We start from the raw sequence: 127,640 nt of genomic DNA on the forward strand, positions 1-127,640 counted from the left end.
GGAAAAGCTGAAAAGGATTTTAGATTCCTCCTAATTACAATGCAAGGAAGAGTGTAACTTGGACTGTCCCTTTGCTCTGGTAATCTGTCTGTAAATTCAGCGTGATGTGGACACACTCACATGGCTTTGGTTCAGGATCACTGTGCAGTGCAGGCCTTTCTAATCATTCATCCTGCCTTGTATATGTTCATAAGTGCCTTTCAGAGCAAAATAAGCCAGAATAGAATCAGAGTGAGAAAGATGTTAAGATGTTTAAATCCTTACTTCGCAGATGTGCGGTGTTGCTCATTAAGCCTTTGTTTATTAAAGGGTTAAACCAGGTCAGGCGAGAGGGTAAATGCTGATTTCATTCATTTAGGGCAGCGCAGTGTGTGGAGCATCAGGGGAGAGGGTTCGGTGATAGATGCTGATGAGGAGAGAGTAGAAGCATTGGAGGAGGGTAGAGGGAGGTACTGGGCGCAAGAGCAACAGATGGGGCCTGATGGAAAGCTCAGGTTGTAAACTTTCTGTTAGTAACATCTGTCCATTTGTCCATCTGCTACACTCAGTGTTTACAGTTTGTTTAGGAGAAACTCATTAATTAGAAAACTGCAGTAGAGGCCACTGGTGCACCCCAGCCACAGTATATTTAATTAGATCAGAAAATAACCAACTCTATGTGCAGTAGTGCAATGCAGATTCCTATTAGCTTAATGACTCATTTTAAAATATATCTTAATAGGTTTATAACTGCTATAAGACTGAGGTGGGGGAAAACATATGAAGCCAAGCCCCCACCTCAGTCGTGATCCAATCAAATCAACAGTTTAGCACCATTCCCACAGATAAGCCCATCTATCACATCTGTGCCCGCTCAGGGACAGAAGTCTCGCCATGCCATTCTCTTTGTTCATTTTCTGGAGCACACATAAATAAGTGGATTGACATGGGATGTGGGTATAAACCCTGATTAGAGTTACATTAGCAATTACTGTAAACACGCTCCTTATAATCTGTGTACTTATGCAAATACCACACCACTACTAACTAAATGTCGAAACCATTGGTAAACTGTTTAGAGTCTTTACATTTAGTGGATGTTCCTCTCCATACAAGACAGCTACATGCATCTAAAATGAATACTAGGAAATATGAATGACGGAGGGAATATCTCCCAACAGCATCGATTTAAGAGCATCATGAAAAAAGGCATAACAGTTTCATTGTAAATGTTACATCATTTATGAGTATTTTACTTTTTTTGGCTAAAAATATTCTCTGTTCAATTTGCTCTGCAGCGAGAGGATAAAGGAGAATTAAGCAGCTGATCTGGGCTCAGTGGCCAGAGTGTTACATTAGACATTAATCCAGAACAGTGGAAGGTTGGAGAAGGGATAGCGCCTTTTAATCCTGCACTCCATCCAGCCAACCCTCCCATCAGACACAGGGAGAGATACACACAAACTGAGCTCAGCATCCCCCATTTCTGCTACATAAAAAAAACATTAATAATCTCAAGACTTTACACCAACTTTGGCAAATAATATTAGTGTTTGTTCTTGAAATGCTAAATAAGATCAGTGAAGCATCACAGTGTAACAGAGCTTTCTTGGTGTTTACTGCATGAGCACCTTCTTCCACAATTTCCATTGTGAGCTGCAGCATCCTTCAGTGTTTCCTAAGTCTCAGTCCTCCTCACAGGGTTACGCAAGTGTCCTGGTGAGCCCTCTCAGTGCACACTGTCCCCCTATATGTAACAGATGTTACTGGGGCAACAGTTGGTATTGAAAGGGAGGGGCTTCAGGCCATCTGTCCAGGGTCAAGGTTTGAAAAGGGGTGGTAGAGATGGTGGCACGTTCAGGAACATGGTAAGTATTTGGTTGAAAAGAGGGAATATAGCCCACATTGTAATCCTGCTCAATGTGCCCTTTCATTTCAGATTGCCTTTGTGAAGGTTTTGAGTGAGAGATTGGAAACTCCAGAAAGTGTGTCTGTGACAAGGGAAAACTACAGCTTTAGTGTAAAAGCACCATCTTGTGGTTAGAAGCACCACCTTGTGGTTAGAAGACAATACTACAAACAGTGCAATATTCCTCAAATCTTTATTGATATTTTAAACTGCCATTATGACAGGCTCTTGTACACCATTAAGATTAGTGTGGCAATAAAATCACAATTTTTTATTTCACTCATATAGAGTCCAACTGAGATTTGAGGCTCTCAAGTGTATGGTCTATGTCATCCCGCAAATATGCCATCTTCTTGTGACAAACCTTTCTCTAGAAAAATAAAAGCAGAATGTGGAACAACGACTGCATAAGTATTTCAGCCTTTCAATGCACACAATCTACACAGACAAGGGAGGGACACTCACAAGGTAGACCTTTAGCCTCTCCTTTTCCACATGATAGAATTCAACCACCGTTAGCTCGGTGAAGTCTTTCCTCATGTTTAAGAATCCACAGTTAGGGGAGCGTTTCACATGTTCAGACCTGGGCAGAGAAAATGTTATCCGTAAGTAAATCCAGCTCAATGCAGATACAATCAAAAGCAAGAGCACCATATACCAAAAAATTTGGCTATTCTAATTTGGCATGATGTTGATTGAAGAAACAGCTGCACTATTTGCATCCTAGTAGGGTTTTGTAATAGTAATCAACTTTATGTGGCAGCCATCTTTACACAAATCTAAAGCTACTGTACCCCCTTACACTACTGGCATGATATTCTTCAGTGAGTCAGTGGTTATAGGTAAAGGTAGGTTAGGTAAAGGTAAGGGCCTGCTTTTCTCACCAGGGATCGTCATCTGGCTCCCAGCCCTCAAGCTCGATCAGACAGAAGAAACAGCAGGCAACATCAGGCTCATTCTCACTGGGGCAGTGGACAAACCCAGCCTTGGCCATCTGCAAACACAAACAAAACAGCAACAAATGCCTATTACTCCTGTAAAATCAAAACAAAGCAGATAACTCAATGACAAAGATGACAAGTGCAATTCAAAAACAAAAGGCCATAGCGGCAGGAGGATTAGTGTCAGTGAGAGTGAAACCAGAGGATGATCTCCTTTTGGCTCTTCGGGGGGGTTAAGAGCTGGTAACATGGCATATAGTGTTGCTCATCATGGGAGGTGTCAGCAGCCCATCCATCATGACAAGACAAGGTTGGGCTAAGGGTCTGTGCACTGGACACCTGATGCAATGAAACTGAATCTGGCACCTGCTTAACTGTAAATCACAAGCTGTCAGCCTCGGATAAAAGGCTGTAGTATAAAATTGCTGTGTAAACAAGGTTGGGTAATACCAATAATTACTTTCATCCGCCACAGTCATGTTCTGTGTAAATTAGGCTGTATTTCTAGGAGCATAAGGGCTCTCTGGTGCATCTTGAGTAGAATTAGAGGAAAAATCCCACACACATGCCCAGTCTGACCTCCTGCTGGCCCCGTCTAACCCATAAAGTAGTTAGTGCCTTCATTGCAGGCAAATTCCCCTCTTGATTAAATACATTGTGCCACTGCACTTTCTAAAAATGAATTACCAATCATATTGAAAGCATTTTATACTTCAACAAGTGTTCTGAAGACTTCACAGGCTCTCCAGCTGCAGCACAGCGGCCTTCTTACCTTCTCAGGTGTGCAGTTACATTCCTCTCTAAACGGCCAGTCTGCAAAGCTTTGTTCGCGTAAATCCTGACTGTACATTTTGTCATAGGAGTAAAACCTGGCCGTCAGCACATCTATGCTGGCCATGTTTTCAGCAAAAACAGGCTCAACCCACTTTGATTCAAGATGTGGTTGTTGATGTGGGACATGTGCTGGAGGCCCATGCACACTTCCACAGGTGTTTTCAGTTTTTGGCTGATTAAACTCAGGTTCAAGGTGGGCAGGGCTAAGATGGGTACGTAAGGTCACAGGAGTCCATCTAAAAAGGGTACAGATGTAATGATTTCATTCAAGTGATGCAACAGCGTGTATTTGGCTTTACATTCAGTATAAACTGATTTGCTTATTCTACCAGCCTTCCTTTCTAAAGGCCCTCATATATAAATACAATTTCTACTTGGATCTTAACTCATTTCTAAGTCTAATTGACTTTCTCCAGAACTGTCAACTGCATCTCAAGGCCTTCATCAACAGAGGGAGTACATTCAATTTGCTAATATTAGTCACTTCAACATTCGGCACAGGCATTAGCCCAGCATCCTTTGCATTGGGCCCTCCCTGTAACTGGGAAACCCCTGCCAGTGTAAGCTATATAAGTGCACCCACCCAGAGGCCAGTGTGCTCTCTTCACCGTTCACAACACAACATTAACAAGTTGACACAAAAACAAAAACACTGTTCAAGGTACATTCAGTTTTTGTTTAATTGAGTTTCCCTGAAGGTTTGTTTGTTTCTGTTGCAGATTCATGATATCCACCACAGAGGACATTACATAGGAAATCATGTTTTGGAAATAATCTAATGATGATGTAAAATCACTAATTGTATGTAATAAAAACTTAACTCCACACATTAATATTTCATGGGACGTTCCACATATTGCTAATTTATTTCTTAACCTAATTTCAGTCCTTTGCAAAGGTGCCAAAGACATTTCTTAGGATCAAATGTTGAGGTCAGTAACACAGTTGGAGAAAAGTCTTTATTTTACACTCCTATATCTCATATCTCTTATCCTTGTACCTCATGGCCAAGGCTATATTGAGGGGTGGTATTTACTACAACATACATTTCTAATCCTAGTTTCACCTGGGTGGTTGTCCTCTTGAAAAGTTTCCAATATCCAATTAAAAAGTTGAACGAACATTAAATGTAACCTGATCAGAAGTCCCCCTCTCTGTGGCACATCAGAAACGTTCCCTGCATCTTAATCACTGCAGCCACTCTAATTAAATGACATTTTATAAATACATTTAATTTATTTGATCCCCCTAAGTGTTGAGGTTACATAAACTTGTACAAAATATATTGTGCTTTTTTAAAAGATTAAATTTAATCTACTTAAAATATATCCAGTCACATCACCATTAGAGTGCAGTCCTCAAGTAACACCTGGGAACTTGACTCCCTCTGTTGGCAAATGGGAGAAATTTAAGGATGCTGTTTGTAGTAGGGATGAATGCTTCCTTATTTCTCTTCTCCTGTCTCATTATGTAACTATTCAAAAGAGGCTGAGTGATAAGTCTGTGATGACTTGTTCATTTCTTTAAAAAAAAAATTTTCTATTGTCTGAGAAACAACTTATATTCAAATCTGTGCCACATCACACTCACAGATGTGTAGAAATATATGAATACATGACTACAAAGCCACAACGACGATCAGGCAGTCTTTTTAAAAAACACACTTTTCAGTATTGAATTACAGTTTCCAGCTGAGCATTTTTAAGAAAACATAGACATAATAGCCAGAGAGTCAACTGTCCAATTTAATGGTTTGTGGTGTAAACTTTATTAGCCTGTTTATTACTGTGAGAGACAGGGACAGTCTTGGTGTGCAGTGCGTCCCTGTAACTCTACCCCTCAGGCCCCTGGGTGCTGAAATGTGCTTACAACTGTAAACTGCTGTCCTTTCCACCTTCTAACCTTCCAGCAGAGCGCCTGGGGGAGCGCTGAGACGCAGTGTGCCTGCTTATAAGGCTGAGACTGTATGATTTTTATATGTGTTTCGCGCTCAATGCAATAGTAGGCAGCCCTTGAGAGGTGATGCTGTGCAAGGGCCCAGAGTGAACTGGACATCTGTACATTTGATGTAATATTACTGTAGCTCCAAGTGGCCTGTATGGTGGGTGGCTGCATCCCGCAGACAGTGCAGAATAACGCCTGCCTCTGAATTTACGCATGTGTGTGTTACTGTTGTCACTCAGCATTTTTCCATACGTTCAAAACTTTCGCTGTTTTTCCTCAATTTTCATTGATTCTCTCAACATTGCTGCACGATAGGTGTCATGTTTATGAGTTTACCCTCCTTCATTCACAAGTTTTGCGTTGAAAGTGGTTGTTTAGTATGTTGCACCAGTGAAAATGTTTGTGTAGTTGAGAGCTTCAGCAATAAAGGCCCAATGAGTTGTCCTTTATGAGAGACAGTTTTGCAGCTGACAGTTTGTGTCATGTGTTTGTACCACAAATCATCTTTTCATAGGTTGATATTTCTCTTCCCTCTCTGTCACTTTTACTCCTCATGCCTTCATTGACATTTGACTCTTCCTCCCCTCATAGCCTCCCTGCCACTGCCTTCAACTCTCTGCTCTCTCCTTCTTATGATACAACTGCCCTCACTTATTAAGGTCTGCCACGATTAGCTGCTGGAATCTCGTGCTCCAGCTTTGTTTTCACACAGGGCTGCAAGAGAGGGAGAGAGGGAGAGAGGGAGGAGATAGGATGTAGAGAGGTGGAGGGGAGGTGATAGAGGCAATGTGTTTTTGGTCTCTATTTCCACATGTCCTTTACATTGCCATCGTGGGCGTAAGGCTGTGTTGTTTGCGTACGCTGCATTTGGAATCTTTTCGAATTGATGAGAACAGTTGAGGATCTTTCCGGTTATTTTGCTTCCACCTGAAGAGCCCTGACCTGTTTCATTGCTGGGAAGGATTTCACAGAGGAAATAGTTGTTTTGTCAGTGTGCCTGTGTAGGGTTGGAGATTGGACTCACTCAGTAAGAGCAGCAGGAGGACCAGAGGTGAAATCAATGTGGAGCACAGGTAAGAAAGGAGCCTTTCACCATGTACTGCTATTGTATCTGTCTGCTTCTATTTAAAATGATGCAGTAATGTCTCCGAGGGGAACAAGAAATACATCTTGATCCCATCTAGTGTATGTGTACAGTCAGCTGATTAATGTGTGACTTTTTGGTGCTATGAATATGCTTTGATGCAGCAAAAAATGCTTTTATTTCCATGTATAATTAGACACGTGTGTGTGTAAGAGTCTTTATTCTTGGCTCAAATATACATACATGTCCCACTGGAGCTGACAACTGTCCTGACAGCTCCACCTGTCTTCTGCTGCCCTCACACCCTCACTGAGCACCACACATTAGGATGAAGCTGATCTTATCTTGTGTGTGTGTGTGTTTGTACGCAGGGCTGAGGAATAGTTGTTTGTGTGAGACTTGCTTATGCTACTGTGTGCACCATTTGTGTTTTCAGAACAAAATTAGATAAATAGGGTGTGTCTGATGACTGTGTGAAGGAAGCTCAATTTTGTAGCAGGGATGCAGCTGACCTTTGACTTCCATGGAGATTTTTTTTTCATCTGCCACATCACTCTCAGCTGAGGAATGTCTGAGCTTTAGAAATAGACTATGATCTGTGGAGAAGATAATTACTTCAAATTGCTGTCTCCGAAAATACACATTAGCATTGCGTAATACCGCCTTGGAATGTGTCCGCCTGAAGTATTTCGTCTAGTAAGGGTAGGGTAACAGAAATGATTGTAGTGCAGTTTCAACAAGTATGAAATGCAAGCAGCTGTGGCGCAAATATGTGATCTGAATGTGGTTGGAAAGAAAGACGTCCTGTCCTCTGGTGCTGGTGCAAAAATGTCATGGGCGTGTGAGAGTGTGACAGTCAACATCAACATTCTCCATCTCTGTACGCGGGCGTGGATTCAAAGGACAGGCACACCCACCTGTGTACACACATCCACCAATCCCCAAAAGCCTACAGTCTCTCTCTATTTCTTTTTCTCTCTGTGTGGCTTTATTGGCATCAAAAAGCATGTTGATAAAGCATGAACAGAAATACAGACGTAAACATAAAGTTAATCACATTTACTGTCAGAAAGAAATGAAAAATGCCAGTCACAGTATCCTAGAGCACAAGGTGATGTCTTCAAATTTCTTTTGTCATTTTGTCTGACCAACATTTGTAAACCCAAAGATTTAAGATTCAATTGACTATAATGTAAGACCAACAAAAGCAAGATTCTTACATTTGGGGAGGTAGAACCATCAAATATTTGGCTTTTTTGCTTGAAAAAAGTAGTCGCTGATAAATATTCTTTTGATTGACTGACCGCTTCATCATTGCAGCTCTAATACAATGAATACACAAAAAAGTACAAAAGTAGTGATACACAGTAAATTAAATTAGAATTGAATTAGTATCTGACAACACTTACAGAAAGTCTGACAAGCAGTTATGTATTCCTCTGTACATATTAATTAATTTTTTTTATGTGATAATGGACTTTAACATCTGTTTTCTATGTTGACTTGTTTAAACAGCCACTTGGTTATAACGAAGTCTGTACAGTATTCAGTTAAATTTAAGTCTTTGAAGTAACTGATAACATTTAAGTTTTTGAACCGACTCTCTCCCTCTCTCTGTCTCTCTTTCACACACACACACACCCGCACATACATACGTGTCAGTGTGGGGACTACAATACCTTAAGGCTTGAAATTTCATCAGTTAGTATACAACAACAAAAATCCCACTTCATTTGTAACAATCAAAACATGTGTATCATGATTTATCTAAGTTTTTCCTGGGAAAAAAAGAGGAATGCACAGGAAACTTGCTGTACAGCTGATTTCCTGCTCATATCCACACCTGATCAATAGTCTAAATTTAGTGAGATGATTATCCCTCACAGTTGCAAACTGATATGCTTAACTGTCAGACTTGCAGGCTCAGGCCAGTTCAAGGGGAATGCAGAGGTCCTTTCGTTTATATTGAGCTGGCTTACTTGTTATGTGCTGTGCGTGCGCTCAATGAAGCCATTAGATAGAGAGTGTGCCATGATGGGCACAAGTTATAGAGAGAGAGATTGTTTTCCTTTAAAGTTACCTAAGATTTCCTAGTCTAATAAGCTGTGATTTATTGCCTGGTAGGTTTAGTAAATGCTTTGCCACATTATGAGGGGAAGTGCAAGTATGCTGATACCTGGTGCTTGCCTGGCCCCCTCACCTTTGACCTTCATAGGCAGTCTCTAAATTCATCACCGCAGTGCCAGGAGACACACGAAGCATGATATATGACCTGGGTGCGGACTCTGTATCAACAGAAATCCTTTTCATTATACCATGCAAGCAAACTCCAGAAGAAGAAACGAACGTTTCTGGAAAGCCACATGGCGCCTGCAGACCAGGGCTCATGAAATATGACTAGAATTTATGATCAACAGAAGTTGCATTTTGACAATGCGTTTGAGCTGTTGTAAGGAAGTGAGTTATAGTCTGTCGGGCAGATTTCAGTGAGTGTGGATTTACTGTGTTTTCCCCCTGCAGGAAAGAATGATAGATCATAGCGTTATATGAATGGAGGAGTTTGATGTTCTCTCCCTCAGGTTTGATATATTTCTCAAACAGGCTGTTGCTGCACATCAGCTGGCTAAGTCCTTCATAGTCAGCAGTCATTCCTTTCACATTTGACCTGCTGCACTCAGGCTGTGTGCACTTTGCTTGATTCACCATTCTGCCGATAAAAACAGTTCCAGTAAGGACACTGGCCTCAGCAGCTTTGTCAAGTCTGTTGTATAGATAGTTTTCAGCTTGAGTAAGGTGTTTCTGATTCAGTCTGACAGGCCGTCAATACTATACCAGCTGTGCCTCATGTCTGTTTGGTTCCCTTATTTCTCCCTGTGTGTGTTGACATGGCTCTGCGAACATATAAGCCTCTCGGTTTACATGAGATCGTTTTTCATTATGGAACTTTTCCAGACTGCTGTCTAGTACCAGGGTCGCTAAAACTGGAGTACTTCGACAGATTCCCAGGGTCTGTTTACAGGGAATTGGTCCTGTGTTGACAGGCTTACACCAGTAGAGGACAGCATAGCTTAACCACAAATGACCATCCAGGCTCAGCAATGGTGTCCAGAATATTGAGTCCTCTCTATCTTAGCTTTCACATTGTGTGTGTGTGTGTGTGTGTGTGTGTACTTATATCACATTGTGGGACCTCACCTTCAATCTCTGGTCCTCACAAGGTTAACCATTTATGTTCGGGTTGAGACTTGGTTTCAGTGTTAAGGTTAGAGTTAGGCTCAGGTTAAAGTTAAGGCAAAGGTTGGGGTTGGGCATAGGGTACTTAAGGTCAAGTTGGGAATAAGCTTCCAGGGGATGAGTGTGAGTCAATACAATGTCCCCACAAGTAACAAAAACAAGTCTGTGTATGTGTGTTAGCACAAAGGTGGCTGACAGGACATTTGCTGAGCATGGAGTGAGAAAGTCATGTATGTGGTTGAATCCACCGATCTTACTCAACCTCACCACAACAATATTGGTCCTAACACAATGACAAAATAGAAAATACAACAACGTTTCACGAAACACACCATCGCAGAAAACAACAACAAAAAAGAAAACACAACATTTTAGAAAACACAACATTTTAGAAACACATTAACAAATTAGAAAACACAACAATATTTCAGAAAACAACATTTATAAGAACAACGAAACAGAAAACACAACAACCTTTCAGAAGAAACAACAGCAACAACACAATAAACACAACATTCCACAAAACACAAAAACAGGAAGTAAAGGATGTAAAAGTAAAAGTCTTATTTTTTTTTTTACCCTTAGACAATGATTTCGACTCACAGTTGGAGCACTTCTACAGCTCTGGATCAGCATTAAACTCTGCTGGTTGAATCGTCAATCCATTCTATTTTGTTGTTGTGTTGTGTCCAGAGTTGTTGTTTTCTTTTGTCTCACAGGAACCTGTTTTTTAATCATTACTACAAAGTAGAATAAGTCCTCTTAGTTTAGTTTATTTGTTTATTTAGCCTGTTGATCAACAGAAAAAAACACTGTGTGTAAGCCAGAGTTACATGCATCTTTTGTCCCTGGTCAAAAAAGTATTCTAACCCTAACACTAACCCTAACACTGAAAAATACTTTATTTTGCTGGTCCTTAATGTCTGAATAACATCCTAATAATTTCCTAAAAAGTTTCCTGAAAATAATTATGTAAATTGGAAATTTTAGATGGAAATTAGAAACAGTGTTCAATTGGTACACTTCCAATTAATTAATTACAGTTAATTGCTGGTGTAATCAACATCATTTTTCAGTCAGAGCACAGCAGGTCAGCTGAACATGCAAAAATTGAAAAAAATTTCTACATCAAGCATACAGTTAAATGTATATGTATGTATGTATATAAATGAATGAGACAGTTCTTTCAAGGAAAATCCTATTTTCTCTATAATTAGTATCAAATGACACAGTTCTCAGAAATGTTCCTAGGAAATTATTTGGAAATTACGGACCTGTAGAATAAAATGTTAGCATATATTCTGTTTGTCCTGTCAGTTTTGAAGAGGGATTTGTGAGTGAAGTACCTCTCGAAACTCAGGTGGATGGCAAATGAAATAATATTAGTTTATTACTAATTTAAAATATTCCCCTAGTGGCCATTTAACATGTGTCCCATGATGCCTGCCCTTCCGAAGGTGATAGAGGTCAGCACATCATCATCTTCAGAATGATTGATCTGTAGCCAACAGCAAATGAAGGGACCTAGTAGCCCAATTTGCTTCTCACTTTCCTCTTTCCTCTTCCTGTTTCTTTCCATCACCCAGCTGCTCACATACCTGTTCAATAATGCCATCTGCCCTACCCCCGAGTGGCCTTCACCCCACCTCTATCTCCTCGCTCCTCTCCTCTGCCCTGTCCTGCCTCCCTCTTCTTGCCTTTGGATGATACAAGATCTCCGTGCTCCGATTTCACCCTCTCATCATGACATCCATTAAAGTGGCGCTGGGCCCTGGGCCCCCGTTGGCCCGACAGCACATTAGCACTCGGCCCATTGAACGCAAACAAGGATCGGCTCTGAATTATTGATACCAACACAACTAATGAGGAAACCCTATCTCAGCTCTTTTGCTGACACACAAGCACACACACAGATGCTCGTGGAAGGACTTGCATGCATAGCTGTATTGATGAGAACTATTTTTCCAACTGCATGTGTCCCGTTTTCCCATTTCCTGCAGACACAATGTGTGTTTGAGTGTTTGATTGAAAGTCCCACAGGCTCAAGTTCCTTTTTGTGCTGAAATGTTTGTTCCACATCTGTAAATTCATTATTCTGTGTGTTTAAATGCTTATTTTTATTGCTGCTGGTAGGAGTTTCGTGCACCTTTGTCAAAAGCTACCATATGTTCCATAACACCAGCGGCTCTTTGTCAGTGGATTTTACCGAACTTACAATCTGTAAGAATGCATGTGGGTGTTTGTGGCCCCTCAGTCTGCCAGTGTTTACATACAATGGCTTAAATGTGTGCAGTGGAGCTGCTGTGCAGAGAGGTACTGGAGGTGTCAGCCACCCTCCTTAGTATTCACTCCAACACCCTGTGACTCACAGCCTCAGCCTGAGAGAGCGTGAGAAGGGTGGTGGTGGTGGTGGTGGTGGTGGGGGGTAGAGATAGAAAAGAAAAAGAGGAAACGTAAGCAGGACAAGAGGAGGCACTATGAACATCATGAAGCATTTTCTGTAGCCCCAGGCTCACGTGTTTGTATCTGTGTGTTTGCAAGCATGCCCGCCCAAGGGGATTAATTTTTTGACAGCTTCGTTAAGCCTTCTCTTAAGCGCTGAGCTTCTCAATAACATCGTGGCTGTGTGGTTTTCAAAAGTCGCTCTCTTGCTATCCTGGAGAAAGAGAGAGAGAAGGGCAGAGAGAAGCGCTCGGACATGACACCAGACGTTGTTTGAGTGGCTTCTTGGTGAGGAGGAAGTGGACCATAAGAAGCTGGCTGTGAAGCTCCTCTTCAATTAGTGGCTGCATTGCCATGGTCCACAGTTTAATTCTCCGCAGCCCTTCTCCTGTGTCCGACACTGTCTGTCTTTGTCGCTGTATTCCATCCTCCCGGTCGTCTCTTCATGTCACTCCACATCTCTTCATCCCTCTGTCAGTTTGTATTTAGTTTAATCTCTGCCCCTCCTTCTTCTGCTTCCTCCGCTCTGTCGCTTTCTATTTCATCTCTTCTTTTTGCTCCCCCCCCCCGCCCACTCCACTCCCAGTCTAAATTCCATCCCTTTGACGAAAAAGAGGTTGATAAAATGCGTAACCTTGCCTGGGCAGGTTAAGAGATGAAGGGAGAATAAGGGAGAAGGACATAGCCACACAGACATAAGGTTAATCCTTTAACAAGCCCACATACACATGGAGTCAAAGGACAAACAGATCAGGACAAACAGACAAACAGATCTAACAATCTAACTCTTCGTAAGGGGGAGATGGGTGAGAACAACATGGGAAAGGGAGAAACAATGGTTGGGGGAGACAGCATTTTCAGTCAAGCCCTGTCTCTCCTTCATGACTTCCACTCTGCATGATGACAAGTGTCTGCCGCTGTTCCCATTGGCCGAGGCTGCCACCAATCAGAGCAGAGGCATGTAAGGCGCCTTTAGGTTATACCCAACCCCAAAAACAAGAAGCAGAGAGAGAGAGTGAGAGAAAGCCAGAGTGGGAAAGGGAGTGTGTGTGTTTTACAGAGAGAGAGCAAAGCGGGCAGACTTTACAGAGCACTGAAGACCTTCCCTCTGAATCTCCCCGTGAAGTGACATAGTTAAGAAGAAATTGCTTGTCAGCTGTTTGTTGGAGACCACTGCAATTCCTCCTGGCTGCTGTGGAGAAGAAGATCTTGGTTCTCTAGCCTCCCCCCGTGATTGGCTGTCACACTTTAGGCTCCCCCTCCTCTCTCTGACTCCCCTCTTCTCTCTCTCTCTCTCTCTCTCTCTTTGCTACTAACCCCCTCCATACTGTCCTCAGGCTTACCTGAGCCACAACTGCAGAAACGCTGGACCCCCTCCTCCTCCACACACACACACATACACGCTCTCTCTCTCACACACACACACACACATACAGTCAGCTTTTCACCTGGAGAGGGCAGGCGCAAGAGACGGCATGTGCAGCAGCAGCAGCAACAGCAGCAGCAGCAGCAGCAGCAGCAGTCTCTCCTCACATCTAGCACTGCCTCTCTGAGTTGCCTCTTTCTGGAGAGTGGAGAGGAACTCTGAAAAGAGATTTTGGAGCCATTGTCCCTTGGCGAAAAGCAGGAGAGACAGGGGCAGTGAGGGAGCACTTGTCAACCCAGGGACACCAAAGGCAACACAACACATCATGATTCTGGGTGAGTTGCCGCTTTTTTGGTGCATGGGATGTTGGAGAGGTCAGTCATGTTGTTGGATCACTAATCCCTACTTAAACTTGGCCACCAGCAGCTCTTTATTAATGGTGTGCTCTGCTCGGTTTCCATTCCACGCAGACATCTGTCAATACTAAAGCGCTAAGATGAACCTTTAAATCATGGTTAGGGCTTGTAATTATGATAATAGTGTGCCATTAATATGGCAGGTGTGAGTGATGACAGGGAAGGTCAAAGTGTTTGGAGCTGGACTGTATCATTATGGCTGTTTGGTCATGTGACCAGGCTCCACCATTCTCATGTCCTGCCAGAAGAGGTGAAGTGACAACATACTGATAACTGACGAGATGCAAATAACTGTTTTCAAATACAGAATTCCTCAAGTATACATGTATTTCTTTTTGGGATTTGTTGCACTACCACCTGGTTTCTATATAACCTTTCCTTGTAACCCTCCCAACCAATGATGAGTAAACACGTCATCACACAAATAGCATTTTTTTAAAGAAAAACATTAAAGACTCAGTTCTTAGTTTGCAGCACAGTATAGCTTTTAGTTATTATACAGGGTTGTTCTGTTCTGAGTCAGCCAGCGCTTTCTTCTTTAGTATTCTGGTCTCATAGTGGCCATGTCTGAGAGAGGGGATTCTGTGTGGTCTCGGTGGTCTACATAGTCAGCCTGTACGTTCATACAGAGGATGGGAGCCACTGTAAGTCCAGTGATATGATCGATCCTGGATGTGCTGCTGTGTGGATTGCATAGGAAGAGTGTATGTGTGTTTAATAAGCAAAGCAGTGCGTGTCAGCTTGTGAAAGTGCTTTAGAGTCTTCTAATTTGTGTATGGTCGTGTCTGTGAGACTGTGTGAGGTCATTGTGTGTGCATTTGTTTTATGTGTGTGTGTGTGTGTGTGTGTGTGTTGCTATGTTCTCTGCCGGAGAGGCCACTTTGTTTTAACGCATGCCTGGGCTGATTCAGGCACTGCTCTGCTCCTCTGCTCTCCCGGCAGGCATGTTTTTCAAGCAGACATCTCTAATGATTATAGGGAGTCATGTAGTGTGAGGTGTGTGAGTTTGAAGTGTGCACATTGAAGGGTATGTATTCCCGTGAGCTTCAGGCTCCAAGCAAGTTCATGTCTGAGAGAATAAAAGAATGCTAAATGTTAAATGGGTAACTTTTCAAACTCTCAATTTTTTTTCTTTTGTTTTGTTTTCCATTTGTGTCATTTTGTGTCTGTTTTGGCGTGGGCCACATTTCCAGTTTCTTCTGCTTGACCAAAGTGAACAATTACTGGACTCATTACACAGTTAGACAAGCACTGTCTTGATCAGGTTGCAGGTGGTAGGAGCTCCCATAAATGATATTTGGCCAGGAAGTGTTAACAGCAGCATTAACCCTCTTACACAGCTGTCTCAGTGTAACAAACAGGAGGTATACTCGCTTATCAGAGCAATGGTTTGAGCTTAGGGTAGTTATTACAGTACGTCTCTTTTAACAGTTTAGCACCATGGTTGCGGTTGGAGTAATAAAACATGGAATGTGACTTCTGTACCTTCTTCAGTACCATGAATTTTGCAGGAACTCTGAATGCTGTCAGTAATAATTTGCTGCATGTGTGGCAGATCTTTACATCTGAATGAAAGGTGATTAAACAGTGAAAATGTACTGTAGCTTAGAAATACCAAATCTGGGTGTTTTTCATCACATCTAATGGTCTGTAAAATTCTTCCCCCCTCACACCTGCCAAAAAATCTGAATTAGACTTCTCCTTATTAAATTGTCACTCAGATAGGGATCTTCCATTATTTCTGAGCATTGAGATTTCCCAATGCCTAACATTCTGCTCCATTTGCGTGATGATGTGGCTGCTGAGCGATTTGACATTTCTGGCTTCCCTCCTCTGAAAAGGGTAATGTCATTGTAATGACCTTTACAATTCTGATGCAGGCTGATCTGGACCTCCAATCAGCAAATTTCCTGATTCAGCTCACTGATCTAAATCTGCAAGGTTGTGATAACATATCTCTGACAAATGGCAAAATATATCATTTTTCAAAAAAGGCTAAAAAAATGTGTGTGTGATATGTGTTCAGTGTGAGTACGCCTGTGTAAACCACATGCATCACCCGCTGTGTCTGTATGGCTATAAGTCTGTTCCTATGCTTTGCATTGTATGACCTTGAGCAAACAACCTTTCCCAGTGCTGCTCTGTCCTTGACGTTATATTCACAAGTCCATGATAACTATCTTCGTAGGCAATCCGGTGCCCTGGCAGAGGTCTTTTGGCCGCTGTGATAGCGATGACAGTCCTGATGCTGATAATGGCAATGGCTGTGTGGTTGTGCTGTACAGTGTGCTCTATACAAAGCCGCGGGCAGCCAGCTTAGCTCTCTGCCTGACATGGGCTCTGCACCAAGTTTGGGGTATGGGGCTGCTGCTGATGCTGTGTGTGTTTGTGTATGAAAGTGTGTGTGTATTATCTTGGCAGAGAACAGCGAGCGAACAATGGCAAGCTAATAGAGAACATGATCAGTGGGCTCCTGTTGACGTAGAGCCTCTCGATTGACTGTGGTGTCATTGTGATCAGCCGCCATATTGTCTAAAAAAGCCTCCTACGCTTTCAGCTCGCTGCAGCCTGGAGGGAGCTCCTGGTATGGAATCCGCTTTTAGATAAGAAATGTCTATCACATCCTCTCGCTGTCACCCGAAACGTTGCACGCTGACTGTCTGACAAGCATTCCTGGGACATTCCACTTTGTTAGCTTCATCTCAAAGTTTTTTGGGGGAGCCTCAGTAAGGATCAGTTCATGTTTGAGTGTTGTTTTATGTCTCATCTGTCCTGTCTGTTTGAGTCAGAGCTGACCTCCTGAGCTCAGGGCCATGCAGTCTATCTGTCTCTTTGTCTTTGTGTTTGTGTGCCCACTCTGGCCTCATCTGTCTTCATAAAATCTGTCTCTCTCTGTTGACCTGTCTGCATAGCTATTGCTCATTCCATTCACCCAGCTCTCCACAGCCCCCTTTCCTCTAACAGCCTGCACACGCTCACCTGGTTCCAGAGGTCAGCTCAAAGAGACGCCGGAGAATATGTGTTTGAGCAGATCAGCAGTTTTTTCCCCCCATTTTCTCCATGACTGCTCTGCTCTCTTTGTTTGTGTCAAAGTGACACAGTAATTATAACTCCTTAATGAGCCAGATATTTGGTATGCATGGCACAGTTTGTCCCTTTAGGCTTCTTTGCATATCCAAGATATAACTGGAACGTTTGAGTGCAACTGAGACTTGAGAATTCTGCAGTGAAACATGCCGAACAAACTATGCGTGGCTACTTCTTAATGCTTTGGCAATACCGGCATATAAACTTTAAGTGATTATTACCTCTGAATACTAAATCACCCTGCAAATGCATGGCTAAAATTAGTTAAAACTCAATGTGCACTCTTCGCATTTTTCTAGCAAGTGGGCCACTGGCTTCAAATTTCACCATGTTGTTTCCTTTGAGTGAGATTTTTTTCTTTCTCATTGCTGTGACATAGTGCTGCGTGATGAGACAGTCCACTGCACTTGACCCAGTTCACCTTTCAGTATCTCCTCTATGTGGCAAAAGGCACAAGGCTAGTTGAGAGGACTTATTCCCATAATGGTAATTAGAATAGGCCAGATATCTCAGGAGTGGCCTAGGATGCAAGATTAATGTGACACCCATCTGAAGGGATACTGTATAATGTGTGTGTGTGTGCGTCTGTGTGACGATATGGGTCGGTATGTGTACCCATGTAGATGGGTAGAAGTGGCAGTAGTGGCAGCACTGGCTCACTCCTGGTTTGCAGAGAGGACTCCTCAGTCAAAAAGCCACTATAACAGGTCTCTTCCCTTCCTACCCTCCCTCCCTTGCTCTCCTCTATTGCTCCATTTGTTTATGCTGGAGTGACTGTGTGTCAGCAGGTTGTCAATACTGTCTGTAAGAGACTCTAATGAATAGGCCTGTTATTGGACTGGTGGGAAGGCAACCCATTGTGTCTGTGAGTGCATCTGTGTTTGTGTGTGTGTGTGTGTGTGTGTGTGTGTCTGTGTGTATGTGTGGCCCATCCATCTGTGTAGCACTGCAGAGCAGAGGGAGGTGGAGGTGTCTGTTCCTCTGACTCCCACTGCTTCACTGGCCTCACTGCAGTGCCCTCTGTCAAAGACCATTCACTAAAAGTAAAGGCCAGAACGGCGCAAGAGCACGCATGGTTTCTTTTTGTGAATTAGAGTGATGAGGTCTTTTTTTTACTCAAAACACACACTGAATGTAAACATGATGTAGTTTCCAAGCACTTGCATACACTTGAATACAATTTACAGTTTACAGCGACACACACCAGTGCTGGCACCTGCCACCACCAGCAGCCCGGTGCTGTTGCTCTGTGAAGCACAAAAATGCACCTGCGTGTGATTATGGTGTCACATTAGTGCATTCACCAAGGCAGCCTGGCTGACTACTTACTGGGAATCCTGGGGCTACAAGACACCTGGGAGTTTAAGCCTGGAAAATGTTCTGTATGCTCCAACAGTCACTCTGATCACAAAGTGGAAAGAGGCACAGATGATTCTTCACACTGCAACTCTCTAGTGTTTGCAAAGAGGCACTGTTGCCTTGTGAACATTTATCGTCATCTACTTTCCTGATGTCTTTGCAATACTTATACTCCACACTTTAATTCAGACGTATCATTTAATGATATCTTAGCTCTTGTTGGAAACTAATTTGCTTTAATTCTTGATATCTTGGTTGTCATTCGCCTTTTGTTTCATGTTCCTGTATTGTGACATGCTATTCTTCCTATCTATTTGGATCGTGGGAACTACAAATTAGTTTAACTATATTTCCCATGTGTACTCGCATGACAAAGCACAGGTGCACTCTTTTGCCCACACAGGTGTAGAATTACCTTGTGTCAAACATTGGCCCTGATGAAAGTCTAAAGGCCAGTCTGGCTTTATTATTAAATGCTTGCATTGCACCTGTTTTGCAAGTGTTTTGTTTGCATACACTAGCATTGGTACCAGATTGGTACCAGACCAGATACCAACATTTTATACTGACATAATGATAAAATGTGTGGCCACTTTTAAAAGTTTCACATTGTAATTTTTTTCCAGTTGCATTTAAAACATTTTTATCAAACGCATCAATCTTCTGCTGCAATGCTTGACATAGCAGAATGTTACATACAATGCTACATGTCAGCTTTATGAAATGAATGAAATGATGTCTAGTGAAGTTGTCTCTTTACCAAACCAGCTCACCAAATGTAAAAAGTCAAACTGTTTCATTGATCACCTAATGTAATAATTCAGTAACAGTGTTGGAGGGTGCATGAATAAATATTTCCCAAACAGCAGCCAAGCATAAAAAGGTTGAGCAAAGCTAACGTTTGGCGGCGATAGATGTTGCATTAATCATGCCTGCTCTATTTCTGTGTGCTCAGAGGAGAAGAGGGGTAGAAGAGGAGGGGGAAGAGAGAGAGAGAGAGAGAGAGAGAGAGAGAGAGAGAAAGGCAGACAGATAAAATGGAGTGAAAAGTGTCCTCATGAAAGAGAATTAGCTTCTTCCAGCTCTAGGGGGAAGAGGAAATTCCTCTGAGTGCTGTTGAGATGGGGTTTCACACAAAGACCAAAAGAGGAATCAATTCTCCTTGAGATGCGGCAAGGTCAATTCTTAGGTTCATGGCAAGAGAGGAGGAAGCTACAGGGGAGGAGGAGGAGGAAGTTGATGAAGCAACCAAAGAATGGGAGAGCGGGATTGTGCGAATAGTGTAGGAGGAGAGAGACTTTAGGGAGCGTTGAAGGGATAAAGGCAGGAAATGAGCAAACAGCGAGATGAGGAAGGCTGGGTATGGAGTGGGGTGACAATCTTTCGGTTAAAGCTGGCCTGCGGGGAGAAATAGATGCTTCCTTCCAAAGGCATGCATTGAGCTGCAGTCTCTTTGTATCATCTGACTCATGCGAAGAGGAAATGTGAGTGGTATATCTGACACACTGTTGGGAATGTCATCCTACAGCCCTGCATGAACTTTACTTATTGCCACAAGGACGTCTCCTCACTCTGTGACCTCATCCACCCAAACAGCTCTCTTGTTACTACCACAGGGTTAGCCAGGCACACAGACTGAATGAATAGTACTAGCTTTTGCTTCCAAGAAGCCTTGAGCTAGCTTTTAATCCTTAATGTTACATGAACAGCTCAAAATAGCCTAAATCTCCAACCCCTAACGCCTTCCCCCAGCCAACTAAATCTGTTCCAATGTGTTTTAATGGTGTGTATTATGGCTGATGGGATGCAGAAAGGCCTGGTGATAAAAAAGGTGGTAGTAGGCTGAGCTCAGACTTGCCCTCTATGGCATCTTGCCCATTGACAACTACTGTAGCTACGGCTAGCAGAAGCGTTCTTTGGAAAGGATTTAGTTCAACATTGAATGAGAGCAGGGGAAGCCTCGCTAGCAGGTAGTTATGGGATCCGCGTGGCGCAGGGCTTAGTGCAGGCGTCTGGTATGCACACCTGTCTCCACACACAAGTTCTTCCCCGAACAAGCGGCCCTACCCCTCAGTGAGAGAGAGAGAGAGAGAGGGAGAGGGAGGGAGGGAGGGAGGAGGAAAAGGGGCTCTGCCAGGACCTGCACCACAGCTCCCTGCCCCTGCCTGGGGGGAGTGGGGGAGGAGAAAGGGAGGATCAGGAGGGTGAGGTGCCAGAGGTGTGGATTAGAAGGCTGTAAGGGACACACAGGTAATGTGGTATCTGAGGTCATCCATTTAGTATGTTACTATGTTTGTTTAACTTGTTGCTGGTGTTTGTCACATGCTGAATTTTAGGCTCCTGGTTTCCTTGGGGGTCAGTTAGCGGAAAGATCATTGTGCTTGTGGTATATGAGGATCCAAGTGCAGATCTTTGCAGTGAGTGTGGAGACTGGAGATTCAGATTCTCCTAGTGCAGTAGCAGTCCCTATTATGGGATACACAGATGGATGAACTCCTGCTTGCATGTTCAACACAGCTCTCAGCTAACGCTGAAACTCAGATAGTGGCTGTTGCTGTGGTTCAAAAGAGCACTGATGAAATGTAACAAATGGGAGGCAGAGAGGGAGGATGGAAACAAGCATTTCCATAAAATTAGCATAGTTGGGATCGGTGCAATTGGCCCGATGAGACAGGAATAACAGCATAAACATAAGCGACTTCACGTTGCATTCTTCACATCTGAATAATGTCGGTTAATGTTTGGGCTTGTAATGGGATTGCTTATTAATTTAGCATCAGGGGTTTGACAGTATGTCAGAGCACAGCAGTAGCCAGCCCATGTACATTGAAACAGCAGCGTTTCCGCCTCCGCCATCCTAAATTTTTCTCATTTGTGCCTGTGATGGCTTGTGTAACTGTGAGAGATTGTATTTACAGTAGCACCGAAGATGTTTTTTTGTCTCTGCGCTGGACCAATAATCACCAGCTAGCCACCGCCACAAATCTTCATTAGAGGATTAGCCGGCAGGGAGACAGCTTGTGTTCTTTTGCCTTTATTGGTGGCCCTGCGTCGAGCACTTTCAGCCTCAGTCTCTCCCCTTCCTGTCTCCTCTGCTTAAACCTGTGAACGTGGCCGCAGCTCACCTGAGAATCACACACTCACAAACACATACATATCCGCTCTTCCTTTGTGCCTTTTTGTTTGTCGCAGTCTTTACCCTCCTCTTTCTATCTCACTCTATCTCTCCCACATATGCTCAAACCCACATGTACATAATGCTCACACGTCCTGTCAGTTTGTTCCCTTGAGGTGCATCAGCTGCCCAGTGGGCACTCATACTCAAGACAGAACAAATTAAGGTCACAGTAGGGAGAGCCGAGCCAGCAAAGGACAACACGATCTGCCAAGTGTATCTGTGTGTATGTGCGTGCGTATATTCTTTTTGTCTCTTCCGACCTCTAAACAGTGGCATGACTCCAGAGAGAGCCATTGTCCGATGGCTCCTGTCCCACTCAAAGGAAAACTGACCCTCATTGCACCATTTTTGCAGGATAAAAGGTGCCTCCTCCTCCCTTTGAATTCAGGCTAGAAAACAAAGTGATGAATGCTCTTTTGAAGGCTCTTTGATATCACCTGATGAAGACTACGGGATTCGATTCCCTCTTGTGACTGCTGGGAGTGTTGTGACTCATAGGGCTGTTGTTGGCCCATCAATGCTGTTCTGATACCTGAGGGTTCCTTTTCACACACTGTGATGGTTGAGCAAACACAGCAGCCACAGACAGTTAGCTGGAGCATGTAGATATAGATAGATAGATAGATAGATACGATCCAATGACTTTTACATCTTTATACGTCCTGTTGCCGTGCCCCTTCTGCTCCTTTCTACCCTTCTACCTTTCAGCACTTGACTAGAGGTAGCTATGTTATCATGCTGGCTGGTCCCGGTGGGGTCCAGAAGTTCCAGAGGGCTCATCTCTGCCAGCCTGAGCCTCAGACCTCCCCTCAAGGGCAATATCGTATTCTGCCTGACTGTGCGCGCCTGTGTAATCCATAGCTGCAGGGAGGGTGACCTTCACAGCAGGCAGCCTCGCAGCAGGCTGCGACACGGGCACTCAGGGAAGAGGACAGGCTGGGCAAAAAAAGGGTGCTAGGGGCAGGACACGGCTGTTCTTAGATAATTACCCTTTCACATTACACACTCTACATGTGGTTGCTCTCTCCGTCATGCAACAACTATGATGAATATTAAAGTGCTCTTTTCCAAAAAGGTTATGTTTTAATTTCAAAAAGAAAAAAAACACGTCATCAGCATCTATTTGATGGCAGATTCAGGTTTCATGCACTTTGTCGTTTTGACAATCATAGTTTCCTTTGAAAAGTCCTTTCTATCAGTCATGTTATTAGTGCCACGACTTCTAATGGAGTAGAGCTCAATCTTGAGCTGGTCCGGTTTCAAAGAATCCTGCAGTTTGCTCTGTGTCTTGGAGAAAACTGCTATTTATCATTTACCTTTTGCAATGCACCCTGCTGCCTGAGTAACGGTGAAGCCAGAGCCTGAAAAAAAGTTATTGACACTTATGTGAGGAGATGACGCAGCCAAATAAGTCCCTGCTCATGAATGATGCATGTCCCCACCGGCCCTGATGGAGAAAGAGAGCGAAGCTGGATGACAGCTGGGGTGCTGTGTGTGCATGGTGCAGAACAAGGTGAGACTCTTTATGGTACAGCCCAGCTCTCTCTCTCTCTCTCTTTTTCTCTAACCCTTCCTTTCCTTTCCCTTACCCGCTCACTCACAAATATACACAAAATCAGGAGTTCTCAGTGGAGCCGTTACTCTCTACAAGTCTCCCCTGAGCCTGTATAGCCACACAGTGACCTTAAAAATGGTCTGCCTTAATGCTCTCTCTCTCTCTCTCTACCTTTTCCTCCATTCTCTCTTTGACTCCCTCTCTCTTTCTCCCGCTCTCTTTTAGCATCTCCCTCTCCCTGAGCCCCTCTATTTTCGTCAGAAACAATCACTGTATTTTCCGTCTCACTGCCCTGCGCTGCCGCAGTCTGAGACTCTGATAGCAGGATGGAGAGAGAAGGAGAGGGATGAGAGTAAAGGGGGTGGGCGTGGGACTTGTGCAGCACGCAGGGCAGGAACAGGAAAGGCTACATAATGGTTTGTTGTCGTCGTCACTGTAGCGTCACATCTGTCTGTCCCTTTAGCAGCAGTGGAGCAGCAGTTAACACACAAACGCATACTGCCTGCATCACCAAGGCTTTCCACCACAGTGTCAGTGGCCTCACGTACATGTGCACAGTGACATGTACAAGCGTGCAAACTGCATATGTATACAGCATCATTGCTATTGAGTGGAGATGCTTAGTTACTGCCATGGTGCCTTTAGTTATTCTGCATGCATGCTACGCACACCCAGAGTAAGAACATCAAGAGTAAGGCCAAACATATATATTTTATCCAAGACAAGAAAAAATTTAACTCTGATCCCATAGCTGTATAAAGCTGTGGTCACATCTAGAATCACTCCAAGAACTACAATTGCAGCCTTTGATATGCACACGACATTTTAGCACAGTACACGTTTTCAAAATAGTAGGGCAAAAAAAAAAAATGGAATGGAAATGAAGACAGCACACTGCTTGTTTCCTGTGGCTATTTGTATTGTTGCAGATACAAACCGGTCTACCAGCTGATCCTCTTTGTCCCCCTCTTTGGACACATTCACAAACACACATATACATATGTCAGCATTGGCCTGAGGGGCTGCATCAATATTCATTGAATCTGAAACTCCAACTTGTCCCATTTGCTTGATCCGAGACAGACGAGAGAGGGTGTTACTTGGTGGATAATTGCTGGTGATAAACTAGCCCTTCAGACGCAGCTACATTGATTGGACAGAGCGTTTGTGTAAGGGAAAGTAACAGTGATAGATCTCAACACTTTACGAATGGACCCAGCGCGTGTGAATAAAACATTGTGCATGGGAGCAACATTGTTTCGGAAAGCTATTGACTCTCAGTTAGTTAGATTAGTAAAAAGTGGCGAATGCAGTCAGTCAGTGTGTAAAGCTGCACCACTCAAACAAACACATCAATCTGACTAACGGTGTGTGTCAACGTGCCCCATGATTACCATGCTAATCCCAGAGCAACACACAGGAGACCACAGGAGATCATTAAAGTCAGACAAACGATCTCAACTCAAATGTAGAACTCATTTTCATACATTTACAAATATTCTCCATTTTACAGGCCATTGGTAAAATGATGTTTTTGACAACCAGCACAATGTAAATGAACGTAAGCTGTTGTGCTTTGCTATCACATGTACACACACATACAAACAATGCATCTCTGCAGTTGCTATTCAGACACCAATTTATAGCACTTCAGCGGTAATGTCATGTAAATGTGTTGTGAGTGTTAGAGATTTCATGGTGTGTTAGTGGAGGAGGGGGGTGCCTGCAGGGTAGAGAGGAGGACTATGGTGTGTGTGTGTGTGTGTGTGTATGTGTGCATGAATGTGTGTTTGTATGTGTGCTGGGTACATAGTGTTTTTTAAAATGTTATCATACTAGATAATGGTTAGAATGGATGAAAAAACAGAAAGGAGAGTTGTTTGATGGTAAGGTGGGGGTTATCCTGAAGATGTTTGCATGAATTTAATGGAGATGGTTTAAACTAATTTATAATGTGAAATGTGCCAATTAAATAATGTGTTGCTACCTGGCTTTCACACCTGATGTGACAACATGTCATTGTGAAGAGCAAGGTCATTGTTCTTCATGGAGGATGTTTCTCTGTTCTTCTTGTATGAGACAGATATTGATTCTTGACTTAATATTTCACCAGTTTTTGGGGCCAAAGTTAAATTAAAGTAGTGATGGGTAATGGTTTATTTCCGGTGTTTGTTTGGTTTGGTTTTATTCTCTCATAAAATAATGGTAAAGTAATTCAAGCCAACATGAAACATGGACATGCAGAAAGACTAAATTAAACAAAATAAAACTAACTATTATTAACAGCATATAAAAGAAACAATGTGTTGTAACACAGGATAAAAACACTAAAAGTCAAAATAACTTATTTCCCAGTGGTCTTGAATCATCTATAAAACCAGGTATATAACCAGGTTATATAGATATATAAAACAGTCATTTATTTTAAATGTATTTTTAAATCATGAATATGTTACTATATAATGGTGCTCAATTTACCCTTTCTCCTTGCTTTGACTAAGAGGACTTGAAGAAAGTTTCCTTGTTGGTGACCTTATTTTCTTTCTGCTTCAAGAGTACTGTAGGGTTTCCTGGCTTTACCACTTTGTGAAGCTAATTGGCCTCTGCACTTCTATAAACTAAATCAAACTTAGAAATCCATATTTACTTTTCCAATGGCACTCTGGCACTGAAAGCAAACAGACATGTTTAAGAGAAGAAATAAGGACAAGTTAACTTTTAGTTTGTCAGAGCTGTATGTGTGTCAGAGAACCCAGAATTATATAATTCTACATAGTCATATCAGAGCTTGGCAAAAAAACAAAAAACAAATCAGAAATATATCAGAAAACATCTGCGAGAATGGCAATGGTTAAAACACAGCTGTTTTTGTTTACATAAACCACATTGTGATTTAGATAAATCTCTGATAGCAGCCTGTGGTTGATGGATTAAGCTGCTTTGTGTGACAGTAAGACCTGAGAGCATTAACCTAGCACATTAATTATGTTATTAGTAAATCTATCCAGTCTATCTGAAATAGACTTTGTGACATCATGTGCTTTGTGCGTTGTCTTTTCTGATGTGAAAGCCCCATTACTCCCACATATTTTATTTTGCTGTACGATACCACACAATCCTGATAAGATAAATAAAAATAAAAACAACTTCACACAGCAGCTATATATGGGCAGTTTACGCAGCATGAACTTGATTAATTTCCCTTTTGCGATGTTGTGCAGATTTGGGATATGAGTACTTTAGTGTGCTTGACATCTTTCATTGTCACCTAGTCTCTTTAGGATTGGAAATATGCTGGCGGTGCACATCCCAGTTTCACACACACACACACACACACACACACACACACACACACACACACACACACATATGCACACTCCCTCACCATGGTGCCACTGGGCTGTCCTCCAATATCAATACACAAGGCTGATGCTGCTGTGGGACTGCATGCATGTCACACTGTCACAGCAGAGCAGAGGAGAACTGAGGGAGGGAACGGGGGACTAATTTTGGATGCATGGCATGTGGAGTTAGGATAACCATCTTTTTCTGCAGCTCTCCTCCACCACACTGTTTGTTCAATTACCATTTACTGCAGAGAGCGAGAGGAAGAGAGAGAGAGAGAAAAGGGGAACAGAGGAAGAAAAGAGCAAGGGAGAGGAGGAGGTGCAGGGGATGAGGAAGTAGATGTAAGAGTTGGAGAGAATAGAGTGAGTACGAAAATGGGGGGGGGGGGCAAAAACATTCTGTATACAGAGGCAGGGAGAGAGCAGAGGACATGGGGTGAGATGTGGTGCAGAGCTGACAAGAAGAGGAGCAAACACACACTGTCACATGGAAGTGTCAGGTACAGTGTCGTTACAGCGCACGACAAGCTCTGCTCAAAAATGGCAGCAGTACATACAACAGGATCTCATGTGTGCTTTGCTCAGGCTTGAACACTAATAAACATAAAATCGATGCGACATAATTTCCTTGTATAACAGCTCAGTACATGCAGAGAGCCTCTGTTATGAAACACTGCCACTGTTTCTGCTTTGATAAGTGTCATGGGCTTTGAGTGTAGCTTTAAAAACAAAAAAAAACAACAAAGCCTTTATTCAAACAGACTATTCCCAGCTCTCTGCATGGGGTCCCAGCCGTACCAAATTGAGATATACAGAGATGTGGCTCGATCCACCAGCTCCTCCCATCAATTCTCCCCCTCTTTCCTGCATCCCCACTTTTTAAATCCTAATCCCTCCCTATCATTCTTCACCCCCCCCCCCCCCCCCCATCTCTCTCTCTCTCTCTCTCTCTCTCTCTCTCTCTCTCTCTCTCTCTCTCTCTCTCTCTCTCTCCTGGCTGGCTCTGGCTCCAGTATACGGAGCAATTACAGAGATGATATCCACTGTCAGTCAGCGGCTCACAGATGAAGCTGGGCCTCTTTAACATGCTAATGGAACGCCAGATTCAATCAGGCCTTTGTATGGCAGAGGGGAGGGCAGCGCTGCTCATTAAAAAGTAAATCATAATAACAATGAGGCCCAGGCTGCAAAGGCAAGCAGCACCTAAACCACAGCGTTGAACTGGCTCTTCCTCTCTGCCCTCTCTGAAAACAGTCTTGGTCAGTCGTCCCTCTCTTCTACCCGTCCTTCCTTTTCCCTCCGATCTTCAGACACACCAAGCCGCCAAATAATGGAGGTGGGGGTGGGGGGTTAGTGAGGAGGAGGAGGAGGAGGTGGAGAACAGGCAGGGTGCGTGAGGGTGCAGACTCCCTGAATCATCTGACAAACAAAAAGAGATTATGTCAAGTCAGCACTCTGTCCTATCCACCTTTCTCAATCTTTGTCCCTCTGTTCTCACACTCCAATAAGGCCTCTGTCCCCCAACTGTCCTCCATACACACGCACACACACACACACATACACACACACACACACACACACACAATCTACATAGCTAATTTGTGTTCTTTCATGTCACTAATTAGAGCACGAGTTCTCCAGGTTTTACGTAAGGTCAAAACCACAATGCACTCCGGCATAAGTATTTTAGGATTTAATAGCAGGAACTGTTATTTGTTCACCCACTGAGGCACACTTAAATACTACATTTACTGTGTGTCTGTAAACACTTAATCAGAGGGCTCATAGCTCAGTGGTATCACCTCAAGGTTAAAAGAATAGTTTGACATTTTGGGAAGTACAATTATTTGGTTTCATAATTATCCGTTTATTATGAGGCTATAGCTAGCAGCTGGTTTGCTTAGCTTAGCTTAGTTTAGCTTAGCTTAGCACAAAGACTGTAAACAGGGGGAAACAGCTAGCCTGGCTCTGTCCAGTGATAATAAATCCACCTACCAGCCCCTCTAACGCTCACTAATTAACACATTCTATTTTGTTTTAATTGGTACAAAAATGGGCAATCTGCATCCAATAACTTGGAGTCTCTGCTGGTTGCCTGGCAACTGCTCAGAGCCAAAAAATAGTCCAACTCATAACCCTTTCGTAAAATGGCCAATTGTCATTTTTTCACTTTGGTTTTTGTATTATTGGTTTTGGATTAAACAAACAAGACGTAATTAGTGAGCGTTAGACATGCCAGTAGACAAATTTGTTGCCATTTGACAGAGCCAGGCTAGCTGTTTCCAATCTTTGTGCTAAGCTAAGTTAACTGGCTGCTGACTGGAGACTTTTATTCAACAGACTGATATGTGAGTGGTATCAACCTTCTCATCTGACTCCCCACCAGAGAGCCAAGCTTATTTTCCCAAAATGACAAACTATTGCTTTCAGTTCAGTATCTTGTTTCAAATAGCACTCCAGTGATTCACTATGTCACTTCCCTGAAGAAGGGCGACTCACAAGAGACAGATTAAAAAGGAATGGTCAGAATTGATGTAACAGAGGTATCCCGACTTTTAGTTCTTAGTATGGGTCCAAAAATTTATTTTTCCCATAATGCAACTCAATCATCTTTTCATTAGAACCTCCTGGCCTGGTATACAGCAATGTCTTTCAAACTCCACACTCCAGTCTCTAATGCAAGACTTTTGTTAGAAATAAATAGTCTCCAGACCCAAGATGACTCCCTCCAGAGCCTCAGAGGACATTATACAACTGTTTCACATTCTGAGTAGTACTCCCTGTGACTAGTCAAGCGTTTTTGATGTGTAAATACAGTGAAATTGCGCTGTATTTCTCTTTGAGGCTGTGTGATCCCATGACCCTCCAGTTGTGGACCAGTGTTGGCCATCGCCAGGTGTCCCTTCTTCCCTTATTGTAGGTTATGTTATGAGTGTGAACACTTACCTACAGTAAGGTGTCATTAAGTATCAATGTGAGGAAATGTTTGATAGGACAGAATATTCACTTCAGCAGTGTTTTGCTTCACAGGGGTGAACCTCTGATGTAATTCAGCTGTCACATTTAACAAGCATATTGCACCCAGTTCAGCGTCTGATATCCTCATTACTCTCATTACCATGCAGCTTTGGATAGCTTTTCAAAAGCCCAGCGCTCCTTTCATCCATGGTACGCTTTGTTTAAGATCTCTCGACGGGGGTGTGATTCATAGATGCTCACTTCCCCTTTATTCATCAGGCATCAACACGGGAGAATGCGAGTTTGTGTGTGTAAGTGTGTGCAGGTTTATGTCCACGTGTCTATAGACCAGAGATTTATTACAGCCAAGATCAACCAGAGCTCACTGAATAATGCATCAACTGCTATCATGGAAAAATATGCTGAATATGCCTCAGCTGAACTTGAAGATGTGGGAGGTGGTACAAAAAAAGCATAAAGCTTGCTCTCGACTTGGCTTCTATGTATGAGACAACAGAGGGAAAACATTGCTCTCTACTTTGACAAATGAGCTCAGGTCTGGTTCAAGGAGGTTTCCCTCTTCTGTTTAATGAGCTATGCCAGGGGAATTAGCATCCATGGGGGTACTTTTTGCGTGTCTCACCTACAAAGTCGCAATTATAAAATGTTGGCGCACAATTTCAGCCCAGCATTTTAAATTTCAGATGTTTTAACCTTTAAAAATTCTCTGTGGCTTGCCATGATTCTGGGAGCGTGGACACCTCCCCGGCTGCCTGCATTTCTTTACAGGGGGAGGTGATGGATGCTGATTTAAACAAAAGTGTCATTTATGGTCACACCAATGACAAGTGACATTACAGAAGCGACACCCCCCCCCCCCAGCACTTAAAGAGATTGGGCTGTGGTTGGATTGCCCAGGGATGAACAGAGAGCGCGCCATGTTAGAGGACACGCTCGTTTGTTGGGCTACTCCATATTCATAGACAATACAGGGCTGAAATGAAAGCAGTGGCTGACAACCACATAAAGTCTCCTCCCCCACTCTATTAGGCTGATAGCACATTGCCCTCTACCCTCCTCAGGGAATAGAAGTCAATGAAATGGACTGGCAAACACTGGGCTGGGGTACATTATGGTTGTTCTTCAAAGAGCAGAGGCATATTTTTGTAAATCCCCACATCCCCCTTTCGCCAACCCATCATGCCTCCTCCTTTTCTCCTCCCTTAGAGCTAGGGGTCTAATCTCAGAGAGAATCAGGTGCCTTTGTTACCGTCCTCCGAAGTGTATTTGGGTTGATCCACCTGTTTGTGGCTGAGTGATAGAATTCCATACCTGAGGGCACAGGTTTCTGGGAGGTGCATGGGAATAAAGTCGCTGGCTATTGTTCCACCTGGGTGTGTGACCACCGCCTCGAACAAGGGAAGGAGGGGAGGAGATGGGAGAGAAATGTGGGTTTAGGTGGGGGCTGGGAGGCAGGGAACAAGTGGGAGCGGATTTGAACAGGCTGCAGGGAGGAAGACAACGGACAACAGAGGACAGGTGGAGAGAGGGGGGAGAGGCAGAGAGGGTACATGTTCCGGTGTGCTGCCTTCTCAGACGAAGAATGTCACCTTGTCCTCTTTCTTTCCCTCTCTCCCTTTTTTCTGGTTTCCTCTCTCCACCACTTTATCCCTCTGTTCCCGTTACAGTGCACTGATATACAGACAGGATTTTCCCTCCCTTTTTTATAAGTCTAATCTCCCTCTGCTGCAGTGGATCACTGTCTTTCAACAGACACAACAAAGAAATGCTCCGGTTCCTCCTCCATTGCATTCCAACAGTCCATCCATCACTGACTCAGACACTGCCTACAGCCAGCGACATTCAGATACATCTCCACTGGACGACTCTGTGATCATCTTACAAACTTGACTGGCCCTCGGCCAAGGGAGGAGCATTCATTTCAAAAGGAAAATACATAAAAAGATAGAAACCTGAGCTGGAAAGAGAGTACACAGCTGGGAATTTAAAAGAGGACATGGGAGGAATATGGAATCCGTTGTGAAGCTATTTGTCTTTTTACAGTAGCTGCTGGATGATACAGTCAGTCAGATTATTTCCTATGAATGAAACCAGTATTTTTGCACCTTTTTATTTGCGTGTGTGTACCTTTTTGGTTTTACCCTAGTGCTCCCTAGGTTGTCATGTGGAAATATACAGAAACTTAAAGGAATATTCCACTGAAAATTTTCAGAATATCAAATACTCCTGTCCCTTGCTCCTTTTCTGAGGATTGCAGCTTATATTGGCTTCTTAAATTCACAGTTACAGAGCCACAGCAAAATCAAATGTCCACAGAAACATCTCATATCACCCAGCGCTACTGCAGAATCTGCCTTCTACAGCTGCCGTTGAAAAAGAAAGCAACAAGCTTTTTGGAGCTACCTTTCAAGCGTACAGGCAGTGAGTGTTCGTTTTTGGTGGAGTATTCCTTTAACAGTCCAGGTTTATATTAGAATTAAGGTTACATAAAATAGGATTAAGCTCTGTAACCATGTGGGTCAGGGTTAGTACTAAGGGTTGAAGTTAGGGAATGAAAGTGAGCTAGTGCCCTGACAAGGGTAACCACACAGGGGCTGTGTGTTTGCGCATACTTGTGTTTATTTTGTGCTCTCAGTGTGACCTTCTCTCTGTGTGAACACTGTAGCAGTGCTGTATGCCTTGTCTCCACAGTTGGAGCTGCGCTGCGCTTGTTCTCTCTGTGTTCCCATCATCCCTGGCTGTCCCCTCCCATTAGCCCTGACAGCTATTTGTCTGTCATTACTGACCTCAAAACAGCACAAACACTCTCCGTCACCACACACACACACACACACACACACACACGCACACACACACACACAGGCTGCACTCTAGCTGAGCCTTGCACTGCAAAATCATTTTGTGTCTGCGCTATAGTTCAAACTTAATTACATGGTGTGCTTTTATCACGCTCGGTGATATGGAGATAAATATCACATTGGAATGTAATGAGACTGAGGCCAATTCAGACATATTTTCATTAAGTCTATTAATCCTGTCCTGAATGGGTTGGTGCAAGTTGCAACAGGAAGCCCAACATACGGCTACTCTCCCAAAGTATCATCATTATCAGGGCTGTCATTGATTTAAGGTGGAACCAGAGACAAACAGGATATCAGTCATGTGGGAAGGAATAGAGCTGTATCATTTTACCGGCCCACCTTTACTGCCCTTGGATGGATAGATAATACAGATCCAGTGTAAAAAAGAAAGGGAAAATTACTGAGTCAAAGGATTTGGCTTTGTAAAGCTGATCGCAACATATCTACAGTTTGAATCCGGAAGGTCGCAACCTACTCTGGAGAGAGATCAGCCCACTAGATCTGTGTGCATGTATGTGCATGTCAGTGTGCGAGCGCGTCTCTGTGTTTGTGTGTTGTACCAGCACACAATCCCTCACCCCGCAAGTAACAAAAGCCAGCAGCCTCCAAAAGTTAAGTTTGCCGCCGAACGAGGAGCCAGCAGGAGATTTATCTGAAGGATTAAAGTGGTGTGTGTCTGCTACTGCGGCTCAAGCACGTGCACTGGCCCTGGTTTGTATTCTGGACAGTGTGTATTGTGGAGCTGAGGGTTGGCAGGCAAGGTAGGCAGGGGTATCAGAGGCAGGCTGTCTTCACCCTCATCCCATTATTTTTGCATCATACCTCCTCCCTTAGCTCCCATCTTTCTTCTCTTCGTCTCTCTCTTGGAATCCCCAGTCAGCTCCTCTGTGTCTACCAAAGAGACAGACTGGCAATTAAATCCTCCCAGCCTTGATTCAGCTACTTAGGAGAGATCAAGGTAGGATCTTTGGGGGGGCTTTTTGGGGCCTGCCACTGTCATATTATCTCACTAGGGTGTCATTACCACCCCATCCACTCTGTCATTATGCACAATACTCCCCTTTGGGAGAGACTGAAGGTTTACCCTGCCTTATCTGTGTGTATGAGTGTGTATTTTGTTTGAAGAGCTGGTGTGTGTCTGGTTATTTCTTATATGTGATAATAGTTTGGAAGCCAAGCTGCTCTTGAAACCGGATCAGATTGCAAAGGGCAACATATTGAGTTTCTGGTGTGTGTGTTGTGGACGAATGGGAGGGGGATGATGAACTCACATTTGCTTGTCCTTTCACCTAAAAATGTAAACTATTTGCGTGAGACTTGAGGTTTTGGAAGCTTTGATCACTCACTGGAAGCTGTTTGTTTGACCTTCATATTGTTGCTGCTCGGGCATTTCTTTTTAAATTCCAGCCACAGAGCATTATACCACACATGCCACAGTCTGTACTTTACTTGTACCATACAGTACAATGAAATTAGTAAAATTGCTGTTCTCCAAATTGGTAGGTTGGGTAAAATCTCAAAGACCTACAATTAGCGGGGAAAGTTTAACACCCTCCCATCGATGCAGAAAAATATACACAGACACAAACATGTTGCCTATGCTACACTTGGCCACACTGACGCTAACAATTCAGACACAAAGCCGGCATTCATTTGTAAGCCATTTATATAACCCATCATATTTCACTACTGGCACTGCACTGTATAGAGTTGTTTGCAGTTTTTTGAGTGTGTGTGTGAGTCTCACTGCAGTGCGTATATTTGGATTAAGGACCGAGACATGTTCTGACTAATACTCAACACTGTGCTGAAGTCTTGAGCAGACCGCTGCATCATTTCACCGCAACTAAGCTCTCGTGACCTTTTTACACCACCTGACAGACACACGAGCATACACACTCTCAGACAGACGGACACACACGCACACACACACACACACACACACACACACACACACACACACACACACACCTTACATGCAACATGAACGCAAACACAGAAGCCAACTCGCATTTAAGGCAATGAAACAAGTTTCAGCTTCCCCAGCTTCCCCCTGCATAATCCTCCCATTAAAGCGTAGCATAACACCAGCAGTTCCAGGCAGCAAATCAAACAGATCTTTATCTGCATCCACCTACCTTGTGTGCATGTATTAACCTTCACAGGAAGCTGGAAATTAGCATACCATGATTAGAAAAGATGAGGGAGATAAAGTTTGATAGGAACATGCTGTTGTTACATTTCATAATCATTTTCAGGCGCTAAAATAAGAACTTGAAGCGGCTGCTTTGAAGTTTACAGAGGGGCTCAGCAGCACACTCTTGTGGTCACTTACAGTCATACCTGCTCAGGTTTTGGGGGGGTGGGTGGTGGGGGGTTGCATGCTTGGCATGAAGGTGGAAAGCCTCACCGTGTGACTCCCAGCACTATGTGAGCCGTGTTGCAGTCAGTGCTTTCTCTGATGAAGCGCATCACCACCTGTGAGTCAGAGACTTTGAGTCCATAATTCATTCCTGGAAGAGACTGAGGCAACTATCTGGAGGAAGGCTGCTGCTGCTGCTGCCACAGCCGTCTGTGAAGGGAGCATCCAGGAAGGTAAGCAGCTCAGGATGGAGCCGCCAGACAAACACTCAGGGCTAATGACCTGCACAGCACTCTGTGCTGCAGGATCTTGAGGTGACAGGTGAGGCATCAGGCCGATCCTGTGCTTTAAATGAATGTGTGAGGGAGTGTGTGGATGTGTAGAGGCAAACTTAAAACAGAGTCAAGTGCCTCGTGATGGACACAGGTTTAAAGGTAGAGAGACATGTGAGTCAGAGGAATGTTGCCTTTCATGGGCCCTGCTGGAAAATCCTCTATATGTGTAAAAGTGGGTGCATTGAGGTGTAAGTGTGTGTTAGAGAAAAAGTGAATTACATCTGTTGGAACACTGTGTGTGTGTGTGCACATACTTGTGTCTATTATGTGTGTACGTACATGCCAACCTGAGTGTGCGAGTGCTATTTTCTTTGTGCATTTGAGCGGGGCTTTTGGCCAGGCCTGTGATCCTGTTGATTGCGCTTGTGGTCAGGTGAAAGGGAGGCACACTGTCCTGCTGGGCCGGAGACGGGAAGGGAATACTGAATGGAACAGGGCCAAATTTCCATTCTCTCGCTCCCTCTTGTACCCTGCGTCTGCACCCTATCACGCTGGCTCCACTGCTGAAATGAATTGGCTATTCCTGTAGGCCCGAGCACAGCTGTGTACAGCACAGACGACACACTGAGCTGATCATGAGGGAGGAGAGGAGCGAATGAGAATGAGAGAGAGAGAGATGGTAAGAGAAATGCAGACAGACGGACAGATGGCCAGCCATTCGTCACACACTACAACCCATATGAAACAGTAGACCAGCAGGGACATAACAGAAAAATCTGACGGCTTTGCCTGACCACAAACACTGTAATGATAATAAGCCAGTCATTTTAGGTCACGAGAATTCTCCTCCTCAGTGGTTATGAAATAGTCTGGCAGCCTCAGTTTGTATCTCTTCCATGAGTTAGTCAGTGTGCAGACAGCCACCATCCTCTGAACTGTCAGACTGGGTCTGAGGAGCTGCTAATGGTGTTTCCACAGTACGAGTCTGGTGTTCTCTCTTGTGTGTGCATGTGAGAGAGAGAGAGAGAGGGGTGGGGGGTGAAAAAAGAGGTTTGATGAGGGAGACTATGTTGGAGGTTATGTTGAGGAAGCTCCCAGTGCAGCCCCCGGTCTCTTTAAATCATCTCACTGACTCAGAGTTCTCTCAATAATGCATACATAAGCTGAGGGCAGGTTTTCTCAAGATTTAGAGCCAGCAGTTAGTCTGAAATCTCAATGCGCCGCACACACCAGGTCGATAAAGTAAATTATGAACGCTGCGCGGATAATCACTAAAGCTGCTGCGTGGCACAAAACTTTGAGGTGCCAAAAAATATTTCCTAGTTGTCATTTCATTATGTTAATACCAGTCAGGTCCTGCATTATCAAATGTATTGAATCTTTTCAGCCTTTCTGTAGGTAAAATTTCAACATCAAGCATATCAGCAGTATGGCTATAAACTGAGTATGTAGTCCTTATGTCTCCCTGCCCTCGGCCATGTGGAGGACAGGTGCCTGCTTCACGGCCCGGCAGAAAGGCAAGTTGGCAGCCTGACTGTTACCACCTCCTTCTCCCTGCCTTTGCTGCCAAGGACCCTGGCACATCTGTGCATGTCCATCGTGCCTGGTGCCAACTACCCTGCTCGTATTGTTCTCCCCTGAATGCACCCAACGCCCATGGGAAAGAAGGCTGAGCACAGTGTGGCACAACCTACACAGCCTGTTAGATAATCTCAAGACATGAAAAGATTCTCTTAGCCTAGATTCTTGAAACAGCTTTTTGTCTTGCAGCATAGACAAGGAAAACACCCGATGGTGATTTTCCTAAGACTCTTCCTCTATCAGCTTCAGCCTCTAGAGACATTAACTGGAGTGAATACAATCCTGCATGAGCACTACAATCTGAAATAGTGTTGATGAAATACTATTTTATAATATACAAAAAAGTATATAGCTTAATGTGAAAATCATTATGCGAAACATCATATTTACTTCACTTTGATTGATTGATTATGTGGTTGTCTCTTTCCACCATCATCATGATGCTGCATCATAATCATAATCATTGCACGAGGAGGGAAACAGGCAGAAGAAACACAAAACACAGGCAGTAACCATATGATATACTTGTGTGTTGTTTTCCTCCACTTGTTCAAACCCAAACACAAACCCACACATAAAGTTAGGGAATTAAAATGAGTCACATGGAGAAATAGGATTGGAGAGCATTGATTTGTGTGTATGTGTGTGTATATATATGTACTTCCCCAGTGGAGGCGGAGATGTGGCCAATGGCAGATTTATCAGGGCCACGCAGGCTGGCGAATTATTCCAAACAGGAGAATTAGTCGCTCTCTCGCCTTTGATCTCTCTTCTGCCTGCTCTCTAATTTTACCCCCACCACACACACACACACACACACACACACACACACACACACACACTCTAATACTGCACCAGTTCTCATCTTTAACTCTTTCCCCTCTGCTTCTCCACCTGCAGACAACCTGTTTTTGCTGGCTGTAATGCTGGTTCTCAACGCTGAGCATTACAATGCCTAACAAAAATCCTTACTCTAAACTCGGTCCTCATGATCTAAACCTAAATCAAATGCTAAACAAAAATGTCCACAACTCAAAATGGTCCTCATAAAGATAGAACCACAAAAGCTCACACGCACACACACACACACACACATGCACACACACACACACACACACACGTCAAACAAGCCCCTGGCTGCAACAACAAGCCCTCTGGCGATGTCCCGTAGGCCGTTTAAGAGCACTGATTATGGCCCCTGCGAGCCTGGTAGGATTCCTGGCATGTCAGAGGGTTTAACAACATCCAAATCACTGTCCATCCTCTCAGCTCTTCCAGACTGGCCTGTCTGTCACTCTGTCTCACACAGACGTTCACACAGATCAGACTCCAAAAGCCAGTAGGGAGAACGGAGGGAGGGAATATGACTAAACACAGAGTAAAGACAGTTTAGTCCTCACTTACTTCTACATGCTGTAATTAGCTGCAGCATACAGTTATTGTCATTATTGATTGTTGATGAGTTCTGTCGATAATTGTTTTGATACATCAGTTAATCAGTAATGATAAAAGTAATAATTGTCCATCACAATTTCCTGAAGCCAAAGGTTTTTGTATTTTGTTCGACCAACAGTCTACAACCCAAAAATATTTGCCATAATATTAAAGAGAGAAAAGCAGCAAATTCTACCATTTGAGAAGGTAGAACAAGTGAGTTTTTGGCATATTGCTTTTTAATCGATTATCCAAATAGCTGTCAATCAACTACCTGTTGATTAATGAATGAATCCATTCAGCACTTGTGTTACAGCTGTACACGTAGTGATGCAGCGTGAACATTGGCTGTGGTTTTATTACATCACGTTGTCTTGTTCTGTTGATACAACACAGTTTTTTTTGAATAATAGACACTTACATCTTATCATTTAATTAGCTCTGGCTCTAATTCAAGATTTTGTCAATGTGCACAGTAGAGCCTGGTGGGACTGAACACAGTACAAACATTCACTTATGCACACACACTGCACAAACACATATATGCACAGAAACTTGCGCAGGTCACACAGGCACACTCCTGCACCATACAGTGATTTGTTTGATTTACACTGTGGGAAGGTCCCCAAAGAGAGGTTTAAATTAATGGGGTAATTATACAGTGGGAAAAAAAAGCAGACACACACTGATTTATGCACTCTGACAAACACACACATGCCTCCACACACACACACACACATACATATGCACATAGTTTCCCCTGGTGGGACAAGCTCTGTCTTTGCTCCAAGGACGACTGCTCCTCTGGTTCCTTTCTGGTCCTCAGCTCCATTCACTTCTTCAGAGACACGTTCTTTTCCCAGGTCAGCCAATCTCTCTGTTTTGTCTGCCTGCCAGAGGGCTGGCTGACCCACTGCCAGTAACAGTCTCCACGTTCAAGTGCAGACTCACTGGGGAGCTGCAAACATTGCTACTGTGCAACTTCAGCTAACAGAGCGCCACTCCTCCCAAACTACACACACACATGCACGCACACGTTCTTGCACAAAGAGCAGCAGACACAAACGCAGGCCATGTATCAACATGTGGTAAAGTGTCATGATAAATGCAGCCAAGAGGCAGCGTATTAGTCATGTTGTTAGTGGTGCAGCCCCAGAGGAGGAGCTGCCTTCATCAGTCATCGAGGTAGAGGTGGAGGAGAGAGCAGCTACAGGACCTCCCATCCTCTCTCATCAGAACAAACAGCATCTAGGAGGAGCTCGGCTTAACAGACTAACTGAGGAAACTGGATGTTTGTACTTCAGAGAAACTTGTGCGAGACTTTCTAATTTGAAAAAACACCCAAATTTTATTTATACTGAAAAATAACTCAAATGTTTTTGTGTAATAGTGAAGAGTTTAGGAGTGCTGAGTCAGCCTGCGATGATGAGACAAGTTCTGTCCACCAGCAAGAAAACCAACAGGCACAAGGCCACAAACTTGTTTCTCGTGGTGTAAGAATAGTTGCATGTGTGGGCATGTGCGTTCATACATGTGCGTGCATGTGTATATTTGTAGTTTGTTCAGATGAAGAAACTCACATGCCCCACTAGAGGTAATGATGCAGTCCTCTCCACCTCGAGGCCCCCAGATGCGCAGCAGAAGGCAGCTGGGCTTCAGCTGAGACAGCACTTTCACTCAGTCTGACAAAGTCAGTCTCTCTCTCTCTCTCTCTCTTTCTCTCTCTCTCTCTCTTTCCTCCCCTCCTGCTCTCTCTAATCCAAACTTTGGAGACTGCATCTGCTAACACCATACTCCCCCTGTGCGGCAGCCATATTATTTTCTCTGATCACATTCAGTTGACATAAAGCTTGATGAAAATGCCGAGGTGCCAAATAATGCACAAATTACCATGTGAAAGTGTAGAGGCAGGTAGCTACGAATAGCAGTGGGAAGCGGAGCGAGGGACAGCAAGTAACGGAGCAAGAGAGTAGCTTAGAGCAATCCCAAAAAGGAGAGCAGCAGAGCTTTAAGTCTCGGGGGAATTTGAAAGCCACAGAAATCCAGTTGCGGATATTAAGAGGCTTAATCTAAGAGCTTGCTGAGGCTGACTTTTGCCGTGTGGGCCCCATCACTATCATCCTTGACAGAGGTTAAAGAGGAGACGAGGGGGGATAAGGAGGAGAGGAAGAGAAGGCAGATGGGAGCAATGGCAAGAATAGGGAGCCGTGTATCATTATGACAGCCTCGCATGCTTTTATAGGAGAATCAAACATCAACATAGTGCACTGGTCTGTGTGTATTTGTGTGTGTGTATGTAGGGTATCCTTGCAGTGGATTTTCAACTCCTGTGAAAATCTACTCAGAAAACATGTTGGATACAGTGAAAGCCAAGGCAGCATGTGTCAGACCTGAGTAGAGGAATCAGAGTCTATGATTCATTCATTCCATAATTAGACACGACCAAGTGATCCAGCTCTAGTGCACGAGTGAGGATGACATAAAGCTACACACGCTGAGATGAAACTCATTATCATCAAGCTGCAGATCTCTCCCAGGAGAGGAGAGGAGAAGAGAGGAAACAGGCGGGCAGGTGGATAAGAGGAATCCCCCCACCGCCTCTGTGGCATTCTTTTCTTCTCCTTGGCATTCCTGCTTCCTGTGATGTGAATGTTTTAGTATAATGAAATGCGATGATGAAAACCCTCAGCATCACAGCATCTGTGCGCAGCAGTGCCGTTGAATTTTGGCGCTTCAGTCTCGTCAACTTGTCAAGAAAACCAGAATGTCTGCCCACAGCAGTCATTCGAGCGTCCTTAACAGCCTCAAATGCTGCTTTTTCTCGCAGTTTAGAGATTGCGTGTTCCAGTGGTGGTTCCACATAACTTTGCTCTGTCGGCAGAGAAATAATTGCTTTGCAGTGCAATTATGGCTCATTGTGCTTTTTGGAATTCAGTGGCACATTCCAGGAAACAACAGCGTGCAATCTGTAATAAGCTACACAATTCATTTTCTTCTCTCTGTCTCTCTCTATTTTTATTTTATACTTTATCTAAGTATATAACCAAAGACTATTTATTGCCAGTGATTATCTTAATTGTTAAAACAAACATGGAAACTGGTCCAAAATTCAGTTTTGTACATGAGTTATAAGAATATGGCATGTATATTTATCTATCTCTGTCTTTTTCTGCATGTAGGAGGCATAAACCGGGCCGGGGCAGCGGTGCCGACGTTCTTGCGGACCCCCACGATGCTCCAGCCCCACCTGGACATGAAGCCCTTTCTGCAGTTCCCCATGGAGACCCCCCCTCCTCCGCACAGCATGAACCTCTTCCACAACTTCAACACGGTGAGAGTTGATGCAGACACAAACAAACACACACACACATACTGCAGTCTTTTAACTCACCCAGTGCAAAGGGAACTGTTTTCTCATTACTGCCACGTGCAACATATATTTTTCTAATGCTTTGTCTAGCTTTAAAGTGTGTCTTTAAATTGTTGAGGTGCCGCTATACCCACATCAAGAACACTTGTTGTGTTTGACCGGCCTCACTTTAAGGGAAGCAGGGCATTCCTGAGACTGTAATATTTCATGTACACACATTCTGTCCCATTTATTCATTCAAAGCACAGAATTAAAGAGCAGTTCTAAGGCCATCTTTATAGCTATGCACTTCAAACACCACAGTTTGTTTGATGTGGTATTTATTTGAACAGAGAGGGATCTTCCTGTTTCCCCAGGCCCTGACTAACATCTTATCATTTAGATTAGACCGTAGAGACATTTAGCATTTCACCAGCTCAGCATAATGGGCCGCCTGCTCCTCCAGACGCCATTAGGGAATGTCAACACATTTCTCGTCAGCAATATGTAAAATCTGTGAACTTTGTATGTACTGTATGTGGGGCTGTGCTGTTATTGAGCAATGTCTGTTACAGTTATTCTCTGCATGTGTCAGCCTGGTATATTTGGCTGCAGTTTGCAAAGGGGCAACGAAGCAAACTCCTGCCACTAACAGGAAATATCTGGCACGTGCTTTGACTCCGTATGGTACTACAGGGATAGTAACATGAGTCCAGACACTGTTAAACACATTTTAACGATACAGTCATTCTAATAGCCCTCCACGGGCCATGACATAAGTGGAAGAATTCTCACTGATGTTAAAACTGCAGTGCACCCAGCAGACATGGATTAATAGAGATACTGAAATGATGCAGGCACTCAGTTTCCACTCTTGCGTCTGTTAGCACAGCCCTGAAATCATTCTTACTCGCTCTTTCTTTATTCTGCCTCGCTCCCTCTGAATCACTCCCTTCCTCATGCTGTAACATCCCTCTGCTCCTCATCCTCCTCTTCAGAACATTAACTACGTCTGAGGGTCCACGGGGATGCTGTGAATGTTAATAGCTGTTGCCGCTGACGACGGCGAGCCAGCCCCGAATGGTGTTTTACAGCCCTGTGGCCAGGAGATGGGGCCATAGGAGAGGCTTCTGACCTTATAGCTCCACTGCATACTGGCACATACACATTTTATTGCATTGCATTAAAAATAATAGAGAAATTAATGACTGACACACTCACCCTGAAAGTACAGTTGGTATTTGACTGAAAGGTCTAGTGGAAGAGCATGTGATGCCTGAGGTGCAGTATAGTGCACAGTCTCAGTTATTTTATGTGTTTCATGCATAGTATAGCTTTAGAATGCATTTTAGAGCCGTAAAAATGCACAAATAAAAGATACAAGTTTGGTGGCTGCTAATGAAGGCTCTGTCTTGATGTTTTCCTACAGAGGAAGTCATGGCCCTCAGCTTCCCCAGAGATGTTTTTATGTTTAATTCGGTGATGTGTAGTTGCGTAAATTTATACAGAAAGACCTAGAGTAATAGAGCAAGCGTTGGCAGCTCTGTTTACATCACTGACTATATTTTATGGCTTGTTGGGCTTTCAGGCAGAAGAATGTTTAAACAATCAGAGAATGACTCTGCTCGGGTCTCATCTCTTTCATATAACTGTATGAATGGAGGTGAACTTGGATTCCTAGTGTCTTAGATGCCTCCTGGTGTTCGTCTGCACTAACGCGCTGTCATAAATATGGATATGCACACTACTTCAATGAAGACGCAGCATTATAGCAGCAATAACACTGAAAAATGTCTCCGCACTAAGCTGGCAGCTAGTTATTCTATCGCTCTCTCTTAATAAGTGATCTGTGCTGAGTTTGTACAGTCTTAATGAGACTCACATTGAGGGTTATTAGCCCCATAGTAGAGGAATGGCCTCTCCTAAAGCCATATACAGCTTTAATGGTCCTCTAATGTGATTTGTCCTCTACCTGCCTGTCTTGCCCAATGGGCCTCTAGACAGTGACGAGGCTGAATTATTTATCCGCAGCAGCTGGTCCTCATATAGACGCACACTCACACACCTGAGCTGCCTGGCCCCCGACGTGGACTTGCTCAGGCTGCAGCGTCAGGAATTTTCGATGAAGGTGTCTAATCACGCGAAGCCGCGTGTACACTTGTTGAATCTCACCTGCCGTCCATCCTCCTTTCATCTCCTCTTTCACTCTCTTCCTGAACAGCTTTCAAAACAGCATGGGTCCTCGTTGGCAACACTTCCACTTTCCAGCACTAATCTTCCACAGACTAATTGACTGACTTTTCATGATACCTGTTGCCTCTGCAGGTTTCAGTCTGATCAATCAAAATAGTAACCATTTCAACTATGTCCAGTTCCTCATGGGGCTTTATCAGGTTTCACATATGTCTTTAAAGCACTGTTACCAAGAAACCAGACAGGAAGAGTATTGTGTGGGAGTGTGTATGTATTCATGTGTGGTTTGGTGAATCGGGCAAAAGCTCCAGTGGCTGATGATGACATTTGATAGATGGTGTGAACTTGGGGAAGAGGGGGAGTTGAGTGGGACACACAATTCTGGCTGCATCTGGACAGATCGAGTATGCATGGAGAAGCGAGAGAGAGAGAGAGAGAGAGAGAGAGAGAGAGAGAGAAGGGGAGGAGAAAACTGGAAAGCATAGTGAGGGAAACGCACTACAGGGAAGCGTGAAGCAGAGAGAGAGACAGAGAGAAAGCAGATGAGAGGAGAGGAGAGGGAGGCTGAACAAAAGGGACAGGCACTTGTAAGGTGATGTGTCAGTGAAAAAAGGAGAGTGAGGGAGAGATTTGAGAAAATCCTTACAGCACACACTGACTTCTTCTCTCACAGCATTTCAAAGAGAAGCAGGGAGTGAGCCAAAAGAGGAAAAACAAAGAAATCTTAGCTGGCAATGCATCACTAAGGCACAAGCCCTATTTTTTTTCTCTAGTGAGTTAGTTTGTATTCAGCATTGACCACCAACTAGGAGGCTGAATGAGCGAGGAAGGTGCACCACACACTCTCAGTCCTGCACATGCTGAGACCCAAACACACACCTCGGCCAGCGGCACACACACAGGAGGACCAATGCAGCTCCAAGCTTCTGCAGACACAGAGGAGAGGAAGGTGAGTACCTAAATCCTTGGAGCTTTTTGCACTTTTTGGTTTTTTTTTTCACCCAGCAGTGTCTTAATCTGGGCACAACTCAAAAGTACTGTAGAACTCAGAGCTTCAAAGGCTGTTTTTATCTGGCACAGTGCAGACTTTACTGTGACTGCCAGAGCGGTCCCACCGAGAGTCACAGAGAAGTGCATTCCTCGTCGCTGGAATTCAACCCCTTCCAAACATTTTGTTGCAGGGAATTGATCAAACACAATAGAAGAAGAGAGCAGAAAGCAAGAGCAAGAAAGGACAACAAAAAATAAAAGAGTGGAGAGTAATGTGAGAGAGAAAGAAAAATAAAGACCACAAAAGAGGATGTTGGAGGGTTTAGGTGCATGCCACTGTGCAGGGAGATGCTTGGTTGCTCTTTGGTCTTGTTTTCTCCACAGAAGAAGCTCTGTGTTAACAAAAGGCATTAGTGCGTTTGGGTCTTAAGGCCCTGTGGAGCTGTTGACATGACCACTGAGTGATGCTAAAGCTAGTGGTCTGTGCGGTTTACTTACGTCTGCCAGAGCTCTCACCACATTCAAACAGCTCCATATTAACATGAAAGTTTCCAAAACTCACTCAGTTTGCTTTGATTAATCAAGATAACAATATGTATTATTTACTGGTTAGATTAAATGGGTCTAATCACTATTAACAACCAGTTTGAAACACTATTTCTGATTTTCTCTAAATGGCTCAAAGTGACTGAGTGAGTGAGTTTTGGAAAATCCCTCTTCAGTTACATCACAATCTCTCTGCTCCCATTTCACAAGGACATGTTTTAGAGAGCATTTGGGTAAGAGGCCATGTGAGCTGCCGTCCAAAAAAGGTTCGCTGGCAGCTGGACGGTGTTTTTAACAGCTGAATCAACTGGATGGATCATGGCTGACATACCCAGAGTACAACACTGACTGGCTGAGGAGAAACCCATGATTCATGTGTACAGTTACCCCACCAAGCCTGTTCAGATCTTGTAAACTTTCCTCAAGAGGGGTGGTGATGGGTCACAGCTTGCACAGCTACATACAGGATTTCACACGTAACTTTCGTTATGTTTGCCTGTAATGTGGGAGTTGGGGTAACATTGGACAAGAGTTTGAAAGATTTGATGAAAAAGCTGAGTTGGTTGTTTTGTTGACTTCAGCAGGCAAATGCACAGTCACTGCTGAGCTTTTCATGCAGTTGTTATCGTCCACCGACGTCATTGCTCAATATCTGCCCCTCCCCCTCTTCATCCATCCGAATTCACAGCAGCAACTTTAAGCTGTTTCTAGGGAGAGAAACAGAGGGAGTCATGGAACGTGGAGTATGGGAAAGAGCCAAATGAGATAAGAATGTGCGATGTGAGGATGTCCGGCCTGGGCCGGCTTTCTCTCTCTCTCTTTTTCTGGGCTCTTTCCCATTTCCCCCCTTCCCCTTTCTCTCTCTATCTCTCCCAATTCATCTTCCTCTCCCACTCTCTCACTTATTCGCTCTTCCAGATGGTGTGTTTCTGTACTGTCCTGTCACCCAACTAAATGTCTTGGGCCTCCTCCCCATTTCTTTCTTTCTCTGTTTACCCTGTTTCTTCAGAGTTGCCAAGTAACAAGCACCGTGCAGAAATTCAAATTGTTTGTGCTCGAGTTATGAGAATGTTCATTTCAGCCCCTCTTTTCTCTACAGTCACTCCTCAGGGAAGAGTCTAGAGCCATTTGTGTACAGATGAGACTATGGTTCTGGGTGCAAGATAGCTTGAGGGAAAGCTTGGTGATTAGCCAAATTAAACGTAGTGATGAGCCAAATTGAGTCATTTGGAGTCTGTCGGGCTCTCCAAACCAACAGGCTTGCATCAGACTTGGAGGACTCTCTGGAACATTCCCTCACTGCCTTATGAATTCAAAGCACACAGCATCATATCCATTTTGTTCTTCAGGCCAGGACTTTTGTTTCTCTTCATTCCTTTTGCGCACCCATACAGTGCCACATCATCTTATAAATTTAGACATAGCTCTAGCTGTAGACATAGTGCCAGACAATTGTCTGTAGTGGAAATCCACACCAGCCATTGAATCCAGACTAATGCTAAGGTCAATTAACAGTGATCGCTAGATAAATTCTGCTTCAAACATAGATAAATAATTGGAATGGAGCCCTTTTAGATCAGTGCAGGCTGGGTCTTTTGTGTCTGGGACAGAGTTTAAGTGGGCGGCTTAGCCACGACACACTGGAGAGCTGCTAAAGCAAGTCAGTTAAATTTATAAGAGGTGCTTAACACCACGTAGATGATGGATGTCCCAGCTGAAACAATTAGCACAGGGACAGTATGAAGCTACAACCTGGTCACGATCAGAAGCCTGAGCTTGGGTAGGATGCAACAGGTGTCTCAGTTGTAGCAACACTCTGTCAACACTGTTGACCACTGTTTGCTGAACATCAACACAGACATACAGTAAACATCGGATAGACACTGTAAAAACTTCTGTCTGTGTATTTTATCCACCCCTGCATGTGGTCATTTAGACTTTTACGTTTAGTCTCTTGGGCAGAAAAACTGTGCCTCTCTCCACTACAGGCCTCTACCATCTGTGGTAGAGGGCATAGCTTATTCACCCCTTACATCATTATGATGGACTTGCCTGTTGACTTGTAGCACCGGGACGTCTGGAGCACAGAGCTGTAGTAGTAGTAACAATGAATTATAGCTCACAGATTTCTACTGTTCTCTCCCTCCCCCGTCTCTTCCTCTGTCAGATGGACCCGGTGCAGAAGGCCGTGATCAACCACACATTTGGAGTTCCACTGATCAAGACCAAGCGGCCCGTCATCTCGTGTAACGTCTGCCAGATCCGCTTCAACTCAGAGGTACATTAACATTAAAAAAAAATCAACATATACACAGTGTTGCCCTTCCTCCATCTCTCATGATGTCTCCATTTTCCACGTGGCATTAAATATGCTGTATCTTGCTGTTTACACCTTTCACCTCATACACGTTTTCTTCAGGCATGTGTTGGTTGGAGGGTTTTCTATCCTGTTTGCTCTCCTGAGAGCGGGTATTGACACAGAGGATGTGGTACATTTATTTGGGCTATGTTTTGGCAGTTGCGACCCCGTTGGAATTTAATTTGTTTCAGCTACAGTGTAGAGTTAGCAGAAGCAATAATCACAAAGTCTCAAGAGCTGCTGCAGAAGCCGAGAGAGAGAAAAAGGACTTTTGCCTGCATTTTCAAAGAGATTTTCCCTTTCCCATCAACACTAACAAAGCTTGATTAAGATTTTGAACATGAGGAAATTCACATTAGCATGTCATGAAGTAAGAATCTCTTCAGAATTAACTGCAGCAAGTAGTTTTTTTCATGCTTTTGCATAATTCTATCAATTTCAACCCTAATTTTAACAGAAGTTTCATCTGTTGGTCCATATGGTGTAGTTTATATCTAAACTCATGATGGGAGTTTAATGGCACGTTACACCCATGGGCAACTTGCATACATGACTGATGACAAATTGACAAAAACAAAAATCATATGGAAGTCTTTTATATGTAGTGGTGCCAACCCATTCTCAGCCTTTTCTTCTTGCTTTAGACGAATAGGATAGACACATGACAACATCAGAGCCAAATGTCATGTGTGCAGTGTATAATTTGGCTGTGATGCTCCCTATTCAGTGGTGCAAACTGGTGCAGGGCCAGGGCGTACATCCATCCACAATACACAACATTAAGGAGTGGACCGGGGCTATATATACTCTTCAGGTCTACAATCATGGTTTCCATGTGGTCAGGGAGCTGCAGGGCTGTAATCTTGAGCCTACTCTTTGCAGAGTTCTCTGCTGTATATCTTCATAGGCACAGGAAACAGTTGGATGGAGATGTTTACATTATGAAATACTTTGAGCCCCACTGCTAGCGATCAAATAGAGGCTTCTTTAGTAAGGCAAGTGACTCGAGATACGACAGGCTTAATTTAATTTTCAGTTTCCTTTATTTAACCAGGTCCAAATCTTCTTAAGATTAAAATCTCTTTTTTCAAGAGAGACATGGCCAAGAGGGCAGCATAAAAACACTGTTACAACAATAAACACAAACAACATAAACAGACTAAGATAACTGACAAACTACAAAAGAGTATAAAAATTATCCAGTTAACTTGCAATAAAAGAGTCAGACAAGATCCAGTTATTGTAAGATGTGTAGATAGGTATGATTTTCCAAAACTATCTGAGATAAAGGAAGAACAATAAATGTGAAAGCATAGGTTTAGGTTTCATGAGCATTTGTTCTCCCCACTGAAGCTTGTGTCATGTTTATTTGTGCACATGTGTGAAAGGTAACAATAGGTGACTCCCTGACTTATGTCCTGGCTCCTGACAGATAAAAGACATAGACACATACACACTCTGCTGTCATTGTCACTTTCACTCTGAGTGTACACAAGAAAAAAAAAGAGCACACACTGCAGTATATCAGCAATGTCAAACTTGCAGCAGGCTGCGTGGAGCTTGTGCTGTCCCACTAAGCTCGGCTGTAGAAAAACTGCCTTCCACATTGGCATGGAATGACTCACACGGTTTTCTTTAACATAACGTTAAGTCAGGATGAATATCTCCTGGATGAAAATAATACAGCGGGAAACACTTTGAACAAGCCACTGCTGTATTCCTCGCCTCAAGTTTGGGGGTCTGTCTTGGGAAAAAAAAAGATTATTTTGCCCTTGATGTTGACATTTCTCCGTCTTTATCTGCCATCTGTGAGTTGATTGGGTTGCTTAGGTCAAAGAAAGGCTTACCATGTAATGTCATGATCAATGTATTTGTCTTCAAAGGATCCCATTCTGCCTTCCTGCTCCCACCCCGTGCTCCCCTCATTTCACGCATCATTTTGCCATCATTCATTCGTCCCATTTGATCTTTCTGTCTGTGCCTCTCTCTTTCTCTGCCTGTCTCTCTCTCAGCAAACCTTCTCCCCCTTTTTCTATCTGTTTTCTCTCTCATGCTGCATTATTTACAGTGTGGAAATACCTAAAATTGCCTGCCACTACTTATTATAAGATGCATTCGTCAAGGGCATGGATTAGTGTCTGGCTCTGACAGCCCCAGTGCATCTTGGGAAAGCGGGAGAGAGGAGACTTGGAGGGGAAGGATAGGAGGAAATGATGGGGGGGTGGGGGTGGGGGGGTTGTGCCCACTGTCCCTGCAATGTGTGGTGGTGTGAGGTGTTAAACAGTGGCTTATGCAGAATAACCTTGGTGGTGTGCTGCATTAGTGACATCACAGGCTCCGTCGCGCTGCATTGACCAACGTCACAGCTGCTGCAGCAAGACTGGGCTGATATGCATCCCTTATTCTCTTCCCCTTCCTCCCCCTCCTCTTTACTCTCCCCATTTGCTTTTTCACTCCCCGCTCACTCTGTCTCCTGCTTGTTTATTGTCCCAGTGTATCTGTTATTTTCTCTCACTTGTAACTTCCTCTCCTTTTTTTTCTTTGTCTTTGTCTCATCGGAGCTGCAGCCTCTGCTGTAACATCACAGCTTTCCCCCCTCAGAATGATAGTCATGCTGGAAAGCAAGCAGTTTGAACCCTCTGCATAATGAAACACAGGCATCACAGGCTGATGTGGTGCAGCTTTTCCGAGATATTTGTCTCTTTTATTTCATTCCCATTCTCAGTCCAGCTCTTTACATCACCTTCCTTATCTTGTAGCTCCCAGTCTAGGCACAGTTTCTTCTTCATCTTTCCTTCCTTTTCTTTCCCGTCTCTCCATCTTGGACCTCACACTGATACTCAGCTTGGCAGTTTATCCCCTTGGCTTGGGGGGAGAGGTTAAGAGAGCCCCTGTGGCCGCTTTGCCATGCACCACCATACACCAATCTATCTCCCTTCATTCTATCCTTCAACTGAGAGATCACTTCTCTTTCACTTCTCCCCCGCCTTTCCACCCACAGCAGCTCTTTAAGACCCCTTCGACAGGGTCCAGTTACAGACGGCCTGCCGTATCTAGAGCCCAGTTTGTCATCATGATTTACAAGAAACATGTGATCTTCTAAATCACTACAGCCACTGCCCCTGGTTTACCGTGCCAGCTCACGTCCCGGATGCCATCAGACACTCACATGCGGCAAACATACACAACCGGGCTCACAAACATTACTCATCGCCCCCTGCCTCCTTTGCTAAGCCAGTCTATCCCCACTCCTGAGCCTGTGGTCAGTGTGATGTCCTAAGTGTCAGTCAAATTCTCTGAGCCTTTCAGCACCTATGGCAGCTGTCAGCTGCTCTTCAAGATCATGCCTCTCCTTGGAAACTAACTTTAATCCAGCCTCTTAATAATCATCTTCATCATCGGTCCCTTGATGCAAACATTATTTGGCCAGCACAGCACATGGCATGGCACATCTGCTCAGCTGATATACTTGTTGAGATAGCAGGGAGCAAACCACTGAAGTACAGTACTGACATGATATGTCTGTATCAGCAAAGAGCCTGTTTGTGTTTTTAATTGAGGGACACTTAAACCATGATAGAGGGGTGATAAAGAACGGGTGAACAGATGGCAAATAGGGTTACATGAATACCCCCTGCCCACCTATGTGTGTGTCTGCGTATTGTATGTGTGTTTTTGTTTTACGGTCACCATACTGTGAAGCTAGACCGCTGGCGACAGCTCAGTATAGAAACCCTGCATCCCATCCGCCATGTTGTCCCCGACTCACATACCTCTGTGCAGACACACAAACATACACGGACTAGAGACAGACTCCCCTGATGTCCCAGTGGTCTCCTAACGAATGACTCACCTCTGTTGTTTACGCTCTGAACAAACACATTAGTTAGTAGCGAGTCTTTCATCAGGAGATTAGCCTCACTAGCTTCTGTAATAGATCTCTGCACCGTTTTTGTTCTTTGCTGGTATGCGGGGTGATCCTCAATCCCTGAAAACCCCCAGACTCCAGAGTCCACATCCCCATTTTATCTTTTGATGAAACACTACAGGGTCTTTGCTGCTTGGTAGCATGTATATTTAGATTTTTACCACTCCGCAGGCAAGCAATTAAGTCTGGGATTGTACGAGAGCCTGACCCTGTTAAGTGAGCAGCTGAAGGCGATCACAGTACGCATGTTGTAGGAACCCAAGTATGCCAGCCCCCCATTGATAATGTGTACTGTAACAATGTGTGTGTGTGTGTGTGTGTGTGTGTTGTAGGAGGGAGGGTAGTATCACTGCGGGACTTATGGGCCCTACAGGCAGATAGTGTGACCGCAAGTTCAACTCCCTTTGGCATGTCTGTCAGCATGGCTGTAGTAATAAAACCTGGAGACAAGTACTGTCAGGGTGTATGTGGGGTTTAGTCTGCATAGGATGAATGTCAGAACTTTGAGCTGAGCAGTTATGTCCAATGTAGACAAACTGATGATCCCAAAACAGATGCACTGTTAGTCTGAATATACTGCATACTAATTTATTGTTAATTTGAAAACCTGACAGTAAGATGACTAGGGGGACTAGCAGGTCTCGGTCTCGAATGTACCCATCACTGCATCATTGCATCTTTTTGTTCCCATGCTTGTAATCCATCTATCTATCCTCTGTAAACCTGCCTGCTGTCTGTGGCTCCAGCCCCCTGGGTATATTGAATAACATGCTATCATGATGACATGCATGTATGTGTGTGTGGGTGTCACAGCAAGTCTAATCCAGCCTGCAATGTTTTATTCACCTGTTGGCATGTTTTTTTTTCCGTGTTCTCCTATAGAGCCAGGCAGAAGCCCATTACAAAGGAAACCGTCATGCCAGGAGAATCAAAGGCATCGAGACCTCTAAGAGTCGTCCTCAGGAGGGGGACAAGCCTCATACTGTGCCCCCCACCTCTTCCCCGTCCCCGCCCGGAGCCACTGGTACTCCCCCAGACAGCGAGCCCAGCAAAGCGGGTGAGCGAGCAGAAAATGCTAACAGGAGTAGAAAACAGACAAAGTGTTTGTGTGAGTTTTGTTTTAGAAATAAACATTTCAGTCCGTGCGGGATGTTCAGAGGCTTATCGTTCTGCTGGAAAACGAAATGGAAAATATGCAAGAATAACAAAGGCATGTAATCACAGCGGCTTTGTAGTGTATTGTTTTTCTTGTGAGCATCTCAGCTCTCTGTGTGGTCGGATGTGGTTGCAGCAGAGCTCATGGTCAACAACACAGTGAGACCTCAGAAACTATTTGCCCTGACAGTCTCACATATTCTCTCACATTCAGACACATTTCTTTCATGAAAGATTAGTAGCTGAACGAAAATGAAATTGAAATGCCAGGACTTTAGATAGTTTACTAGTCTGCTTCATTTTGAGATAACTATTTTTGATGATAGTTGAAGTGTATTTGAATTCAGAATACTGAGGAAGTTACTCTAAAAGTGGGACACAATAAGTTGCCGTCTGTGGCTCTGGAAATTAAATTGAGCCTTAACTTCAAAGCAGTGGGTCCAAGTCAGTCTCAGTGCAGCTAGAGTTGGTAGGTTCTGGCAAATGCTTGATGAAAACAGCCGATGATCATATGACTGAAGGGAAGCAGGTTGACAGGAAAGTTAAACCAAAAACAGAAGGAGGCTGGCTCCATTTTCCAATAAGGTTGAGAAAACTAAATTGAAATCCTGTCACAAAGATGACCTAATATATAATATTCAGTATGTATTCATTGCATCTGCTAGTGAATCAGTCCATTACAATCAGTTGTGACATTTACAACATGAAATTTTGCTTACTTGGCTAGGACATAAATTATGAAGATAGCAGCTCAAACAAATAAATAAATAGTTTGATAGTGATGCCCGGGGCTCGCCTCTGATTGATCTTGTCTGTCCAACAGCTGATTAGCACACAGAAGAGTAGACTAACCAACATGAAAACCTGACGTCAGGTGTCCTGAGGTTGATCAAAGTAGAAGCATCTTTACTGTCCCACAGACAATCCTCTGTAGTCCTGTCCAACCACAGCTATGCTTTGTTCAGCTGAGCAATGTAAAACTGGTTAGGTGTCCATCCATTTAGACTGTGAGCAGGTGAGTTGGCATACACATGGCAGCATGGCAGTTTCTTGGCATCTCTTCCAGGAACCCCACTGTGGTGTGCATATGTGTATTTGTGTGTGTGTGTGTGTGTGTGTGTGTGTTTGCACACTCCTGACTGAGTCATTGAGAAGAGCAACACCATTTGCTGCAGAGTCAAAATAGACCGTGAGTCCAGGGTGGCGGTAATGAGTGCTAAGACTTATTGAGAAAAATAAAGATGACCCCATTGTGGAAGAGTCTGGTAGACCAGAACTTAAGCCAGCATCGGAAAGGAGACAGCAGCTGATCTGACTTTAATGAAGAGTAATTACTGTCGGCAGATTCATTTGTTGGTAAGGACGCAGGGCATGGTCGAGGCGTTGCAAGCTCTTTCTTTAGCTGTGTCTCTGTTGTCTCAGTCTTACTTTCTCTCTCCCTGTCTTACTCATCCTCCTATTTCAAGCTATAATTCAGAGGCTGGGTACTGGTTGCCTCTGCCCTTCTCCTTCCTCCACCCTGAATTTTCCATTCCCTCAGTGTCACCACTCTGTCCTTGGATTACACACGAGGCAATGGGTAGCCCGGCCATGTTTTGTTGACATTTACAAAAGTTTCTGTAGCTGACTGTTTACCAGACATTTCCACCTTATTGACGCGAGGGAACAGAGCAAATACAATGAATCAAAAGATGAAACTCAGGTCCAATAAAGGCCAAATATAGCAACATGCCAGAACAGATGCCTTGGCATTTCACTATCTTTGGCTCTTTTTCTATCCATAAAAATAACAAACCCCAGAGTAGTAATAGGGCCAGTCCTTTTCACGCTCCTTCCCTCATGGGGGATCTGAGATCAGCTCCAGGCCAGTCGCCATTAGTGAGACTTACCGGGGCGAACTCCAAGAGCATGAGGAGCCAAAACAAGCCTGCCATGATCGAAATCTGAAAGTAGCAACATGAGAAAGAATGCCTTTTTCCATCCAAGCCTCTTTCTCGTGACCCTGGAACCTTGTCTCTTCCTGGTCTGCCTGCATGCTCTCTTGCTTTCTTGTGAGTGTGTGTGCGTGTGTGTGTGTGTGTGTGTGTGTATGTCCTTAGTGTGATCCTGTCCCTCTGCTCTGTGGTAGGGGGACAGATCTATGGGAGCAGGCAGCTGTGCGTGGCCTCAACTGGGAAAGTAGCGTCTGGAGGTCGGACACTGTGGTTTGGCCTGTGGAGACTAACACGGGTCACTCTGGGGCAGTTACTCTGAATCTGACAAAGATATATGGGCTATACACATAATGCATACACACACATACACAAACGATGTGGTCAGGCCCATGCAAGCACACAGATGGAAGGAGGAGGAGAAGATTTCCCATAGTGCAAATCCTTTGCAACACAGAGCAGCATTTGTTGTTGATGTTGAGTGATTTTTCCTGTGAATGGTCTGTTTGTTGAACTAGTATTTTACGCAATATCGCAGTCTTTTGAGACATTCAAATATGATACAGTAGAAGTACAGTCTAGCATTGGTATGATGGCCTTCTCTTTTATACTGCATCATTTCTAATTAACATATGAAATGCAGTCAACAGTGATGGCCATAAACAGGACACATGAAGACCTTGCTGTAGGCTAAAACAGTAAAAGGTCACTTATGGCGCACTGTTTAAATGCTGTTGGTTCCTTAACCTTATGGCTATCAGAACAGGTCATGAGTATTATAGTCCTCAAAGGGTTTGTGGTCAGAGTTGCCCCCAAAGATTAGGCCCCGGGCTTTAGAGGATTTGGCCTGGTGAGCTGAGGGTTTGGCGGGGCCTGTGGGTGATGGAGAGGCAGCTGTTTACTTGCAGAGAAACTCTGCTCTACCCTCCCTCCTCCCCCTCCTCTTCGTCCCCCTGCTGTCTGACACTCCCACTCTAATGAAGGGCCCTGTTAAAACCACCCTGATATTATAGCACTCTTTAGTCCACACAAACACTGGCAGGCGCGCACACACCCAAGGTCAATTAAACAGATGACTTTCATGTGAGGGCTAGGGTTGCATGGCTATGAGGTGAGCATTGAGCATTGAGTTACACAGAGCTGATGTGCTTTTCATGCTCTGTCTATAGTTGTTGTTGGTGTTGGAGCTTAATTCTCTGGGAATTCACCAGATTGTTTCCCTCTGAAGTGAGCTATTTGATGAAATCTACCTCAAATAATCAACATAATTATCTAATAAATAATTTGCACGTCTGTAAATGTGTGTGTGTGTGTGTGTGTGTGTGTGTGGGAGTGACTCAGAATTTGGATGCAGGCCAGACTGGGAAAAAGCCACCCAACTGCATTATGAATGAGGCCCGGCCTCGTAGGGCCAGCATTGGGTTTCGAAGCTCGTTAATCATTAAGAATAGGCATTGGGGGGGTGGGCAGACGGAGTCCTCCTGCCTAAGTAACCCTTACCCCTGATCTTTCACACACACCAACACACACACATAGAAACATACCCACCTACAAACTATCATACCCACACAGTCACCAGTCCAGTCCTGTGGTGAACCTCCTGGTAGTTTTGCTGGAACAGTTTTTCGATGACTTGTAACTCACAGTAATGCAAGCCTCTGTAATCTGTTTACCTTAGGTTTGAATTGCACTGCCTTCATTTGACATTTGAATAAGTGTAGCCATGACTGCACAATGTGCCACCTACACACACACACAGTTTTTTACGGCAAAAACTCTGTTGCTCTGCTTTCAACTTTACATTTTATATAACAACTATAAGCGTACTCATTGTGTGGTTCCCGACCCTATGGGACCACTTGTATTCTTTGTACAATAAGGAACATTTGTTTGCATAGGCACTCCTTAATGTACCGCCTTAGCACATTAAATCCACAATACGATATTTTCTAGCTATCATAGACTGGAGAACATGTCACATTTAAGGATTCAGGATGAACTTTGACTCTTGCGGCAAACAACGGAAGTTATTCTGGTCTGAATTTGAATTAGTCTGTATTAAATCCCACGGCTTTATCAACAAAACCTCTCCCCACGGACTGCATACTATACATAGCTTTAATTTCCTGAAGAGGATTAAGGCAATGCAGACACACCAGGCTATAGTGTAAAGCATCTGGACTGAGTTATCTCCCTCTGCTGACCTCTCCCAGTGAATAATGCCTACTTCTGTTGGACCATGAGGCCAGCTAGAAGGGAAGAAGGTCAGTTAACTATGTTTAATTAGACTTACAGCATAGCACCAGTTTCTGGAGAATCAAGTAACTCTGACAGTGTAATCTCAAGGCAAGAAAAACATAGCATTTGTCTCTGCTACACTGAGAGAATAGCAAATCTAGAATGAATTTTTCCGGTTTTTCATTTTAGATAGTAAATATGACAAAGGGAAACACTTTGCTGCTCAGTGAGATTCGTAATTTTGGGTTACTGAGACAGACTGTGAATTACTGCGGCTATGGAGGCCTCAAGCTGAACTTGTTCTAAGGGAGATGAGTGTAGGAGATATGCACTGTGGTATGAGGTGAAGCAGTGACTGGATGTGAGAGTTTGGTATGGCAGACCTCCAGGCCATCATGGATCATGAAATCCCTCATTACTATTTGGCCAACCACCTCTATCCCTCCCCACTTGATTTTAACTCAAACCACATGTTGTGGACGCTGGGTTAGTTTCTCGGCATTATAATGAAGCCATGCACATGTGTACGTGCCTGTGTGTGGGCAAACTTCAACAACAATACTGACAAGAGCTACTTTAGCTTCTCTATCATTCTGCCTTCCTGCACTTGCAGGTACAAGTTCTGCAAACCACCTAACCAGCTCAGTCAGAGATGTGGCAAAGTCAGCACATTATGAGTCACAAACATCTCCAAAGAGCACTTACCCTCACACATCACTTTGACCTAGGCCTGCTTTATGGACTCCTCAATGCCATATAGAATTAGAGTAAGAAATATTCTTTTTTTTTTTTTTTAACAAAACATCTGTTTGACAAACGCTCAGTGCAGCCAGCAGCTTTGCAGCTGGAAACTTCCAATATGGAAAGAGGGAATTTTGATCTTGGAAAGCAGTGGAATGGAAAGCACTCACTATGGCATCTTCATCAGAGATGATGCAATGGAGTAGCCAGAGCAACTCCCTAGTTATACAATACACAAATGATCATATCACACATCAGATTCACAGGGTGGAACAAAAACATTAATATATCACAGCCCCTATGGACTCTGTCAATGTGACAAAATGACAAAGCATGTGGGAATCCTTAAAAGGAAATTGAGTAGTTAAAGTCAATATTTGTTTTCTTCCCAGAAATACTCCATGTTATCCCTTTAATACCGTAATCCGGTGGGGCTTTTCCATTGCCTGCACTCGGCGCTACATCCTGTGGAGTTTGGAGAAGGGCCTGCTGGTCCCTGCTGAATACCCCACCCAAATTCAGGGGGTCTTTTTTCAGCAACAACACACATTGCTTAGCGAATACCAAAGGCATTGCGTATGGGAGTGGCTGACCAGAAACATGTGTCTGGAAATGCATGTATAAACATGTTTTGTGATGAAAAAAGAAAAAGTAACCGTCATACAATCAAGCGCTTGCAACAAGGGAAAAGTGAGCAGAAAGCATGGGTGGGGGGGGTGGGGGGGGGCTCTCTTAATGATATTTTCTTACCCTGTGACAAAGCAAGTGCCATTTTGCTTCAACACCAGCCAAAAACAGCAGGTGCGTGGGAGAGAGTCAAAACCTGAACAGGCAGAGGTATCTGTTTCCTATTTCTCCCGTCGGAAACATTTCAATAAGATGAGACCACATCAGTGAGAGACTGGCTAGAAAACTTCAAAAAGCCTAGAAACATATTAAACACGTGCCCACCCCGGTACACATATGGGACATACGTTTTTCCTCCTCTGATCTACTTTATACGTAACTTAAATTAAAAGGAACTCTTTTTAACCACTTATGGCCTTTACATTAGGAAATAAAAAGCACTTCCGTTTGCAAGCGCTTTATGTTGGTTTGTCTGATCTATACAGCAGACCGCGCCGTCTGTCCACATTTGACTGGGAGTGGTTAGCGATGTGGTTTGACATAGCAGAGAGTTTTTTTTCAGGGGGACTTTGCTTCACCGCAGAGTTGAAAGACGATGAAGTCAATAGTAAAACACTTTGAGTTACTTTTTGGACTACAAAATCAGTTCTTTGATTGTTCTCTGCACTGCATTTGGCATTTATTCTATTTCTTTCTTTGTTTCTCTCTTTGTTTTTGTAGATGAAACACGGCCTCTGTCACAGTTAAATGGGCCCCTGCTGGCCCCGGGGCCCCTTCCCCCTCTTGCCACCCCGCCTACCCCACCCATGGACTCCCCCGTGCCCTCTGTGTGCCCCCTTCTGCCCACCCCCACTCCTCCCCTCATCCCCCCTTCCTCCTCCTCCCCAGGCTGCGGCAGTGGCAGTGCAAGCTCAGAACAGCCTGGATCTGGACCCCTGGTTTTGGGAGCCGCCGGCACCTCGGCCTCAAACAGCCCGTCCAATCCAGAGACAGAAGAGGACAAGGCCAAGAAGCTGCTGTACTGCTCGCTGTGCAAGGTGGCTGTCAATTCCTTGTCACAGCTGGAGGCCCACAACAAAGGTGGGTTAATCTGTGAGCTCTGATACGTTGAAATTGCTGCAGTGCATCTGCACTTCCCAGCAAGTAGCTGGCAATCAAACCATGTGGGATTAACTGTGACGTTGTTCTCCTTGAATCTTCTGTTGAAGTATGAGTTTCTGGAGGCGGAACTTTCTCCCTCATCTTTTCAGCTATGGTTGGATTCCTCTCTGTTTACTCAAACCACACTGCTGTTGTTGTTGCTGGAAACAAAAGGACATCCTGTGTGTTGGAGGAATTTTGCAAAGAAACACCCATGTAGCAACTTCTAAATATGTTAGAATATTTAATTTAAAAATTACTGTAGAAGAGGGAAAAAATGCATTTGCAATGGCTGTCAATGTAATACACTTCTAGATAATGTAGAGACAATTAAAAAACCAAGAACTGGTCAATTTAAGACAAGAAATTCACTGAAAACCTGTTTTAGTTCACAACTTGGAAAGTTTAACAGCGCTGATTTGAAATGATGAGGAATATTTAAATCTTTGCCTTGAAAATATTTACTTCATAAAGAATATCACATATTGCAAATTAAGATTTAGTAACATTAACTAGTTATGTAATACCACTTGTTATTACATACACTTAAATTATATTTACCAGTTAACATTAAGTTAACATTTTTACATTTTACACTCCCTCTAAAGTAATATATGCTGGTTATCATGTGTACCAGGGGTTACTACAATTACAAGACAATTTCAGAACAAGATTTATTGAAGAATGATTGATATTTTAATGAGTTATTACAACACCAGGTGTCTAGAACAGTGCAGCATTTTTTTATGAACTGTGTGGAGGCTGAATCATGTGTGTTAAATATGAAATAACACAAATAGACATTATTTCTCATACTTTTTGACTCTTCGCAGTTGCACAAAGATACACAAACATACAAGTCTATTGCCTGACCGCCCTTACTGTGCTGCCATCTCAGTTAATGAATTGACTGCGACCCAGCAGAGGGTACTGAGAAGAACACTGATCAGCAGATAACTGATCTGTTTGACAGTGACAGGCTCGACCTATGTAACCGAGCACTGATCTCATGGTTTCAGGAGGTCGGTCAAGGTGCCTCACCCACGTGCACCCGGTCTCTCATGCAGCACTCTACTAACACACTCCATTTTCCTCACCCACACAAGACATAATTATTCAAAAGAAAACTCTCCTTTACTCAAACATTCATGATTTTTCTTGTCATTTGCAGCACGCAGCATAAAAATTGTTCCCCATAGCCTGAAGCCTTCCACTTAAAAAAGTTGCAGAAGAGGATGGTTACCACTGCATGAGGGATTTAATCGGGGGAATGAAAGAAAAATAGGATGTTATGTGGGTGAGCTCACCACAATACCAGCTCCAACATTCTGTCAGACAGCTTTCACACATGACGACACTTTCTCAGGGCTCCAAATACCCCTCGGGTACCTGCTGCCTGCTTTAATCCTTTGTGCCAACTTAGCTCTCCCTTTGACCTTGTTTCCTGCTGAGGACATTTTCTATCAGCTGACTTCCACTCTTTATTGTGGGTAGTTAAACACTCTCCTACACATGAAGAAAAACTACAGAGACCCAACAGGCAAAGAGGGACTGACTGCATCCCACTTGCCTTGAGTCAAGTTTGGCGCAGCCAGCTCATCCGGACATGAAAGCATGCAACAAATACCTCTTAATGTTGAATAAAGTATTAATCAATAATAGTGCAGTCACTGCCACCATTAGGGTTAGATTAACCTCTGGAAGGCTTTTGGAATGCATGCTTTATCGTGTGCTGATTAATTGTTTATCCATCTAACAACAATAAATTTGTGTTACATCTACCTACCAACATGTTTACGATGCACACGCACATGTAAGTATAAAAAGAGATCACACACATAGAGGTCACAGCCTGCCGTCAGCCAGTTGGCTTCAAAGTTCAACCCCTGGATGACTAAAAGAAACAGTTGAAACTCTATGAGGGAAACGATCTGGAAGCAATCACCCTCACTCATTCTCCAAATCAAAACTGTGCATGTTAGCAAGGTTCCAAAATAAAAGCATATGTCTCGCAGACATCAAGACACGAGCAGCGTGCGTGGCAAACAGAATGAACAGCAGAAAACACAGAAACAAGAGAAAGTATGTTATGTACCTAATGTTATTTCAACATTAATGCAACAGTTTTCTGTCAAGCCATTGCCTATTTTTGTGTTTTCAAATGTGCCTTGTCTGCTTGTGTGTTGGTTTACACTATGAGTCAACCTTACAAAGACAAAAAAGTCCACTGGGCCATCCATTGTCAGACCAAAATAGAACAAAGGCAAATACAGACACCCCGAGAGCACATTTCTGGCCACGAGCGAAATCCGTCATTCCAGCCCCTTCCTCCCCAGTGGAGCCCACAGCCTCCATGTTCCCCACCAGCCACCCAACCCTGATGATTTCTCTCTCTTCTGTAACCTTAACTCTGTTCAAAGGGATTTCAGAGAGTGACTCAAATGCAAAGTCAGAGCCAATGACAGTGGGATGCTTTACTTTGAGAGTAGAGGGGCACCACAGTAAAGGGGGGTGGGAAGGTAGGAGGTTGATGGGAGGGAACTAAAATCTTTCAGCCAAGAACAAAACATGTGATTATTTAATGAGAAACTATTCCGGCACATTCTTTGGCGTGCTGCTTTGCAGACCACTTGAAAGGGAAAATACTGTGCAAGAGCACCTCTCTGTATGCAGTTGTGTTTGCAAATTCAGCCACCAGGAGTGGAATTTGTTTAAATTAAGAAAACACTGCATGAAGAAATAAATACATGTAAATGTATGAAACTTGCATTAGAAGGTGGACATCTTTTATTGACAACATCTGATATCTGACATGATAATATCTTTTTTTAATTGCTGAATATTTGCTAAGTTAGCTGGAATCATGGTTGGATTAATAGCAGGGCGTTGGGTGGATTCTGGTGGATCAGACCATTAAGAGGCCTGAGTTCACAGGCTAACTATTTATTACTTGGCATTGCCAATTGTGGTTTTGATTTAATTGTTACACACCCATTTGTAATGAAACAAGCCCATATTTTGATTGCTCAGCAGAATTAATGATTGGCAGAAAAACTGACTGTTGAACCAGAAACATGACCATGTCAAGTGTTTTACCGCATGAGTTTGATTCAGAATCAGATTTGAGATTTGTTGTTTTATTTGTTACTTGTATGACAAAACACTGAGCCACAGCTCTTAACAGCTTGGTGAAATAGTGCTATTTTATGACATAAATATTTAGTGAAATGGTAAAAAGCAGAGGTCAGCACAGCAAATGTCTGAGTGCAAATTCAACCTAAGACCAGACAAACCTGCTTCTCATAATAACACGGCCTTAAATTTCCAAACTTTGACATTTACAGTCAAAATTATTGATCTTGACAGCGAGGGTTTAGTGGTCCATTGATGTTGGCACATGTGGTGATATAATTCACTACAGTGCACACTGTATGACCTTACCTCACTCACTCCACTGAATCAAACATTATCAACCAGTTATTATGATATTAACATTAAAGAGGGCTTTGAGTTCATCTTATAGATCAGCAGCTGCACAGCTGTCTGACTGCAGCCCTCTAGTGGTAAAAACTAAGCACTACAGCTTTATACAGCCACATGCTGTGTATGTTGTGCATATGTGGTCATTTATTCGAGAATCAAGCCAGTGGTACATTTTCTTTCCTTTCATTTCCTGATATGTGTAACTGTCACTGTTTCTCCATCAGTGTTTTGAGTTGCAGAGAAATGCTGTCCAGACTCATTTGACTTCAGACAGATGGAAGCAGCATGACTCATATGTTATAAATAGTGATTCATCTCCACTGTATGTCGTTCATTCTATTCTATTAGCTTCTAAGTATATAATTTCATCTTGGTTAATGGCATTGCTGACCTGTGTTTGTGTGTGTCTGTCTGCAGGTACCAAACATAAAACTATCCTGGAGGCACGGAGTGGGCTGGGCCCCATCAAGGCGTATCCTCGCCTGGGCCCCAAGCCCAGTGGAGAGCAGGGAGGGGGGCCGGTGGACCCCAATACTCAGGAACGAACCTTCCACTGTGAGATCTGCAATGTGCGGGTCAACTCTGAACTGCAACTCAAACAGGTAGGAGGAAGAAATAATGCACTGTATGTATTTCAAAAATATCATTAACTGGATTTGCTATGTGCAAAGTATTTTACATACAGCATAACTGGCTCTTTGGAAATAAGTCTTGAGATGCTAATAAGCATTTTGAGAGAGCATTTGTAATTGCCATAATTATTTAATTATGGAGCAAATTCTCATTTCATTTTCATTACAGCACATAGTAAAATCCAGCCTCAAGTCTCAAGATATAATTAGTCCCAAACTCTTCTTTTCCACATGGCTGGCTCTTTGTCCATTTTTGACGGTCTAAGATGGGAAATATTTTCACTTATGTGTAACTTGTGTTCCTGTGCTCTTTCAGCACATATCAAGTCGAAGGCACCGGGACGGCATGGCGGGCAAGCCTAACCCTCTCCTCAGCCGACACAAGAAGCACAGGGGAGCTGATCTGACGGTAACCTTTCAAGTTTCACTGCTGAATCCTGACTCCTCCTGTGACACAGTCAGCAAACCTTGAATCCTCAGATAAGATAGACAGTGATAATCGGGAACATGAGGTCTGCAAGGCCTTGGAGTGGTTAGAGTGTGTCAATTTGATCCCTACAAAAGCCGGACCATTTGTTCTGTGTTTGGCTGGGTCCTCCTCCTGAAAACATTAACTCAATTGAACTGAAACTGAAGCATTACGGCAGATCAAAAGGAGTCTTGAGAGGAAGGTCTATATCTGTTTCCCCTCCATGTGTTGACCTTCTGGAACTAATCATTTTATCCCTCTCTCCTTCTGCTTTTAGTCTTCTTTGACCTTCTCCAAGGATCTCACCAAAGCTTTGAGTGCAGGGCTCTTGCCCAGCCCCTTGGCTGTTGCTGCAGCGATGGCCGCCGCAGCTTCCTCGAACCCGCTGGCTCTCCGCGCAGCAGCTTCTGCGCCCCACCCGCACCATCACCTATTGCAAGGCCCGCCTCTCAGCCACGCCATCCTGAGACCCGCGCCCGGGCCCATCCGCACCACCCACGGGCCAATCCTCTTCTCCCCTTACTGACACATCACCCTCTGACTTCGGCCAGTCAGGAACAGCCACTCCAAAAGCACACTGTGAAGATACAAACATGATCAACAAACAGCAATTGATAGGGGGAAAAAAAATCCAACCATTTAAATATTGAACTGAGAGAAAAGCGAGGGAAAGAAGCAACGGAAAGGAGTAGAAGTATATGTCTCTCTTTCTTCCCTTTACCTGAAACTCTCCCTCCATTTCAAAGACTTCTGAGTGATCCGCCGATGGAATGAGCTGAGGAGAGATTTTCATTATGCATTGAACTCCCTTGTACATCTCTCACCTCCCCTGGCCCCTCTCCCTTGCACTGTGGCCCTGTCATGGCCGCCTCGATAGCTACAGAAGAAACACATGCAGACCTTTCTAGAAACATTAAACCACATGTAGTGTTACATAATTATTCCGGGCCAGGTTGGTTTTCGCCTGTCATCACGGCTCAACGTGTTCTTCTCATCCTATGCACCTCAAAAACCAAGACAATAATGTTATGTCAGTAGGGTAGCTGCTTCCATTGGTCTTTGCTGTATGCGCCACATGTAGCTGTGGCGGCCTCCGCGGTACTGTACATGTCCCCTTCTGCGCTGGAGGCCAGCAACTCTTCAGTCTGTGACACTAGGTCCTCGCTAGAAACAACATGACTTCAGCTGACAGGCAGGTGGTAGCCGCATCTGAACATGTCTGATGGTTGGAGGGGAGGGGGGGGGGGGGGGTTAAGAGAGCAGAAAAGTGACTGTGGGGGATTGCACTCCCCTGTCATTTCCTGAGAGGCTGAGGTGAGAGGAGGGCTGGCACGGGTCAGTGGATGAATTGACCCCAGGCAGCATGCAGACACACACAGGCCAAAACGAATCTATGTTTTAAAATAGACTGTACCAACAAAAATCGCCACAGGGCAAATCTGCCAACCTCCATTACAGTCAGAGAAGAGCCTCACTGAAGGGGAGAGAGGGTGGGAGAAACAGCAGAAGTCACACATTGGTACATACTGTACTGCTGTATTTGTATCTTTAGCTTAGATTGCGTTTGATGGCAAGAATCAGATCTTTTACGTACAGTAATGAGACATACTGTGCTGAAGAGAGCACAGTTCACATTAAGCCATCATAAAGAAGGTTATAGACTTCCTCACATCTCCCTCATCTTCATTCGCAGGCTGATTCACTGTGTAGGTGGGGAGGTATGACTTAAGCGCAACCCTGTGTACTGATGTATTTATGTTGTTTCTGCATGCAGCCTCGCAATAAGATCCTGCTGGGTCAGGCGTCTGCATCATTGAGTTGAACTCTTCCATTCCTGCCCTATCCTCCTCCTCCTCCTCGCCTCCCTCATCTCCAGGGTTCATGTGAGTCTATAGTAGAGGGCACATCGACACTGGCAACCATAATGCTCAAAGGGAACAAATTATAGAGAGGAAGATGAAAGCCAAATACATTCTTGGATAAAATGATCTTGAGCTGGAGTGACAACCGAGCACGAAGCCCGGCGAGGCCACCCAGAGCGGTAGTCGAGACGTCCAGCTCAAGGCATCTATCGATACTTCCTGTCTTACAACTGAAAGCCATGAAACGCACCATGATTTGTTTTCTTTTACAAAGACTGGTGAGCACTTTGTTTTGTTTGGTTTGGACTGTTGGTTTGCATTTATATCACACACAAAAAAGCGCAAAATAGAAAACACAATAAAAATATTTTTGTAGGTAGGAAATGTTAATAACTGCACCCACAAAGTGAAAAGGAGAAAGGGGTGGAATTATTGGATATTTTGGATGATTATATAAGTGTTGACTCAGACAGACTGACATACAGGCAGACCGACTGACTCAGCAGGGAGCCACAAAAGCTAGCGAAGCAGCGGCAGACCTATCTTGCTCGACAGCTTGAAACTATCACCCCTTTCTGAACGAGATGTACACTGTGCCCTTTCATTGAGAAGCAATGAGCTCAAATGTCTTACCTTTGTCTGAATATTGCAATGCAATGAGCAATTTTTATCAGAGTGACTTGTTATCATTGTGACATGTTGTGACATGTTGTCTGGAGTCATGTGTAAACTGGGAGCACGCCAGCTGACAGACTTTTCTGTTCTTCCATGTGGAGTACAAGCCCTCGAAGGGACTGAGAGAGGGACAGAGAGAGACAGAGGTATAGCTGGGCTTAGGGACCGACCCTTCATATTAAAGGGCCTTTTTACTACGGTAATCTCTGCATGGGGAACAGGGTACAACGCCAGGTATCAAGGGATTAAAGCTAGATTTGTTCAACAGGCTTATTTTTTAGTTGGACTTACTGAGTTGCATTATTTTTTTCTCTGTGTGTGTGTGAGAAATGTGTTTTAAATGAAAATCCTGAGGAACATTGTCAATGCCATTACTTAAAGAAGAAGCTGGCTTGGTGTCAGCTTCCACCGTTGTGCTCTTTTTGTTGCTGAACGAAACCTTCTTTGCAGAGTTCATTTTGTGAGTGAGATACTATTCCAGGATCCGTGCTCTCCTTCCTGTTGGTGTGTGTACCATATGTATTCTAGTGTGTGTTGGGACCGGCTCTCTCCCCACCTCCCACCAATCAGAGACAGAGGCAACCTGGAGCTATAACGTGGCCTAACACAATAATGGAGACAAAAACCTGCACGTTTGGTTTGGGAAGATTGATCAATCATCCTGGTTTCTGTCAGTGACTTGATCAACGACCCAGCCTAATCAAAGTATTGCAATCTTGTCCCGGTTAGGTCAGTCAAGTAGCCGCACCACAGATATGTTCATACTGTGGTACTTTCCACTGATTCATCCTCATTATTCACATATGGGAAATAAATGTTAGATTCCTATTTTCTGGGCAGGTATTTCATGTTAGCTGTGTTTAGGCTACTAGCCTTAGCCTTATTCTGCCCTCAGCCTCTCACAGAACAGAGAGAGAGAGAGAGAGAGATGGAGAGGCTATGGTGTGATTTTGTCTTGCCAATAAAGTTATTTTTGAATTTCATTGTCAGAGGGGACAAAGACTTTGTATGGCGAATTGTAGCAATACCTGACTCATTCTGGCTACTCTTGTTTATTGCAATAAGAAAATTAAACAATAAATGTGTATGTGAGTAAAACATTATAAATGTAATTTAAATGAAAAAGAAACTTTATGGTAAATACTGTTGGTATCAAGAGAAACCATGGTGGGAAAAAAAAAGTAAATGTCAATAAATCATTAAATGAAACCTTCAGAGTGTTTATGAATCAATCATTGTGTAGTCCAACATCTTCTATCAAATGTCATAACTCATGAAGAAAAATACTAGAAATATATCATACAGTATCTCTTATACATGTACAGACAGCATCTCTCAGTGCATCACAGTCCTAGTGCACGTGTATGCCTCTAATACATTATGTTTTCAGAGAGGAAGTGCAACCTAAAACAGATTTTCATCATGACTCTACTAAATAAGACCAGGAATTGGTGTAAATGCAGGGCTCTTGTAAATTAGGAGTTGCTCTATAATTAACCGTCCATGGAGAAACTCCATGATTTGTCCCAAGCTGACATCATCGCTACAATGTCGTCTCTGTGCCTTTCAAACAAAGGGAAGACTTGTTGAGATTGGGTCAAAAGGTACCCAATTTATCACTGTAACATCACAGCAGTGTGAGAAAATCAAAAAATGGCTGTTTCTTTTAGCCGGTTTCCCTTAAATTCGTGTTTCCCGACCTGGAGGTCTGGACCTCTCCAAGCAGTCACATGATAAATCTGAGGGGTTACGAGATGATTAATGAAAGAAGTAAATTATTGTTGTCATAATCAAATTTTAATATTTCTTCCTAGACTTTTCAAAAAATGGTGTTAATTTCTTGTGAAATACTGGAAAATTTGACCTCTTCAGGCCTCTGAAAGTTATTCATGAAGCTCTCAACTCATAGACGGATTCAACGTGAGGAAATAATTTTAAGGGGTATCACTGCCTTAAAGTATAACTTAAAGGCAAGAAATCATTTTCTCCCCACACTCACTTCCCAATAATTCAGCCTAACATATGCACTTATTAGGCCACCTTCTTAGGCACACACTAACATGTGACTTTACAAAGCTCATAATGTTCCATTTATGGTGGCATTGTCGTAAATGTATAAATTAAATTGTCCCTAGTTAGTGGAGGTGTTGTATTGAGCTACATTGTATTGAGAGGTGTTTCAACATGAGGAGCGCAGACTATTAGAAACACCTCTCAATATGATGCAGTCCAGTAAAAACAAACACCACTACTGTTACATTATAGGCAAAATAAAAGTAGATTTTATATTCCTAATAGGTGTACCTAATTAAGCGGACACTGAATGTATTTGGTATCTACGGAAACTTTGGGATCTTTACTACTACTTAAAACATTTTTTATGAGTTTAAACAATTGAGCATTTGTTCCATTTGAGTATCTGACAAGCAGAAACATGAGCATAAACATGAGCATAAACACTGTAATTTATTATTTATCAATCATTCTCAGCTGCTATCAGGCATTGCTGAATCTCTTCAGTGAGCAGCAGATGCAGCTAGCAGGAGGAGTAGCTGACTGGTGCCACATTGTGCTGTCTGATGAAGAGCAGCATTGTTCTGTCTGGAGACTGATGCTGATTTCCCATAATAGACAGCCCTCCTGTTGTTCCGCTGGGACTTTTTTCAAGCATTCCTAAACACAGCGACAGCTTCCCAGTAGCATCTTTTATCAATACACAACTCAGCCACTAGATGGTCCTACTGTCATGACGGGGAAGCAGGTCCACTTGAGACAGTGCAGTACAGCTGGAAAGAGCTGCTCATTCTGTACGACATAAGCAATCAAAATTATTCATACATCAAGTATGTGTAACACTGCAGGACTTTGCATGTAATAATGAAGACTGGTGGTCAAGGACATTCAGTACTGATATGGTCAGTATGCATAAGCACCCATCGTTCTGAATATATGCAGCACATTATATAGAGCTGCCCTTTCAGCTCTGTGACCATATATAAAAGCACAATACATATGGCAGGGAAAAGGCCATGAGCAGACAGACGGTTACTCTTTTTATTGCCACGCTTGTCAAAGACATTGTAAAACTAAATGACCCGTAGGATTCTGCAGCACCTTAGAAAGAAAAAAGAAATCAAATGTCACCACTCAGAGATGGATCTTCAGGTGGTGTGTTGCTATCTGAAGGACTGCAGGTATTTAGAAAGTCTAAGATGTGTATTCAGAGGCAAGTCTTGCACATTAAACAGTTATTCTATTTATGTGGATAAAGAATTGCATTGTAAACAGCATGTCAAACTGCATTTGACATAAACATTTTTATTTGATCATTTAAAGTTGTATCTTATAAACAAATGTTTTAGAAAGTCTGTTAATATAATCAAATATCCAACTGCTGTTAGATCACATTGCCTTTTGTGTAATTTTGCCAATCATCCTAGTGTACAAAAAGGATGGTTGTTAATGTTGAATGTGTAATACCTCCACCATGGCATCTTATCTTATATTATACTATCGATTAGTTTACTTTCATTAGAACAAGATGGAAAGAAGACAGAAAGAGCCCTCACACTGTTCGTTCCTCTTTTTAGCACAACTTTCATTTCTATAGATCACGACTCCTGAAAGCATGATAGCATGGACTCAGTTTTGCACTAGACAGCTATAAGAGGCAGAACCAGCAGCTCTTTTCTTGAGAGCTCCATGCATTGTGATGTGGCAATAACACAGTGAGATGGCCAGACAGGGATCTTCAAATGGAATCTGAAGAGGTAGAGATACGTACCTGCACTTTTCTCGAAATGGAAGTTACCACCTGTGAGGTGAGGGCATGTTCTTTGGTCTTTCTTTCTTTCTTTCTTTCTTTCTTTCTTTCTTTCTTTCCCTCTTCCCCTTTCTTCCCCCCTAACCCTAACCCCTAACCCTTCACATTGCTACATGTTAAAGAATATGTAACACAAAACATCTGAATAATAATCCTCTAACCGAACCCTTGTACAGAATATTGTGTTGTAGGTGTTTAACTGTTGAAAGAGATTGACACTGGCAATACAAAACCTAGCTTCCAAAAGTAATGAATCATCTACAGGGTATTAGTATATAATGTGAATGCAGATGATGACAGAAGGGTCAGTGTTTAAATGGAAAAGGTGAGTTGTACTCTTCAAACTACATTCATTTGAGCAGAAAAAGCTTTAAAAGCTTTTACTGATTAGGGGGGGGGGGAGTCATGAAAGCCATTCATTTTTACGGGATATCTTCTGAGCAAATATATGTCACTGAGTGAAAGTGTGTACGCACTCTGTGCTGCATTTCAACTACAGAGTAAATAAGCCCAAGCATGCGATCACAATGCAAATTGTCGAAACCCACAGATGATGCCATATCAGATACGGAGGGAGATGGAACGGGACATCATCAGCATGAAAACAGGTCTTCCTCAGTGTTACAGCTAAGGTTAATCCAGGTGTGTGCTCTCCTGTCTGTCTCCACAAACTTGAGTTGGAAGGTTCAGGTGCCTCAGTGAGGAGATAATTAGTCCAGCCTCTGCAGACAGTCTGGGAGGAGAGAGGGAAGACACAGCGGTGCAAACGAATCCACAATCTCATTTCCTTAACTAGTCGCGAAATTGTGTTGAGAGCACTTGCTCTTCTCAGTCCAACTTGTTGTTCTTTTCAAATGTATGCAGGATGACATTATGAATGTTTGTGCAGCTACTTAAGGTGTTACAGCTGCTTATATTCTCCAAAATAGTGTACGCTCATCATCTTAAAAGAAAACACCTGCTTCTTATTAGCATCTCAGACTTCGCCTCCTTCATTCTGTCCAACTGAATCACATCTGTTGAATCTACCCCAGTTTCATGCATGTTCTTTGTCTTTCTATATTCTTACTATTTGAACTAAAGGCAACATCCTGCTGTGACAAACATTTATCAGTCCTCCCTGTAGTATCTCTATCACAGAAACCTCAAGACACAGCACAGGCATCTGAGGAAGGCAAGAGATAGAGGGATCAGTTAATATCTTGTCCTCTTCAGGGAAATTAAGTCAATTATCAACAATCCACACAATAACCAAACTCCCACTCAGGGTCACACAAAATAGCCGCATTCCTTCAGGTAATCTCTGGATACAAGGGGACCATGTCACACAACATTCATTTAGATGGAGGGAAGTACACCTTCAGCCTACTCTGCTCGTCATTAAGGGCTCGAAAGTGACAGTTGCTCAATATGTCGCTCTCACAAGGCATCTTAGTAATGTCTCAGCAGTCTGAGGGCGAAGTTGACAGCAGCTGGGTGGCTCAGTTGTGTTGGCATGGCAGCAGACAAAAGCCACAACTGTGAAAGAATGGTCTGCAGTCCTTCATGCTGGAGTAGGCGGTCAAGGCAAATTGCCTTTCTGCTCTGACACAGCACAGGCCATGGCAGGAGTGAATCTAATTAACTGTTTTCAAGCAGTGAATGAAGACCCTTCAATAAAATGTGTGGTGGATGAAGATGTACACGGTGTGCGTACACAGAGTTTTGTCCTTGAGCGAGAACGTGACTTTAGAAAAGGAATGAAATGTATTGTAACTATGTTTATCAAATATCTGTCAAATGGCAGGAAGTCAAGCTCAGTACAAACTCACTATATACAAATAATGTAAACATTTCCCTGAAGAGTAACCTGACTGTATTTCATTACAGTAAGACTCCTGTCATATCAATCAAAATACTGGATCATTATCTGTTACATGGAGGAACTGTGTACAAAACTATGATGGCATATACCAAACACAGACAAAATGCATCAGAGAAACACCAGTCAGAAGTTGAAACTATGACAAAACGTTAATGTATAGAGGTTTTGTCAGCTTATATTTAGTCTTAGTTTTAGTCCTGAGATCAAAAGTCCATGTTAGTCCTCATCCTTTAATTTTAGTCAATTTTTAGTCTGGTTTTAGTTGACAAAAACACTTTATAGTCATCAAAAGATTAGTTGACCAAAGTGTGAACATTTTAGTCTAGTTGTAGTCACGACCAAGAAGGCTTTTTACTGCTGGTGGTGCGTTTTTATTGATCTGCAAAGTCACTGGGAAGAGAAATGTGGCGCCATCTAACATCAAGAAGGAAATTTGGATTACATGATTGTTTGAAAAGAGCAGTCTAAAATGTAATTTTGTCTCCTCTTTTTTTGTAAAACAAAGCGAGATTTTGTTGTAGTTTTCATTTTCAAATTCCGTTTTAGTCACCTCTTTTTCCATCAACGTCATTGTATTGACATTTAGTCACAGTCATTGTGTAATGAAGTCAGTTTTGTCTCTTCAACGTTTCGTCTTTGTCTGTGATGACTACATTTCAATAAATGTTGCAATAAATTTAAGATATTAAAGGTTAACAGTGGAGTTTTAGACCTCTAGTAGCGCTATGGAGCTGTTTTTCTATGAGGGTTGCTTTGTTTGTCTTGTGCATGCAAGGAAGTGCATGCATGCGCGCACATGGGTGTTGCGCTACATTGTCTTACCAATGGTGTCACACTATACCTCTGATATCGATGGGTGGCAGTAACATGCCATGATATGCTGCAATGCACCAACAAAGGCAGGAAAGAAGAAGACTGCAAGCTAAAAAACATGGATGTAAACAATACTGGATTCAAAATGCCTAAAAAAAAAAAAGAAAACTCCACAGGGCCCTTTTAAATTGAATCATTCACATTGACTGACACTTCCATTTCCATTCACTCAGTTTGAGTCAGTTCTTCATTTGAGATAAGTTGCTCCTGTTAGTGCCTCTGTGTCCTATGAGATAATGCAAAGTCAGCATTAGTAACTCTAAACAGTAATTCTGTCATGACTTACTTTAACATGTTTTAAAGACACACAGCAAGCTTCCGTCATGTATGTTTTCTCAACACTCAAACAATGCATTCTAGGAAATCTGCTAATATGCAATCATGTTTGTTTAGAAATTAGCTTAGCTTAGTGAACTCCTTGCAGTTCATTCATTCAACTCTCCATTTCAAGTCAAAATATTTCATGTCTAGAAATTGTAAATTTAACTTGAAAATTTGTTGATTCCACTTAATTAGGGATTGCTCCGTTCCATTCAAGTGTCCCAGTACGCGTCAACAGTGTGACAGTGAGCTGAAACTGAAGAAGCTAAATGGATCATCATTCATTCCTGTATTTACACTTGTGCTCATGCTTCTGTGACATGTCAAAATGTCCTCTTCTCCTCTGCCTTCAGGCAGACCTAAAGTCAGCAGCCTACCCAGGGCAAATACCCAGGGCTAGACGGGAACACTGTATGCATACAGTAGATACTAAAGACAAATGGTCAACAGGTGTGGAGGCATGTAACAGATCAGGTGGTAGGTAGAGTGGAAGGATTATGTCCATGTTCAAACTGGATGATCCAGAGTAGCAGGTTTGAAACAAATTGAAACAAAGGCAAACAGACCATAGGGAAACTTGAGAACACGTAGAGCAGATGACACTACAGCTTATAGTTCAGTGTTGTTACTTTTTATTTTGAAATGTAATCAGTTCTTATCTACGATTAGCAAACAACAAGAAAGTATCACTTTTACACACTAATGCTCTGGCATTGAAGCTCCTGTCCAGCTGATGTACTACTGTCCGTACTGTACAGCTCCTTGCTGATGCCATTACCCAAAAGGCACAGTGAGTCACAGATGTCCTCCCAAGAATGTTCTATTTAAATCTCCCACAATACATGCAATGTAAACCCCGGAGCATTTCAGGAAATGATGGTGATGAAAATGATGGTGGGGCAAGTGGGAGGCGGGGGGGTCAGTGTCATTGAAGCTTGATGGTCAGACACTGAAAGGGTAGGGTGCCACCTTTAATTAGATGATGACTTACTGGCGGAAGGAAACAAATACTGTTGTCATTCAACAGTATCCTGTTGTGACAGCCACTCACTAATTATCTTTCTGTCCTCTGACGCTTCTGTCTCCCTTTTCTTAGGTCCAAAGCAATATTTCACTTTCACACTCATCAAATCAAATATCATAATAAATATCATAATTGAGTCTCGATGAAGACTCATAATACCAACATTTATGAACAGGTGTTTATTTTGAGATGAAGGACAGGAAGGTTAATGGCGGGTGCCTCGATATGTAAGAGGAAACAGAACGTGAGAGAAGAGAACTGACACACTGAAGTTGGGCAGAGCTATACTGGGCATTGACCTTTTTCACAGCAATTGTGTCTTTTCAAAGAAGGAAAATGACACTTAATTGAACTGAACTATCATTATTAATGATGCATATTCCATTAAGTGCCCTAATACGCCAGCATGCACTATGCCAGGGCCCTGAAAATAATGTCATTAATTGCACCTGTGCCTTTCCTGCAGTGACATGTCAAAATATCTGCCTTGAAAAAAGTATTTGTGTCCAGTTTCACACTTCATACTAACTGAGGAGATTTTGAGTATGTAGCATGTTCACACTGAAAAAGAGACCAAATAAATGCATATCAAATATTTAAACATTTGATCGTTGAGTGTGCTGTTGATGTACACTGATGACCCACAAAGCAATGCACAAAGGAAATGAAGGAGCTACTCACAGTTACAAAACATTAAGCGTAAGGGATGGTGGTGAGACAGCTCAAGGAAGATTTTGGAATTTGAAAAAAAGGTATAAAATCTTTGGAAAAACATTTTACTTTCTCCTTGTGGATTTTGAAATGGCTGTGGTTCCAACATCGCAGTTTGATTGATGTCTGATTGCTGACATATTGTAGCCTGGCATCGCCCGACCAATTCGCAAATGCAAATTAGTCTGGAAACCTCTCCGTTCATTGTCAATTTCCAAGGGATGTAATCAATGGGCGCAGACCAAAATACAACCAATACAATCAATCTGAGCAACCAAACGTGTGACTTAGTGGGAGGCTGCTAAGCTTGGTAGCTAGCTCCAACATCCAATTTATATGGCTTCTAGTTCAACATAATACACAGGCGTTTGGCCTGATTTAGAGGCCGACACTTACCATTTGTGCGTAAGGTGAACTACCGTACAGATTCGCGATAGCAGATTCAGAAGGTTCCACATCAGCGGCAGCCATCTTGGTTGCTTACAAAAATGCCTCAACAATGGCTTCGTCTTCTTTCAGTCATCGTACCAAACCTGCCCCATATTAGAGATATGGTTGTGAATCTAACAATGTTATTAATTACACCTGTGCTTTCTCCTCTGCGATAATTCAAATATATATTTTGCCACTCATCCTAAAGGATTCATCAGTTTCAAACAGAGAGTACAGTTAACTTTGGCCCTGTATTTCTACATGCTGTATTATCATAAGCAAATCACAGTACATTCATTATAATCAGGACGTGGCACTGTCAGATAAAAATCTCATTATAGAGTCGTGCCAGATTCATAATGCATTATAATGCATGTAATTATCAGATAGTGATGTATTAAGGGTTTATAATGTGCTCAGCATGCTCACAATAGACTCTAAGTATCCTCCTTCTAGTATCTTATCAGTTCTTATCATACTTGGCCGTCTCTGACATCCTCTGGCTCAGACAGTCACAGTTTTTGCAGTAAGTGAGGTGGAATAAAGGTGTAGTCCATCCATCTGCCATGTTGAAGACAACCCTCTGTTAAGACAAATCTAAAACACAATCCATAATTTTGCATGGACTGAGCAATTTTCCCTCATGTCTAGCGTGACAGACGTGGTGCCAGCTGTGTTTACCAGGACACCGTGTGTTATGAACGTAATCACTTTACCAGCCCCTGCCTGCCTGTTATGGATGGCACTTGTCATTTACAGAGGAGAGCCCAGGGCCATCAGTCATCTGTATGTGCGAGTGTGTTTCTGTGTGAGTGTGTGGGTGTGTGTTATGAGGGGGTGGGGTTGGTGGGGCTTTTATCTCTCCGTCTGTGGTTCCACGGAAGACAACACAATAAAAGTCCCTCACATATAATCACTGACCAGAAAAAATTAAAATGCTGTACTGGGAGCACACACAATTGCACGGACAAGCACATTATAACACAAAACAGTTATCAGTTGTACAATTACAAACACTTCTAAAAGTGTGGGTCATATGGATATCTGTCAGCAGCATTTGACAACATTTGACACTTGGTGTGTAAGTTTGCATAGCGTAAAAAAACTGAGTTTCTAAACAGAAGTAATATGGCTTTCAAGTTACAAAGTAATCTACCAGGAATGTGCACTTGCCTGTATTTCATTGGCCAACACAGTGTGTTGTAGGATGACATCGTTCTGGCAAAAGTTGAGCCAGGTTATTGTTCATTTGGAGCCTTCTGCATTAGCACAGAATGGTTCCATTTAAATAAGTGAGGGGGCTGTGTTTTTTCATGCAGGGCTAATGGAGCCTTGCCCTGCTCAGACCTCCTTTCATTCGCCCAAATGAGGATCTTTGGCTAATGAACATGAATATGACAGCTTAGAACTGGCCACTTGGGGGCAGCGGAAAAGATGTAGATCATAGATATAGATGGACGACATGATAGCTCCCCAAAAGCGAAGCCAAAACATCTCAATCATGGCTGGCTGCAGTATAAGTTATAAACCCCCCCGCCCTCCATGTTAGTGGATGGGACATCGGCCAAACTAATACATCAGGGTACACGTCAAATACATTTTTCCCAATGACGGTTTCTGTCATTTTAGGTAGTTCTCATCACGCTGATGTTTGTTCTTTTTTCAGTGCCAATATCCTCAAATACAAGTGTTTCAATGCCAAATTTTATTTTCAATGCCAAACTCTAAAGTCACTGTCCCGGCTCTGAGGGTGTTTGTTTTCCTACTATCCGTCCATCAGTCATCTGACTTAGAGATTATCATAGATACTTTTCTGTGTTTGTCACTTCAAGTGACCCCTTTGACATCACACACAATCATTTGATCCATTGTTAATATAAAATATGGATTAGTTCAGCAAGTCCTTTTATAATTGTGTCTACACCTTGTAAACCTCTTATTTATTATGAGTTTTAATAATCCATAATATTTAAGCTTATACTGTTACCTCAAATCAAACCTACAAAACTTGAAGCTAATCTATGGGTTATTCCACAGGGGCTGACGCTGGTCCATAGCTTGCTTTCAAGAGAAACACATCTGTCTCAGTGTGTCAGAACTGATCAATAACTGACCGCTCATTTTATGAAAGCAATAATAGCTGTTTCTTGAAGGTAATGTGGCTGGCAAATTAGATGAGCGCTCCATGAATAATGTGTTTCATTGACTTGGTCTCCTGTGAAAAGAGACAAAGTGGAGCACGAAAATGCCAGCGGTCATTCGCAGCCTAGTTTTTTATTGTCTCTGAAATTACCTTTATGCTGAACTCACCTTTGGTCCAGTCTTATCTTGGCGGTAATCTATAATATGTATCCTGTTTTGAAATACAGCAATCATGAGCACACAATAGGCATCAGCCAGTGGTGGATCACTCAAACCTCTTGAAGCTTATTATGTATCTAACATTGGATGTATTGACCATATCAGCAAATAAAGTCCAAAAAATCTCCAACCACCTTAGGAAATGAGGGAGGAGGGTATTGCTATAGAAAAGAGCTCACATCAATGTGGCCTATAGTATTTGTAGCACTGTCATGGGACATTTTCCACATTTTCTCATCACATCACAGCTGAATAAAACACGTGCAGTTTGTTAGTTGTATGTTTATGTGTGTGTCTATGCTCTCGCTTTAAATGTCCATGCTGTCATTACTGCATGTATAAACATGAGTATGCTCACATGGACACACACACACATGCAGAGGCAGAAGAACACATGTGCAGCAGGAAGTGACAAATCACAAAATTTCCTAATATCAAATGTTCAAATTCAATCAGTGGGTGAATAATGCAACCGTGAAGTGTTTCATGGTTTCCAATTTCTGTCTCAGTCACTATGTTGCATCCTTTGATCTCATGATTCCATAATTTCCCTTGACACAATTTTATGAGCTGGCAGGACAGAATGAAATAAGCAGCACAGAGAGGTCACAACCGGGCACAGTCAGTCAGTCTAATATCCAGGTGTGCTGGAAGCTCAATTGCAATATTGCCGGCTGTCTTTCATGCCACCGTAATGAGCTATAAACCCTCTGTTGCATCGCCATCGTCCACCCAGAACTCCTGCTCGCAAGATGGTTATGGCTCCTCAACAAGGACTCATTTTTCAGTGGCTTCTACTGCAAATTCTCAGTTATAATAACAAAGCTTCTGATGGGTTAGTTTGGCAGCTCAGTGGCCAGAATGACAACTTAACACTGTACACTTCCACGCTGCATCACCATTCAAATGCACTTCAGGAGGTACATCAATAGGCAAGGGCGTCACTGATCACAGCACGGTGATGTTTGTCTGTCTTCACTTCAGTACTATGTTAAGTCAGTTGCTAGTTCAAGCTGTTCAAGTCAGTACAACAGGCCTATACAAGCATTGTTTAAGAGGTAAATAGCTCAGGAGCTAACCATTTGCGTTAGTTTAGTAACCTTTTAACCAGGAAGTACTTTCAGTCACCAGTGAGGGGAGCTTTATGACTAAAAGCTACTGATTTGACAGAGACAATGATGACCAGTGGTGATTCAATAGTCAGATCAGTTTGAAGATCTGGTGTAAAAGATTTGTTTGTGCATGCACTCTACGATGAAATTGTTTTTTGTTGGCTATGTAACGCAACTCAGTGGTAGAACTGAATATTCAGTGGATTCAGACATAAACATAACATTTTCAGTGCAAGCAGCAAACAGGAAAATTAGTTATTCTAATATCTTCATCATAGCAGATTTATGCCTTGTAGTGATTATCCAATCAGCTCACTGGAATATGTTTAAGGGCTTTCCTGTCAGCCATTGATCAACTATCTCACCTGTTATGTATGGTATTGAAGTGAATGCTTCACTCCTTCGCTCCACTACCACCAGTGTCAACGCCCTGTCTGTAGCTCCTCTACCGCATCACTGATCTGGCTTCAACTCCTGTGAAATAGGTTCACAGACATGGTAAAATCCAACAATCTTTTATTATCAAAATAATACATCTGCATTTTGTACTCTTACAGTATATGTGTCCCTTAACAAACGATATGTACATGGCTCTGAATATTACAAATCCAGCGAGTTCCTGCTGGAATACAGTAGGTTAAATGTCAATGGACAATATTTAAACTGAATGCAAAAACAAAGCTGTGAGTGGTAACAGTAGTAGCCAAAAGGTTTGGAAAGTTGGTAGCAGAGTAATGGCCAAATGGCAGAGGAAAAGAAATTAGCATGAAGCGCCCATCACGCCTCACCACAGCAGAGAAATGGCAGCATTCACCCCTCTGCAAATGAAAAATCTTTATATCTCGGATATGAACGCGTTTAATAATAAATTGTCATATTAAAAAGCGAAACCCTTTGGCACCAAACAAAAAATCTTCAACAAACTTACAATATGCCAAGTTTGTCTGATTTATAATATTGCACTGGATATTATAACAGGATAGAAAACACATTTTTAGAGTTGAAAACACAACTCGAGCATCTGATAGCAGGTTTTTTATGAACTACAAATAAAAGGATGCAGATAGGACACATTGCAAAAGACACTGATTGCCTCGTTGATGAACAGTATGCTGATGTTCCTTCTGGAGTAGAAAATAGGCAATACTGTTACAAGACAGACCAGAACAGTCCCCCCCAATCTAAGAAAAAGAGAGATTCAAGAGCCTAAACAGCATCAGAGTCTTGTTTTCTCCCATAGGCCTCAGTGCCAACCATTGTCACTGAGAGAAGATTAAAGGGGACAAAAAACCTTTTGAAAAGAAGGGAGCAGAAAAACACTTTGAAGAGTTTGTTGGAAAAAAGAAAGAAAGAATGTGTTTTGGTTTTCGCGACACCACAGCTCACAGTTTCACATACCCAACGTGGTCTAATGCAAATAGACTTTCAGAGCATATCAGCATCCATGCCAGTCTTAAAAAAACAGCCTTCAAATTAACATTTAGATGGAAGTGACACTTCAGGACCTCGCGAGTCAGAGATCAGGGAGGAGTGGGTGGAATAAAAAAACTGCATCCATCAAAGTCATTTTGCATGCCCCAAGGAGAAGTATAAAATGGACTTTAAGTTAAATTCCCCCCCTCCTGTTAGATTAGAGCCCATTAACTCAATTATTGACAGGTGTGTCTTACGATCCACCGTGGAGAGGCCTGGAATCGTCTAGATCTGCTTATTTTAGTCTTCGTGTCGCCACAAGCAAGTGTGTGAACAGCAGGGACAGCCACTGAGTGTGTGAAGGTCTGTTTTCCTGTTAATGTGTTCACACATGCAGAATCCCCTTTGGACTTATTGGCCAGAGATTCCAAGCTGTGCATCCAGCCCCAGTCTGTATACAAATATAGCTAAATCTACACCCTGCAATTTCTTGCACATCTTTGCAATCTCCTTCCCTCTTCTCACCCTCAGCGCACTTTCCTTTTCTGTCACCCTCTGGTCGCTTGTTCTTTCATAACATCTCTCTCATATAAGGGCTGCCGCGTCACGGTCCCCTCTCAACTCCAGGGTGGAACTTACTTTATCTTCTGCCTCTCAGGCCATGAAAGCCTGCACAAATGGATGATTGGCAGTTCCATTAGAGAGACAGGAGCGGAAATAAAAGTGTGACTGTACTCCAGGCTCTATTTGCTGGTCTCCTCCACTGGATACACGACTACACAAAGGAATGAGTCTGTATTCTGATGCCCGCACAGGAACCTCCAAACAAAACTGAATTGCCAGACCGTGTTGTCAGCCTTGTGGCCTCCTACAGTTGTAGCTATGATGGAGAGTTGAATAAATTATGTAAGATAAAGAAACATACAACATGAGGTGTCCACAAGGACACACACACACACATACACAGTCTGGGTCCATTTTACTTATCTCTTTATATGTATTCCACAGCAAGGTTATCTCTGTCTATTCAGCCTGTCAATTCAATAAGTGACAAGCAGGATCAATGAGCAGACTGATTTAATGAACTAATGAATTAAAGTAGGTAGGGGTGAAGGGATATTTGATATGAATAAAGATGCTGACATTCAGACAGCCTGCTCTTTACACACATGCTGATAAACATTTGAGAAACATCTGAATAGGAGAATGATGAAGCTAGACAACCTTAATTAATTTTTTACAACATGTTGTCATTGCAAAGGAAGATTTCAATGTTTTCAAGTGTCCTAACTGACTGTATTAGGCCTCAGCACAACACAAATTAGCACACATGGAGACACACATCTTCATATGCATGCATATTAAATGATCTAAGAGTGAAGCTGAGCCATGTCTTTTTACATGTGTCGTCTCTCATTCAAGTCCACCAATAGCCACCATGGGCTCCCTGCTGTTAGCGAGCCAACCGTGAACGTCCCGCTGACCTGTCAGGGATATTGTCCAATCACCTTCGCAGCTGTCGACAGCTCTGAGGGGAGCTCATACATGGTGAGAGTGCAACAGTGTCCATTGTGAGTCTGGAGTCTCAGTGCCTGAGAATGAATGACATCCAAATGCAACACAGCAGAGGCTGCATGTCATATTGTTCAGCTGTGCGCAGGGTCCTGTGACAACCTGTGACGTATAGCAGCACGTCCATCAAGCCCTGCAGCACATCAGACCCAATATCCATTTGCCTTTCGGTTGGATGAGAAATGTCCCCTTGTTGTGGATAAACAGCCCCTGGCACTCTTTCCGTGTGCTCTCTGTTAGTCCAAATACAGGGCTGCTTTGATTACCAAGGGGGATTTAAAAAAAAAAAACACTCATCAATAATGTAAAAATGCAATTAATGACTTCCCGACTTCTGTCAGACCTCCCACCCCGAACCCCTGCACCGCTGCAATCCCCTCACCTCGCCCGCTCAACATACAGGAACAGGACAAATATGGAAATGGGAAGTCATTACTAAAACATAACAGTGTTAACCTTTTGTGAAATGCGCGATTTGGATTCTTGCCTGGTGCTTTGTTGTTACCCTCTTCTATCAGGGCTCAGTCCCCAGAGGCCACAGCCACTGATATCTGCAGTAGTTCCCCCCTGCCTGTTTTTACAGCTATGATCTCAAACTTTACTTTGCTGAAATATTCATGCTTGTTTGCATTCTGAATGTGTGCACAAACACCAACACAAGTGTAATTGCTTGTGTAATTGCAAGAAAAATGATAGGTTTGATATGAGCACTAAATCTGAGTTGTTTTCAGCTGCTGATACTTTTTTTATGATACACTTTCAGGATTTACATGAATACTAAATGTTATTCCCCAGCCTGTGTTGATTTTACAGTAAATTATAAAGTATCTTTACTACAATGCCAGGGCTTACGAACTAACTAAATCGTGTAGTGTTGCTTGGAGGTGAATGTATAAAAAAGTGTCACACAATAGGTGCTAATACAATTGACAAGACAGACATTTCATCTCACCGCCTGTCAGAGTCGTTTAAGGCAGAATTTAGCAGCCATGAAAACAATATCAAGAGACTCTCTGAATCACGTGTTACTCATTGTGTCAGTACTGGTATGAAGAAGTGTCTGTCCAAACAACACATGTCTGGATCTTAGTCTGTCTGTCTGTCCAGTGGCTGTACTGATGATATTCATCATTTATTTGTGTTCTCAGCTCATATTGAAGCGTTTTATTTTGTATATAATAAAAACACACCACAAATGAAGTTGTGCTCTTGAACATTTTCAAAAACATATTTTGATTTGAATACATTTAAATTTATATAGCATGGTGGGGAATGAAACTGTTATTCCATTAACTAACCCAAACCTGCCCAGATGTAGATGGACAAATGTTTGAAATCCATTTCACATTATCCGCATGAATGAGCATTGGGCAGTCAATTACAAACATACAGCTGTGTGGCCCATTTACTCACATACATCACAATCTTCTATAGTGACATGCAGAGGCAGCTGCTATCTATATAATGACTTCCTAAAAAGATTAGTATCTTGACAGTGACCATGTCCACCGTTCAGTGTTCAGTTCAGGATTCAACTCAAACAATATGATCAGCTGCAATCGAACATTTGTTAAGTTTATTTGTTCCCTTCATAGTCAAAGAACATCATCTTTAAGAAAATTCATAAACATGTTCAGGGGCGGGATTGAGTCCATGGACATATGTCCTCGTGACGTCGCCTAGACGTATTTTTTGATGGTGAGTGTGCGTGAGTGTTTGATGGAGGGGCAGCATCATGACCAGCAATGAGTAGGCTACGTAGCCTTCAATACAACGTGATATAAGACCTGATACCCCACCTACGCTCTAGTTGCTGATTGGCGTTACGCAGGTATCAAGCTATTATTTATTACCCCAAAGCTTGGACGCCTCATTCATCCTGACCGGATCTCACTGGAGGATCTATCCGTGCCCACTTTAGGCTACTCTGCACGAGGGCGCACACAGCTGACTCTTTTACCAAATTATCTGCTCGACAGAAACCAGGTAAATTAAAATTTAAAAAACACTTTTCATACTGTTTTTGTTATGAATAAGTGAGTTGAAGGTTTACTGTGATTTGTTTTGAAAGGAAACACTAGTTGGCTGCATGAAATTAATGTCGTCATGTTTTTTACATACAAGAGAATCAAAACAATCATTTACTGATTACATTAAAAAATAAGTTTCATGAACTATATCTTTGTAAACCGCACACCGCGCGCTTTTACGCACCAATTACGCAGCGAGCTATGAGCAACAGGTACAATTGGTTCCCTTGATGAAGCGATGTTTTTGCATAACCTGATAAAACAGGATAACTGTTCGCGTTCTCGCACAGGTGGTGCTGAGAAAATGAGGAGAGGTTTGCTGCTGGTGACTCTGTTCCTCCTCATGAAACTTCGATACAGCCAGTCCAGATGCGAGGAGCCCGGATCGCGCAGATCAACTTCAGATGTAGGTTTCGAATGACCAAGCTGATTTTCAGACCATCTTTTAACAGAAACTGACTTTTTTTTTTCTTTTTGCTTCTCATAATTGCAGCAGACCATAGGTTTGGACAACATCAAGCGGAACATTTTGAAGAGGTATAACGATTTGGATTATGACAGCTTTGTGGGTCTGATGGGCAGAAGAAATGCCGGTGAGTCTTTTTTTTTTTTGTCGACAGACGAACGTAGCCCACTGATTACATTAATAAGTTTATAGTAGTAATAATAACAAACATCAAAACTGTAATCGACTTTGTGTTGTAAATTCTTTCTTAGATTTAGTAATTTAGTTATGATAATTTTCTCAAATGATCCTGTTAACTTCTATTTCCTTTTTGATTTCATTTTATTTCATCAGATGCAAACACTGTACAGTCACCACAAAAAAGTAAGACCTTTGTGATTTAGTAATGATATGAAGGGCCTGCTTTCTTTAAAATCTTTGATATCATCATAAAACAGCAACATGAATGGTTATCTCTTCTTATCAGGGGAACTGAATGACATTTTTGTTGGTCTTATGGGAAGGAGAAGCTCAGAGTCTGGTGAGTGTGTCAATTCACAAGAGTCAAATATCCACAAGAGCCCTGTTGGCTTTTGTGGGCATTCTGATTCAGATTGAAGGTTTGCTTTGGTGTTCATCACACGGACTGCATATCTTTATGGGACTATCTTGTAATGTCTGCTCTCACAGATAATGGTCCCTGGAGGAGAGAGTATCCAGAGAGGAGAGGCATTTTTCTCAACAAGTGCAGGCTGAGGTGAGTGCCTCTTCTTTTTCACTCCACTTGGAAAAATAAAGTTAACGCTTAACTTGGCTAATAAAGGATAAAACCCTGACAGACAGAGGAGGCTCTCAAGGTTTCTGCTGTTCAAGGTTTAAAGTCTTGAAAATTACTTTTTATATATTTCCTCTGTATGCTATTATTATATATATGCTGTTATTATTGTGTATGAAGTGTATGAAATTATTGATTTTACATTTAAAATGCACGAGTGTAGGAATAATACTTGTATACATGTATGATGCATTTTGTTGCAGGTTTCTTCAGGGTCTGTAAACATGCATACTGAAGCAGCCCTCTCATCTGGCAACAAGGACAGAAGATCACAGAGAACACAAACAATTAAATAAATGTCTGACGGAAACGACTAAATGATGATGATTCACACTGTAAACCTGCCAGCTGGCTTATGAAAGTGACCATAAACTACACAGATTGTATTTGTTGAAGACAAAACATAATTAGAAGTAACAGCTGATACATTCCATTTCTTTCTTCATGTTATTCTTTTTCTTCAAAGTTCGAAATAAACATAATTTTTTATACATAATTTATTCATTTAAAACCTCTGTGCATTTTCCTGCAGCTTTTTATGAGTGATTCTTCAAGTTCTAGTGCAGGCGGTAATGTTCAGTCACACCTGCTACAATGTTTACTGTTGGGTTGTATAAAAAGACAAGACAAGAGGGATTCATTGGAGTTTTGTATAATACTGTGTTCATCAGAAGCTACAGTCTCAAACAAAAGCACAGGGGGTTTCAAGTGTGCACTTCTACATCAGAGCGTCTCATATCAATCAAAGGTAAAAAAGAAAAGACATTTTCACAGCACAGTTGTTGTTGTTGTTTTTCTTACTGAAACTAACGTCGTGTCACTGCTGGCTGAGGATTTAGTGTCTGCATTAACTGTTCAACCGCAGATGATTCAAAAGGACATTAAAAGGAAAAATACAAACAAAGACACAAAGCCTAAAAGAAATACATAGTCATTTCAAAGTAATTTTGCATGTTTCGGCAAAAGTTTCAAATAATCAGATTTAACACCAGAAAAGCAGAGAGGCCATAAAGAAAAGAGGTTAAATATTTTAAAGTTGTGGCACACACTGCCATTTGTTGTTGCTCTCCATTTCAAGAAAAAAATTGAAAATGATGAATTAAAAATGATTTAAAAAAATCTTTTCATACACCTGGTACTGTATCATTGGCTCAGATCGGGTACTTGTAAAATACATTGAAATAATATTCCATGTGCCTCTTGCTGCATTACTCAACGCACACATCTGTGACTGTGTAATGTCAGAAATTCATCAATTTAAATGCTGATTATGTCAAACATAATTAAGCTAAACCAAATTTATCCTGGTTAAAGAAAATAGCCAAGCCATACAGAGCTGCCACTGAATCATTTTCAAATTACACTTACAGTGTCACATTGGGTGGAATATACTGTGATCGGATCAAGGAAGCCCTGTCAGAAGAAAACATTAATTAGCCAACACACTGCGCAGTGGGGAAAAAACCCTCTGGCTGAAACACAGAATCAGCGGTGCCTGCCTTGTGTGACTGCAGTCCTGTTCTCAGTGACACGAGAGTGTAGATTGTCTTCCCCGCCTTTCTCTGACTCTGTCTCTGGTTCAGTTTGGTTTCCACTAACAGAGAGGGCTGAAGTTGTGTGACTCTTTCCATCTGTCACCTGCTGAAAGCCTTTAAGTCCCACCGTCACGGGCATCTGTGAGAGTGGGCCGGGGCTCAGACCCTGGCGTAAGGAGGGCCGGTAGCGTGGCCGGTAGCCGTACGCTCTCAGGTGATAGGTGTAGTACTCCAGTGTGTACATCAGCTCTGCTTCTACATAATGGAAAGATACTGCCAGGTCAGAGCAGCACTGTGGACCCTGAGCAGGAATAACACATACACACACACCACACATGCAAACACACACAGATACATGCATGTTAGCACATAGGATGGCACACACACATACATATAAAGATACAAGTTAGAATAAAGACTAAAAAAACATATATTACGACATTATATCACACTCGAAAGATGCTACATGTAGCATTTTAGCATTAATAACTATGAGACACAAACAGTTTTAGGTCTGTAGAGTGAGTCCTTAGAATACTCACTTTCAACAACAAAGAGAAAAAACTAATATAATTCAAGTAGGAACATTATGTGTGCAAACAGGATTATGAGCAAATACGGTCTCCATTTTAAAAAGTACTAACTGACAATTCCGCATGAGGAGCCAAACAATTTCCTAAATTGTTGCGATTACTAGTATCAAGTCATTTATTATTAAGGCTATTCTTGTATAAAATGTACATGTAGCACCTTTCATGTGTTTGCATTTTCCATTAGCATTTGTTTAAAAGGATAAGGCTGGCATTATTCAACAAAGCCCATGAAAAGACTGAAACCAACAATCTGTTCCCTCTCCTGTTTGTGGCACTCAGCCCCAAGCCTGCAGTACGTCTGCAGTGCGGTTTAGTTTTGTTTAAAAGAAAAAAGGTTATGCCCAAAGACAGCTGGGCACTGAGTTTTTAATAATAATAATAGCTTGCATTTTAGCAAATGTTAAATTCAAATAAACTATGTGCATTTGTTGGGGACTATTTTCAGCTGTGGATTAATACACAACAGGACAGTGTATGTAAGTTTGACTCAAGACAAAATGTCTATGGTTTTGTTTTATTTTGTTTAAAATTTCCGATTTTACAGTCTGATAAAAAAACATAATTACTTTAATATTAAAAAGTATTTGTTTTCTTGTTTGCCTTTTAAAGACAGAGGACAAAGCAGCTCCATATACTGGCAGTCAGCGCGTGACAGGATCAGTAATGGACTCGTCTCATTTTAATTGCAAAGTACAATAAATGAGTTGCATCATCAGCGACAATTAATCCTTGGGTTTAATTGACCAATTTTCCTTTTGTTGACAGAACATTGTCTCTGCTGCAATCATCTACTTTAAAATGAACTCAATTTCTATTTCAATTCACTCATTCTATACAGGGGTCAGGTGCGGAATTTGAAAGTGCCAGATAATCACATATTCATTTATTTAGTTATTATCCCCCTGATGAGTCAATTATAGCGACACCTACATTTTGTTTAATTCATCAAAGCAAAATGAGCAAAACATATATTGCACAATACTCACTTTTAGGTCAGAAAATAGGTCCCTACTGTACATTTCAGAATAAAAGAATAATTCCCTCACTTGAAGTGCAGATGTACACTAATGATATTAAAGGATTTACAACTACACCCCCACAATAGCATGTCTTCCTAACCTGACTTGCCCCTCTCTAATAAGGCTAATCCACTCCACATGACGTCTGTCTTATCAAGGAGCTATCCGTAAACCACCTTGGGTTTTTAGTAATGGTGCCATTTTTAGGCATTTTACATTTATTGGACAGTTTGAAATGTAGATATAGACAAGAAATGTGGTGGTATGACATGCAATAAAGGTCCTCAGGATGTTGCAGTTATATGGTATGTGTCTTAACCATTAGTCCACAGGACGCCCCATTCTTAGGAATTTTAAGCACAGGTATGATGTATATTTGTTACCATTTTTACCTACTCATACTATAATACCATTTCGCAGCACTAGCTCACAAGTAAAACAGACGTGAAGGGACTTGCCTCAACAATTGGGTAGTAACAATAGCTCCAGTACCAGAAGCTCTTGGAGAACTTGCTAGTTAGATGGTGCTCTGGCACAAACGGGTGGAAGGTTTCTCGATGCAAAGTATCTCTGGAGTCCCCCGCCAGAACGCCCATCTTCTCCAAACACTGCCCCAGCGCTAGGTCTTCTACGGGGGTGGTGTGTGAGCAAACTTTGGTCCGAAAACCTTCCACAAATCTCTTGAGGGCCTCTTTGCTGAGCACATAGCCTGCCCCTCCACTCATGTAGCCTTGCTTGGTGTAAGGCTTGAAGCGTTTGCCAAAGTAGATGGGCTCTTCAGGGGTGTGGTTGGATAGAATCCAGCGCAGGTTGTCCACCACCACGTAGGTGTCATCGTCTGCTTTTAAGAACCAGTCTGCTTCGTTCACATGGTGCTCGTAGACATAATGGAAGGCTCGAATGGTCTTCCAGTAGAGCTGGTCACGGCCCTCTTTAGTGCCCAGGCCCACAGTGGGGAAGTCTGGGTCCTCCACAGAGCTCATGAACACCACCACGTTGCAGTGGCGACTCCATGTGGCTCTGACATGGCGGGCCTTGCTCTGCAGGTTATACGGCCCTGTCATCACCCAACAGAGAACACGTACCTTCTGGTACAACGCATCTGCCACCCTGCTGTCTTCATCTAGAGGGACACAGCAAACATACAACAATACATAACAATGTTAACTGGTGGCAGTTATTGGAGGTCACAACTTATCTTCCAGCCCATCAACTCACCTACATAAATTTAAATATGCACAATCACTCACTTAATAAATATATTATGTTTGAGCCAATGCTGGGTTCTTAAGCAAAATAGCATTACTTGTATTACAGATATATGGAGACTAATAATAACCGAAAACACTATTTGTCAGCCCATACACACTAAATGATTGTATCTGTAGATAACCAGTGTAAAGCACCTGTATGGTGAGGGTGGAGCAGGTTGATGAGAGCAGCTCCTTCCTTCCTCCAGCTGGTTGGTCTCACCCACACCGCTGTGGCTTTTTCCTGAGCCTCTGACAGCACGGGGTAGCTCCTCTCAAACCACACCTGACGCAGGAAGAAGTAGATGCTGCAGGCCCCCACCAAGAAGCCCAGGGAGAAGGCCCATTTGGAGCTGGGGCTCTTCATGATGACACCGTCTCCAGCACCGTGAGATCCCAGTTACAGCATGCCTGCATGATAACACAACACACCAGGATCGATTTGATGGACTACAAACCTGAAATGTGTTTGTAAACTCTCTTCGTATTTCTCTTCATATTATTGTATGTATGTATTATTGATATAAAATGCATGCTTTTGAGCTGAATGTATGTAGTTGCACATTGAATTGTGTTACGTCATCACAAAGAGTGTTGTTAGAACTTCAAGTACCTTCAATATTATTTTTACAAATCACTGTGACAGAAAAGGCAATAAGCTCCAACAGTATTTGCGTTGCAAGATGTGTTTTTAATGTGTGCATTAAGCATGATGTGGTTTGAGTACAATGTGTTAGCTTTAAAATCATATTAGACACACTTTTCAGGCAAACACATTTTAAGCATTGCCCCCCTGGAGTCTAACACAAATGTTGCCTTAAAACAAACGGAAAATCTAAATCCACAGACAACTGTCTCACTAAACTGAAAATGGAGGCGTCTAGACTGTTACTGCAGTCAACACACTGACACTGAACATTTTAACTTACATGTAACTTGACAGTAAATCAGAAAGTGTGCTCCAGCAAAAGGTGCTTTGTCCCACTAATCACTGTCTGTGGAGGAGCTCCAGGATTTGTCTAAATGACATCCTCGCTCATGCCTCCCTCCTTTTGTTTAGCTTTAAGACCGGTTTAAATAAACTAAGCTGTAATATAACACGTTTGTCATTTTGACATGAGGACTTTGTGGACATGGACTTCACACTTGACACAGTGTCAGTATGTCACTGCTAAAAAATGCTCCCATTTGAGTCTATCTGTTGCCTCGCAGATGAGGTTAAAGACCTCAAATCTGAGACAGATGTTAACGATTAACGTGACGAGAGCTGTTTTGCTCTCCATGTGTGATGCTTCCCTTCATTATCCTGGCGATAAATAAAATCAGGCGACAACCCAGTTACCCTCATCGAGGCATTACATCCGTTTGTACCAAAAACACATGAATGAGATTGCTATGACAGCGAAATAAGGCCGTGTGGGATCCAGATCTGTGTCTACAATTCTGTTGAAATGTTGTCATCATACAAAGCCGAAGCTGTGTGTATATTCACAGTAAGCAAAATTATGTTTAATCTAAGATCTACACCCGTATGTGTGTTATTTACCTTTGCTGGGGGATCAGTCATTTGTGAGCACGATATGCTTGCAACTCCTTAAGCAGCGAAAGATTGCCTGCTACACCTGTCAGTCATATCATCACATGCTGGTCACATTCATCCGGTGTATTGCTCTTGATTGAAGTCGTCCCTATTTTGCGTCGCCAAACAACATGATTAGTAGGAGGAAAGCCACTGTACAGATTTACATTCTTCAGCATCACGAGCTAAGCTCTGGAAATGCGGCCTCTCATTGGCTCGGCTGCCGGTGACGTGCAGAGGAAGCCGCCTTTCACGTCCTGAAATGCCTCAACTGCAATTAACTGGTGGTTTGGTTTTTACTAGATGTATTTATTATTATTGAAACGTGTAATTTAAAGATGCCGAGAGAGACAGCGAGAGAAAGAGAAGCCAAGCTGTTATTCTATCAGTCTCGGCCACTAGGTGTCACCCTAACAAAGCCTACCAAACTAACATCTTCAAGCCCTCGTGGTGGAAAGTAACTAAGTACATTTACTCAAGTGCTGTACAATTTTGAGGTACATTTCAGAAGGAAATAATTGTACTTTTTACTTCACTATATTTATGTAACCACTATAGTTGCAAGTTAATTTGATTTTACACAGAAAACCTGATCAATTTATTGAATATGATGCATTGTTAGAGATTAAAGGCCCCTCATACCCTCACAGGTGTTTTTAGATAGGTTGCTGCTCAGGTTGTATTCACATGAGGTCAACATATACTTATAAGAATGATAAAGTTGTAAAATGTCCTGCCACAAAACAGGAGAGCTGAGAGGAAATATTTTTTATATTGAAAATTACGATTACAATTACAAATTATTATCTTGTTTGCATAGATAAAAAATATGTATCTTCGTTCGTGGCTCCACAATTTAACACTCTGAAGGGAGCCATTTCAGCCATTACATTTTGCTAGTAATAATTATATACTTCTACTCAAGTAGAACGTTGAATGCAGGACTTTTACTTACAGATCAGAGTTTTTTACACTCTGGTATTAAGGCAGCCATAGACTGTATAAACTTGAAGCATATATCTACACTAAACACAATGCATCAATCAATTTGGAGTCATATAAAGATAGGATTAATATTTAATGATTCTATAATAAAACACAACAGTGAGCTGGAAAAACCAATAAGATGATTAAAAAAGACACCACTGACACAAAATACTGAAAAGAAATCAGCAGTAAGTGGTGGAGTTGAACTACATGGATCTGGTGATGGTGGAGAAGTGACAAAAAAAAATGAGATGAGCTGCTGTGAAGGCTGCTTTTTTCAAACATTCAAAGGTTTGGTTTTTTTGAAGACAGAGTTGTTTTGAAAGTCTCTTACCAGGTAGTAACGGAAGTTGCACAATATTTCACTGTTTAAGAAGACCTTTGTCATGAGCTGTAAACTGCCTTCGAGGGGAAGAGAGTTTCAAACTGTTAAATTACCTCCTTCTGCTTCATTAAGATACAGAATCTATGAACATGCACATGTTAATTTCTAAAGTTTAGCTACTGCACAAGATGTCACTGAAAAGCCCATTTTAACTGTATGTGCACTGGAGGTGTCAAGTTTCCACATCACTTATGTAGGTTGCAGACTAGATCACTGTGATGTCACAAAACCACGTTTGTGGGTACACAATTTAAGTGGAGCACAGAGAATCTTCCACCTTCAGCAGATGGATGTCAGAACAGATAAAACTCTGCACATACACAGTCCTGCACAATGAAGGTCAAACATCCAACTAAATAACAATAAGCACGTTTTGAGTGGAGGGGGGCTTTAGACTTGTACAGTAAAAAAGTTTATGGAGCCTCACAAGCATCCAAACACCCACGTTCGGCTTAAAATGTTTCCCACTCTCCACTCCTACGATCCAGGTCCCAGCATGAAAACCTGGTGACGTGATGCAGCAGTATCTGTATTTAAAGCACGCGCAACGGTATGTTTCAGAATGTAATGCTTGAGTCTGATGTGTTCACGGGACAAATCAAGGATTGGACTCAAGTTTCAACTGGTAAAACTATGAGGAAAAAAAAAGGCCTTTCACGGAAATGTAAATCAAACTCAGGGAATACAATTGCTTTTCTGTGCCGCCTACTCAAAGCATCCAGGGGAGGACAGACCACAAGAGGAGCGGCTCACCCAGAACCCACTTGCGCAAGGATACGTTTGTCTCGGGTCAAGCTCAGCTGTCACTCGGCAGTTTCTCAAATGTGATCAGAGGTTGGAAATATTTACCCCACGGAAACAACAACAGTAAGAAATATGTCCATCTCTCTTCCTCCTGTCTTTTTGTTTATTATGAAAAGAAAATGTTGGGACTTGTGAACACATCGTATTGAAATCGCTTTCTCCTTGATATTCTAAATGAACATTTACCAAAGAAAATGTAACGTTAAGAGTCTGGAGGACTAAGACGTGTGTGCGAACAATATCCGGTACTTTGGAAGAACGTGAAGGGCTTCTGTAAAGGTCCAGTGTCTAACCTACTTTTCACTGTTTTAAAATATAATAAACAATGTGTTTTAAATTAAAGGGCTAAAATTTGGGCTTGCAGAAATGCAGATACACGGAAAGGTAGCCAATGAGTTTGAGAACTAGTTGGACACGTCACACAGAACCTGCTGTGACGACAGGTTGGTGAACAAAGTAATAAAAACAAAACAGCAATGTTTTGACAATCTTATTCATCTGGGTGGCAAACTTAAATCTAGATAAGCTTTCTTGCTCTTCTTGTTTAACAGTACAGAACAGCAACGGTAAGAGTTGTGCTGTTGATACCCAGAGCAAAAATACGAGCCATAGATAGATGGATAGATAGATAGTCCATGCAAATAGTCAGACATGCCCCAATGTGATCATAAACATGCAATATATTTAAAACAGTGTATACAAAAATACTCATTCATTTCCAACACTCTTTCTACATTGTAACCAGAATTGTATATACTTGTACAGATCACAGTAGTAGTAGTAGTAAATGCATGTTGATGTATGCATATTTCAGTTACCTGTGAACTACTGTATCTGTAAATATTCCACACCTTGTGGGGAGGAGCAGAGTGTGCGGACAGGAAAATATCAGCTGCACCACAATAGTTAGCACAAAACATAACACACAGGGAGCTCAGCAAAAACCCAGCAAATCAGCATTTTCACTTCACGTAACAGTCGTAGCTGCACAACAACCAGAAAACACATTCCATTGTAATAGCTCTGCAGCAAGGATTCCCTTTTTGAAGTTAAACATTTAATTTTCTCTTGAAACTGTGATGAAAAAGTGAGGTTTCAGCTCTGCTCGAATTTCGGAAGCCTAACATTTGGTGTTATTATTTTAATTTTCTTCCTGACAGTCGTTGTCATGCCCAAAGACAGACTCCTAGAACAGGTCCCGCTAATGACCACTCCCTAGACATCAGCCCATTCTTCAAGAGAAGCATTATGGCAACAATCACCTTGGGCTCACGCCCTAAAATCACTGGCACCTTCAATGTGAGCTCTCTTGTCATTAACCTGGATTTATGTTGATTGGTCAGACGACATTAAGACCATAAAGTAATGATTTGGATGTCTTAATATTACAGGGTTATTGACAGTTAAAGTTGACAGTCAGTCATATAGTACTGATTTAACTGTTCAGTAGAGTGATGGCCTGTGGAAAGAAACTGTTCTTGTGTCTGGTTGCTTTGGCATACAGTGTTCTGTAGTGCCTACCAGAAAGGAGGAATTGGAATCAGTGATGTCCAGGATGTGATGGGCCAGCAGTGATATTTCCTGCCCGTTTCCTGACACTGGACACGTACAAGGTAGTTCTGACTGTTCGCTGTAGTCTGTTCCTGTCTTGTTCGGTGGCCGATCCGGTAGTATTTCAATGAACGCAATGAAATCACTATGCTTCATACTCGTTGTGTTGTAAATCAGAACAACAAACTGTGAACACGGCTGTATTACAACACAGTATAAGGGATCACCAAGCGCAGGAGGGGACGGCTGTCACAAGGCTATCGGTAGTCTAAAATCAACAAGACAACTTTCTGTCGTCTCTAGCTTTCTCTGTGGTCGCACATTTTTAAAAACAATATAGACGATGATACAGCACAGCTGTTGTCATTAACCTGTATTCATGTGGATTTTGTCAGACGACATTAACACTATAAAATAATGATTTGGTGATTGGATTGTCTGTCCCACTTAGTAGGACTTACTTGGTGGCATGTGCAGTTGTGCAGTTTTTGTTGTTTGCTAACTGAAAAGAGGAAATGTTGCTGTTTTTATGTTGCGTGGGTGTTTCACTGTGGGTGGAGGTCTCTACTAAAATGACCTAGAAACAATGATGTGGATGCAAATCGTTTTCACATAAAAACATCAAACCTTAGAGGGCATACAGTAGTGTGGACATAGTCACAGTTGGAACTCGCCTAGGTTGGGTTAGTGCCCTCAAAGCACCTACAGGCTCAGACCTTCTTCACCTCCTTATCTTCCCCCCACCACTGACCTGTACTGCTAAGTAGAGCCGCTGTGGTAGTTGGACACTTTACCTTTTCCATGGACTGACGTAAACAATATAAACTACACTTTTAATATTCAAACTGAGTCATATTTCTCATTCAATCAAATGTATTGCATATTTTAGCTGTTAGGAAAAATATTCTAAATCTTGTCATAATAACACTGCCTCTATGGTCTCATGGCCGTACTTCTGGGTCTTTAACCTGAGATTGGAAAGTTTTAAACAAGATATAAACTGCAGTATCAAAATGGGTGATAGACCACAACAAGCATATCTGCAGGCTTCATTGTGACAGTATGTAGAACAGCACCCACATCCTGGTGATCACCACACGTGTAGCAGCAACCACATCCTTTAGCGTGGGGTATTAGCCTGTATTGAAAAAGGGGCAGTGACACCAATAAAAGTATGCACAAACTTAAAAGCACAGCTCAGACTTTTTTTTTTATTTTCATAAAAGGTGGTATAAGTTATCAATACTGATGTACGGACAGCGCTACAGTACCTTGTTTACATGTCACACCACCCATAAGCTTGATTTGTGGATTACAAATTAAGTTCAAATTCACCTGTCATCATTTCAAATTTTAGACAGTTTAATGATTTTTAAGGTCTTAGTTTTATTGTACTTCAGCAAGTTCAAGGACTTGTTGCTCTGATAAATGAAAGGCTCATTTCAAATTGTCAACAATCCAGTCAGACTCCGTTGTTCCCATGTGACACACAAGACCTCTGTCTTTCATGTGCCCCTATGTTTTCCTTATCCTGTGAGGCCTACATGTATACTATTTTGACATTTCCTTTAATCTTCCTTCTAGATGCGTACCAAATGTAAGAAGTGTCTTGGACTGATTTTGGTCAGTGGACTGCTGCTGCTAGCACTGTTTCATGCTCGTAGCCCTGGAACCAGCTCAGTAGTTGACATACGGCCCAGACATGGGAGTCCAATGAAGAAACTCCTCGATGGGAAAATTCGAGACACCATCAGTGACTATCATGACATTGCCTACGACGTAAAGGAGGATGTGGCATGGTGTGTTATTAATTAGCATGTCTGTTTTGTTTTTGCTTTTTTGGTCTAACGTCTCGTTTTTAACCTTATCAACTCAATACCATTTCTGTCCTGTCACAGTCGTTTGGCTCAAAATACATGTGTATGTCTGGCTGATAAGGAGACCTTTCAACTGCCATTCTCCAATCTGCTCTTTCCTCGTGTGTGGGCCCGCAACCTCAATTTGGCCTTCCTAGAGTCCCATCCTGACCCTGAAGGCGTAAAACGTCACAGAGCACAGGAGTACAGCAGCTTTCAGAGGAGGTAAAGTTCAGTCGGCGACACCTCACGACTATCAGTGAACACACCCTTGTGTAATCATGCAACTGTCAGCGTGGCTATATCAACATGTTCGGCTGTTGGCAATACAAAGGTGATAATTACTGTGTGAGAGTGTGAGGAAAGTCTGTGTGCATTAAGGATTGGCCCTTTGACCCACAAGGTTTAGACATGAATGACTGAAGTTTGAAACACCTTTGAGTTATGCTGTAATGTATCAGTTGACAGCTAACCTACCACACACAACATCTCAATACACTGACATGGCAGTCAATTTAAAGGCCTCACTCACATTCTTGCTGTATCCTGACATGTGCTTGGCTGTTGTTATATGCATAGCCGAGTTTCTAACCATCTTTTTACATATGGTGACTCATCTCTCCACGTGAAATTTACTTGCATGCTGTTGAAAAACAGGCAGACAGGAAATAGAGTGGGCAGGGTTCGGGGCTGTAGCCAGGGTTTAGAACTGAGAGGTCCAGAAATTCTCACTGTGCTCCTCCTCTCTGTTCTTCTGTATGTCCTGCTCTATGTCCTCGTGGTCACATTTTTCTCTGTTATTTTTTTTTAACAAATAAATCTAGCATATTCTGTCATAATTGGCATTCTTCTTCTCTCACTGTCTTCTGTCTGACTTGTTTTCTGTGTCATTGAGGTTTGCACCTGAACTATCTTCAGTTAAGTTGGTATCCTTGTTTATGTAATTGTGTGGCTAAATAATACAAGCAGCAGACAAGGCTGTTTGGCTGCAGTGAATGCAAGGACAATTGTGGGCTATTACTAACTCCCACGCTTTATATAACCCTGCCGTGGGTTCAGGGAGGTTGGTTGGACCTTATTGATTACATCACATAATGTTGCTTGAAGATAATTTCGAATGAAGGGTTTGAATTAATGCATGTAATTATTATGAAAATATAGCAAGACTGATACAATGATAACAAACAAAACAAAAAGTATAAGAAAAAAAAAACACATCCAGGCTTTAATTTGAGAAAACCAACTCTCTATTTGCTGTTAACTAGCTGGTTGGCAATCATAGCCTCAAGCCAGCTTCTTATCAGACATTAGCCTACCATTGTCCTTGAACTCACTGCAGCCAGTACTGTACAATTTCCCCCCGGGGATCAATAAAGTATTTCTGATTCTGATTCAAACAGCCCTGTCTGCTGCTTGTATTATTTAGCCTTGCAGTCATATAAATAAGGATATGAACTTAAAAGAAAATAGGCCAGCTATTCCATATTTTAGGAGCATATGCACTGATTTAGAGAAAACAGCTGACCTGTTGCCTGAGGAATATGTTGATGTTGTTGCTGATTGATGTGTTTTGAAGTTTCGATTTTGCGTCACGTGCACATGGGTGCATGTAAACCGACTGCATGTCTATGAAGAGATAATAATTACAGAGAATAGTGTTCATTGCCACAATTTCTCAGAGGCCAAGATGACATCTTCAAATTGCTTGTTTTGACTGACCAGCAGTCCAAAACCTAAAGATATTCAACTTGCAATGATAGAAAACAGAGAAAAGCACAAAATCTTCACATTTTAGAATCTGGAACAACCAAATATTGACATTTTATTGATCAATTACCAAAATTATTGTCAAAAGAGTTTCTCAGTCATACAGGTCATAGGAAATCTCACAGTACTAACTTAACAACTTCCATCAGTTCAGCTTATGAGCCAATAGATGTAGTACCTCTACATGTAGATGTGTGATTTTGTTACGTTGTATTGCCACAGCAGGGAGCATCCTCAAGACTAGCGCCATACAGCGAATTGACAATGTGTCTTCTCTGTGTGCATTATATGGTCAAACTATTGAATCGAGCAATTCCTGGCAAAATTAGGTTTTTAAAAGTAAATAGATAGGAGTGTGGTATTAATTGCACAGTGAAACAATGCAGATACTTTACTTTCTAATGTGTTCTGTGTATAAAGGTCCTACAATCCAGCAGATGTGCTTATTGTAGCTGAGGCCAACAGTCCTCTTCAGTATCCGACCCAGGGCGTGGAGGTGCGACCCCTCAAAACGATCATCATTCCTGGTAACAGCATCTCTAACATGACATGACACAGAATATCAAAGAAACCGATGGCTTACACATTACGCCTTCACGGACTTTTGGTGCTGCATTTGTTATTTAAGTCTGTTAGTTAAAAAAAAATCACCATCATCCCATGTTGATATTCCCAGTAATAATTTCTCTCTGTCTGTAGGTTTGACTCTTAAAGAAGAAACAAGAGCAAACCACATGGTAATTTCTTCATTTTAGGGTTTTCATTGTACTTAAAATGACCATTTATTCTGTCAAAATGTTTTAGAGTTTATTTAGTTATTTTTTTCCTTCAAAACCATGCAAATGGTGTAACAGGTATATTTGACAGCAACACTGGGGACTTTTGATGTCGCTGCTACAGTGGCCGGGGTCTCTGTTAAAGGAGAGGGAGAGAAGCACATGATCCTGTCGAGTCCTCGTCTCTCCGCTCTGAACAGGCAGCTGCAGTTCGTCACCTATACAAACACTGTGTTCCATCCCAAGACAGCAGATACAGGTGAAGTCAGCATCTGGATACTCCTGTAGAAATATACTACATTCAGATACAATCAACAAGTGTACTCAACTGGAAAGGAACAGATATGAAGCAAGGTTAGATGTGAGAGACAGTGAAACACTGCTCTCACAATGCACAACAATACAAAGCGATGCCAAAGCTTTTGCATGATTTTGAAATGCAAATGTAAAAGCTAACATGCTGTTGGGTGTGGCACCAACACCTGTCCTAGGGATGGTCCCTCACTTACTCACACAAGGTCCCCAGATTAGTGCTGCACAGTCATTTGTTTTGACATCCTGGCTGGCAAAATTGTTAATTTAATCCAATCTGCCCTCAACTCAACAAGGTCTGTTTGAACCATTTAAGCAAAATATAGCATATGAGCTAGCTAGTGTTGCAGAAAGCTTGCTGTTTAGCCAAGTTCAAAATCCTCAGTTGTCCTTGTATATAATAATATCTCCATCCTCTTGGGCTACATTAGCTAGCCTCTGACAGATTGTGGCTAAAACAGGTCTCAGCTTTTGGCACCTGCTTTCAGGAACTGAAACTGCTCTCAAACCAGCCATACAAATCTCACACCAGTAAAGGAGAAATTATAAAGTCACTGGTTGATGGAAAATATAGATAAATAAGTTATGTAGGGTTAGGGTTTCCATAATGTCCATAAGAATTGCAAAGGGCGCAAAAGCCATAAATTGTGGCTTTAGTAGCAAAGGCGCGCACATATAGAGCTCTCCAAAATCATAAAAAGCAGTTGCCTGATGAATCCAGCTCCATCAGAGCTATCGTGACATTTTTATCATAAGTAAAAGACCAAACTGGGTAGAGAAAAGAAGAAATAAGAGTGGGAGGAAATGGGCAGAAACAGATGCAACAGATTCATGGGAGATCTTTCTCAAAACAATGAGCAACAAGTCCTCCCTGTGCTTCTAAACATGAAGCAATGTAAATTCCAGACATATTGTTCAGTGTGTGTCTGCACAAATGTTTTAGCTAGTGTTGTTAATTTTACCACCAGATGTCGCCAAAGTAAAGAATTGTTTAGTTCTATATATAGGGACTGTCATTGACGGTTTAATGAAATAATACACAGTCGCAACAAACTGAAATTGAACTTTTGAAGAGAATTCTCATCCATGTTGCTCCATTAGGCTTCATGCCAGTGAAGCTCATTGAAAGGTGACACATGTATATCTGCTGCCCTCTCAAAGCCAACAGTAACGATGGCAGTGACAAGGACTGCAGTGCAGTCACATTTTTGCATGACAGTTATCTTAACAATGATAGAAATATCCATTGCTTCATTTCCTCCCCATTGAATTATCACAGTTGTTGTTCTTGTCCTGCAGTTCAGTTTGCAACTGAAGGTCACCAGTCATTTTTCACCATCAAAGTTGGACATGGAACCATCCCGACACTTTACAACTCCGGATACCAAAAAGGTTTGTGAGCAGTTACATCATTATAGTTTTATTTTGATGCAAAGTGTTGATTGTCACAGAAGATCACTTCATGGGATCATTTTTGTTGTTTTATATGTTTTTTTTCTTTCTACCCAGAGTACAATATTAGTGCTCTTGTTACCATCGCCACCAAGACCTTTCTACGCTACGACAAACTCAAAGATCTCATTGACAGCATACGGCAATATTATCCCACCGTCACCATAGTGATAGCAGATGATAATGAACACCCTCAGCCAGTGACCGGGCCTTACATCGAACATTACATCATGCCATTTGGAAAGGTAAAGACGTTGATGTCTTTATGAAGTATCATGCATTGTGATTATTAACAGCGCTGTTTATGAGTTTTGTCCTCCCCCCCTTTTTTTATCTATACAGGGTTGGTTTGCGGGAAGAAACCTGGCAGTGTCTCAAGTGACCACCAAGTATGTGCTCTGGGCAGATGATGATTTCATCTTCACTGCAAACACCAAGTTGGAGAGGATGGTGGACGTCCTAGAGAAGACCACTCTGGATCTGGTGAGACACATGCCCGGATACAGCACAATGTGTGTGGCAGATATCTGCTCCTTTGATGCCTTCTGTATGTTGTTTTATTTATAAACTAATACTAATTTAAAAGTAGACAGTAAAAATATCCAGCTCCTTCCTCTCTGCTCACTCCCACCTTACGTGCATGTGTCCGTATTAATGAATTCCACACAGCCCTACATAGATCAGCTCTTTGTGGAACGAAGAGAAAGAGGCTCTTACACACCATCATAACAACACTAGGCAGTCAAATGTCATTGAGATCCTCATTATTGGTGCTGATAGCGTTGTGTCCAGAATGCTGCAGCACAGCTCTTATGCAAATAACCCACTGGCTGCCGGTGAGATACAGCATTTTTTTTTTTTGTTAATTATTTACAAGGCTTTCCATAATCAAGCTCCCAAATACATGTGCAAACTTTTAACCCCCTACTCTTCAGGCAGGTAACTAGGGTCTCATGACCAGGGCTTTGCTGTCTGTCCCTAGGACAAAACTAGTTTTTGCCATCCTGGACCTTCTTTGGACTGTTTTAAATGTTGTTTGTAAACCTAAGCTTACCTTACATTAATAGAGGATTACAACCCATAGACATCTGCAGACATTTGATGACTTCCCTGGTGATGCTCTGCCAGGCCGCGGCTACAGCCTGTTGCATGTTGCGAGAGCTTTTTGCCTTCGGTCTCAGACATTTGCATTCAGCAAATGAAACACGTGCTCAAGAGGATTAAGGTCGGGTATCAAGAACGTTTCATTTTTGTTTCATTCTCCATGTCCTGCTGCATTGTCATTGTAATCTATACTGTTTATGATGAGAACACCACCAATTACACTCAAGTCAGCATGTCTATTTACAAGGGCTGAGCTTCCTATTTTTAACAAGAAGATTTATCATTTTTTGTAGTTAGTGGGGGCCCTGCGTCGTTAAAGTGTAAATGATTGCGTGTTGAAACATCAGCGACTTCCTTCTTTCTGTGACAGTTGAAACTATGATGAAATCAAAGTTACTCTCGTGATTACGCAGCGACTTGTTATTTTTGGAATTGGATGCAGAGAGTGAGTCATACCACAGGTGGAACAAGGAGTGCCAAAACTTGCTTAAAATACATAAATGTTTCAAAATAGCATGGAAGGATGTGTTTCACACTCTTGTGTTCTTTTTCCCCCCATCTCTGTTATAAAGTGTTATTGTTGTCCAGTGTGTCTCTGTGTGCGTCTGTCTATATTTCTTGTGTTTATTTGTTGTCTCAACATTTCTGCTTTCTTAATGTCTTCAGGTTGGTGGTGCAGTGAGAGAGGTGACAGGTTACACTGCTACATACCGCCACACCATTTCAGTGGAAGAAGGGGGAGAGGAGGGCGACTGTTTACATATGAGACGTGGCTACCACCATGTCATCGACGGATTTCCTAACTGTGTGGTAGCTGATGCCGTGATCAACTTCTTCATGGGCAGGACAGACAAGGTGCAGCAGGTGGGCTTTAACCCCCGTCTGGCACGGCGCGCTCATCTGGGTGAGTCGATCTGTAATATCTGCCATCAAATATATTAACAAAGCAGTAAATATTAGATATTTTATCTATGCAGTACACCTGTGGTGATGCTTTTGAGTTGCTTCAGATTGGAAAAATGTAAAAGAAATAAACCCAGGAGAAATCCAAGCAAGGATTGTTCAAAATTACATTTTCTTTTGACACTGCAGAGTTCTTCATCGACGCTCTGGGCTCCCTCCACATCGGCTCCTGTAGTGATGTCATTGTAAGCCACGCATCAAAGATCAAACTACCCTGGACTAAAACAGACCCAGAAAAGGCCTACGACAAATTCCGCTATAAGCTTTCCAGTGATGATGACGACATTCATAACGAAGTCTTCTACTTCAAGAACAGGTTCAAGTGCATGACCAGTCACTGAAAACGGGGCTCCCACTTGTCTGTTTGCTGCCTGTGAGGCAAAAAGGGAAATTATTGTTGTTTTCAACGATAATTATCAATACTTTTTTCTGAAAAAGGAAAAAACTACACGTTCAGCGCTTCAGACTATGAGGTCGCCTCACCAATTGGACGTACAAAGATAAGACTTGCAACAAAGGATTTATCTAACAACTTCTGAAATTTTGTTGGTTTTAATACGTTGGACGCCATGAGATACTGCTTCACAGTGCCACAGCTAGAAGACCTTCATGTTTACTGCTTGAGAAGTCTTGAGAAGTAGTCTTTTCTCTTAACAAAATCAGGGATTATGGTGTCGCTACCAGGTTACCAGCCAGCAGGACACACTTTTCCATATTTGTCAGTGTGCTGGAAGGCCTGGACCAGATGAGGTGGAGTCTCATCCACAGAGCGACCCGCGGGCAAGTCATTACGCATTTTCGGACCAAACAGTTCTGGGGACTCCCTGAGAGGAACTGCTCACTGGGGATTGTTTGCATTCATACCGCTAATAGGAACGCTGAAGTGACATTAGTTGGCCAGTGGTTGGTATAGCAACATCACTCACAACGTCACACACAAGATTTTTATATTTCGATTTGACAAGTCAAAACCATGTTCTATTTCTTTCGTCACATATACGCTCAATAAAGCCTGGACTTCACTGTTGGTCCATTTCTTTATGTTTCTGTACATTTTTTTAAGGCTACCGCTACAAGCTGTTACACAGTTTTTTAAAGATGGCAGTTGCCGGTGCTGCATTGGCTCGTGTTCAACCAATCACTGTACACTTATGTCTGGACCAATCACCTTACACTTACTCACTCAAGGTTCCTTTTGTTCAGGGAGAGTACCTACTAAGTCCCTCAAAATGGCGTTAAGAACTACAAAAGTTCCCAGTTCTTGTAGTGCTGACACAATGAGAAAGGGCGGGGTCCTCCAGCTGTTCTTAAAACTATGAAAAAGTTCCTCTGGTCTGAAAGCACCTATTGATGGTGACCTTCCTCAAGATGCCCTTGTAGTCAATCAGAAACATAGTGAAGACTTGAAAATTTTACTGCCTCAGCGCTGTTAAACAGATTGTGTAGCACTTTGTTGTTAAATGCACTGTGTTGATCTTCATGTACAGTGACTTTAAAAAGATAAAAAGAAAACACAGAATCTTATTTGATTTTTTTATACAATAAAATGCTTTAGAGGCTCGACCAGGCTCCACTAATCCAGCCTAGTTATCTAAATCAGTGGTTCCCAACCCTTTTTGTCATCAGTTGGGCTGTGCTCCATTAACTTACCCGTTCAATTGATGGGATAGCTTTCCTGAAACTGTTAAACAGTAACTCACCACAGAGACAACAGTGGCTGGAATGTGTCTGTGGCTGCACATGTGAATTCATACAAGACATCCAGTTGATGTTGATGAACTTGGAGTAGCAGCAGCATTTCAACGCTTCTGCTCACTTGCTAACTAGTTGGGGTGGAACAACTGACTCAAGTTGGCAGGAAACTGAGGTGTCTCCTGTGAAATGAAACCAACGCCTTATAATAAAACAACAAGCAATAACGTCCTACCGTCTATAGTCCTTGTTGCAACATTTAAATTCCCTATTTATATATTCATGAGATAAACTTATTTTCATAAGCAATCGGTAGGTTATATGACACGTGTAATTAAAATGAATTCACTTAGTTTTTTATTGATTTCTTTTTTTTAGATACACAGGTTGCAGGAATTGAATGGTGCCATTTGTTTTATCTAAACGCATGTGTGTATCTTTCAAACATCAAAAAGGTGCCGGTATTTCAGTCATCTGCATCTTCCCATTCTGAAATGTAATGTACTGTACTGTATTTCATGCCCCACAAAGGTCCAGGCTTGTTATTAATCAAATTCAAAGTCTGTTGTCCTCATAAAAACCATGGCCCATGGATTTAATATGGTTTGTTACTCAGGGAACATGTATGTTCATAAACTGTTTTTGAATGTATTGTGACCGATAGTGTTTGTGTGCTTGGCTCCAAAGTGCAAAGTGATAAAGCGTGAGCATGTCTTGCTGTGCTAGTAAGCTGAATGCAAAGGTTGTAAACTCAGTCTTTATTTGAACTTTTGATAGGCTCATCAACATTTGCACTTTGCTCTGTATATAATACAAGTGAGGAAATAAAATAATAAAGCTTATCATGCTTATTGTAATTGTATTCTTTGAAATTGATTTCCCTTTTGGCCAAATAGATGAAATGTGCAAACCTGTTCAGTATTTCAAAGTAATAATCAAATATTTTTAGTATCTGCACCTTCAAACTGCTTTACAATTATCGTTCATGTGACATTTTGTCATTCCCCACATCCATTCCCTGGGTATCTCTAGCTGTTAATCATTTCAGTCTTTGTGTACCTAGTGGTGGTTGTACTTACTCCTCCCAGCCCTTCCTCATTTCATCCTATGACTTCAGCTGTGCAAACATCCTCATTTTACCACCCTCTGTCAATCCTAACCATATCCCTATTTAAAAGAAATGTTGTAAATCCTCTGAATTTTAAGTTGCATGTACTCGCTTGAAATCATTGAAATCATCATAACTTAACAGTGTCAACAAGATACTGCAATAGGCTTTTCTCATGTGTATATTGTAACATGAATGACACATATGTGGCTAATAACATAATGACAATAATGCCTGCATTCCATTGAGGTGTTTCACTGCCACAGGTAAAGGTAATGAATCCATCATTAAAGTTCATCGTTGCACCCGGCTTTTCCAGGGTCGAAGTGTCTGCTGTGAAAAAGCTCTCAAACAATCAATGATTGTCAACGAGCAAAAAGCAGTCACTTTAAAACCTGTCTCATGACCTCTCTTTGCCTGTGTGTGTGTGTGTCGTACATGTGAACTATGATCTGTGCATGGATTTTCTTCCCTAAAGAAGTTAAATTTGATCAGGTTACTTTTTGTTAACACGCTGACAGATCTGCATCACTTGTGACCCCTTCGTTGGTTATCTGAATAGCAGCAGTTTCCTCATATTCTCTGTTAAAAGTGACATGAAAAGTGTGAACCTCTTAGACTTAACTATTTCTAAAGGGAGATGATAACCCAGTTTGAACTTCTTTTCATCATAAAACAACTGGCGTAATACTCTACATGCAACTAGTGTCATCCAAAAAACACAATGAACAACAATCCTACCAGCCAGTTTTGAAACTGTTCATCTTTTGCTGACTTTTTTTTTTTTATCAAAATCAAAAAGGTACGTGTGAAGAGTGTAGAAAGGTTGTCTTTTCTCACTTTGCAGAATTTTTTTCTGAATGCGGCACGTGTCAAACTGGTGAAGATGATTTGCTTCAGTTTTGTCTATTCTTATGTATTTTCTTGAGTTGCAGTGCTTTGAGCTCTCAGGGCCACTGGAAAAAGGTCAAAGAAATGTCTTTGTTTTCTTCTTTCCTCTCCCATTAGTCATCTTATGACCTGTGACAAAGTGGGTGAGAACACACCATTTGTCCCCATTTTCACCACCATAGTTTAACCATGCTTGTTGTTTGCTTTAGCCATATTTCCATCTCATTTGGAAATACTATCCCAGGTTTGTTTGCGTTCTGAATTATATTTGGTTCACATACATCTACATTTTTGGTTAAAGTAGAACCAGCATTGTTTAGTTTAGTTATTGTTTATTCAGTTCTGTATTCCGTTAGTTAATTATTTCCCTTCTTTGCTACTTACCATACCCGCCATGTGTTCAACAGACAAAGGGAGAAGGTGACCAACAACTTCCTCTATTTATGCTCTGGATGACATAATCACTGACTTCACAGTGTGGGGGGAGGGGGGGGGTAAAGTAGATACAGTTATTTCAGTTCAGAATCAGAATCAAAAATACTTTATTGATTCCCGGGGGGGAATTATTACGGCTGAGATTGACTCCTGTTGATATGTATATATATATATAAGCAGTTGCTTTTGGCTGTTATAGGGGACGTCAGTGTGCACATAATGTTAAGTTGGATTATTATGAGTTTAGTTTTGTTCAGTTAAGCAAAATGAACCCTGTAAAGCCTGATCCATGAAATAATTGCCAGAAAATTCAAATCTTTTGAAACTGGAGTGTTTATTGAACCTTCTGACAAATTAAAAAAAAGAAATTAAATATCAATTTGCATATATGAGTTTTAATTTGTATCATTTTGTACAAAAACATATACAACACAACATTTTTAACCCATTAAACTTTGAGTTTAAAGGGGGGGGGGCTGCTTCTGGAGAGGATAGTGGTCTGCCACACTTGATTTCGCCCTTTCCTGCACTTGTGAGAGAGGTGCCAACAGCAGCTTGAAACCTTCGCAGGGGCATGGGTTTCTGCCTGGGTTTCAATTTCTTCTGGTGCACTGCATGTGTCTGATTCTATACATCAGGTTTTTCAGGAAAAAAAATCACACTGATGATGTAGGGGTCTCAAAAACTCATGTATCAAATATGATACACTTGGCGTTACATGGTTAACTGTTGATTTGTTTGTTAAAACTAGCTCAATCATCTAAATGCAGCTTGCACATTGTTGCATCAGTATTAATCTAATAATGTCATACATAATAAACATATCAGTCAGCGGGATCAAGTAAGTTGACCTTTGATAGATTAAGTACATTCTTGTTCAGGGAGAGTACCTACTAAGTCCCTCAAAATGGCATTAAGAACTACAAAAGTTCCCAGTTCTTGTAGTGCTGACACAATGAGAAGGGGCGGGGTCCTCCAGCTGTTCTTAGAACTATGAAAAAGTTCCTCTGGTCTGAAAGCACCTATTGATGGTGACCTTCCTCAAGATGCCCTTGTAGTCAATCAGAAACATAGTGAAGACTTGAAAATGTTTACTGCCTCAGCGCTGTTAAACAGATTGTATAGCACTTTGTTGTTAAATGCACTGTGTTGATCTTCATGTACTGTGACTTTAAAAAGATAAAAAGAAAACACAGAATCTTATGTGATTTTTTTATACAATAAAATGCTTTAGAGGCTCGATCAGGCTCCACTAATCCAGCCTAGTTATCTAAATCAGTGGTTCCCAACCCTTTTTGTCATCAGTTGGGCTGTGCTCCATTAACTTACCTGTTCAATTGATGGGATAGCTTTCCTGAAACTGTTAAACAGTAACTCACCACAGAGACAACAGTGGCTGGAATGTGTCTGTGGCTGCACATGTGAATTCATACAAGACATCCAGTTGATGTTGATGAACCACTTGGAGTAGCAGCAGCATTTCAACGTTTCTGCTCACTTGCTAACTAGTCGGGGTGGAACAACTGACTCAAGTTGGCAGGAAACTGAGGTGTCTCCTGTGAAATGAAACCAGAGCTTAAAATAAAACAAATAGCGGTGTGAATGCTGACTGTTGAAAGGCTGACGCTGAACTGGATTGCTGGCTTTCAAAGTTGAATAATACCAATAATGTATGAAACCAGTAAGTCTGAAGTCCCATCACAGTTGCATCTATAGTCCTTGTTGCAACATTTAAATTCCCTATTTATGTATTTATTAGATATTATACTTATTTTTTTAAGCAATCGGTAGGTTATATGACATGTGTAATTAAAATTAATTTACTTCGTTTCGCAGGGGCATGGGTTTCTGCCTGGGCTTCAATTTCTTCTGGTGCACTGCATGTGTCTGATTGTATACATCAGGTTTTTCAGGAAAAAAAATCACACTGATGATGTAGAGGTCTCAAAAACTCATGTATCAAATATGATACACTTGGCATTACATGGTTAACTGTTGATTTGTTTGTTAAAACTAGCTCAATCATCTAAATGCAGCTTGCACATTGTTGCATCAGTATTAATCTAATAATGTCATACATAATAAACATATCAGTCAGAGGGAACAAGTAAGTTGACCTTTGATACATTAAGTACATTTTGCTGATAAATGTACTTTTGCTTAAGTAGGATTTTGAATGCAGGGCTTTTACTTATAATGGAGTTTTGTTTTGGTACTTTTACTTAAGTAAAGGATCTGAGTACTTCCTCCACCACTGAGTCACAGCTATTAAAATATCTGTCTGATGGTGTGATGTGTCCATGTGACTCCAACAAGCATAAACAAAGAGTTTCTGTTACTATGGTGACAACTGACTGGTCACTAAAAAGTCATGTGACCCTTCATCCAGGATGAAGAACCTGCTGAGAGACTGTCATTCCAAGCTTTCACCACTAGATGGAAACAAAGGATCAGAGAGAAATGCCACACTAGTTGAATGATCCTCTGATTTGTCATCATGAGCCGAACATTATCATTATTGTTATTATTAGCATAATGTAGTATTAGTAGTATAATTTCATAATAATTATGAGCACTCTTGTTTAGATTGTGTGTATTTTCCAGTACATTTAAACTGTTTTTTATTAGAAATAATAGAAATTGCTTGTTTTATCCTCTTGTAATAATATTCCACTTTTTTGTGTGTGTGTTCTTTTTGTTTTTTGTTTAGTTTTTTTTTTCCATTTGGCTATGTGTGGGTCATAGGGACTTTATAGATATATCAAGACTTTGTCATTAAATCGCTGACCTTCCTGGAGGTTTTTGCAGGGTTATATTTCAAATATGTGCCTGTGTGTTTGTGTGTATGTTAGTAGGTCTGCTGGTAGAATCTGGCTTAGTAAACATTTGGCCAGAGCCTTGTGTACCATGTTCTAATTGAAGTGGACTACTTCTTGCCAATTAGTGAAACACTCCTTTAGCTTTAAAGGGAAAAACCCAAAGGGTACAGTGTCTAGAGGCCTCTTTGAAATATGCACTGGAAAAAATTAATAACATGGCTATCCAACATCAAGCAAGGAAATAATTAGGTTTTTTGTCCTGGTTTTGAACTCACACTACATATAGTTTTATCAGGTCAAGGTAACAGGATTATGATGAGGAGCAGTGGGAGGAAAACCTTATAACTGTCGAACAGCAGAGGGCAGCATGGTGGTGAGGTAAGACATCACTTTTAATTAATGCAATGGCATTGACAACCTCTGCTGAAGCCCATCTTGAACATCTTATAACAGAACGTTTTGTCAGACTTGTTTTATGATATGCAAACTCTTTGTTTCTGTAGAAAGTGGTGGACGCACTGGATCAGAAAGTTTAATTTAATGTATAGTAGAAAGTTTGTTTTCTAGGTATTTGCTGATATGAAAATATCATATTAATTAATTATTATTAATTGACACCAGTGCATGTTGAATAAACCATAATTCTGCAGGACTGATGCCCTGTTGTCTCACTTTCATGATTTTACTCCTTGCTGTGGCAAAAATCACCTTTGTCTTTCTTGTCATTTGAATCCTGTATTTTTAATTTTCCATCATATCTCAGTGCTGACACACAGGCCTACAGTACCTCAGCAAATACAAAGACTGCTCTTCTTCTCTCTTCAAAATCTGATAGAGTGGCGTGCTTCACATTCCTCACTGTGTTTCCCCCTAAAATGTATTCATACTTTATAACCACAGTAACCAAAGTATTGATGTAGATACCTATGACCTAATTTTCTCTGACATTTATTCAATTTAGTCATGATTCACCAAGAAGTTCTGTTGTTGTAGACATATTTATTGTCAAAACTGCCACTGGATGGCACAGTTGCTGACAAATACAAAAGTCATTCATAAAATATTTTGTGCAGTCTCTTCGGAGATAAAAGACAGAATATTTTAAGGCAGTATGGGATGGCATTCACTGTACACAGTTTTATATTCAAGCACATTTTTCAAAAGATATAAATATACAAAGTATTTTAACAAACTATTCAGTGCACTTTATATTTATCTGTATTGCAAACAACAAACAGAAACAAAATAAATATTAGTATGGTAATATTCCAGCATATATGGCAATAAAGAACACAACAATTGTAAAACAAAATAATTCATATCTGTCATATACAGTTTTATAGTCAGAAATTACACATTTGTTTTTCAGATTTGTTTATACTAAATATAACATGAGATGTTGTGGAGTCAGTCTATCTACTTGATTTAATCCCCTCTGAATTTGAGACTAATATCAGATTAAAGTGTGCCAGGAGTCCAACATCCGCGAGAACACTGGCAACACTGTAATGTAATAATTATTGTAATTCATGACATAGTGCTACAACAGGCTACTGCTTCTTTGAAACACTGGTATACAGTACAGTCTGGACCAAATGCTGGAGTGCTGCTGTACAGCTGAGAGACATCTCTGCTCAAAAAACAGAAGTCCTAACGCCCTCGGCCATTTTAGTCCCACACACCTGGTTGATGGGAGCATGACTCATCACTGCCCTCCTTCCTTCATACCCAAACAGTCGTGGTGTTCTCTGGAGGTTTTTCCTGCAGCAGACGACAGCAGTATCATCATTTGTTTACGACAAAGTAATTGGAGATCTTTTGTATATTTGTGAAAATGTCAGCTTACCTTCTGCTGTTGAATGTACATCACGGCATCATGAACAGTGACGAAAATATGTTGAGGGTTCATGTAGTTCATAAGACCACTTGATGTTAGGATCTTTAAGACGCTCTCTAAGGGGATAGAAATCATTGATCAGTATTCACAAGTGAATTTTGACAAATGTAATAAGCATGTATCATCCTTCTTCATTTCAAAAACCTCTACATAAAGGAGTATACACAGGGAATATAGCAGAGACACAAATCATTTGGATATATAAGCCTTACCATTGCAGTTTGCCAAATATACACAAACTCCAACTTTCTGGCATTCAGTGCACATCTGCAAAAAAACCCCAAAAGAAATAAATCACATTGGCACAATGCACGGAGAGAACCATATAAAGTTTGAAGAATAATGTCTTCCTTTAGCAGACTAACCTGTGTGAAGAGTCTTGCTCCAGCAACATCAACAAATATCACACTGCTGCAATCAATTAATACTGCCTGGACGTCACTCTCAGGTGTTTCTACAGAAAAGAAGAAAAGTATTCCTTGTAATTATCTGCAGCACAAAAAATGTAAATAGAGGAATCTAGAAAAATGTAATTTGTAATGGCCAAATTACTGTTGTGCATGTCCTTATTTAAAATGAGGACATCTGTAGTTTATTGATTTTGGAGCTAAATGCATATTTTGTGTTGTCCATATTGAACCACCAAAACATTTTCATAACTTACCAGATTTAAAGAACTCATTTTCTGAAGAAAACGATGTGTTTGCAATGCCTCTTTCCTAAAGATCAATGATGAGAGAAAAAACAGTGAGACACTGAAATGAAATTGGATTTTACAGTCTAAACTGTGCACTCAGCTCATTCAGGGATTGCAGTAGTCGTACCACAGTGTTGACTGTGGCCTCTCTCTCCCGTTTCTCCAGGGCTTTCCTGGCCTTCTCCCGGCTGCGGATCTTCTCTGGCGTCAGGCCCAACAGCCGGCTCATCTCCTCCCTGAAGAAGCTTCGGTTGCCATAGTAAATAGGCCCGTTGTAAGTCAGGATCTTCACTCCGGGCACCTCATAGCACTGAAAGGAAAACAGGATTGTTTCAGCTTCATTCTAGGATAGGCTGCATCGTCTCTGAGATCATGATTATGATGAACTTGTTGTTGGAATAAGATTTTATGTGACTCAAATTTAAGATGTTTATTTGTACAGATATTGAATAAAAATAAAAGTGTTAAGCAGTAAGAGCGTCCTCTCACCTTGCTGTGGTTCTCCAGAGGTCTGTAAATCTCTGTGTTGCTGGCCCGACCAAGCACTGAACAACCAGCCCTGTTGAACCATGGGTCATAAATACATAACATATACATAACATATCATCATATAAGATGATAGATCATATAACATATGATCTACATAGCTATAATTAGTTTCTGGGGATTTATAATACAGTACTTTTGCATAGTTCTTGCTGCAGACAAATGTGATCTTCTCAATTCATGCTTAAACTTTCAGATCAGAATCAGAATCAGAATCAGAATCAGAAATTGTTTATTGCCAAGTAACATACATTACAAGGAATTTGCTGTGGTCTGAAGGTGCTATTGTTTTGATAACAAATAAGTAGAATATAAAAGCTAAAATAAGAATAAGAATAAAAATAAAAATAAGATAAGATAAATAACAACAGTGCAGTGACCAGAATAAAGTAAAGTGTCCAGATAAAGTGTCCAGTAGGGGGTGAGTGCGTTAATGTAACGCAGTGGGGACAGGGGTGATGTACGTTAATATAACGTATAGCTTGTGTTTGTGTTCTGGGGGGGGGGGGACGGGGGGGTCAGTCAGATGTGCTTGATATTTCTTATAATAGAGACTTTTGCAAGAGCACTAGCTGGAGTGCACCATTATAGTATTAGTATTCGAGGGAATGGAAAATGTACCTTTGTGTGCGACAGATGACGGTCATCATCGAGAAAACCACCCCGATGGCTAGGCCAAGGTCAACGTTGAGTACCACTACAGACAGCCAGGTTACCACCCAAACCATCTACACAAAGACACAATAACGTATTGTCATATCAGGATATAACAATTAACAATGGAAGCATGTCAGTGAAAATGATGGTTAATTACAGCCATCAGTGTGAACGGAGGAGGATGAAGGCGATTTATCTCATGTACTACCTTTGCTCTTATGTCTTATATTGCTATACCAATCAATGTAATTACAAAGTCAATCTTGCTGATTCTCCACAGCTCAGGTAAGTCCTGGAACTGCAAGAACATCTGCCTGAGGCTGGTAACGTTGATGCATGCCAGCACTGCCTGGGGAGAGAGAGATAAAGGATGAAATGAGTGCACTTTCCCTCTCTCTTCCTCTCTGTAATGCTGGTAAAGATAAACACATAAAAACACACATGTAAACACACCTTGGGTAGGAAGTGGAACAGTGGTCCAATCAGCAGCAGGACAATCAGAACAACCAGACTAGTGAACAAGCCGGAGAGCTGCAGGAACACACACATGACACACATCCTTTTACTGGAAATCCCCATGTGTTTCAAAGGATTTGATCTTCTTTAGAGCATTTTCTGCATTGACAATATAGACGTCCAACATCCAAGCAAATCCTAAAACAGTTGAATGCAAATGCAGTCTTAGGTTTTACGTCATTCCAACTGCATTCATGTGGATTTCAGCTTCTAAAACCCCAGTCTGTACTTTTTTGGCTACATAAATTGAAGGTACATTCATATATATAACTGAACAATGACTTATAGATGGAAAATCAGCATTTCACATTACTCTGTTGTTCATAATTGAATACATAGTCCTGTTTAGCTGCTGTGTTTGAAGCGTCACGAAACATAATAACTTAAATTTAGTTGTTAGTGTGGAGTGATGATAGGTTCCAATATCCAATAGAGTGTTTTCATTTTTTTCCTTGATTGTGCCTTTAATACAAAGACCCTACAAGTGGCTTGTGAGTGTGACACAAGGGAAGATGCACAAAAGTTACTCCATAGCATGTCCACTACCTGTGTGTATCCTCCAGCACTCTCGAGTATATTAGTGGTGGCTAGAGTGGCTGAGCTGGGGAAGCAGGTGAAAAAAGAGGACACCGTGTTGGAGACACCATGAGCCAGCAGCTCCTGAAATCAAACACAGGTTCAATAGAAAAAGTTAACATTGGCAAGAATCTAACATTTCAACAAGCAGCTGTGACATTCTCACACTTTACCTGGTTGGGTTGTATGGAGTATCCATGTTTATCGGCATAGATCATTGCCAGTGAGACTGACACGGCGTAACTAACAAACGTTATGGCTACCGTGTCTCCAGCAATGTCAGGGAAAGTGTGCAAGGCAGGCATCCGTGGCCTCGGGAATCTGAGGATAGGAGAATTAAAAGTCAGACTACTGGAAGCTACTGGAGCTCATCAGTGTTTTAAGGTTTTTCTTTAACTCTAAAAGATTACCCAGCTGGGATGTGGCCAACTATCTCAATGTTGTAAGAAGAGTCCAGCGAGGAGGCATAGGCCACACCTGTAGCAATAATCACCTGAAGAATGAAGTATAAAATCATGACTTATATCCTGTTAATTATATTGTAAATAGTAAACATACATTCAACATTCATAAACCCTGTTGACTAACCGTGAGGATCTCCACAGGGATAGGCGTGCGCAGGCGCTGCCGGTAACGCATGTTGATTTCTTTAACTGGCACCAGGACAGCCAAACACACCAAAGAGATCAGCAGCTCTGCCATGTTGGTGTGAGGCAGGTTCTCCATCACCGATGCTAAAGTCTGGAGGCACAAGTCAGCGAGCTGTCAGCAAACAGCACCAAATCATCAAATAATAACATGTCGGATTAGACCATCAAGATGCCGCTTACTTTGAAGAGGGAGAAGGTCCCAGTGTGGCGAGGGAGCCGCAGCCCCAGCATGCTTTGCAGCTGTGAGATGGTAACATGGAAGGCAGCAGCGCTGGTGAAAGCCTTAACAATTGGCTCTGACAGATAGGTGGAGAGGAAGCCCAGCTGAAGACCACACATACAGAGCTGGGGCACAAGAGATTAACATAAAATGACGAGCCGTGTCGGGAGAATCAAGTCTGCTAGTCTAAACAAAACAAAAAAAGATCTCGGTTGCATTATTATGTCATTTTGTGATCTTGTGTTTAGACTTTGTACATCTGACTTACCATAATAATTCCTGAGAGGAGTGCTACAGCGGAGGCCACTCCAATCCTCTGGCCCTCAAACTCAGCAGCTTCAGCCAAACTTGTGTTCATCTCCAGAGGAGTGGGAACCAGCTGCTCCACCACAGAGCCAGTCATCAGACTCACCACAGCAAAAGTACCTGAGAGAAGACGTGACATCTCAGTACCAGTAGAAAACATAATAACTGACTCTCAAGACAAACCATTTAAAGTATTGTCCATATGGCAAAGACATCACCCCTGTTGATTTGTCATTATGTTTGCTATGCTTATAGTAGTTGTTAAGTGGACACAAGTCTTACCTGTGGACACGTGGCGACCTGTGCCAAAAAGCATATAGAGGACCACCGGGAAGAAGGAGGTGTAAAGGCCAAATATTGGTGCCACGGATGTGAGTAAAGCAAAAGCCATGCCTGTTTAGAGAGGGACATTCAAAAAGTTTTATCAATAAACACATTTTTTTCTAATCTATTTAAGCTTATAAGGCTTAACAGACTGTATTCATCCTTACTGTGACCATGTCAATTCTGACAGTTTAGCCTTAAAGTTGTTGTCAAATTGTTCTTTTATTTATGATATTAAAACTCTTGTCCTAACGTTGCAATACTTTTTTGGAATTATTTGGAAAATATCAATATTATAAGTACACGTATTGTTATTGTTATGTATTATATTATTATCATTAGTGTCTTGTTATTGTGAAATACTGGCCCAACTGTTTCTAAAATAAAATAATTTAAAGATTATAATTAACGTAATCTAAGTGAGAACAAGCCCTTTTATGTTTGTGATTGACAGCCAATAATCAACTGTGCTTCGATCCGGATGATGTGTTTACTCACCTTGCGGAATGTGAAGTATACCGACTGTCAATCCCGCAATAGTGTCTCCTAAGATCCATTTCTTTAGTCTGTATCTGGGCAGCCAGTTGAAAATGGGCACTCTCTCCCTCAACAGGTGAAGGCAGGCTCGCCGTGAACACCTGCACCTCTCCGCGAGCTTCTCCCGGAGCCGCAAACTTCCACTCCTGTCATCGTCGGAGCCGTAGGCCTGTTTGAAGCGGTCCTCCGTGTAAATATTCCTGTACACGGCCACAGAAGCGCTCATGTTGTCCCTGTAGAGATGAGTGATGGTAGCTCACCCTGCAGGCGCAGTTGTAGAGTCAGTAAAGGTGTTGCCTGTTGCAATACATATATAGCAGACTCTGCCCTGACCTCAAGAGCCATTGCATTTTCCTGTCAGCCTCCTCTTAGCCAATGACATGGCTCAAAGCTCAACCTTTTTTGTTACAGTGTTGAACAACTTTTTTTTCCAACATCATTGTCCTGCCTCAGACAATATAAAGGTGTGCTGGTCCCTTCCCCCCCTGCAAAAAATCCTCTGGGTCCTACTGCTAAAAGGATTTTTTTTTCAACAGAAAGTAGAAAGTCAGGCATGTAAACCCCCTCCCTCCAAACACACACACACACACACACACACACACCATCCTTTGCACTGCACAGTCCTGTCCTCCCTCATGTCCTGCCTCCAGAGAGCCAAGCGGGAGGTACAAGCTCAGAGGAGGACCAATTAAGTCATACAATGTATACCACTGTGAAACGCCTAAAGAGATCAAAGTCGTATTGTTGGTGGAGCTGAGGTGTAACCTCAAACCATGTCTGTTAGCGAGGAGTTCATTTCCGAAGGAAGGATGGATGTCTGTAATGGGTGGGCGTTTAAACTGTGTAGCCATAAGGAAAAGAGTCTGGTGCCCATGAGACCCCGGTGAAACTCAATCACACATGGCAGCCTGGTCCATGGATCAAACCACACCTTGACTCTGGTCAGAGATTGTGTGTGTGATGAGTGAGATGTTGTACTTCGTCAGACAGCAGGGAATACAAGGGAGCTTTGGATGGATACAAGGTAAAACAGGATATGTGCGTCTACTGGTTAGAATATATTGTTTGCAGCATGGAAATCAAAAACAGAAATTGTCTTGTTTCTGATTGAGTATGACGCAGGAAGAAATCAGGTTCAGTCTGACTGGTGAATATAAAACACAGGAAACAGGGAATTTAAATTTGGTGTAAGCCCAGTATTGGGTGCTGTGAATGATCCTCTCCCGTCTCATGAATGACGTCTCCGATCCCACAAGGCTATGTGAGGAAATGCAGGCAATGCCACAGTTTTCTATTGTTGCATGGGACAACACCCAAGGATGGTGGTTTGAATGGTCCTAGACCTTGACTAGAAGGGCAGAAAGCCGCTCAAAATGTACCCGCACCACACGTTCAAATCTACATTTGTGACGTTGTTTCTATCTTGTGGCTTGAGGTGAAAATGTCATCAACCAATCTACTTGCTTGACACGCACGTTGAGATTTTGGAGGTGTGCAGGTCGGCCCCTCTGCGAGCCTCTGTGACCTTTGGTTACCCATAACATCCATCTGTATGTAGGTTTGTACCTGTACATTATATCACCTTAAAAAGTCCAATATCCACTCTCCTTTTAGCTCTGTTTTGGTCTCTACCACGTCCAGAGGAAAATATCTTTAACTTGCAAGATGTTCAACTTTATTTACAAGCTAGACGCTAACTTTGTCTGACTGACATTTGGAGCTGGGCAGGTAGCGTGCAGTCACTTCAAATGTTGATGTTTTGCTGTTGGTTGATGAGCACGGTAAGACTGACGCATCAGGACAGAAGAGCTGTAGAGCTGCGGAGCTGTATGATAACCATGAGTTCACCCCTGCGAGAGACCTCTGACACCTTACATGTAGTTATTTGATTCATTGTTATTAAAAATCTTCCTTCGTGCAGCTTTACTGTTAGAGATATGAAATGATTTTTATTTTTATACAGGGTGTCACCTCATCAGCCCAGAGGCAGCATTAATTAGCAGGGGGTGTTTGGTAATCCCACATACAGCGACAATGCTGGAGTCCGGTCAAATGATTGAACCCTGATAAATGTCTCCATTTCTGTCTAATGACTATTATTGATTCTAAGTTTAGAAAATTAATATGATGGCTAATGCTGAACGAAGTTTTGCCCATGTTGTTGTTATTCCATGAAAGAGGAAACATTGCTGAAGATGTAACTGGGGTCAAACAGGGTGTAGAGGGTGAGAGGTCCAGTGATGCGTTACAAAGGTAAACGGGACAGACCCCCCCCCCCCCCCCCCAAAGTGGGACGTGTCCCTGTCTCAAATGAAATAAACAGACATGCATGTAGAGAGTTGTTATTGTACAGTGTCATATTCCTAGAATTTCTGTGTCTCCGGTGGAGAGGAGACGCAGTGATACAAGGGACTTTAAATGCCAGGAATGTGGGCCATTGTGTTGATCAGCTCCAGAGGATTTATGAACATACCGACGGCGTGGTGTGTCTGCGGGCTGTTTAAACAAGATATTAATCAGTGGTAAAAGGAACAATGCGTTGAATGGGAAAGGATATGGAGCGTTAACCCCAAAGTAGACGAAACCCTTCTGCTCCGTCATAACAGCTCTTTATGAATTTAAACAATGAAAATGCGAATACCTGAGTGGAACACCAAGCCTCAAAGTATGTGGCATTTATACATCTATCCGATTCAATTAGCTTGAAAACAACAACAAACATGGTGTCAACAACTTTTTGTGGACTCAAAATGTGACAAGTGATGTGACTATTTTTGTGTGGCAAACATGCATATTTCACATGCGAAGTCACGTTGTGTAACATCGTTTCGAGTTTTCAAAACGTGTGAAATGAGATGAATATCAATCATGCTGTGTTGCTCCGTACTCCGTCGTCTTGTTTCCATTTTCAGTGTTGTTGATGTTTCTGAAGTGCAGCATTTTCCTGGAGGACGAGCAATTATCTTGACTCATAAAAAGCACTTATGGAGTGCTGTGAGGCTTGTAAAAACACACACTTTGATGGCAACCGTAGTTATGTCTGGCAGCCAACATACCTCATGATCCCACTTTCCTTGTTGCATTAGCATTAATCACATTATAAAAATATCTCATCCACCCTGTCTCCTTCATGCTGAGTGTATGTCCTGATCTTACAGGGTCTCTCTATTATTCTCGTCCAGGGAGAGGCTCCAGTCATTTTGTAGCCTATAGTTCCTGCTATTGTTCTTTATCTGCTTTATGGGATGCTTGTCCCGACCCCCCATGGCATGTTACTTCGGAAGTGACCTTGTCTATGAGGCTGACTTTCTGGCAACCAAGCCTCTCCTTGTGTCCCTGTCTCCTTACCTCTCCCATCCCTTTCCGCTCGCTGCTCCTCTCCATCCATTAGTGCCTCTCCTTGTGCTGTCCAGGTATTTACATTGTGTTACTTCATGAATCATGTCTCTCTGAAGAATTCTTCCTTTCGGCTCATGAAATTTCTTGTAATTTGTCACTCACGCCACACAAAGTTCCTGCAGGGGTTAAGAGCCGAGCACAACCCAGGAATTTGTCTAACAGCCCTTTGATGTGCGTTGAAAAGTGTATATTTTATGGTAGCTTGTCGGGCTCTATTATTCAGGCAATACAATAATCATACAAATGTTGCATTCTTTAGCCAATGTCAAACACTTTTTTTTCTTTTTTCTTCTGTTCTTGACTGTACCTGTAATTAACCATGTCTTGATTTCCCAGGACAACACACTAAAATCTAATTACTTTTTGTTCCTCACATTAATAATTCTTATACATCTGGGGCCATGATTGTAAAGCATGGAGGTTTTCAGTGTTTTCTTTCACATCTTTCCTTTTAAAACCACTTATTTAACTTAGTGTGAGTCCAGTACGTTTCAGGGTGAGTTGCTGATTTCCTGTTCACTCTTGATGAACGTCTCCTGACCTCCACCACACCTACACCAGTCATGTCCATTAATCAAACATCTGGGTCGTTCATCTCCTGGGCGGGTAAAAAGGCATCCACAGGCTCCCCAAGGAACCGTGCCTGAGTGTGCGCTCACGAAGCAACCTCCACAATTACGTTTTATGTTCTCATTAAAGTAACAACAAAGATGACGCCTTAAGGACGTAATGTATTTCAACATGGGTTAAGCACACGGTCATACTGCCATTTCCATCTGATTAAGGGGACGGTGGATTATGTACAGTGATTGTTTGGTGTGCTGCTGGTGTAGGAAGTGCACTTCTCTTCTGCTCTTCCACGTTGGAGGCCAAACACACCAAAACAGACAATAAAATGGTCAACACCTTGCCTAAGCAGCGTGTCTATTATCTGAAGAGAACAAAAGGTGAGACCTGGATTCCCATCTGACCTTCCTTTCCTTGCTGATAGTCACTGTCCTGTCTGTCCCCTGTCAGGATATGGTACCACACACACGAAAAAAAAACTCAACACTCACTTGTGTTTAGTCTCATCTGGGGCATTTCTGTCCGACAGTCACAGTTGCCCCTATTGCTGACTTACAATCTCCACTCTGCTTTAAAGGTATAGATGAGGCATATGGTGTTCTTCTGTGTATAAAATCTGCCATCTCCACAGTTTTTAACACCTCCAGAATAACGAAACCATGTAGGGGAGCTGTTTTGACCCACTGAGGGCCTGGGTTGAGTCTGGTTATGCGATGTGTCACTTCCTCGCCCATGCCAAAGCATTGTGCAGCTCAAGTACACAGCGGCGACACAGCCTTGAACCACATTGAAAGAGCCGTTGCTGCTTTGTCTGCCTCGCCTCAACACTTCTGTCAACACTGGATTCACTTTCAGCTGTAGAGCACTTACAGCGTTCAACGCAACGAAGAAACAATACTTCCATGTGTTGTCATTCAAAGCCCTCAGCCAACACCCTACTGTAGATTTTTCATAACTGGTGTATGTACACTAGAGAGAAATAATTACTCCTGGATGCAATACTTATAAAATATTTTGCTAGAAATTAGAAGACGGATCTGCATCTGAAAATGGTGTGTTGATTTTTGTGAGTAAATTTCTGCATAATGCAACAGGATGCACTGTTTCTGCACGTTTCACGGAAAGACGCACATAGAACCAAATATTCAGAAATCAGCCACACTGATGAGGGTTAAAGGGAATGGGATCCTGTGTTGATCCACTATAGTGACTCCAGTATTTCGTCTTGTGCGTGACACTTTGATAGAGTGGGTCCTTGAGAATCACCAGTGCAGCCAGGTTCACCTCACACAGAGTTCAGGACAGGTATGTTGTGTTCATTGCCTAAAAATGTTGACTCAACAACTTTTAGTAGTTAGAATTTGTGTGTGTGCCTACATATTAAAGGGCTGGTTCAATCAAAATACCCCCCAAAAAACACATCTGCTGTAGCAGATTTAGTTTAATTTATCCAGTTTTTGGGATGTTCATGTCTGATATTTCTGCATTTACTTCGGTGCAATGGAGGGGAAATACAAAACATTTGTTTCCATAAACCGTGTTCCAGTTACTCTGGATAACCCACAGACCTCCCTATTACTCACTGACCTCACAGTTTTCATAGGGACTTCATAGAAAGCAGTTCCATTCATATTTAGCAACCACAGCAGACATACTAGGTATACAAAGAATTTGGAGGGTAGCATTGTTTTATATCACCAATAACAACAGAAATAATGTGAGGAAGGAATTAAAGTGTGTGTTTATCTGCTCCAACTAGTATTTTGTGGGGTTACAGGTTACGTTAGAAAAAACCCAGTTCAGGACTGACACATACATTGTGGAGTGATCCCTCACTGTGTGGGAGTCAATTCTTGATGCTATTATATCAGATTTTAAGCTAACGCTAAAGTTTAGCAGCTTTGTCCTGCTCCTTATTGGATTTGGGGAGGTTTACCAAAGTTGCGAGACAGCATTGTGTTTGCCAAATACATTGGTCCCCATCCTCAAAGCCTTTTATCCTTGCAAAAGTGAAAATAATCAACAACATAACATAAATCTAACCTGTTGCTTTTCCAAGTATGTTTTTTCTATAATTGCTAAGCTAAGCAGTCTGATCTTAAACTCCTCATCATGCTGTGCAATCAGTAAAACTAGGACTAAGTAGCTCTACCCTGCAATACAAGAATAATGCTGCACCAATTCACGTCTTCTACATGGATCGTCAGCTGGTGGGGATGCTGACTTTTCTCATGGAACATGTAGCATTAGCGTTAGTACATCATGTATCATGCATGTAGCCATCAATTAAGCATATTTAAGACCTTTTTTCTGTGGTTCTCATTTTAAAATCACTCAGCCGGAGAGAGTATTTTCAACCAATTTACAGAGTTAACGTAGCCAGTTAGCTACAGCTGATACAATCGATGGTCACTGGCTAGAAATTAGGAGAAATCAATTGTTGTGAAATCAACAATTATTAAGAAAGTGTCAAGCAATATTAATAATGAATTGATAATGAATTTTATTGCAAGTAAAACAAGTCTTTTAATCTTCCTCCAGTGCATAAAAACTTTAATAAATAGTCGTTATTCTGTCAGAGTCATGATCACATTCATTTACAATGTCTTATGTAACCCCTATCGTCACTAATACCACTCAGTAATATTCCAACACTGGATTTTCCTGATGTCAGCCTGAGGGCTATATAAAGTGGTTCACAGGACTGCTGCATCACCAGACACCCTCTACAGCACGTACAAGGCTGTTAGTAGCAGGGTGGAGGGCAGGGAGACGTGGATCCAGAACTGTACTGGCGGTCACTGCCAGACCACCTTCCTGCCACACCGTACCATCATTCATGCACACACATCTGAGGCCAGACAACAAAAGTGAAACAAGAAAGAGGGCTTGTAAGAAGTAAATAGTAAGTTAGTAAGCTTGAAATCTGCATCCTCTCTTATCTCAAGCCAGGTGAGTGTCACATGCCAAACCCAAAGTAGCACAAATAGTGTGCTGCAGAACTCTTAGATGACCTTAGAGAAAGTTGAAAAATGTATGCATTATTTGGCAAAGGTTATTGTGTACCTTGTAGCTGAGAAATGATCCCAACATGCAAGGTCAGTTGAGTGTCACATGCATTATACAATGGGGGGGTAAAGGCCCATCATTGATGAACTAGCAGTGAACAGTAACAATGATTCTCCTCAGAAATGATTAAAGTGTGTGACGGTTTTTGTTTTCATTGTGTAAGCTCCTGTGAGGTGTACGCCTGAGGGTGGTTCGAGTGTGTTCTGGCACATTTTCACCCTTGTACGCCAACGAGATCAGCTTCAATATTTTATGATGCCACTCCAGGAGGCCTTTTTTTTTCTTATTCTTCATTTTCGTCTCCTCTCCTTTCCTCATCTTGCCACCACCTTTGCTTTCTGTTTCTCTCCTCTCTCCTCCTTTTACCTCTCCATCACCTTTCCCTTGCTCCCATCGCGTACTTATTCAGCATCAAAGGGCACCCGTGGCTCCGGCTGGATGGCCACTAGCTTCTCATTTCCTCTCATGCTCTCCAGCCATTCAGCGGTGGCGTGCTCCGTCAGGGCTGAGCGGACCCCAGGGAGTCCACCAGAAGCCTCAGCTAGGCGCTCACCGCCGCTTCCTGCTCATTTAAGAGAGCCCTCAGAATGGAGCACCATTGTCCTGGCTGTTATCTGATGGCCCCACTCAACAGGCAGACAAAGCCAAGAGCCTGGGGGCTCCCCCCTCACCACCACACTGGCTGTGTTGAGGCTCTCCTGATTTTTTTTTCTTTTTTGTCAAACATGTCAGTAGCTCAAGAAAGGAGCTTAAAAGTGTTACACATTTTCTGGGAATTTAAGGGGAATTCATAGCCTACTAGACCACACAGACATGTTCAGAGTTAGAGATGAGGAGGAACCTGATCTATGCAAGCCAAAGTATAATTAAATACATGATAGTGACAAGGCCTGTAGACTGATCAACCAACTAAGGGTGACTGATGGAGCAGCAATATTATAGAAACAAACGAGCAGGACAGTCCAACATGACACAAGCATGTTAAGCTTGCACTGACCAGCCACAAAAACTTTGCTTGACTTTGTTGCGGTTTTAGAAATAAACTTAACATTAGCTTGAAAGCATACCTTGTTGTCATGCACTGCATCCAGATACAAGATCAATTTTAGTCCCCACAGTAACTGCCTGTTTGAGGTTGTTTCTGACACAAGTAAATAACACAAAGTTATCAGCTACTGGTCTTGATGTAGTTTGTCTCCAGAGGCTAATTACGACTGAATCATCGCCAAACTTCTTGTTCTTGCATTTACTTTGACAGATGTTTTGCGTAAATAATATATGAGAGGGGACACAGAACACATTGCCAGGGTGAACCAGTAGATGAGTGAAACTTAAAGGACTCTGTCCTCCCATCTGCCAAATCTACCAAAAGATCTTGAACTCCATTCAGTCACTATTGAAATGTGCAGTTTCTTTTCACGCAAACATTTTGGAATTGTGTTAAAAGCAGATAAAATTTCTATAAAAACAAGCCTTGTATGAGGCAAGAGATTATTTAGGTAATTTAGCTCGGCAAGGTCCAGTTGTCATCATCTACAAACCCTGCAAGCAAACTGCAGGGAGTCAAACGTGAACACTGGAGATGCTAGAGCTGCCTGTTATGATTTTCTCACCTGCATAACAAAAAATTGTATTGCCAAAGGCCCGACAGTACGTGAAATCTTATGGATTGCATTTAAAAATAGGAGCAATAATGTTTTGTGGGAGCTTCATTACTCACAAGATTTCCTTAGAAATGCACAGGAAATACTGCTGAGCAGTTCTGTGCAAGTCTGAAGTACTCAAATTTCGTCAAGACCTGGGTTGTTTCTGCAGTCACGTCAATTTAAGTTATCAATAAATCGTAAATTCGACTGAAAGGGGTTCACAAACCATACAACATATGACACCTTCTATCCTTAGACCCTCGATTCACAAGAGGAAAAACTATAAGAAAAAAAAACTAACGGGAAAAAGAAGGAAGAGACCTCAGGAAGAGCCACAGCAGTCAGAGTGATTGAACTGTGTCGACATCAGTTGACCATTTTTCAACCAAATGGTTGGTAAAGTTCAGGTCCACATGACTCTTTTAATTTATAAACAACACCATAATATAATCTTAATATTTCTTTATAGCTTTTTTAATTTTAGAAGATAAGCCATTCTGGGTTTTCACTGAGTTGAATGCTGCATTTGTTGGACATATGTATCAAACTGTTTAATCTTTTACAGTCACATGATTTGTACTTTGGGGGGAAATGTATAGAATCTTTTCATAAAAGAAACACATTTGCAGACTTCGTAGTTTTATACAAAAGTATTACTTTGTCTCGGTGATCAGGTTACATGTACGACTGGTCAGTTTATTGAGCAATACGTATACGTTGCTAAATGTTGCAACAATGTACAAGACAAACAATAGAGAAACATGAGGAATGCTGATATATGGTAGAGACAATATGGGAGCAGTGTCCTCTTGTGGAGAGATACGGTAAAGGAAATGCTGCAAAGTTTTTTCCTCTTTATCAGCTCTCTCATTTGTCAGTTTTTTTTCTGCGTGAGACTTTGCCCCCCCCCCCCCCCCCCACACACACACACACACACACACACACACACAGAGGTAAGGGGGTTTCCTATAGAGACACCATTGTGTGTGCTGTATCAAAGGGATATTTGTTAAAGGAGCTTTGGTGTGCTGTGATATCACCCACATCAGTCAGGACTGCCCGTGCAGATGCCTGCATGGGTGGGGGTGGGGGGGGGGGCTGGACTCACAACCTGCTCCTATTTCATAGACTTCTTTCTGACCTGACGGGAAAGACTGTAACAGCAGAGGGGAAGGTATCAAAACTAGCAGGAGTCACGTTTAAGATGCCTTTAAGCAAATAATAGATCTATCCCCTCCTTCCTTAAATTCTATGTGTGAAATTGTAAGTGTTTGCCCTCTGCAGAGATGTGATCCTCCATTGTCGTCAGTTACTTTAGTAGCCTCCTCAACAGCCCTCTCTAGTGGGGTGGCAATGAAAATGTAATTGATTGACATTGTGCAAAACCTATGCGTCACAATGTCACATATTATCATTAAAAATTATTACTGTAAAATGAGCAGTAACAGTGAAGGCAATGCATGCAAAGTAATTATTTTAGCGTTAACAGAACCACAATATGTTGGTCTTTGTCAGCAGGGATTGTGAGCTGCATGAGTGTACAAAGTGACTGTTGTATAGATATGTTTTTGCCTTACAATATACAAGTGTATTGCAAGTATTGGGTGCATTTAATAATACAAGTGCTGCTGCATTAACAGCTATTTGAGATCATCATTACACCCAGAGGGCAAAATAATGATGCACCAAGTTATTTTAATGCATTCATGGCACTTAGTTGCAATTCTTGTGTTTATATTATATTGTATATAATAGTATGTTTCAGTTCTTAAGAGAAATATTAATATTTTATTTTATTCATTCAGTCTTAATAAGGCATTCTTTTTCAGAGAAATACAGTAGCAGGAGAACTTG

At 42.1% G+C, this 127,640-nt stretch overlaps 6 protein-coding genes across 6 annotated transcripts; 3 read left to right on the plus strand and 3 right to left on the minus strand.

Moving 5' to 3' along the window:
* Positions 1-2,168: 2,168 nt before the first annotated feature.
* birc5b (baculoviral IAP repeat containing 5b) lies at positions 2,169-3,727 on the minus strand. Its single transcript, XM_070911124.1, has 4 exons — positions 3,602-3,727; positions 2,773-2,882; positions 2,354-2,471; positions 2,169-2,258 (listed from the first exon to the last, which is right to left on the minus strand). The coding sequence occupies exons 1-4, from the start codon at positions 3,725-3,727 to the stop codon at positions 2,169-2,171; spliced, it is 444 nt and encodes a 147-aa protein (XP_070767225.1).
* Positions 3,728-41,384: 37,657 nt separating this feature from the next.
* Positions 41,385-64,791, plus strand: znf385a (zinc finger protein 385A). Its single transcript, XM_070910759.1, has 6 exons — positions 41,385-41,498; positions 47,413-47,523; positions 52,415-52,589; positions 63,265-63,449; positions 63,796-63,888; positions 64,226-64,791. Exons 1-6 carry the CDS (start codon positions 41,400-41,402, stop codon positions 64,472-64,474), a joined length of 912 nt encoding a protein of 303 aa, XP_070766860.1. The 5' UTR covers positions 41,385-41,399; the 3' UTR covers positions 64,475-64,791.
* Positions 64,792-84,325: 19,534 nt separating this feature from the next.
* tac3a (tachykinin precursor 3a) lies at positions 84,326-85,523 on the plus strand. Its single transcript, XM_070910796.1, has 6 exons — positions 84,326-84,427; positions 84,515-84,614; positions 84,821-84,850; positions 84,954-85,007; positions 85,157-85,223; positions 85,505-85,523. The coding sequence occupies exons 1-6, from the start codon at positions 84,326-84,328 to the stop codon at positions 85,521-85,523; spliced, it is 372 nt and encodes a 123-aa protein (XP_070766897.1).
* Positions 85,524-86,786: 1,263 nt separating this feature from the next.
* Positions 86,787-90,065, minus strand: c1galt1la (core 1 synthase, glycoprotein-N-acetylgalactosamine 3-beta-galactosyltransferase 1, like a). Its single transcript, XM_070910966.1, has 3 exons — positions 89,855-90,065; positions 88,907-89,571; positions 86,787-87,137 (listed from the first exon to the last, which is right to left on the minus strand). Exons 1-3 carry the CDS (start codon positions 90,063-90,065, stop codon positions 86,787-86,789), a joined length of 1,227 nt encoding a protein of 408 aa, XP_070767067.1.
* A 3,356-nt stretch (positions 90,066-93,421) lies between these two features.
* On the plus strand, positions 93,422-104,256 carry b4galnt1a (beta-1,4-N-acetyl-galactosaminyl transferase 1a). Its single transcript, XM_070910087.1, has 11 exons — positions 93,422-93,516; positions 96,589-96,803; positions 96,903-97,085; positions 99,048-99,154; positions 99,327-99,364; positions 99,482-99,662; positions 101,015-101,107; positions 101,225-101,412; positions 101,510-101,650; positions 102,938-103,175; positions 103,364-104,256. The coding sequence occupies exons 2-11, from the start codon at positions 96,589-96,591 to the stop codon at positions 103,573-103,575; spliced, it is 1,596 nt and encodes a 531-aa protein (XP_070766188.1). The 5' UTR covers positions 93,422-93,516; the 3' UTR covers positions 103,576-104,256.
* A 7,581-nt stretch (positions 104,257-111,837) lies between these two features.
* Positions 111,838-117,331, minus strand: slc26a10 (solute carrier family 26 member 10). The gene is made up of 18 exons (XM_070910999.1): positions 117,067-117,331; positions 116,527-116,637; positions 116,207-116,364; positions 115,899-116,063; positions 115,657-115,809; positions 115,479-115,561; positions 115,242-115,389; positions 115,039-115,152; positions 114,430-114,507; positions 114,230-114,325; positions 113,941-114,047; positions 113,263-113,332; positions 112,901-113,083; positions 112,741-112,795; positions 112,442-112,530; positions 112,289-112,343; positions 112,026-112,132; positions 111,838-111,940 (listed from the first exon to the last, which is right to left on the minus strand). The coding sequence occupies exons 1-18, from the start codon at positions 117,329-117,331 to the stop codon at positions 111,902-111,904; spliced, it is 2,076 nt and encodes a 691-aa protein (XP_070767100.1). The 3' UTR covers positions 111,838-111,901.
* Between the last annotated feature and the right edge of the window lie 10,309 nt (positions 117,332-127,640).

The sequence above is a fragment of the Enoplosus armatus genome, chromosome 8 (assembly GCF_043641665.1).
Source record: "Enoplosus armatus isolate fEnoArm2 chromosome 8, fEnoArm2.hap1, whole genome shotgun sequence".
Taxonomy (NCBI): Eukaryota; Metazoa; Chordata; class Actinopteri; order Centrarchiformes; family Enoplosidae; genus Enoplosus; species Enoplosus armatus.

What these genes read in the sequence shown, in the direction of transcription:
- znf385a (XM_070910759.1), top strand. Translation starts at nt 41,400, where the DNA reads ATGCTCCAGCCCCACCTGGACATGAAGCCCTTTCTGCAGTTCCCCATG. An exon ending in TCTTCCACAACTTCAACACG is followed by an intron (nt 41,499 to 47,412) that starts GTGAGAGTTGAT and finishes TTCCTCTGTCAG; the next exon opens with ATGGACCCGGTGCAGAAGGC. An exon ending in CAGCGAGCCCAGCAAAGCGG is followed by an intron (nt 52,590 to 63,264) that starts GTGAGCGAGCAG and finishes GTCTGTCTGCAG; the next exon opens with GTACCAAACATAAAACTATC.
- tac3a (XM_070910796.1), top strand. Translation starts at nt 84,326, where the DNA reads ATGAGGAGAGGTTTGCTGCTGGTGACTCTGTTCCTCCTCATGAAACTT. An exon ending in TGTACAGTCACCACAAAAAA is followed by an intron (nt 84,851 to 84,953) that starts GTAAGACCTTTG and finishes TCTTCTTATCAG; the next exon opens with GGGAACTGAATGACATTTTT. An exon ending in AAGGAGAAGCTCAGAGTCTG is followed by an intron (nt 85,008 to 85,156) that starts GTGAGTGTGTCA and finishes CTGCTCTCACAG; the next exon opens with ATAATGGTCCCTGGAGGAGA.
- birc5b (XM_070911124.1), bottom strand. Translation starts at nt 3,727, where the DNA reads ATGGCCAGCATAGATGTGCTGACGGCCAGGTTTTACTCCTATGACAAA. An exon ending in GAGCCAGATGACGATCCCTG is followed by an intron (nt 2,472 to 2,772) that starts GTGAGAAAAGCA and finishes TTCTCTGCCCAG; the next exon opens with GTCTGAACATGTGAAACGCT. An exon ending in AGAGGCTAAAGGTCTACCTT is followed by an intron (nt 2,259 to 2,353) that starts GTGAGTGTCCCT and finishes TTATTTTTCTAG; the next exon opens with AGAAAGGTTTGTCACAAGAA.
- b4galnt1a (XM_070910087.1), top strand. Translation starts at nt 96,589, where the DNA reads ATGCGTACCAAATGTAAGAAGTGTCTTGGACTGATTTTGGTCAGTGGA. An exon ending in ACATCATGCCATTTGGAAAG is followed by an intron (nt 101,413 to 101,509) that starts GTAAAGACGTTG and finishes TTATCTATACAG; the next exon opens with GGTTGGTTTGCGGGAAGAAA. An exon ending in AGAAGACCACTCTGGATCTG is followed by an intron (nt 101,651 to 102,937) that starts GTGAGACACATG and finishes TAATGTCTTCAG; the next exon opens with GTTGGTGGTGCAGTGAGAGA.
- c1galt1la (XM_070910966.1), bottom strand. Translation starts at nt 90,065, where the DNA reads ATGAAGAGCCCCAGCTCCAAATGGGCCTTCTCCCTGGGCTTCTTGGTG. An exon ending in GCTCCACCCTCACCATACAG is followed by an intron (nt 89,572 to 89,854) that starts GTGCTTTACACT and finishes GTGTCCCTCTAG; the next exon opens with ATGAAGACAGCAGGGTGGCA. An exon ending in GTTACTACCCAATTGTTGAG is followed by an intron (nt 87,138 to 88,906) that starts GCAAGTCCCTTC and finishes ATTCCTGCTCAG; the next exon opens with GGTCCACAGTGCTGCTCTGA.
- slc26a10 (XM_070910999.1), bottom strand. Translation starts at nt 117,331, where the DNA reads ATGAGCGCTTCTGTGGCCGTGTACAGGAATATTTACACGGAGGACCGC. An exon ending in AGGTCGCCACGTGTCCACAG is followed by an intron (nt 116,365 to 116,526) that starts GTAAGACTTGTG and finishes GTCTTCTCTCAG; the next exon opens with GTACTTTTGCTGTGGTGAGT. An exon ending in GTGCTGGAGGATACACACAG is followed by an intron (nt 114,508 to 115,038) that starts GTAGTGGACATG and finishes GTGTTCCTGCAG; the next exon opens with CTCTCCGGCTTGTTCACTAG.